The following is a 144,179-nucleotide window of genomic DNA, read 5'->3' on the forward strand; positions in this document are numbered from 1 at the left end:
GCGGTTCCAGACTGCAGCGCCTAGAACCGCACTGCCACTTCGGCCGGCGCCCATACAACAGTTGCAGCAATTACAGACCTGTATTTTGAGTGTGTTCCTCATCCACTATACTGACCAGACCTTGCCCCAAGTGATTTCCACATGTTTTGACCACTCAGAGACGCAATGGGAGGAAAGAAGTTCCGTTCTGATGAAGAGGTACGCCACGCGATGCATGAGTGGTTGCGCGGACTACCAAAAGAATTTATTCTAAAGGAATTTATGTACTTTGTAAGCTGTGGAGGACTTGCATTGAGCCCGGGGGAGATTATGTTGAAAAGTGATACAGCTTTGTACCACTTGTGCACAATAAATAATATTTTAAAAAATATTTTACGTTTTTATTTGACTCGCCCTCGTAGTATTAAAATTTACAGAATTTTACTCACCATAAAACTCTGTAACTCAATAATTAATAGTATCCCCATATTGCTTTAATATGTCAGAGAGCACTATATCTGTAGCCCTCATTATATTTACAAATGTTCCACAAAACACAACCTCATGTCTCATAATAACAAAAACAGTATAAAATTCCGGAAACTGCTTATGCCGTTCTCTGGTGCGCATTTCTTCATGTGACTCTAAAATCAGCCACTAGATTGAGACACAGACCAGGAAACATCAAGTGTTCCTAGGTACACTATCCTCTAGGTACAACACTCTCCTCTACTTCGAAAGCGATAGTAAGATATTGAAGATGGTATTCTCGTGTTGTCAGGCCCTTTTACATTCAGGTTATCCTAATAGCAGTCCTTTAGCAGTAGTTGTTAGACGAAGAAGCTCTGCCGTCGCTGATGTTTAAAGACTTTTTACAAGACGATGATGCCACACCATATCACGAGCTAGGTTCCCGGACATATCTGAATATTCAGTTACCATTAAAATTGGTGTTTCGTAGAGATCCGGTGGAGTGACCGCGCGCATTTACAGGATCTTAGTCCATTAGCGGTCTCTCTGTGGAGGCATGTGAAGGTAACTGTGCATGCAGTGAAGATAAGAAACTTTGCGCACCTCAGGAAGCGCTCTGTAGATATTTGAGATTGCGTTCCGGTACATGTGTTGGTTAAAGTCCATGAGGAATGGATGAAGAGGGTATCGACAGTCTTTTAACTTGCCAGAGAACACGTTAGTGCACTGTGTAGCCGTTATGTGTTGTCGCCAGCATTTGCATACTTCGGACAAAATATTAAGTAAGGCGAGAATTGATAAAGCTATGCTCAGATGAAGGGCACAACTGTTTTCTCGTGCTGATTTCTGTCTGCTATGTCAAATGACGCCTTTTTGAACTGAAAATTACGGGATGCGCCCAACATGGCGGGCTCCCTTATGACCAGTTAGTTGGTAACAGAGTCTCACAGGATTTCTCCCTCACCCAGCAAACACTAAATTTCTGTTAATCCATCTTGCTTCTTTTACGATGCGATTCTACACCTATGGATCGCCCTGCAAATGACAATTTGAGTATCTCTCTGTTTAAGTTTTTCAGAAAGCTGTCTCGGTGATTCTAGAGCTGCGAAGTGTGACGTGTAAGTTCTTGGAGCAGAACCAGTTGGCAATAAGCTGTATAACTTCACATTTTTGAAAGGGTACTACTGATTTATTTAAATAATTACGAGAGTGAAATTACATAGATGAGCACTGTGGTTTTTGTATGCAGAGTGCATATGTTAGACTGGTAAGCGTATAAAAACTTCGAAAAATGTTTGTGGACTTCACTGAGCGTAGTAGTGCATTTATCATATAAAGCAGGATTTTCAAAGACAAGCTGTGAACTGGAACTGTTAAGGGAAATGAGACTTAAATTGTAATGATTTATTGTTTTATAAACCTAACAGATCAACGTTTATTTATCACTGAGTTGTACATGGCAAAGAATATCATAGCATATAACTCATCAGGAAGACAGTATTTCTCTCCAGAAATCCATCCGTTCCTTAAGGAAGTCTTGACGAGTCACAAATTCCAGTTTCATATCCAGATAGTTGGATGCATTCGCCGTCAACTTTTCCCATATCACTGGACTTCCAGATGGAGCCGGATTCCTGGAAAACGAATGACAGTTCTGTGATATAACATGTGCAGCCGCGAGAAGTATAACCTACAACTACGCTGCTCTCTGATAACTTGAACATTGCACTTATTTTGCATGTGTGAACGAGCTGAACCAAAATGTTTAGTGTACAGCAAAATATAATGAGGAACAATAGCATTTTGTCACAAATCAGGAATAAATAATAAACTCTATGTTCTAAAAAATTTAAGAAAATTGACACCAAAGTTGATGAGTTACTGTCTAGGTACAGCTATACAGAAGTTCCACACGCAGATTAATGTCAGTGTGATAGACATGAATTGCACCTGGAAGACAACTGGTTGTCCGAAAGTGGATCCCAGTAGATCCTGTGAGAATAAGCGAAGGATGATCAGTGAGTGTGGGTCAGTGGCAACTATAGAGGCTGTTGAGTCTGAAGACGATAGGTGGTTAAATGCTTGTCTTTTTGGAATCTATAGACCTTGTTAATGATTTTGGACTACAGGAGATTAGGCCAAGAAAGACCAAGATTCTATAATCTATACTCGATGTTACTCATTCGAAGTGAAAGCTCCATAAAATTGCGGTCTTTTCTTATAAATACAGTGAAATATCAGTGTCACTGACAATAGTATGCAAAAGCCTTCTTGAAAGTTGCAATCGGATGAGTGTATTTGATTAGGAAAGCAGGCGTGTTGTGAACTAGCTAGAAGTTTGTTCTATTGCCATCCATGAAACAACTGCGAAAAGAATGCCTCAATGAGTAAATTGACGCACAATCTATATGACTCTAATTTACTCCATGGCAAGGCTGCATGACACAAACCTTTCTACAAAATAACGGTATCATGGAAAACCCAAAAACGGTAGTAATGACTATTCATTTTCAGGAGTCTAGTCGCCGATTAACGTTACATCAAGTTGTAGGAGGTCAATGACTGAGGGATTTATTGCTAGCGCACTCGAGCAGATGTAATTTCGATGGATTGCTCACGCGCTGCCTGCGATATGTAAGCTATAATAGAATCGCAGACCAGAGAGCAGTGTCGGCTGCAGTAGGAGCTGTGTCGGCAGTAGCGGCGGTAGCTCGCAGTCGGGCGGTTGGGCCGGTCGTGCCTGAGCGAAGTAGTATACGGTAAAAATAGTCGCGCGCATATTGTTTCAACTAAATTTGTACTATTGTTATATCAAGTCCCATGTAAGTAGTATTAAAAAATCTTTTGATAATAATCTTTCTTATAAAATTAACTTTTGACAATCATACATCTGAATTTAAAGAACTTACTAATTCTGCAATCCGTGGTCATCCCGATTATCGTAAAGAAAAATGAGTTGTTTCTTTTTATACATGACAAATCTAGCGGCCAGCATTGCACTGGGTTGGGCCAGAAAAATTTCTTATAGGAGCAGATACATATGCGTTATCCTGTGACTTCTATGAGGTAAGAATTTTCAATTTATTCAGAATGATCTTTGAGGGCCATGACGCAGCACTGCTGACGTACAAATTTACCAGTTTATATTCACAGTCAGTTAATTATTGAAAGGTTATATATGAGTCACATTTTCTTTATTGGGAGGTTAGTCACGTTATTATTGCGAGGTTACGGAACAGTATTCTGTTGGGAGATTACACTAAATGTGAATATATAGATAATTTCATACATATTTTTTCTGTTGGGAGGTTGCAAAGCATAAGGAATATTCGTAGTAATTGAATACGTAATTTTTTTAGTTGTAGAATGTATCACTGTCACATGCTTCTATTATATATTTTACAGCAGTCAAGTAGTGTAAAAATCGACTATTTATTACAGTACTAAGCGTACTGTGTATTTGCAGTCGTTCGTATTTGCAGTCGTTCCATAAACGTGGCTCGTTTACTGCACAGGCCTTTGCACTTGGTGACTATTCGAAAGTGTATAACACACGCTTGTGTACAGGACAACACTCCAACTAACTAACAGTTCAGTATCTGATGTGAAGGAACCTTCCTTAAACTTCATATATTGTCAATCCACTGTCAGTTGACCGAAACTACACTGATTCGAATAGAAGACAAATGTTTAGTAATAAACAATCAAACCTTAGTACGACTTGGGATTCAAGCACCATGAAAAGATGATATCAGTGTGCTAAACTTCCAACAAAACACTCCTCAATGACCATCACAAGGAAATTAACAACGTTATCACTGCGCGGATTGACGATAACAATGGCGGAATTATTTACTTGGACGCACCAGGTGGCACCAGGAAAACGTTTCTAATAAATCTATTTCTGGCGAAAATACGTGCTAAACAGCGCATCGTTCTTGCACTGGCATCATCCGACACTGCAGCTACACTTATGGAAGGAAGACCAACTGCACATTCCAACCTACAACTACCGTTGAATATAGCCGAATAACAATTACCAGTATGTAACATCTCAAGAGCATCTGGACGGGGTGAACTTCTAAAGCAAGCTTAAATTGTTTCCTGGGACAAATGCACAATGGCTCATAACAAATCACTCGAAGCCATGGACAGAACATTACAAGTTTTGCGAGGAAACTGAAGTGATCGGAGGAGCTCTATTCATAGTTACAGGAAATTTTCTACGCTTCCTGTTATCCCCATCAGACGAGATCAATACATGTTGAAAAAGATCGCCTCTCTGGCCACACATACAAAAACTGCGACTAACAACAAATATGAGAACTGAACCATCGTAGGATGAAACAACAGGTCATTTTACTCAATAATCGTACAAATATTCGAAGGCTCATATCCTACGGACCAGACGACCGCCCTCATTAAACTCAACAGGGATTTCTGCAACGTAGCCACTTCTGAAAGCGAACTAATCTATGAAACTCATCCAAACATTGTTCACAATTTTATCAATCCGGACTGGCTATTCGAAAGGGCAGCTAACAATAATATTGTCGACTATATCAACTCTAATATTCAAGTGAAGATTCCTGATGAAGAGAGAATATACAAATCTATCAACACGATGATAGACGTTGATGGAAGTGTTAACTTCCCTACAAAATTTCTAAACTCTTTACAACTAGCAGTAATGCCCTTACAGTGACTTCGACTTAAAGTTGTATCTCAGATCACAATACTTAGAAATCTCACTTCACCAAAACTATATAATGGAACAAGGATGATCGGCAAACAGCTATCGAATAACATCATTCAAGCCCAACTCATGACTGGAAAGTACAAAGCACACACACTATTTATCCCCAGAATACTACTGATATCTATTGAGCGGCCATTCCATTTTAAAAGCCTGGAATTTCCAATGAAATTAGTCTACAAAGATCAGGAACAAACCTTAAAATCTGCGACATCAACTTCAAAGACTCCTGCCTCTATCATGGTCAATTATACGTAGCTTGCCGTCGAGTAGGAAATTCGAAAAATTTGTACATGTATACCTCGGATAACAAAATGGAAAAATGTTGTTTGTAAAGAAGTACTGTAAATACTCGGAATATGTTATCAATAGCAACTTTTCACCTCTTATACTTTAACAAGTATTGTCAATAGTTAGAGTATGTTTCCAATATTTTTTTACCTCTTATGCTTTATAGTTTATCCTTTTATTCCAACTACTAAACAATCGTATATCAACTCCCTGAGCGAAGCCGGGTATCACAGCTTGTGGGACGTAATCGAGAAGTCAGTTTGTGCACAAAATCCTGCACCGGCAACACTTTCTCAGTTATGGGCGGCGGTAGAGGCAGCATGGCTCAACATTTGTGCTGGGGAGCTCCAACAATTTATCGATTTATTGAGTCCATACCACGTTGAGTTGCTGCACTACGCCGGGTAAAAGAAGGTATGACACGATGTTGGGAGGTATCCCATAACTTTTGTCACCTCAGTGTATCATGTGCGCCTTGTATCGAAGCTCAGGTGGGTGCCGTGGTACACTGCTGTGCCAGCAAATCGTATTACGGCGAGTGACTTCCTCACGGGAACGGGCCCTCTTGCCTTAGTCTGGCGCTGTTACAGCCTCATTAACACTCTCTTCAAGTGACTGATGATTCAGGACGCTATTGTCAGCTAAAACTAAGTAATCAGAATTATTATTCGCAGGACTTACCCGTATTTGGGGAAATTGGTCCACAGTGTTGTCAACTGACTTGCCACCTTCCCATCGTTGGAGTTAGGGTCCGTGTCTGGTCCCAGTATGCCTTTCGGAAACAGATACGCGGTTTCCCCGGCATGCAGCATACCTGCAAAATATTTTTAAATCACCTATAGTTGAGAATGTTTCAGACTATCAAAGCCTAACTCTATTTTTCGTGAAAAGTGCTACACAGGTGGATATGCATTTCCAGTACTTATAAAACGTGGTAGAATGTGCAACAGTTTCGCTAACTGACGCTAACTGTTCAACAACATAGTTCAGTCAGCCAATAAAAATGTGTTAAGTATGCAAATGATAATCGATGGAACCACGCCGTCGTTGTTTCTTATTGCCAGAGAAGTGCTAAATAGAATGATTCGATTAGCGATGCATACCATATTGAGAACAGCTAAATACAAAATTAGTGTTTTTCAAGGAAGAGAAAACCAAAGATTGTGAATTTTATGCTGGGAAAACTACTTAGTTAAGTTTAGAAAGGCAGACATGACCGACAGTGCCAACAACGACCGGTACATTGGTAAGGACTACGTCAGGTTGTAGCCTGAGACTTACAGCTACTTTAGGCTAAGCGTATAGTCAATATTGAGTCCGCCTAACTGTTACAGAAGCGTGCGGGAAAAGATTACAGAATTTTCGTCACTTGTGAATAGTACTAACGCGGCAAGTTATATCCGCTACAGAAAGCTGACTACCGGTATAACTAGAAATAAACAGCAGCGAAATCTTAAATTTCGAATGCAATACATATCGGTAAGGCAGGGAAGGTTGGGTTGTGTTGTTTGGAGGAAGAGACCAAACAGCGAGGTCATCGGTCTCATCGGATTAGGGAACGACAGGTAAGGAAGTCGACCTTACCCTTTCACAGGAACCATCCCGGCATTTGCCTGGAGTGATTTGGGGAAATCATGGAAAACCTAAATCAGGATGGCCGGACGCGGCATTCAACCGTCGTCCTCCCGAATGCGAGTTCAGTGTGCTAACCACTGCGCCACCTCGCTCGGTAGGAGGGAAGGACACCAGTAGTTATAGACTGTCACTTGCCATGGAAATCTCAGCAATGTTTAGTGTGATAAATATGGAGTCAAACTATGAGATAACGAGGAAAGATACGCGTGAAACTTGAAACACAAAATAATAATTGGTTTTTTCTGTCATCACCTACATAACAAAACAAAATGTGAACGTTTTGAAGAGAGCATCAGAATTATAACGTACAATTCTTCGATCATCCGGAAGTGGTTAGGAGAATATTTCAGTCAGCTATGCGTTGTTAGAGGCATGATTTTAGAATGGATAACAGGGACAAACAGTTTCGAGATGGTGTTCTAAAACTGCCTCGGAATGTATTAGCTACCTACCCGTGAGCTAACAAACTAGATACATTGCCAACAAACACGGTCGAACTTTCGTATTCACTGGAGGCCATGACAAAAATATTGCGTATAATTGATCAATAGTAATGAACTAGAATTTGAAAAAGTAGGAAGGTATTTCTCCTTAACACGGCTGACAATTAGAGACCACAGTATATACGTTTGTACCGTGGAAGACTGTGCTGAATTATATTTGAGAATTACCGCGAATTCAGGAAATGCGGCGTAGCAGGTTTAAAGAGGCCGAATCCTTGCTGAACGACAAATGGTCGGCAAAGTCAATAGCGTGATACGGAAAGTTATGCGAGAAACGATTAACACATTCTGATAAAGATCCATCCTATGCTCTTTCGTTCCGATATCATAATAACGAATGACCATATATGGCTCTGAGCACTATGGGACTTAACATCTTAGGTCATCAGTCCCCTAGAACTTAGAACTACCTAAACCCAACTAACCTAAGGACAGCACACAACACAATGACCATATAGATAGTGGTTTTTGCTCCACTGTTCGTGCAGCAGAATTGCTGGCTACATGCTCGCTCAGTATGATGACATTGAAATAATATGACACCAATACTGAAATGTTAAATACAGTCTTCTGAAACAGTTTCTCCAGAGACAGGTAGACAACTGCTACTTTCGACTGCTATATGGCTGGGCAACTGACAAGTAAAAAGTTAAGTCGTATGGCACGATTGGCTGGGACAACAAGATGGGCGGATCCAGCAGTCTAATTGGAGACGTTTTACCTGCGATTTTCTTCCGTCAGTGCATACACTGCTTGACAGACTAGTGAAGCATCCTGAAGACGTGGTCGGATGTTAATGTTACTCCGTACACGTATACAATTTCTGCTGGTATGTAAATGATTAGACATGTAAACAAGCAGAACGATCACCAGAGTGCATTAGTGCTGTTGTTGTTCGTTCAAAAAATGGTTCAAATGGCTCTGAGCACTATGGGACTTAACATCTGAGGTCATCAGTCCCCTAGAACTTAGAACTACTTAAACCTAACCAACCTAAGGACATCACACACATCCATGCCCGAAACAGGATTCGAACCTACGACAATAGCGCTCGCGCTGTTCCAGACTAAAGCGCCTAGAACCGCTCGGCTGCAGCGGCCAGCTGCTGTTCAGGCGACAATATCGTGGTGCCATATTTCAACAGGGCAATGCTCGATCATACATGGCATGTGTCTCTATCAAATAACACGGTAATGTTGAGATAATCTCGTGACCAGAAAGATTCTCAGATGCATCCTCGATAGAACGTGTGTGGGACGAGATCCGGTATCAGCTCCGTCGCGTTACAAAAATCCTGGATATCGAGGACCAGTTACAACTTTTGTGACGCAGCTTGCTTCAGGAGAGGATACAATAGCTTTATTGCACAGTGTACAAGGGGCCTGAATAGCGTTTACACGTCGAATGATCACTGTGAAGGACAGGGAGATGCTGCGTACTAGAATGAGGCAGCGTTATCAACAGCCAAGGGATTGTGAAAAGGGCCTCATTGTGGAGCTCTTTCGGCCCGTATGGTCAAGTCGTGCAGTATCCAGATTTGTGAGACATTCGGATGTTGGACTGCATGGAAACGTCAGAGCAGGCTGATATGTCGTCAAGACTTCGCTCCAACAAGTCTGGCCATCACAAGGGAGGATCGCCGTAATGTGAACCAATCACATCGTAACCTCTCCACATCTGTGACCGCCATTCGAGAAGAAGCAATGACCCCCTGCAACATTCTGGGCTAGCACTAACAGCTGGTTGGAATATAGAGAACGCGGACTATGAGGTCATTGTCCCATGCGTAGACTGCCGTTAACAATACAAAACACAGTGCTGTGTTTGGAGAGATGCCATGACTGGGAAGTGTGGAATGTGGGCCCATAGGGTTCACGATGTTCGGATATAAACTATAGGTGTGCACAACCCAGAATAACCATCTTTGCGAGTACAGTGGCGACCTGGGGAAAGGTCCCAGTTTTCCAACGGTTTCGAGACCCTCTGCAGGGTCATTGCTGGCATCATGGTTTGGGGAGTCGTCGGGTAAGACTTTGTGACACGGCTTGTAGTGGCTGAGCGAACTGTGATGGCACAGCGGTACGTCACAGACATCCTGCGTTCTCAAGTCTCAGGCGACAATATCGTGGTGCCATATTTCAACAGGGCAATGCTCGATCATACATGGCATGTGTCTCTATCAAATAACACGGTAATGTTGAGATAATCTCGTGACCAGAAAGATTCTCAGATGCATCCTCGATAGAACGTGTGTGGGACGAGATCCGGTATCAGCTCCGTCGCGTTACAAAAATCCTGGATATCGAGGACCAGTTACAACTTTTGTGACGCAGCTTGCTTCAGGAGAGGATACAATAGCTTTATGACATTCATCACATCCAGGCCAGACGGGGTGCAGCGTCTTACCGATAAGTAGGTTCATACTGCCTAGATGGCTCAAATTTGACTCTATTAGTAAACAATGAAATAACATCACATATGTTTTCCTTCCGCGAAATTTTATTTAATTTCCTCCTGCCCTTCTTGGCGTTTCACTTTTTTTCTCAGAATGTATATGTAAATGATTTAGTGGGTAATATCGGAAGCTCCATCAGTAGGTTGGCAGATGATGTGGTTGTCTTTAACAAGGTAGCAACGTCAGCAGCCTGTATCGAAAGATAGGTAGATCTGCATAGGGTTGATGAATGGTGCAAGGACTGGGAGTTGAACCTGAACCTAAAGAAATGTAACATAACGAGCATACGTAGGAGAAGAAATTCACAAGGGTACCGTCGCAGTATTGATGACATTCTGCTAGTAACAGTGACTCTAGTAAAATATCTAGGAGTAACCATCTGGAACGATCTTCCGTTGAATGACAACGTAAAACAAACAGTTGGATAAGGAGATGCCAGGCTTAGTGTTCGACGGATTCTTGAGTGTTAGTTATGAGTCTGACACACTTACCGAGTTGGATTAATAGAAGTGCTAGAGGAGATCCAAGGGAGAGCGACGAGTCTCGTGATGGGATCGTTTAGTCGGTGCGCGAGCATTGTCGAGATGTTCAACAAACTCCAATCGCAGACGATGCAAGAGAGGCACAGAGCTTGCGACATATGTCTCGCGAAATGATTACAACGTGGAAATTCGAAAAACTAGACCCAATACGGGAAATTATCGAGGATCACGCGTCATTCACGAATGGAACAGACAAGGGGGCGGGGGGGATAAAATAGTGGTACCAGAAGTACTTTCCGCCACCCACCACCAGGTGACTTGTGGAATGTAGATGTAGATGTAGATGAAAAGCAGTGCGTGGTAGGGAACACTTACCGTATTCTATAGAGCCCGTTCCGTTGTAGCTGAAGTAATAGAAGTGAACTGGTATGTTGCTGGAGTTCGCCACGGCCCTAGCGAAGGAGTCCGCTGGTTGTATGAAGTACACGTCAGAAAAGAGCTGCAAATAAAAAGTTACTTTGTAGAAAAATTTGGAGATGCTATTCAAGCGCATCAAAACATACAGAGCAGTACTTCAAAGAGCTGATTATTTCCCCCTGTAAGCATATACAATGTTTGACATTTGGACCGTCGTACAACAAAACTATTGGAAGATCACAACTTAGACGCAGTGCTTAAGCGACCGGATTTCCATTCTGGAGGAGAAGGGGTTCAAATCTCAATCCTATCTTCCATATTTAGATTTTCTGTCGTTTCCCAAGTTGATTCAAGATAATGCCGGCATGGGTAATCTGGAAAAGACAAGACCGATTTATTTTCCAATCTTTGGGGAATTATTGATTATTTTCGCCTTTAACGGCATTATTGTCGACGGATTGTATCTTCGAACCATCCGAGGAAGAGGTTACGGCAGTAGCAGATGGATACTCTGCTGACCTCCCAGAGTTACACTCGCTGGAAAAGAGATGCACAACTTCCATTTACCTAAACGTGAGTTAAGTAAAACAAATAAGAGTATTTTCCACGTATAAAACACAGCGTAACTCTATTTGAACTAGAAAATTGCTTCTAGTCCCTACCACAGTTCTCACATTCTCGTTCCATTTCATATAGGTTTGCAACGTAACACCCATATATTTAAACGAATTGACTGTGTCAAGCAGGACACTATTAACACTGTATCCAATCATTACAGGTTTGTTTTCCTACTCTCCCACAATAAATTAATTTTTCTATATTTAGAGCCAGCTGACATACATCACACCAAGTAGAAATTTTGACTAAGTCATCTTGTACCCTCCTACAGTCACTCAACTTCAACACCTTACCGGACACAACGGCATCATCAGCAAACAACTGCAGATTGCTGCCCATCCTGTCCACCAAATCATTTATGTATACAGAGAACAACATCGGTCCTATCACACTTCCTATAACATCCACGATATATATATATTTTATTACGAGTGGAATATGAACGTGTGGATAATATTCATTCAGTTATGTAATTATTTCTTAAAAAGATGATAATTACGTAAAACAGAGACAATATTTGTCTCACATTGTTTGTTAATCTATGTCATTCTTTTCTTTTGTTTTGTACCCTTTTGTCGTCTTCTTCTGATGTACATCGCCGACGCAAGACGCGAAACGATTTGAGGTCTGTTAAATGAAAAAATTTAATGTAAAATTATTGTACTTTTATGTTCATTTGCTGGCAAAAACAAATAGAGCCAAATGCGTTAAAACTATTTATGATTAATTATTGAAAATTCACATCTTGTTTTAATTATAATTTTGTATTAATTGCTTTATCATAGCTGCAAGAAGAGCAGCCATTCTTAGTTGCGATTATGTAGCAACTTCGTCTGTACTTCTAGTTGAAAATAGCATGGGTTTGTGTTAAACTAATTTTCAAAACAATTTAATAATTTTTTATTGGTAGCATCAATTTAAATGATTAAATAGTTATTGGGAAAAGGAAAATCTTAATTAAAAAAGAAATCCTCTATCTTTTGTTGGCTGCCATCTTAACTTTTATTACAGCGGCATATTTAAATTACTTGAAACTGCAAACAATATTCCTATGTGTAAGAAATAAATGTGCTCCGGTGGTACTGAACTCTATTTATAAAAGAAAAAAATTATCGAATCAGACTGCATTTTTTTAAGAACAGTGCTGATGGTATTTATTGTTTGAACAAGATTTCATTGCTGATGTATGTGGCCAAAATTAAACTACGCACGAATCACAGAGAAAAATATTTCTGGTAGCATACGTCAGTGTTGTGTGCGGGTGGTATTCTGTGGTTCCTTTTCATGATCAATTTACTAAGAATAATGAAATCCATCGAGGACAAAAAAAATTATAAAAGCTCTGATGTACGATCTGCAATTTTAGTGATATGAACACAGCTTACAGTCAACATTATTACACTATGTCAGGTGGAATTCTTGAGCAATTTGAAAATTTGAACAAAATAATTATCCGGGAGAAGTTATAGTTTGAATAATGCATTATACATGTGTATAATATCGTCAGTATCATTTACAAAATTGAATCAATGCAACTGCTAAAAAAAAAAAAAATGATCAGAGTGAATCCAAACCGCAGAATACCATAGAGTATCGTATCATCCATATTCATTGCACTTGTCGATGTTGATGATACACAATAACCGCCACATTCCCTGGGTACTGCTGACGATACTCTTGTCTCTGATGAACACTCGCCGTCACGGACGACATACTGCGTTCTATTAGTTAAGAAGTTTTCGTACCACTCTTATGTCTGTGAACCTCCATATATTTCGTTAACAACCTGCAAAGGGTCACCGTGTCAAATGCTTTCCGCAAATCTGCCTGTTGCCCTTCATCCGCAGTTCGCAGTGTTCAAATGGCTCTGAACACTATGGGACTTAACATCTGAGGTCATCAGTCCCCTAGACTTAGAACTACTTAAACCTAACTAACCTAAGGACATCACACACATCCATGCCCGAGGCAGGATTCGAACCTGCGACCGTAGCAGCAGCGCGGTTCCGGACTGAAGCGCCTAGAACCGCTCGGTTACAGCTGCCGGCTGTTCGCAGTGTATAATGTGAGAAAAGAACAAGCTGAATTTCGCTCGAGCGATGCTTACTAAAACCATGATGATTCCTGGACATAAGCTTCTCAGTCTCAAGAAAGTTTATTATATTCGAACTGAGTATATGTTCAATGATTCCGCAGCAAACTGCAGTTAGGGATATTGGCCTGTAATTTTGCAGGTCCGTTCTTTTATCGTTATTACATAGTTATTGGAGTTAACTGCGCTTTTTTCGAGTCGTTTGGGACTTTGTGCCCGGCGAGAGATTCACGATAAAAGAAAGCTAGGCAAGGGGTCAATGCCGTAGAGAATTCTTTTTAAAACCGAATTGGGATTCCATCCGGAGCTGATGATTTATTTTCTTTCAAATCTTTCAGTTGTTTCTCTACGCCAGGGATGCTTATTACAACGACGTCCATACGGGAGTCTGTCCGATGGTCAAATGACGGTATGTTTGTACCATTCTCCTGTGTGAACAACTTCTTGAACGTTTAATTTAAAACTTAGGCTTCCGTTTTGCTCTCCTCAACTGGCACACCAGACTTACATCAACAACAGCTTGCATATCGTCTGTAGAGAAGCCCTCGTCCCCAAAGTAGAATTGCTCCAGCTGTTCAGCTGCTCGGGTCTGCTGTTCCTCCGTGGGCAGCGGCAGCTGGGAGCCAATCAGCGCCGTGAAGTTCTCCTTCATGTCGGCGACACCCTCTTCTGTTAGGATAGTGGACACTGGAATATACAAACAACTCTCGAGCATAAGGCAGGTTTTGCCTTAATTATGGCATTACATGTTCGCGAAAAGGTACGTTTAGTAGCTTGTACTATAGTCTGTGGTGGACAGAATCTAGCCCCTGAGAGTGATTGCTACTACACAGGTTTACGTTACAAACCTATCAATGTTATATTAACACTTAGGCCTGGTGGTTCTTTGCGAAGCTTTTGAAGATCATGTATGTATTGGCATCTGATTTTTCTAGTTTACCTTTTTTTCCCATGTTTAATCTTAGAACGTTACACAAAGATTTACTCACGTTCAGAAAAAACAGAACACCTTGAACGACCACAACCATGACGCTCATATTCACAGGACGTGTACATTCGTATGTTTTGCAGAAATTCAGTCATGGCGTCCTGTGGTATAGCTATCCATGCTGCATTCACCTGGTTCCAAAATTCATCTGTGGTGGTTGGCACTGGGTCACAGCGTTGCACCCGTCGTTTCACAGTAGTCTACACATTTTCGATTGGCCACAAGCCTGGTGATCTGACGGACATTGGCAAAATTCTGATATCCTGTGACACCAAGAAGGCAAGTGTTCGTGCAGCAACATGTGGCAGTGCATTGTCGTACTGAGAAATGGCGTCTGGAGTGTTTTACAGAAAGGGTGTAGTCAGGGGTCTGAGGATGTCATTCACATTGGTCATACTGGTGACAGTCCCCTGGGCACGCATCAACTGTGATTTGTGGTTGTACCAAATAGTTGTATCCAATAGCACCCCGCACCATAAGGCTTTGAGTTGGCGCTGTATGTCTTGTGCTAATGCAGTCACGGTGATACCGCTCCCCGTCTACGGCGAACCAAAATGTGGTCAACATTTTCAAACAAAGGGTGCCCAGACTCGTCAGAAAACACTGTCTGATGCTATTCCTGTCTCCAGTGATGTCGTTCTGTACACCATTGCCGTCTAGCATGTTTCTGCAAGTAGGCGGAGAAGTGGACGACGCACACGTAACCCATGCCGCAATAAACGGTGGCGGACTTTCACCCGTGATAGTGTACGATGTGTTACACAGTTCCACTCTTGCGCCGGATCCGAGGAGGACGTAGATCTGCCCAGCAATGGCATTCGAATTAGGTGTCGATTTTCTTGGGAGTGGTCTGGGTGTTAAGACCTGAACCATCTCGTCGTTTTTTAAGACATTACGTGAATCATTCTGCATACAGCCGTTGCACTGCCGAAACTCTTTGTCCCACAAGAGCAGTAACTTTCCGGATGGATGTAACGCATTCTCTCATGCCAATAATACGCCGTATTTCAAACTCCTTGATTTAACAGTACGTTTCGCGCATACGTCTGCGAGCCATCGTGCACTTCTGCTGAAGACTCACTGGCCCATTAACCTCGGTTTATAGCGACAACGAGAGCCACAGGCGCATTTTACAGGCAGGTGGTGTTGCGTCGTAGTGTCGATGTTGGCCTTTAAGCCGCGGGCCGACGTGGTTCAAATGCTAATCATTTCTGCACAACATACTAATGCACATATCCTGTGAATATGAACGTCCCATCTCTAGTCGTTCAAGCTTTCTGTTTTTTCTGAACATGAGTGTCCATCAGAGCTGAAGTGATTAGCCTTAAAGGGAGGTTTACTATCTTTTAGTTCAAAAAATCGATTCTTTTAAATTGCATTTTTGGATCCATAAACCGTTTTTCCGAACACGGAACGGAAATGTTTGTTATTCGCGGTTGAACAAAAAAATGCGCCTGCATGAAATCGACCTTTTTCACGCATCAGGTTTTTTTCTTTCGGAGGACGAGTTATTGTACCGGTGCTTGGGAGGAAACATACAAGATTGAAATGAAAGATTGAACGCGTCTGTTTGGAAGTTAGCCAACCAAGCATTTGCATTCTGGTGCGAAGACTGTGCAGATTGCGACTTTCCTGGTAGTGAGCAGCTTCAACGAAGGGGACGATGGACGTCACCCTGGGGCTCTATTCGATGCATTTCGCCAAGCGTTCGGACGACTATCGGATTCAAAAGGCCGAAAACCGCTTGTCACTCGCCATACGAGCGGCTGTGGAGCAGCGCAGGGTGGCCCAGATCGAGAAGAACGCCCTCTGTGAGGAAGAGGAACGACTAGTTTATGGATCCGGAATAGCAGATTGAACGCAAGTTGCATAATACTGCATTTATATGTAGTCGAAACATCAACGCGTTTTTCTCTAAATGACTTTTTTCTCGCGCGGTATCGTAACTTCAAATCTACTGAGTCGATTGGCATGATTCTTTGTTTCCGGCGAAGCTAACTATATTGTCTAGGAGTTGTACCACTTTTATTCCGATCCATCAACTATAAGTAATTTTACTTATAGTCGAAAAATCGATGGAAAAAAACACATTTTTTTCAAATGGCCTCCATTTTGTTTCCTATGGTCCAAATAACTTAAGCGAGGTACAACTCCTAAAGAATCTTATATACTTCGCTAACGTCAACTCAATTTTAATTTCAGACGAGCGGCTAACCTGTGACATACTTCGCTTGAAGGTCTACATCGAAATGTTGTTTCGTTCCGACGGCACTTCCGCCTTTGCTCTTCGACATTTCTGGTCGAAGAAATTCATGTTTGAAGAGGAAATATCAATAAACATTTTGACTAAATTTGACATTCATATCTATAATACATCCGGAGAAAAAAATTCTCAAAGAAAATGTTTTTTTCGGGCCAAAGATAGTGAACCTCCCCTTAAGAAAGACAATAAAGGCAAGCCGCGAAATTGTCCTACAAAGGTTGTCAATGACTTTGGTAATTTACGAGCGCTACTAAAAATTTTGGCCACTAATGCAATTTGAACGTGCTGCGACCAATATTCTCGAAGCTAAATGAATTAAAGGGTACGTCTTTTAGGTAGTGTGCAATGACCATACTTTCTCGAGAATCGAATACTTGAGGCAAAACGTGGCGAAACACGCAGAACTCGTACTCAGAATACCGGGGCGTTGAAAAGAAACCCTCCGCCACACTGTACTTTGCAGATCTCTATGCAGATTGTAAGTATTACAAAAAATACAAGTGAGTCATATATGATCCAAGCAGAGTACATAAAGACAGGGAATTCGTAGATCTTTTTACTTACAGAGGGGTATGATGATCCCCTCTCCAGAAGTGACGCCCAGAATTATGGGCACCTGGTTGTAGCTGCCTGCCTTGAGAACGTCCGCTGGATGCTCAACGATCACCGCAGAGTCCGACGGTGGCTCCACGACGGGCAGGAACGCCAGCGGCAGTGGACAGCGCTTCTCCTGTACGAGGGTCGCCATGTTGGTAAAACCAGAGATATTAGCTACTTTTTGGTCTAACTAAGAACGGTTCGGCATAACTGTATACAACATATCACCTGAGCCCGAAAACTGTCTAAAGCAATGTAAAAGCAAACACTTGATGTAGAGCACCGTGTTACTACAAGAAACTAGTCTACAATAGTAACAGCGTCTCTTTTCATAATAGCCAGTATTATTGTTTAGTACTTACATGACTCTCCAGACATGCTTCACAGGAATTTCCTGATTATGTCAAGAGTTGTTTAGCAGTCTTAAGTCGAAGTAATTACATGTAGTGTGCCGCAGGTTTCTAAATTGGTTCCTTCGTTGTTTCTGACATAAATTAACGATCATCCTTTACTATTGTCAAAACTTGCAAATTTAATACTTTTTTCAGCCTATACAAGTACAAGACTTTGAAACCTAAAGCATAAGACACGTCAGAAAGGGAAACAGTTCGGTTAAACAACATCAGAAAAATATCATAAAACTTCATGTGTCGAAAGTATACAAGATAAAATGAGTGGATGTATTAATATAAAAGATGGCAGCTATAAAGGCCACAAGAAATTGGAAAGCAACTGGAGCAGATGGATTTAATGCAGACTTAATTACATATGGAGGAATGCTGCTTCATATTAAACTGCTACATATTTTGATAACTGTTGGAAGCAGAAGAATATCCCTCAAAGCCGGAGAAAGGGTAAAGTAAAAGCAACCGTACAAGTAAGGCAAAAGAAGCAACATTTTGCTGTAACTAAGAGTAGTAAAATTTGTTGATACAAATTATAAACTATAATCCGGAATTATAAGCAGTTGATTTCAAAGCATTCTTGCTAAACGTACGGGTTTTTGGAAAAGACACGCTATTTTAATTTTACAAGTTACTGAAAACGACAAGAGCTTAACCAAGGAACACAGTATATATTTTTAGATAGCGACAAAACCTTCGGTAATGTTTTAAGAAAAAGTCTCGAATGTACGTAAGTGGGAAGGATACTACAGAAATCTGATATCAGCGTGTCCGAAAATTTATCATTGTTTAGGATCTAGTTGGAAACTAACAAACCTCGCCCAACAACCAAGGAAATTATATATTAGTATTAAAAACACTTCTATACATTAACTACTCTACACTCATTTCAAGGAAAGAGAGTGTTTTACAGGCAGCTGTTCATTAACTGAATTAAAGATGTTACGAATATAGAACTATACATTTCACTGCAGAAAACCAAAACCATTGTTTTTATAGGAAAGCACCCAGTATGGACTAAATTTTGTAGTTAATATTAAAATACACTACTGGCCATTACACACCATTGCTCGGCCATTGCTACACCACGAAGATGACGTGCTAGCGACAGGAAGAAGATGCTGTGATAAGCAAATGATTAGCTTTTCAGAGCATTCACACAAGGTTGCCGCCGGTGGCGACACCTACAACGTGCTGACATGAAGAAAGTTTCCAACCGATTTCTCATACACAAACAGCAGTTGACCGGCGATGCCTGGTGAAACGTTGTTGTGATGCCTCGTGTAAGGAGCCTATCGCAATTGCAGTTTATCGTATCGCTGCGTTGGATGCTCGCGTTGGTCGAGATCCAATGACTGTTAGCAAAATATGGAATCGGTGGGTTCAGGAGGGTAATACGGAACGCCATGCTGGATCCCAATGGCCTCGTATCTCTAGCAGTCGAGATGACAGGCTGTAACGTATCGTGCAGCCACGTCTCGATCCCTGAATCATCAGATTGGGACGTTTGCAAGACAACAACCATCTGCACGAACAGTTCAACGACGTTTGGAGCAGCATGAACTATCAGCTCGGAGACCATGGTTGCGGTTACCCTTGACGCTGCATCACAGACAGGAGCGCCTGCGATGGTGTACTCAACGACGAACCTGGGTGCACGAATGGCAAAACGTCATTTTTTCGGATGAGTCCAGGTTCTGTTTACAGCGTCATGATGGTCGCATCCATGTTTGGCGACATCGCGGTGAATACACATTGGAAGTGTGTATTCGTCATGGTAGGGGGTGCCATTGGTTAGAAGTGTCGGTCACCTTTTGTTCGCATTGACGGCACTTTGAACAGTGGATGTTACGTTTCAGATGTGTTACGACCCGTGGCTCAACCCTTCATTCGATCCCTGCAAATCCCTACATTTCAGCAGGATAATGCACGACCACATGTTGCAGGTCCTTGTACGGGTCTTTCTGGATACGGAAAATGTTCGACTGCTGCCCTGGCCAGCACATTCTCCAGATCTCTCATCAATTGAAAACGTCTAGTCAATGGTGGCCGAGTAATTGGCTCGTCACAATACGCCATCACTACTGTTGATGAACTGTGGTATCGCGTTGAAGCTGTATGGGCAGCTGTAGCTGTACACGGCATCAAAGCTCTGTTTGACTCAATGCCCAGGCGTATCAAGGCCGTTATTACGGCCAGAGGTGATTGTTCTCGGTACTGATTTCTCAGCATCTATGCATCTAAATTTCGTGAAAATGTTATCACATGTCGGTTCTAGTATAACATATTTGTCCTATGAATACCCGTTTATCATCTGCATTTCTTCTTGGAGTAGCAATTTTAATGGCCAGTAGTGTACATGCTGAAGAAGAGGCGTCTGTAGGGAGGTTCAGTGAATCATTACATTAAAACTGATATTGCTAAGCTATAATCACAATTTTTTTTTGCCAGCATGACACATTTCTGTGTCCATGATGATACTCTTTGGAGCATACCACATTATAATGCGTGTATGCTTTGAACTGATGGTTCGACCGTAATTTGCTCATGTTTTGCGCTAGGAAATGGTTGACTTACGAAGTCCGTGAGCGCGAGAGTGTCATCTCTGATGAGGTCTGCGTAGTTGGCGGCGCGAAGGAAGGCAGCCAGCCGCGCGTCGTCGTCGTCAGTATGGTTATCGCCCTGCGTCTGGAAGCCGAGCGCCTCCGCCATCCGATACGCCCTCTCGCGTGGTATGTCCGTCAGCCCCCATGGGGTCGTCGCTACCCCACTCTCCATAATCACCCCACTGAAGAGACCTGCAGAGAAATTTCACCACAATGAAACAGTAACGATGAATGTAATACTCTACTGCGCTGTACTGATTTATTGAACATTCGTAAAATATTAAATTTTATGTCAGGCTATCATTTCAGGATAGATACGAAACTTTTGGGAACAACTATACTCGAGATCGGACTATTTCGGAAAATTAGATTAAATTTTGTCTCCTATACTTAAAAGTAAAGACATGTGGGCCTTACGGCAAGCACTCATCCCGGTATTCGCCAAAAGTTATTTAGGAAATCGTCAATTGCTAAAATAAAACTGACCAGACAAGTAATGATCTGCACTACGTCTGCATACTGCGTACGAGTACATTCATGGTGTCCACACTTTAAACTGTATTATATTAGTTGTTGCGAATTTCCTTTTAATGTCAATGAATACGTTTCGTATTTCATAGAAATGACTGATTTGATTTCCTTAATGATGTACTGTAATCTTGTTAAACAGGAGGTGTTTGAGAGAATATTGCCACATCCTAACAGACAGCACACTCCTGCTCATTTTTGTTATACTCTGCGTCTGTAGTGCATTAAGCGGCCAGTTAGCTATACCGTCGAATACGATGTCTGATAATAAGAATACTTTCCTTTGTCTTGGCATGTAATATGGTGTTTAGATGGTAGTATATATAATGCAATAACATGAAGTTGTGGGCGCTACACTTCAAGCTAAACCAATTTCCAGTTTATAAACGCGGATTATAGGAAACGTACTGAATGCAGTAAATACACTATTATATGCAACAAGTAATCCATCAAAAACATCGATGAGATGAAAACTGTCACAGAAGCAATAAATCTCTTTACCGACTCATAAGAAAGAATAGCGTATCTAAGCTTTGAACTGAGGGGGGACGAGTGGAGGGCGTATTCAAGCCGATATATTTTAAGTAAATAATAAAAGGACTCTGAATAATATTGTATGGACATAAACGACAACTTAATTATGAAAATGTATTAAATTAGCGTCAAAGAAAGACTACAGCGATTGCAATGTATTAAGAAGACATTATTTATATTAGATGAGATCGTAGTGCGTAACGTTCTCGAAACTAACATTATTATCTTTGTCATTATATATAAGAGAAAAAAATATTTAAAATCGCTTCGAGTCAGATCATTTCTTCTATTGTATATAATGTACGCTTGCTATTGTAAAAGGGTAGCTTTTGTTCTATTTGTTCTCGTACGTAGCGAATAATTCAAGTGTGTATTCTGTGCTTAGTGTAAATATATTTATAAAACGTGAGTGCGTTGTGTTATTTCAAGAACCCATGCAAACAATTGTTCTTGAATTAATAATTGCAAGAAGTTATTTAGCATTTTTTCAGTCTCTATGAAGCGAGCAGCGGTGATCTTTGACTGGCAACAATTGGCCGCCATTACGCGGCGTATTTAAATTTATTTTTTTGTGTAACATATCACCACAGCCGGAACAGAAAGAATCATTTCAAGTTATTCAATTAACTAAAGTGCAAAGTTTCACTAACTTTATTTCGTCAAAAAATGTATTCTTTCAAATATACGATTTATTATAGGTCAGCGAACTTAGCCTGCATTACATTTCGCCGAAAGCATTTGAAATAATTTGTAGGGAGCATGGCGCTCATTTGAAACATAATTTAATATTTATCTCTGGCCGCCTACTGTTATATTATCCCTTTCTCTTGTTTCACTTGATAATAATAATACTTAATAACCACAGAATGGAAGGGATAGTATAGGCGGTTGGGAGCGGGATAGAGGGAGATAGAGAGGGAGTAACGCAGGTACGTTTCGCGGTGAGTGACGAAATAGTTTCGAGATTTTATGAGAAATGCGTCGGGATACATTTTCTACGGGTGGCCGCAGCTACCACTATTTCTCACTGAGTGCACCCTTCCGATGAAACCAGTTCTACAATTGAGTCGTTTATTTCAGAAGCCAATCAAGCGCCAAAACAAGAAGAAAATGAGTTAGCGGCGGTATATTTTTCTATGAAGCAAAATGCGATTTTAGTGCTGTAAACAAACACCAAATACAACACTGTCACGATTCAGTTGTTTCTTCATCAAAGCCAGAAACATAAGGGCCACAGATATCAGAGCCACGTCTTCACAGCAGGCGTTTTTTTGATGTTAAAATAATTAGATTAAATAAAGTTTTTCGTGTATTGAAAAATCGAGTGTAGTGTAAGAATGTGCAAATCACTAACCTCTGGGCAAACTTATTTCCTGACGAGGAAATTGCCTGACGTAATAATAACAGAAAGCAACAGAAATCTAGAAACTTAGTGAAGCAATAAAATCATTTAAAAAAGCCATACTGTATACAGATATTTAAAAAAATATGGCCAAGTGTGAGTAGGACTTGCTCGCAGAGGGTTCTCTGCAAACTTAATTATGTTTATTTCTGTATAGTACATTCATCCTGAGAATCGAGAATGTCAACGATTATTACCTGTTTTTGATATAGATACTGACAAGATATCGCTGCTGGGAATTCAAAGACCGTATCAAAATCTTTACAGAAATTCCTCAGAATTACACCGGACGTACAAAATGAAGCGAGCAGGGGACTTCATTTTATGTATGCAAATATAGAACATTTAATAAAGTATTTTTATTTACTTACTAAAATATAATTACAACTTACATTTTATGTGTGTGTGCAGCTATCGTCGCATGTTATATTTTTGACGGAAGATGAATGCAATGTATATTCTCATTGCAAAAATATATTTTTAAGTGACATAATTACAGTTTAGCAATTTTCGGATTATTCACTTTACTTGTACCGTGAAAACTTGCTTCTTGTGAAATTTTATGTTTGTACGTCAACGTGAAGTACCCTACAGAGTTTAAAGTGTGGTTTTCGTGTAAAAAAATATGTGACATAAATGGCCGTATCTTTTGAGTGCATTGACTTAGAACCTGAAAATTTTTACGCCGCCAAGGGACCATAGACCATATGAAATAAATTTGAACTCTTTACGCCAATCTCTTCAAGAGCGAAAGGAGTCGTAACAGACAGACAGATGGAAAACGAAAAAAAAAAAAAAAAAAACAATTCGTGCTATATAATTGCAAATTAGCAGTTTTCGGATTTTTTTCCTTTACTTTTACTGTGAAATCTTACTTCTTCACAAATTTCATGATTCTAGGTCAACGGGAAGTACGATATATATTTGATGAGTGAGTTTTCGAATATCAAAACAGGTGACATAAATGGCCATATCTATAGTCTGTACTGACTTAGAAGCTTAAAAGGTTTACATCGCCAATGAAACATGCATCTTAGTATGTGACATAAATTTGAATCCGATACGCAAATTTTTTCAGAGAAAAAGGGGTCTTGGCAGACCGACAGGTAAAGTGATAGACGGAGGAAAAATGAAAAAATATTTTTTCGTGTTACGTAATTACAAATTAACATTTGTTCTTTGGGGCCCGCAGTGCAAAATATGTCTTTCAGTGATATGATTGTTATGAATAAATCCGGCTACACTGCTATGTAAGTTGTTTATATTTTATTTAATTCACGATGAGCGCATTTCGGCAAATTGCCATGGTCAGGGGCTACGCAACATCGTTGCTGTCATGTCCTGTCTGTTTTGGAATTATTACTGTCTCACAGGTGTACAATGGAGTTGTATGTCGTTTTCCATATGTGATATTTTTCTGACAGCTTGGATGATATGGAAAACAAGTAATATCCGACATACAACTCCACTGTACATATGGGAGAAAGTAATAATTCTAAAACAGACAGGACATGACAGCAACGATATTACATAGCAATTTGCCGAAATGGGCTCATCGTGAATTAGATAAAATATAAACAATTTACATAGTAGTGTAGCTGGATTTATTCATATAAATTAACGATTTTCGGATTTTTTCCATTATTTTTACTGTGAAACCTTGCATCTCGCCAAATTTCATGTTTCTAGGGGAACGGGAAGTTCCCTGCAGATTTTCATGAGTGAGTTTTCGAGTGTCAAAATACGTGACATAAATGGCCATATCATTTGACTGAAGTGACTTATAATCTTAAAATTTTTACACTGCCAAGAAACCATTGACTTTAAAATATGTAGCATTCATTATGAGTTGATGCATCTACCCACTCCTGAGAGAAATGGTTCTGAACAGTCGGACAAATAGACACACTGACAATAAAGTGAACCTACAAGGGTTTTATTTTTAACGGATAGAGGCACGGATCAATAAAAAAGGTAGGATACTGTATAATGAAAATCGGTAGCAAGATGGATATACGAAAATGAATAGTTATAGTACTCAATAAAATCATTTTTTGTCAGAATGTTTTTCCTTCTGTCAGTGCACACGTTACAAACATTTAACGAAGTTATACCAATGCAACATAGGATTAACGATAATACACTTCATCTTTTAAATTAAACGCTGCAGAAGTTCTCAGAAATCGATAAACTTTTTATTTGCCAAGGGACGAGGTGTCCCTAATGGCGAACTTAATGGACTCTTATGACCTTAATTTTGGGTTCATAGTACAAGCGTGTAAAGCCATGATCCTTGGTCATAGTGATTCTTTCAAGTTCTGAACGGCTACTAATCCACTATTTCAAAAATAGATCAGGCAGAACCACAATTTTTGCTTTTATATTCTAAGATGTAGTTAACCGAATTACTGAGTTTCATTGTAAAAAACGTATATGACTGGCAATCTTTTTCAGATGTGAGGCAGTATTTAGTTAATCCATGATAAGAACAGAAAGTGAAAAAAATCTACTCATACGAAATTCCCACATATCACGAAGAGTTTGCTCAAATAAAGCTTAATTCGCAGTTCATTTGTTGAATGGATTGGTAATGCTACGTGAAAGAACACTCCTAAGGTCTATTCGACTGACTGCGAAAGAAAATACAGGTTAATCCTGAAGTACACTAAAAGAGTTCTTAAAAATGAAGCTGAGTGTGTTGAGTGAGGCGTGGCAGCCAGTACACTTCTTATTTGTGGCATCAAACCTTCATCTGCTGGTGATACCTCAGACGTTTGCCTACAAATTAAAGACCTTTTGGAATATTCAATTCATACTGAATTAAAGAACCTTTGTCCTTAAAGAAACGAGTTACAAGTTATTCAGCACATCTGGATGTATTAGAGTCGCTAAAGTGATGGATATAATCGAGGAAATTTGTATATTATTATAGGAAAGATTGTCCTCTAGTACTAACTGTGTAAAGGACAATGTCCACCATTAAAATCATTATTAAGACTGCACGCAACAAACGTCAAATGGACTAGATGTGCAATCCATACTTTCATGTGCAAAAGTTTAGTATTTCATCACAAACGAATGAAGTAAGTAGGCAATTCGTCATTTACGTTACGTATGGATGATAACATATCGCAGCAGGCTTCTCATTCATAAACCGCATTTTAACGCAATTTGTTTATAACGATATCTAGTTTCTCCGTGCTGTAGGGGTGGCATGTTTGATTAGCAGTCAAAGGCTCAATCTAGACATAGAAGGGGTCAGTGACGTGCAGTGGAATGAAGACAAGGATTTATGGTCAGATGAGTATAGGATAATATGGCCAGCAGCAGAAAATGGTAAAACGGGAGTAGAATTCGTTATGAATAGGAAGGTAGGGCAGGGAATGTGTTACTGTGAACAGTTCAGTGATAGGGTTGTTTTTATCAAAATCGATAGTAAATCAACACCGACAACGATAATTCAGGTATACATGCCGACATCGCAAGCTGAAGATGAGGTAGAGAGAGGAGGATATGGGCTTGGGACAAGGAATGAGAGAGGAGAGAGACTAATTGAGTTCTGTAATAAATTTCAGCTAGTAGTACCAAATACTGTGTTCCAGAATCAGAAGAGGAGGATGTATACTTGGAAAAGGCCGGGTGACACGGGTAGGCAGAGATTCCCACATCAGATACTTTATTGTAAGTCGTACCCAGGAGCAGATATAAACTCAGATCATATTGTATCAGTAATGAAGAGTAGGCTGAAGTTTAAGATATTAGTCACGAGGAATCAACACGGAAAGGGGTTGGATACGGTTACCATTGCTAATAGAAGAAATATTTCAGTTGATAGGTTAAATGTTGAGGGAAATTCAGGAATAAAGAAATACCAGTCGCTCAGGAATGAAATACATAGTAAGTGCTCCGAAGCTAAGACGAAATGTCTGCATGAAAAATGTGAAGAAATTGAAAAGATATGATTGTCGGATGGACTGACTCAACTTACAGGAAAGTCTAAACCACCTTCTGTGAAATTGAATGCAAGGGTGGTAACACTAAGAGTGCAGTGGGAATTCCACTATTAAATGCAGAGGAGAGAGCGGGTAGGTGGAAAGAGTACATTGAAGGCCTCTATGAGAGGGAAGATTTGTCTGAAGTGATAGAAGAAGAAACAGCAGGAGACAGGTGATCCAGAATTAGAGTCAGAATTTAAGAGAGCTTTGGAGGACTTAAGATAAAATAAGGCAGAAAGGCTAGATAACACTCCATCAGAATTTCTAACATCATTGGGAGAAGTGGCTCGCTGGTGTGTAGAATGCATGTGTCTGGCGACATATCACCTGACTTTAGGAAAAATATCATCCACACATTTCCGGAGACTGCAAGAGCTGACTACTGCGAAACTATTCGCACAATCAGCTTTACAGCACATGGATCCAAATTGCTGACAAGAATAACACAGAGAAGAATGGAAAAGAAATTTGAGGACGTGTTAGATGGTGATCAGTTTGGCTTTCGGAAAGGTAGAGGCACCAGAGGGGAAATTCCGATGTTGCGATTGTTAGTGGAAGCAAGACTAAAGAAAAATCAAGACATGTTCATAGTATTTATACACCCGGAAAAGCGTTCGAAAACGTAAAATGGTGCAAGATATTCGAAATTCTAAGAAAAATAGGGGTAAGCTATAGGGAGATATAGGTAGTATGCAATATATACAAGAGCCAAGAGGGAATAATAAGAGTGGACGACCAAGAACGAAATTCTCGGATTGATAATATTGTATTCCAAAGCTAAAGGGAAAGAAATAATGATAAATCAACAAAAAAACTGGTAATTTATAAAATCAAACATGTTAAAACTACCAATCAAAATAATTAAAGGTAATAAAATCAAAGCCAATCTAACTTCATAAGAAATTGATTGAGCAACAGAATGCAGGGAACCTAACAAAGAATAATTTGAATTAGAAGACCAACCAGCAATTATAACAGTATAAACACCTAATCTATTACAACATAAAAAAAACAAAAAACCATAAGGGAAAGAACACATAGAAGTTAAGTAAGGAAAAATTGCTCAGACAGCCAAAGAAATTATTAAATTAAAAACAGGAGAACAATAATACTGTTCAATCTGTACATCGAAGAAGCAATGGTGAAAATGAATGAAAGGTTCAGGAGTGTAATTAAAAGTCAAGGTGAAAGGATATCAATGATACGATTCGCTGATGACAATGCTATCCTGAGTGAAAGTGAAATACAATCACATGATCTGCTGACTGGAATGAACAATTTAATGAGTAAATCGAAGAAAGACGAAAGTAAGGAGAAGTACCAGAAAAGAGAACAGCGAGTAGCTTAACATTCAAATGACTTCTGCTACCTAGACAGCAAACTAACCACGACGGATAGAACAAGGAGGACATCAAAGGCAGACTAGCACTGGCAAAAAAGACATTCCCAGCCAATAGAAGTATTGTAGTATAGGACTTAATTTGAGGAAGAAATTTCTGAGAATGTACGTTTGGAGCATAGCATTGTATGGTAGTGAAACATGGACTATGGGAAAACCGGAACAGAAGATATCTGAAGCATTTGAGATGTGGTGCTACGGACGAATATTGAAAATTAGGTGCACTGATAAGATAAGGAATGAGGAGAATCTGTGCAAAATCGGAGAGGAAAGAAAAATGTTGGAAACACTGACAAGGAGAAGGGGCAGGATGACAGGACATCTGTAAGATATCAGGTAATGACTTCCATGGTGCTAGAGAGCTGCAGAGGGCAAAAACTGTAGTTGGAGACAGAGACTGGAATACATCCAGCAAATAATTAAGGACGTAGGTTGCACGTTCTACTCTGAAGAGGTTGTCACAGGAGAGGAATTCATAGATAGCAGCATCAAACTGACTAAAAAAAAAAAGAAACAAATGCAGAGGAAGAAGGAGAAACGTCTATCAACACGTGCATGTGTTGATGAGGATACCACGACAGTCGTGCAGAGGACACAGACACACTGATCGCTCAGCTGTGACCATGATACAGCGACGCTCAGCACACTGAGACATGACATGGACTTGTTTGCTCCAAGATAAATATCCATATGGGTAGTGCAAGGATTTCTAAGCATTGCGGATGACAGTACAGAGACCATCGTTTAAGTCTCCTTTGAGCGTCACACAGAGAGGCGCGCCGCCAGTGCTATGCTGAACGACAACACTGAGAGAGGATGGATATATTGATTGCTCGGCTATGCACTATCATACAGCTACGATGAGTGCCTTGAGTCATGAAATGCACTTGTTTGCACCAAGAGAAGTATGCACAAAGACAGTGCAACGATGTCCAAGCACCGCGGACTGACAATACAGTGACCTTTCTTGCGGTGTCATTTGGCATGTCAGCACCGAGAGGCGCGCTGACAATGATACGCTAAACAATGACACTGGAAACAGGAGTTTCCCAACGTTATTTGAGGCACGCCTTGGGTCTCCGTATGGCATCATGTCATCAAGTCTCAGTTCGGGTTGATAATCACCCGATTTCGAAACACTGGTGCTGTGCTAAACTTCAAACCCCATAATCACTTACAGATTTAAACATGTGTTCTTCCTGGTAAACTGTTGATATACAATAAGTTAAATTTATTGTATGTTGTTCTTCCCGATGATGCAATTTTGATGGCCTGCAAATGATTTTTACATCAATCAATGTTGTTATTGATACATAACATTTTCCAAGACTCAACAGAAAACTTTAATGCAATCAGTGTGCATGGCGCGAATGTATAAGGTTTGAGAATCTTAACTGGAAGAACTACATGGCACATAAAAAAGTGAGAGGATAGTTAAATGTTTCGCAGTAGGATGATTAATGATTTGAGGACAGGAAGATCATTGTCATTGTGTTTGTTGATTTTTCTGCTCACTGCGATAAAGTGAGTCACAAGAAACTTCCAACGAAACCCGATAAGCCGACAAAAGGTTTTACAGGATTCTGCCAATGAACCCTGATCAGTTGACAAAAGATTCCTACTTTGCGTATCTTATCAGAGCCTCTCATTAAAGTGGTTATTTTATGACAGTATTCTCACGGAAAAAAGAACAGTAGATGCCAGTTACAGAAAAATAATTTTCCCAACACATTGTTCTCGCTCTATTCTTATGCAACATATACACAAATGACCTGTTCATTAAATGAAGGACAACACAGATCATTTGCGTTTATGGTACTGTGAGAGCTACACAAGACATAAATTTTTAAGAAGTGAAACAGTAACTCACAACTGTAAGAACAATTATGGAAGTACTGTATTACAATGGAGATTTCCTGAAGACTTACTTATTAAATACGTAATGATGGGCATTCCACCATCAAAATAAGAATACAGACCGGACGTTGAATGTATCTTAGCTTGATGACGATCAGCGAAACAATTTCTGCCTGAAAAATCTTGAGGTTGTACTGATATTCAGACAACAATGTCTCTAGAGAAGAAGAATTCTCTTAAGAAAGTGTTTATTTCACTATCTAGATTTCATATACAGTCAAGTGGCGAAAATATCTTTTCGAAAATTTTACCTGACTGTGGTTCCAGAAAAAGAAAAGGAAATCATCTCCAACAAAAGCTTAGCTGAAAAGGCTCGAGGAACAGCCCTAAGTGCTTAGAACATCAGCCTTGACAATCCGCTCCTCCACAGCTGATTATGGCGAAAAGACTCGAGGTTCAGTTAACATCCGAAACTTTTTTTGATTTATAATACTTCTAATAGAAAACTTTAACAGATGCAATAAACTTTAAGGAATTTGGAAAGAAGGATAGGAAGTCTGAGAAGAATGACAAAATGCATAGCAGTGTCAGGAAACATTAATGGCTGCGAGACTTATCTCCTCCAGTTACATACTCCACATGAACACCAATAGTCTGACAAAGATTGTTATGAACGCTTTTGGGGGCTTAAAGACAAAGCTAGGTGGTGTGAAGTGGCTTGTAATTTAAAGCTGAGGTGGCAACAGAAAAAAGATGCACTGGATACAAAGACATCCAAATTAAAAAAACGTAGGTGGAAGTGTATCAGAAAACATAATTTACACCTATCACATTGTAACTGTAGACAGGAAAGAGAAGAAATACTAATGTCAAGGGATTGAAGCATATGTGGATTTTGGGGAAACTTAAGTAAAGCTGGCCATACCGAAAACAAACAAAGAATGAAATGTCTACATTCCGCCCATTTCCTTTTTGTACCTTGTTTAGGAGTCTTCCAGTTCTAGAACGAAGGTTTATAGTCTTGACAGATCAGGAGGTGCTCACCCTTGGTCGCAGGCGAAAGGAAGAGATGTGACGTGGAGCCGCCGCCTGCGCTCTCCCCAAAGATGGCGACCCTGCTGGGATCCCCGCCGAAGGCCGCTATGTTCCTCTGCACCCACTGCAGGGCCAGCACCTGGTCCTTGAAACCGGCGTTGCCCGGGATATCTTCATTCTGTAGGCTCAGGAACCCTGCCACACAAGAACTATCAGACATCAACTGCTTTGTTTATTGAATATACAAGTTTCTTTAACATCTGGTTTCTGGTTTTTCTGCTCTGAAATAAAAAAGCAGTATCCAACAGGATAGGGAGTACTCAGCAGAGAAATAATCTTAGAAGTCCCGTAAGCCCTATTTGGGAGACGATCCTTTGCTGTACTCAGAGTCATCAATATTAATTTCTAAATTGTGTTGGTTAAACATGTTGAACATGAAAACGTATACGGATGCTCCTGAGGCACAAAGTGACTTACGAATTTTTAGAATCAAATGGATAGGATTATTGGTTCGTACAGGGCAGTGAAATTTTAAATGTAGTCTCTCCTTTCAGACAAACGAGTGGACCATGTATCTCTTCCTGCAATGGTTCATCACGGCTCTACCAGGTATCTTCTATGTGCCAACATGTTGTTCAAAGAAATAGTGATTTGTGAATTTGTCTATGAAGATTATACTTTATTAGAGAGCAGTATATATTAAATCAAAATATAAGCCAAACAAACATCTGAAAGTACTATACAACCATAATGAGTGAATCCAAACCCATTGTAGACTACGTACGTAACAATTCACTCATGTGATACCAGAAAACTTGAATTAATCACAGGTCTTAAATGTCAACATGGAAACAAATTTAAGCTCTCCGGTGTTTAACTTTTATACTCCTACCTAAGAAGACAGATGAATTATATTTTTATTGTTATCGTTGCTGTGTGGTGTAGAAGATATTGTGTAAAAAAATAGTTTTAAAATTAATTAAATCATTCAAAAAGAAACGATCCAGACGCTGTAAAACGAAAATTGCTGAAGGAATCATAATGCTGTTTGCAACAGAAGAAGATGTGGTGCCTATAAAAGCGCTGAGACCCCTAAGTCGTCACTAGAAAGACACGGTTGCATAACCACGTGACGTCAGAGCGACGAGCACGCGTCCACTGACTGCTGCACTCAGTCGTGCTGGAAACAGAGAAATGGTGGCTTCAAAGGAAGAGTAAAAGGGTGTAGTGGCTTTCCTTGCAGAGGAAGGAGGGTAGGGAACAGAAATTCGTCGTAGAACGGTACGAAGACACTGAATGCCTGTTCCAAAACCAAAGCTCAATCCGATCGCTACATACCAAAGCTCAATCCGATCTCTACACTGCATATACAAACTCTGCAAGCTATCATATGGTTTGTGGCGTAGGGTACCTTCAACCGCTATAGTCACTCACAAATGGAGCGAGTGCAGAACGGCTGCCCATACACCTCCGAAGGAGCCCTAATTTCTCTTATCTTATGTTCGTGGTCCTTACACGAAATGCACATTGGCGGCACTGGAATCATTCTACATTCAGCTTCAAATGCCGGTTCTCTAAATTTTCTCAGTAGTGTTCCGCGAAAAGAACGTTATCTTCCCTCTAGGGATTCCCATTTGGGTTCAGGAAGCATCTCCGTAATATTGCCGTGTTGGTCGTACCTGCCCGTAACGAATCTAGCAGCCCGCCTCTGAACTGCTTTAATGTCTACCTTTAATCCCACCTGGTGGGTATCCCAAAAACTCGAGAAGTACTCAAGAGTGGGTCGCACTAGTGTTTTATACGCGGTCTTCTTTCCTGAAATTTTCCCACTAAACCGAAGCCTACCATTCGCCCTCCTTACTACCGTCAGTATGTGCTGGTTCCAGTTCATACCGCTTTGGAACGTTTTTCCGACATTTAGCAGACGTGAAACTACTAATGCTGTATTCGAAAGTTGCAGGGTTGTTTTTCCTACTCATCCACATAAGTTACATTTTTATACATATAGAGAAAGCTGCCATTCATCACACAAACTAGAAAGTTTGTCTAAGTCGCCTTTTCTACAGTCGCTCAAAGATGACATCTTCCTGTACACCACACTGTAATCAGCAAACAGCCACAGACTGATGCTCACCCTGTTCGTCATATCATTTATGTAGGTAGAGAATAAAAGCGCTCCTGTCACACTTCTCTGGCGCAGCCCTGGCGATACCCTTGGCTCTGATGAACAACATAGTGTGTTCTATCACTTAAGAACTCATCGAGCCACTCAAATGTCTGAGAACCCATTCCACATGCTCGTAACTTCTTTAACAGTGTGCCGTGGAGACCCGTGTTAAACATTTTCCAAAAATCTGGAAATATGGAACCTCATTGTTGCCCTTCATCCATGGTTCGCTGTATATCATGTGAGAAAAAGACATGCTGAGTTTTGCGCGATCGATGGTATCTAAGACCGTGCTGATTCCTGGACATGTTTTTCCGTCTCAAGGTAATTTACTATGTTCAAACTGAGAACATGTTCAAGGATACTGCAGCTGACCAATGTTAAAGATATTAGTCTTTAATTTTGCGGGTCCGTTCCTCTAAGCCTGCGAAAGATTCGCGATAAATGCAACCTAAGTATGGGGCCAATGCGGTACTTTATGTAAAACAGAATTAGGACTCCATCCGGACTTGGAGATTTACTTGTTTTCAACTCTTTCAGCTGCTTCTCTGCTGCAGAGATGCCTATTACTGTTTCCACCATCGGGTGTTTGGACGTCGGTGAAACGAAGGTATGTTTGGATGATCCTCCTGCTGAATGATTTCTTAAAAGCGAGATTTAAACTTCGCCTTTCCTTTTGCTGTTTTCTATTGTCACACCAGATTTTTCAACGAGTAACTGGATTGAAATCTTAGACACGCTTAGCGATTTTACGTAGGACCAAAGCTTTCTCGAGTTATCGGCAAGATCTGTTTGCTACGGTGACGATCGTAGTTTTTGTACGCTTCCGCCATCGATCTTTCTACAGACGCACGAAATTGTACTAACTTTTGCCTGTCATTTGAGCGTTCCTTCTTGAACCGAGAACGCAACAGTCTCTACTTCCTCAGCAATTTCCGAATTTTGTTACTGAACCACTATGGGTCTTTTCTGTCCTAAATCCACTAGTTCGACACATACTTCACCACAGCGCAATTTACTATCCATTTAAACTTTGCCCCTAATGTCTCTATGTCCATCATACTAGAACTAAATGGTGGTCACTCAATTTCTAAGTGGGCTGCAGATAACTGCTTATCTGTTCTTTCTAGCAAAAAGACTCTCCTAACTTGTTGCTAACTTTATTAACTTCAGTAACCATTGTCATTAAAATGACTTACGGGTCCATGGCTGCCAATGAAACTCGACGGTCTTCAGTAATGAGGGCATCCACCAGCTGGGCGATGGTAACGAGTGTCTCGTTCCAGATTGTGCGACATACTCCTGTGACATCCGTCCTTCACTGACTCGCTTCTGCCATGGCTCGATCATCCAACGGACATGCATTGCTCTTAGTTCACTTATTCCATTATTTGAAGAACTCCGTTCCCCGCACTCATTCTGCCGTCAGAAAATGCACTACACCCATTTTATCTTCTTTTGAAGCCTCCATTTCTCCGCTTTCAGCACGACTAAGTGCTGTTGCCGATCGACAGGTACACCTGCTTTCCCTGTCATCAGGTGGCCGTGCGTCCAAGCCGTGCGTCTCAGCGCTCTTGTGGGAAGCACACCTTATTCCGTAGGCAACGGCAGCACGATCCCTTCAGCGGTTTTTCATTTTAGGGCCTCCAGTTCGTTTCTTTTTTAATGGCACTAATAGCCTTACAGCAGAACTGTCACGTACTGATAAGATGTACGTATCGCACTACGCAACGTAACAGATAGCAAATGTTTTGATTCAGCACCAGGGCTGCTCGAACGATATGTGGCTGCTAAATTACTTAGGTCTTGGTTGTCCAGTGAAGCGATTAAACACGGTCACACACTGTTATACTCAGTAAAATGTTTCTGTTTCTGCCATCTGTGATTATTAAAATATAGGAAGTGGGGAATCAATAACTCTAAGTGACACACGAGAATATATTTAATGTTTCACTTAATTAACGAAATTAGACAGTCTGTGGCACGGAGTGGACATATGAGTAAGTATACCAGCATGAGATTGTGTGAGAGTGAGGTTATCTTTCAGATATAAGCTGTAGCTCTTGCTAAATTATTCTGTAGATTTACGTATTGCACACCACTAAAATCTTGAAGATGGGGGAACCGACCGAAGGAGAAATCCAGTTAATAAATGGAACGTTGTGTAAGAGCAACTAACATCCAACGGGGCGGAAATGGCTGCTCGTCATCCCAGGCCATCAACAGCCAGCTGTCCTGATACATTTCCACGACGCTAGAACCGGGTTTCTACCTGTCTGACAGTGTCCAAAATCGGTAAGACATCGTATACGAAAGTGCGGGGCGGGTTCGACATGAATGATGCTTCCGTATAAGTACTGATTTGTGGTTAAAGGATCCCCTCCATTATGGTGCATCAGTCTTCCCGCGCTAAGGACATGATACAGAATCCTGTAAAACATGGACGTTAACAGTGTCTATATACAGGTTTGCTGAATTGGTACTTCAACTGTCTTAGAAATACGTATTTGGTGGGCTTGTTTCTTGTAATTTCCTTTATCACTAGCAGTCCGATACAAGAACGATCTATACACTCTTGGTGTTTTCCTATTTTTTCACCCGGTCTTTTAATTGTAAATTCTTACATACAACAACAATGGAGTTAAAGGTGTGGCTTTCATGAAACATTGTACGTTGAACAGAAGCCTTAGTTATCTTTGGAGCATTCGTCTGTATATTCGTGTAGTCAGTAGTAAAGTACGACATTTAAAACCCTTCGTAATTCAAAATCTGTCCTATTATTGACTGTTCTTGTTACTTTGTCATTATTAAGAATCAAAGATTTAAACACACAGTTTGAGGTACTTTTGTGGAGATATATGGCATTACATGTCTGTGCACATGTCATTTAAATTGCTTGTATAACGTACCACTGATTTGCGTGCGCGGTGAGGGCGACCAATAGCGGCCCAGACGGAGACATCAACGTGAGTTCTCTACAATGCTCCTTTAACCACTGTAGCACGATTCTGGCTTCGAGACACGGATAATTATACTGCTGAAAGATGACATCGTCGTCAGGGAAGCCATAAAGCATGAAGGGATGCTGGTGGTTCGCAGCTGTCAGCGTGTCTTCGATTACTACCACAGGTCCCATGCAAGCCCAGAAGAATGTCTCCCACACCATAATACAGCTCCCACCAGCCTGCGTCCGCGGCGTGCTGCACATTTCGGGTCGCCGTTCACTTCGATTACGGCGTTTGTGGAGACGACCATCGACCCCGCGTTGCAAAAATATGATTAGCCTGAAGAGCCGACACGTTTCCATTGATCGACCGTCGAATTCCGATAGTCCCGTGCCCACTGCAATCGTAATTATCGATGTCTTTGGGCTATTGACGTCAAAACGTCGGGGTAGTCTGCTGCGGAGCTCCATGTTCAACGATGAACGGTATGCCCCGAAACACTTGTGAGTGCACCGGCATTGTGCTGTTTTGGCAGAGATGCCACACTTCACCATCTATCCCACTTTACAGAACAGACAAGCCTCCGATCTCCACGTTCTGTGAAGTGCCGTGGACGTTCAACCAGTTAGCACCTAGCGGTAATTTCACTGTCCTTCTACCTCTTTCTGTAGATGCTTGCGACAGTAGCATGTCAACCTTCGACCAACTTCGCCGTTTTCAAGATACTCGTTCACAGGATCTGCGTAATAATAATCTGTCCTTTGACAAAGTCGCTTATCTCGGTGGATTTCCCCATTTGCAGCCCTTATCTTCGTTACGGTGATCCCCCATCCGTCTGCGCTGCGAATACATACTTTTGTTACCGCGTCACGTGGCCGCAACGTCACCAGGCGAAATCCATCGTCGTGGTGGCCAGTCGTCGCAATATTTTGGCTTATCAGTGTATGCATAGTAATGCGTAGCTGACTTAGACATAGCTGTAGTAGTTCAGTGTGTCCCGTGTCTGGAGTAACGTGAAGCTGTTGGTGACCGCGACGTGGCAGTAGCGGCAGGTTTGGGGAGTCTCTTGATGTCAGCCCATTTTATCGCGGCCTGATCGTCGGTGCGTGACGAGTGGTACTCTCCGGCTTCGAGATAAAGCAGACATTGGTGTTTCACGTCACACTGCGCCCAGGGTGTGTCAGTTCAGGCAAAAAGGCGCCCAAGTCACCTGTCTCTGGCAACAAACTGTGCATGACAGGCGACGTTGATTTCTATAACGGATTGTAAGAGTGGGTAGTCGCGCCTTGGGCAGCAAATCGCTTGCCAATCAATTCTTGGTTGTCCGCCCCCGGGAGCTGAGTGGTCATCTGGACAGAATGTCAATCCTACAGGTCCGGGTTCGATTCCCGGCTGGGTCGGAGATTTTCACCGACCAGGGAGTGGGTGTTGTGTTGTCGTCATCATCATCATTTCATCTCCATCGAAGCGCTAGTCGCCGAAGTGGCGTCAGATTGAAAGACTTGCACCCGGCGAACGGTCTACCCGACGGGAGGCCCTAGTCACACGATCAGTATATTCTTGGTCAACTAAAATTGGTGATCAGTCATTATTCAGAACTATCTCCTCTCTACGAGGTACAAGACCCACCACATCAAATGTGTACCTTTGCTCTCTACAAGTCACAGACCAATTGGCTTAGGTACAGAACACCGTCATTGAACTTGGAGAAAGTTTGGCTGAGCAGCTACGATTAGATACCCATCGAGGTCAATTTTGTTAGTGCCTTCTTCGCAGTTCCCCACTCCACCTATTCTTCTCATCTATCAATGTTTTCTCCAAACGAGTTTGTGTCTAATACCATCTATGAATTTATTTGGGTTCTTTCTACGTGTATGTCGACTTATCAGTTCCAGTTTACAGCTTTAACTCGTTGCGTTTATGTTTCACTTCTGTAGGTAAATCTTCTATTTTAAATGTCTACGGCGAGGTTGGATAATTTTGTTGTTTTTTCCGGCATTTTAGTCTATAGCTAGTTACCATTTTGTTCAGAGTGAGTATCTTTCTCATGATACTGCTCTCCGCTTTCAAAATATTTTCATATCATCTTTTATGTGAAGGGTAAGACTTTCACTGGCAGTCAGTGCTTCTGACTTGATAACTGTGTTTTAGTACACCATTTTTGGTATGTGGAGAGTCGTATTGTGTTGTAGATGTTGTGAGTTCTTTCGAAGACCCCCTTAAATTTGTGTAGGCGAGTTCTCTGTGCCGTTTTTCGCTCATCAGGTTCAAGGATCTCGTTTAGCTACTCCCTGGATTTGGTCATACGTTGTGGGCAGTTTTTGTATGAAGCGTCCTGACAACACTAATTTTTTGGTGAAGGTTACACGTAAGCTGTATTTCCTTGTAATGGTCTCGTCATTTTCTAGTATGGACAGAAGGTTGCAGCACAGTGCGATGTTGCAGAATAAATACATTCATAAGAAATAGGATTAAAGATTTTATTTTTCACTGTGTTCTGTTTCGCCGTCGCACCATTTTACGCTCATTTAATTCCGTGTGGGTGTTTTTCCCCTAATTTCGTAAAGGTATCGACGGAAAATGCAAAACTGTAATCTTTGGGCCGGCCGAAGTGGCCAAGCGGTTCTAGGCGCTACAGTCTGGAACCGCGCGACCGCTACGGTCGCAGGATCGAATCCTGCCTCGGGTATGGATGTGTGTGATGTCCTTAGGTTAGTTAGGTTTAAGTAGTTCTAAGTTCTAGGGGACTTATGACCTCAGCAGTTGAGTCCCATAGTGCTCAGAGCCATTTGAACCATTTTTTGTAATCTTTGGCGGCCGATGGATAAAGTGTACGTTGCTGCGCAATTTCACCGCGAAGCTGCAAGGATAGTACGCAGGGGACATGTCGATACCAGGACATAAAGTCTTTGCGACTTTCAATTCCGTAAACTCAGATGGTCATTAACTACGCCTCGCAATGTAAGCAGATGTCAGCATTTTGGAGAGGACGGATTGAAGGTGAACCATGGCCAAACACAGCGTCAGCAAGGAAGTTGTTGACTAGAGAGACGACAGAACCTCAGGACCGAGGAATTGTCAGACAGGCGCTCAGAGCCCCCGATTCATCATCAGCGATCGAAAGTGTGGCTGGTGCTTCAGTGACCACAAGGACCATTAATATGCGGATCACAGAAAGGGGTCTGAGATCACGGCGCACCTTTGCGCGATCTACCATTGACCTCCGTACACCAACAAGCACGCATGCAGTGGTGCTGGGCAAATTCGACCATTAACTGGAGTAGTATTGTCTTCAGCTATGAAACCTGCTTCGGACTGAGCCACTATGGACAGGATGTTGTACGCCATATGGTCCGAGAACCAGGAGTGATGGTCAGGTGTACCATTTCATTTTAAAAGAGGACCCCTGTGGTTGTCATCCGTGGCACACAGCACAGCAGTACGTCAACGATATTTTACGCCCGTTTTGTTGCCTTTTATGGCAAGTCATCCTGGGCTTACATTTCAGCAAGATAATGCGAATCAGAACACGGCAAGGATTTCTACTGCATGTCTTCGTGTTTGCCAAACCATTGCTTACCCAATAAAACACTAGCTTGGCCAACAAGGTCTCCGAATCTCTCCCCAAATGAGAACGCTTGCAGCATAATCGGGAGGGCCCTCCAACTAGCTCGGGATTTTGTCGACTTAACGCGCCAGTTGGATGGAACTGTGCACGATATCCCTCAGGAGGACATCGAACATTCTTATCAATCATTGACAAGACGCGTAAGTGCTTGCATATGGGCCAGAGGTGAACTAACGCTTTATTATCTTGCTCAATTTGTGGTGAATCTTTTTCTCTTGAATAAATCATCATATTTTTCTCAAATTGTAATCATTTGTTTGTCTGTACACATATATCGCATCATCCGATATTCGTCCCACTTGGAAAATTCCTTCGTGTAGCGTTCTTTTTTTAATCTCAGATTACATTCATAGTTAATGCATGAGATTAGGTGGTCCCACCACCTCCCCCCCCTCCCAAAAAAAAAAAAGAAAACCATACACTTACCAAGGGCGCCGAGACGGTAGGCGATTGAGACCAACAAGACGCCCTTCTCCACGAAGTAGTGCGGAGTGGCGCCGGAAGAACTGCCAGTCTTGAAGGCTCCTCCGTGGATGTAGACCATGACGGGAAAGGGACCACTAGTCGTAGCCGGCGCGTAGACGTTGAGGTAGAGGCAGTCGTCAGAGCCTTGAGTGAAGGGCAGCAACCCGGCTAACACGGGCTGGGCGCACGCGTCCGCGAAAGACAGAGCGTCCCGAACCCCGGACCAGGAGGCTGCCGGCTGCGGAGCCTGCACACGTCGGCGTACGGTCAAGCGGCAACTCGCTTTACCAGTCCACACTACCACACATACTTAGCGGCCACTGTACCATTTTTTTTAAACGACGTGTTCTTCCGAATACTTAAATATTAATACAGTAAGGTATCGTCACACTGTCTGCAAATCGCCAGATAACGAAAGGTTCGAATTTCAGTCATTGTCGGCTGTTTAGCCTTGGTGTGACGATGCCAGGTTCTCACTTAGATAAGACGGGACAAAAATACACTGAGGTAACAAAGTCATGGGAAAGCGATGTGTACGTATACAGATGGCGGTAGCATCTCGCACACAAGGCTTAAAAGGGCATTGCATTTGTACACGGGCAATTCATGTGAAAAGGTTTCCCACGTGATTATGGCCCCAAGACGCGAATTAACAGGCGTTGAAGGTGGAACGGTAGTTGGAACAAATATGGCGCCTTATAGGGGATCACTGATCATTGTATGTATACATGAACCGACGATCCTGCATCTTCTGAAATAGATTCACTACCATAGAGCAACCGTTAGAGTTCATGTTATAGATTCACTACCATAGAGCAACCGTTAGAGTTCATGTTAACCCACAAAATATTATATCATTCCCTAAAGCCTTCGACAGCAAGATGGTCCATAAGCGGAAAGAAATGGTTTTGACAAATAAGCGCGCACTGGATCTGTGCTAGGGCCCACTCGTTCCTGTTAGAACTTTAGCCCACTGACAAACTGACCACATTACGAAATTTTTACACCGAGGAAAAACTGGAGATTGTCAGAAAAAAGTCTAATGAAAGTAAGAAGTTAATTCGTTAAACCAAAACATTTCATTCTATGACTTGAGTCAGTTATTACATGTAGTCGAAAAAAATGTAATAAACATTACAGTAGCATAATATTTACTTCTACTGCGTAACAGGGTACACTATGTGTATCAGTTGATCAAAACAATGTAACAGTGTACCTCACTGTAACGTAAGGTGATACTATCGTGTAAACACTAAGAACCTCAAAGTGGTGAAGCCCCAGGTAACTCAGCATAAAGACAAAATGTTTTGACTTGGTAGTGTAGGAGCTGCATGTTACCGTGTGTCACATAAAGGTAACCTTAAAAATTTTTCGTAGCCAACGGTCGACTTAAAAATCAATTACTAAATGCTAATAAGTTCTATTTGAGGTTGTTTACAGCCGTTCTTCTGGCAAGCCTATGGAAATAAGTATCAGACTCTTGTATGTATGTATTAAATCGGGAATCTAGAAACGACGGAGAGGCTTTGTCTCGCCATAGCCCTCAGTGTTTCATATCTCCACAACAGGCCACAGCAGTCCGCCCACCCCACCTCGCCCCACACACCGAACCCAGGGTTATTGTGCGGTTCGGCCCCCAGTGGACCATTCCCCCCCCCCCCCCCCCCCACCCTCACCACCATACCCCACGGGAACATCACGCACCGAAGACGAGTGTAACTCCAAATGTTTGCGTGGTAGAATAATGATGGAGTACGCGTATGTGGAAACGGTGTTTGCGCAGCAATCGTGCGGGGTTAGCCACGCGGTCTAGGGCGCTGCAGTCACGGAATGTGCGGCTGGTCCCGGCGGAGTTTCGAGTCCTCCCTTGGGCATGGGTGTGTGTGTGTGTTTGTCCTTAGGATGATTTAGATTAAGTAGTTCGTAAGCTTAGGGACTGATGACCTTAGCAGTTAAGTCCCATAAGATTTCACACACATTTGAACATTTTGTGCAGCAATCGCCGACACAGTGTAACTGAGGAGGAATAAGGGGAACCAGCCCGCATTTACCGAGGTAGACGGAAAACCGCCTTAAAAACCATCCACAGACTGACCGGCACACCGGACCTCGACACCAATCCGCGGGGCGGATTCGTGCCCGGGACCGGCACGCCTTCCCGCTCGGGAAGCAGCGCGTTAGACCGCGCAGCTAGCCGGGCGGGTACATCCGACTCTTTACTTGCATGGCGACAACAATTAACCTTCGCGAGAACAACGGAAATCAGAGTCTTCAGCATCAGAAGGAAACTTTAGATCCTAAGAATGATTATTTAGTCACATAAAGAAGATTAGTTAACTATGGGGCCATAGAGTACGAACTCATCAGAGTACCGGAGATCTCCTTCTAGCTAATCACCCGTGACATGCACATGTTTGTGCAGCTTGAATAACCTGTAACGACCCTGAGCATTCTTGCACTACAGAAACAATAATCTATTAATGCAAGACGAACTTTTGCACGTGAACTCCGTGAAGGTCCATCTGCGGTGAGTGCTGGCTGAGCTGCTACATTTACCATCGGTCTCCTGTATAATTACTTACCTGAAAATCCTGAAATCACTCAGTATAGACAATGTTCGTAACGTCGAGGAATGTCCGCATTATTAGCGGCTAGACGGGAGCAAGACTATCACAAATCACCGAACTTCAACTGCAGTAAAAACGAACTCTCGCGAAAATGTGTTTGATTGGATACCGCAACCAAAAAGCTTCCCCTGACGTTTTGCACGCGCCCAGCTACCCGCTAATCCAAAGAGCCATGGAAGAAGTTGCAGCATCGATACGTGTGTATATGCATTAGTGCGTCCTTGTACATGACGAGGTAACGTCATGTTGGTGTGTTAGTGGAACGAGGCGAAACGCAGACTTATTTGATATTATTTAAGGTCATAGCAACAACTGGCGTCCTACTGATATACAGATCTTTGTAGTTTCCTTTCGATCCTACAACAAGAACATGCTAAGACAATATGAAGCTCTGCATGATTGACATAGCACTGAAACAAGGCAACAACAAGGGGTGGTTTAAATAATTAGTTATATAAAGTGCATTTATATACTTGAGTACCTACAAAATGTGTGGAATTATACAAATGGCCACTGTAGTTTATAGATTATTCATGTGTAGTACTCACGCGGAACCGAAGATCTCCGACAGGTGGCGTTGCGTACGGTATGCCGAGGAACTGGTTGTAGAGAGCGCCGTTCAGTGACGTGGCCACCACGCCCCTCAGGTCGCCGTTCTCTACAGTCACGAAGACGTCGTCTCCCTGTAACAAGTGCTCTGCTCAACATTCTAAATAACGGTGAGAGCTACATTTAAAATACTGTATTCAGCTGCACAGAAGGGACTACCTGAGCAAGCAGGAAGGGTTATTGGATCAGATGCATCTATGGTTATGTGTAGCGATAAATGGAGAAGACTGCAAGCTGGAAAACGCTACGTTAGTTTAATAGCATTGTAGAGAACAAAGGGCGAGGTAACAATCATTAACTGCTCAGTGCAAAGATAAAATCTAAAATATGGAAACAGAACCTAGAAACTAGATTTGACAAAACAGGAGGAGCAGACTTCACATTCCAGTTTGCCTAAGCCGATTTAAGAGCGTTATAGCAGCCTTAAACCACGTCAGAAAGCTGTGAGGACGCTAAAATGGTACTTGACGTTATGTGAATTCGCATGTTTAATGTGTGGATCTCCGCAGCTCGTGGTCTTCCGGCAGCGTTCTCGCTTCCCAGGTACGAGGTCCTGAGTTCTATTCCCGGCGGGGTCAGGGGTTTTTCCCTGCCCCGAGATGACTGGGTGTTGTTGTGTTGTCTTCATCATCATTATTCATCTCCATTACGGTCGGAGGAAGGCAATGGCTAACCACGTCCGCTACGACCTTGCCTAGTCGGACGAGAGGGTCTCTCGCATTGTTCCCTACACTCCTTGGAGTAGGCGACCTCATCATCATCAATTTGTGGCTAGCACACTCGAACTCAGTACATTTCAGAGTCAATGAAAGTGTAAATATTTTGCAGATATTGCTCCTGGAGTTGTAAAGAAAACTATGAGCAGAGAACACGAAAGGAAGTAGCAGAACTCCGACCCTAGGCTTTCCCAGGACAAACATCCCACATCGAGGAAGAGCTTCGTGCAGAGAGCTGGAGTCAGTGACGTTAACGTGTAGGCTGGACATTCAACACTGGACGGAATCATCTCCTGAAAAAGTAGCAGGTGGGCACAGTAAAAAATACGCCAACTGAAGCACACTGAATAGGTGAAACCTGAACCTCTGTAACTGTGCACACGCTCTACAAGCTACCTTACGGCGTGCATTAGTGGGTTCGTCCGGTTCCACAACTTTTCTCCCCTTACATATCCCATTTACGAATGGAACGCCGGTAAAGCATCGTATGAGCTGTTATCTGTGTGATTTTCTCGTCATCGTCATGTCGTGAGAAGCAAATTGAAGTTATATGCTGACCTACACTTCTTGTAACGTCACCCATCGAAATGTCAACTGTACACCTCTCCTCGATGCACGACGCCTCTTATGTAGCGCCTGCGACGAGTTTTTCCAACATTTCAGATGCAGTGGACTTAACGATTCCGAGACGAAACGCGCCGCTTTTTGCCGAATATCCTGTCTCTCTTCTGTTTATCCTACTCTGTAAGTGTCACAGACTGATGAGCAGTAATCTAGAATCTGCTGTTGTTGTTGTCTTCAGCCCAGAGACTGGTTTAAAGCAGCTGTCAATCTCGAATCTAACAAAAAAAAAAGTTTTGCAAACCGCTCCTTACGTGGATACGTGACGTTTCCTTAAGATACTCCCATTTAATCACAGCCTTGCCTCTGCTTTTTCTACTGTTTTATGCGGTCACACCGCTTTACGTCGCTGCTGATCTCTACTTCTCGGTATTTTGATAACTGTTTGCAGTGAATTTTTTTTCCAACAGCGTAATCTACAAGAAATGTACCTCTTCGCCTGTTTTTGTGCAGTACCTTACGTTTATTTACTTTCAAGGTCAACTGCCAGTCTCTGCACCAGTAATCGATCTGCAGCAAGTCTCCCTGCGTTTCACTGCAGCCCTATGGCGTTGTAGCCTTCCTGTGAAAGCATCAACGTCTCACGAAAGCTTCGGTGATATCCACTTGAACAGTGATATACACTGAAGTGAAAAACGTAATGGGATAGTGATATGCACACATAGACTGATCAGCCAGAACTTTTATGACCACCGACCGACTATGGATATCAAATGGGGAAGGCGCGCGATCTATCTTAGTTTGACCGAGGGCAGATTGTGATGGCCTGGAGGCTCGGCACGACCATTTCGGAAAGTGTACAACTTGTCGGGTGTTCGAGGAGTGCTGTGGTGAGTGTCCTCAACACGTAGCAGAACCAAGGTGAAACCATGTCAGACGTCGTGGGGTTGGGCTGCACCCCTCATTAGAGATGTCGGACGTCGTATGTTGGGCAGTGTGGTAAAACAGGACAGGCGGCGAACTAAGGCGGAACTAACATCAGACTTTAATGCTGGCCGGAGTACAAGTGTGTCTGAAGACGCAGTGCACCGAACACTACTAAAAATGGGCCGAAGACCATTGCATGTGCCAATGTTAACGCCACGACGTAGGCAACTACGACTGAAATGGTCACGTGCCCATCGCCAGTGGACGTTGGCGCAGCGGCAGAGCGTTGAATGGCCTGATGAATCCCTGTACCTTCTTCATCGTGCCGATGGGAGGGCGCGAATTCGTCGTCTTTGAGGGCAACAGCTCCTTGACACCTGTACGGCGGGACGGAGACAAGCTGGAGGCGCCTGTACAATGTTCTGGGGAACATTCACGGGTCAAGGCACCAAGACGGCAAAGGAGTATCGTACACAGGTAGCAGACCGCGTACACCCCTTCATGACGACCGTGTTTCTCGGCGGCAGCGGCATTTTTTCAAGATAATACGCCATGTTACAAGGCCAGAAGTATGGCGGAGTGATTCGAGGAACACTGTGGTGAGTTCCAGTTGATGTGCTGGCGCTCCAACTCACCAGATCTGAACCCGATGGACACATCTGCGGTGTGGTTGAACGTGACTTTTGAGATTCCCTCCCCCCCCCCCCCACCCCCCGGAATTTACGGGAATTATGTGACTTACGTGTGCAGATGTGGTGCCAACTCTCTCTAGCGACGCGCCAAGGTCTCACTGCTCCCATGCCACAATGCTTCGCCACTATTATCTATGCCAAAGTGTTACGTAGGTGGTCATAATGTTCTGGCCGATCAGTGTACAAACGGCGTTAGTATACGTACACAAGGTATAAAAGGGCAGTGCATTGGCAGAGCTGTTATTTGTACTCAGGTCATTCCTGTGAAAACCTTGACGCGGTGATCGTGGACGCACGATGTTAATTAACAGGCTTTGAACGCAGCATGGTGGTTAGAGTTAGACACATTGAAAGGGTACAGTACCGCCCGACATTGAATATAGGTACAACATACTTCAGTATTTTTGTCAGAACAACACTTTTTTTGTAAAATAACTCAATTTCAATTAATACAGCGAAGCCGGATACCAGTGTGGGAAAGAATGACAATTTATTTATTTAATTTATCATATGTGCACTCCCACAAAATAAATCCCTACATCCAGTTTGGTGAGATCTTTTGAAATGAATGAATGTATGGTCGTCTGCTAACTGCAGATAGTGAATGTGAATAAATGATCATCTTTGAGTCGATCCTTTGGCCACCTTTGGTGGAACCAAAGAGATGAAATTTACCAGAGCTTTGAGCGCCTGAAATGTAGCTGGCCAATAGGGTCGTAAGGTGCTCCCCCACTTCAGCAGAGGTGGAGAGGACCTCGAAAACGGCCATGTTTTAGGCACTCTGCCGCTGGATCTTGTGCTGTGATGACCTGTTTTAGTTGTGCTCCGAAATGAGGAAAGAGTGGAGACATGGTATGCATGTGGAATATTTAAGAGTAGTTTGAAATAATAATGTCCCTATTTCAGGAACTTTTGTGGGGTGAATTAAATGTCAGGCAGGTAATATTAATGGGATTGTAGTAATCTTCGGAAGTGAACAACGGTCACAAAGAAACCACGTGTAGCAATAAGTTGAAATACTACCGTGTGCTTAAGTTAAGCTGAATCACTAGCGTGTGTACAATAAGTTGAAATATTTAAGAGATAGCGTGTGTACCATAAGTTGAAATATTTAAGAAATGGCGTGTGCAGGACTTGAAATTAGAGACGAGTACTTCCACGTGGTGAGTACTGTGTGAGTCTCAATCTGCGTATGAGACAAAGGATAAAGAGAAGTACTCGTCCATGGTATCAGTTGAGGACTCGCGTGTGTGATGAATACATTAATATTACATTGCGTGTGACGCTAGATTCAAACTCTGAGAGAGAAGCAAGGTGGGTCGGCCGTCTATCCAGCAACGCCACATGGCTTGCATTGCACAGGAAGACGTGCATTTATCTCCAGAGTTCACAGTAGGAAAGTAGAATTACAAAGTGGGGCATTGTCATGTGAAACTGGGATCAATATTAATTGAAGTGGGAAAGCTGAAAGTGATAATGTTGTAACCATTCTCTGTGTAGTATTTCATATTGTTGTATGGTGTATGTCATGTAATTTGGGTATGTGTGGTTTCCATGGGTGTGTAGCGAAGTAGTTTCAAAAGATTAGTGGGTTATGCTTGTTCCTTCTGTACCGCTCGGTCTGGAGGAAAGTTTCGTGATGATGATTGTGAGAGTCGAAGTGTGAGGTATAATAAAAGATCCACCAACCTATCCAGAAAGTGCACTGTAGCGTTAAATAAATTACGAGACCATAATATAGAGATTCACTAATGTAAAGCCATGCCCACTGGGCGGAATTTCTCATATGTTATTGTTGTAGGTTATAGAATTTGTGTGTTTAGGTTAGGGAATTTATCGGAATAAATCAGATAGTGAAAAGAAAGAGATTGGTAGACTATTCCTTCAAATTGTATGTTGTCATAATGTCCCGAATTTATAATGTGTGCGCCATTCATATTCAGTGGGATGGCCACGTGTTAATAAAAGCCGTCAAATAAAAGACAAAAAAGAAAATGTGGTACTGCCAGTGCGTAGTGTACAGTCAGAGTTCTGTAAATCACTGATAGTCAGATATGCGTTTCCGTTACGTAGTAATCATATAGGAGGATAACTTGTAACTTAAGTGAGAGTACTAGAGCTAATATTACTCGATAACTAAGAATGAATCCACTCGCTTGGCAGACCACTCATCTTGCAGGCCTGACTGCTTGATGCCACAGTATGAGCAAGGCATGTGGGTGCCTCTCAACATGGAACACTCAGTTTCCCGAGCGGTCTAGGGCGCTGCAGTCATGGACAGTGCGGCTGGTCCCGGCGGAGGTTCGAGTCCTTCCTCGGGCATGGGTGTGTGTGTGTTTGTCCTAAGGATGATTTAGGTTAAGTAGTGTGTAAGCTTAGGGAGTGATGACCTTAGCAGTTAAGTCCCATAAGATTTCACACATATCTGAACATTTTTGAACAAAATAGTTCAAATGGCTCTGAGCCCTAGAACTTAGAACTAATTAAACCTAACTAACCTAAGGACATCACACACATCCACGCCCAAGGCAGGATTCGAACCTGCGACCGTAGCGGTCGCTCGGTTCCAGACTGCAGCGCCTAGAACCGCTCGGCCACATTTTTGAACAGTCAGTTTCGGAAATCATTAGGGAATACAATATTCTGCGATCCACAGTGTCAAGAGTATGCTGTGAATACCAAATTCCAGACATTACCTCTCACCACGAACGAAGCAGTGGCCGGCGACTTTGACTTAACGACTGAGTTTAGCGGCCTTTGCCGAAAGTTGTCAGTGCTAACAGACAAGCGACACTGCTTGAAATAACCGGCAGAGATCAATGGAGGATATACGAAGAAAACATCCATTAGAACAGTGCTCCAAAATTTGGCGTCAATGGGCTATGGCAGCAGACGAGCGATGCGGGTGCCTTTGCTAACAGCACGATATCACGTGCAGCACCACTCCTAGGCTCGTGATCATATCGGTTGGTCTCTAGACGACTGGAAAACTGTGACCTGGTCAGATTAGTTTCGATTTCGGTTGCTAAGAGCTGAGGGTAGCGTTCGAATGTGGTGCAGACCCCACACAGCCATAATCCCAAGTTGTCAACAAGGCATTGTGCAAGCTGGTGGTAACTCCATAATCGTGTGGGCTGTGTTTACATGGTATGGTGTGGGTCCTCTGGTCCAACTGAACAGATCATTGGCTGGAAATGGTTATGTTCAGATACTTGGAGACCATTTTAAAATTTTCGTGGACTTAATGTTCCCAAACAACGATTAAATGTTTATGGATGGCAATGCGTAATGTCAGAACATTCTGGAAAATTCGAGCAAATGCTTTGGTCTCCCAGATCGCCTGACATGAATCCCATCGAACATTTGGGGAACATAATCGAGTCAGCTCATACACAACATCCTGCACAGGCAACACATCAACACTATTGGCCATTAAAAATGGTACACCACGAATATGACGTGCTACAGACGCGAAATTTAACCGACACGAAGAAGATGTTGTGATATGCCAATGTTTAGCTTTTCAGAGCATTCATACAAGGTTGGCGTCGGTGGCGACACCTACAGCGTGCTGACATGAGGGAAGTTTTCAACTGATTTCTCATACACAAACAGCAGTTGACTGGCGTTGCCTGTGAAACGTTGTTGTGATGCCTCGTGTAATGAGGAGAAATGCGTACCATCACGTTTCCGATTTTGATAAACGTCGGATTGTAGCCTAACGCGATTGCGGTTTGTGGTATCGCGTCATTGCTGCTCGCGTTGGTCGAGATCCAATGACTGTTAGCAGAATATGGAATCGGTGGGTTCAGGAGGGTAATAAGGAACACCGTGCTGGATCCCAACGGTCTCGTATCACTAGCAGTCGAGATGACAGGCATGTTATCCGCATGGCTGTAACGGATCGTGCAGCCGCGTCTCGATCCCTGAGTCAACAGATGAGGACGTTTGAAGACAATAACCATCTGCACGAACAGTTCGATGACGTTTACAGCAGCATGGTCTATCAGCTCGGAGACCGTGGTTGCGGTTACCCTTAACGCTGCATCACAGACAGGAGCGCCTACGATGGTGTACTCAACGACGAACCTGGGTGCACGAATGGCAAAACGTCATTTTTTCGGATGAATCCAGGTTTACAGCATCATGATGGTCGCATCCGTGTTTGGCGACATCGCGGTGAACGCACATTGGAAGCGTGTATTCGTCATCGCCATACAGGCGTATCACGCGGCGTGATTGTATGTGGTGCCATTGGTTACACGTCTCGGCCACCTCTTGTTCGCATTGACGGCACTTTGAACAGTGGACGTTACATTTGAGATGCGTTACGGCCCGTGGCTCTACCCTTCATTCTATCCCTGCGAATCGCTACATTTCAGCAGGATAATGCACGACCGCATGTTGCAGGTCCTGTAGGGGCCTGGATACAGAAAATGTTCAACTGCTGCCCTGGCCAGCAAATTCTTCAGATCTCTCACCAATTGAAAACGTCCGGACAATGGTGGCCGAGCAACTGGCTCGTCACAATACGCCACTTGATGAACTGTGGTATCATGTTGAAGCTGCATGGGCAGCTGTACCTGTACACGCCATCCAAGCTGTGTTTGACTCAATGCCCAGGCGTATCAAGGCCGTTATTACGGCCAGAGGTGGTTGTTCTGGATACTGATTTCTCAGGATCTATGCATCTAAATTGCGTGAAAATGTAATCACATGTCAGTTCTAGTGCAATATATCTGTCCAAAGAATACCCGTTTATCATCCGCATTTCTCCTTGGTACAGCAATTTTAATGGCCAGTAGTGTACAATTAATGACGCCTACAACGGCAGCGTCGCTCATATTTTTGCAAGGGACTTCCAATGACTTGTTGTGTCCATGGCACGTTGAGCTTCTGCAATATGCCGGGAAAAAGAGTTCCGGGACAATATCAGGTGGTATCCCATGTCTTTTGTCACCTAGGTCTAAATGATAATCAGCAGCGGCCCTACAACAGTTGCCGGCCGGTGTGGCCGTGCGGTTCTAGGCGTGTCAGTCTGGAACCGCGTGACCGCTACGGTCGCAGGTTCGAATCCTGCCTCGGGCATGGATGTGTGTGATGTCCTTAGGTTAGTTAGGTTTAAGTAGTTCTACGTTCTAGGGGACTGATGACCACAGATGTTGAGTCCCATAGTGCTCAGAGCCATTTGAACCATTTTTTGAACCTATAACAGTTATATTTATATCTGAAGTTGACGCGAAGACGGACGTGTTGAGTTCCAACTGCAAGGAACTCCTGAATCGAATCGGAAATCTGATACTCAGTAAGCTCGTTTTATGATCATTAAACGACGTTGCGAAAGTTTAGCTAGTGCCTGTCGGAAATCAAGAACTGTGGAAGAAACGTGATGGAATGTAACTATAATGGCAGCTGAGAACAAGGCTCGATTTTGAAAAATTTCCGCATCTCTCAAAATCTAGACGAAGTCGTCTATTTGCAAGACCTAATGTTGACAAAGGGCAATTTCATAAAAGCGTCAGAATATCGAGAAGCTAAGCTTATCGATTAGCGTACCTCTTGAATCACGGGACGGTGAGGGACAGCCGCTGCCCGCGTTGAGAAGGCGGTAGCAATCAGCAGGAGCACGACGGAATGCATGTTTGCGTGTGAATGGACGCGGTGGTAGTGGCAGTATATATATCCACAGATCGCTGAGGAATTATCTGTTATCTGCTTTACGATAAAGCAAATACGATCAGTAACTTCAGTTCAAGTACCTTACATCGGTTCGAGGAATCATATTATCTCTTTTCTTGGAGCAATAGAAGTGATGTTTCTTTCTTATTTTTTTACCGTGGGAGTGATAGTAACCTCGTTCCCTTAGTACAACAACTAGATAACTTAAAATAGCTGTTATTGAAAGAAAACGCTTTTGAAAATTTCTCGGAGTTATAAAGCTTCACCTTACACAAAGTGTCTGAAATATGAAGTGTTTATTACTTTTAAAATGGTCAGTACTGGTAGGTTTCTTCCGATTTTGAAAATTATTTTTAATAAAAAAGAAGAAATCTACTTGTGTCCTACTCGAGATGGCGAGGTACCTGCTTGTAATTTCCAACATAAACCAATTTGGAACTATCATTTGCAAAGAAATACATAGTAATATTGAAATGCCAGAATTGTTTTAATCACACGTTAAATGTCGAAGCTACTGAAATACGTTGTTATTCATTCACTATTCCACCACAAAATATCAAAAACTATTGTCATTGTCAGAAATCATTCACTGCACCTCCAAGGATGATTCACATCGTTCCGGATCTCTTTCATGAGGAAGATTTTCGTAAAATGGCCGATATTCCGATCATAGTGCAGGAAGCACTGACTTGAACAGTTATATCAAACCATTGTACTTTTTTTTGTTATAGGCAGGATGGACGTTTGCAAAGATTTGGAGTCTGACGATGAGAGCTTCTTGACTGTACTTATTTTCTTCTTACCTTCCAGAGCACTAAGCTCCTCATCAAACTGTTCGTGGACTGGGTGTTTTTGTCCTCCTAATCATTTCATCATCATCATTAGTAAGAGTGACTAGATTAGATTGTGAAAAGAAAATGGACTGTGTAGAAATTGGGACTTTGCACAGGTGCTGATGACCGCGCAGTTGATGGTTCAAAATGGTTCAAATGGCTCTGAGCACTATGGGACTTAACTTCTGAGGTCATCAGCCCCCTAGAACTTAGAACTACTTAAACCTAACTAACCTAATGACACATCACACACATCCATGCCCAAGGCAGGATTCGAACCTGTGACAGTAGCGGTCGCGCGGTTCCAGACTGTAGCGCCTAGAACCGCTCGGTTACACCAGCTGGCTGGAAAACTGTGGCCTGGTAAGATGAGTTTCGATCTCAGTTGGTAAGAGCTGATGATAGGGTTGGAGTGTGATGCAGAGCTCACGAAGCCGTGGACTCAAGTTGTCAACAAGGCACTGTGCAGCCTGGCTGGGACATTTATGGGACACATTCGAGAGGTCAGTTCGTGCACAAAATCCGTTAAGGGCAACACTTTCTTAGTTATTGACGGTTATAGAGGAAGCGTGGCTCAGTATTTCTGCAGGTGACATCCAACGGCTGATTGAGTCCATGCCACGTCGAGTTTCTGCACTACGCCGGGCAAAAGGAGGTCCGTCGCGATTTTAAAGGTATCCCATAACTCTTTCATCTTAGTGTATGGCACTTTATTTATAAATAGTTATTTTCTATACATTCTTTTGCACCCGCCGTAGCCGAGGATGCTAACGCACGCCTATGCGGTGGCGCTTGGTTCGGAGGTAAGCTGGTTCGAGTTCTAGTGGTAGAAAATTTTCGCTGCCAATATTTGGCATGAGAAGGGAGGGGAGATGGTGGCGTATAATTACTGATAGCCTTTTTTGCTTTAGTGACCTGGAATAAATTTGAAACCTCTTCACATTACCTCATGAAGTGAGGGCATGTGACACTGTTGATGGTTATTGGTCCGTCGGATGGGGACTTCAAATTCTGCAACCCTTGCTGCTATTCGGAATGAATAGGCACCATGTTGCACCCTCTCCCTTCCATTTATCGATAGCAACACAAACCCAACGCTACATTGCGCAAGCACAAATGGATAAATGTGGGGGTGGGGAGTAGCAGAAACTGTGGAAAGTGGGACAGAGGCTGGTGGAGTGTAGAGGACACTTCAGCTGTCAGTTCCTCACCCAGAATGAATAAAGTGCACCAATCTAACCTTCCTCTCTGGCAGCTGGACATAGACTGTTTCCTCCCATTTCCTGGGGCAGGTGGTGGTGGTGGAGGGAGGGTGATTGTAAAGGAGTGTTGGGAGGGATGAGGGGAGTTAGGTTAGTAGGGGTAGCCCATTTGGCCTACTTTCCCACTAAAATTTAAAAGTCCCACCATGATGTCAGTGTGACATTGCCACATCTGCGGCCGCCGTCTTGTATCCGCCATCTTGAATACACTTGGCAACAATGCAAGCTGTCCCACAAACCACCTAACTCCACTATTCATAGGCTCGGTTCAAACTGATCAACAGAAGCGGTAATACATGCTTCCACTCTGGTATGGAACTATTGTTGCACATGTGCCAACAGTTCAGCAGAGATGTTCGGGCAGCTTTCCCCACTGAAGAAAGCCAACAGGCGTCACATCTGGGGAATGGACCAGCCAAAATACAGATCATCTGCACCCAATCCAACGATTTTCAAACAATTCGTGAAGACATGCTGTAGTACTTCCAACACTAGGGGCTGGATAACCACCAGGTTCCTGCTAGTATGCAGAAGAACATCTTCTAGCATCTGTAGAAGATGTTCTGTTAAAGGGCTGCGATACTTGCGTGTGTTCAGTGTTTTGCCTATGGAAAATGGGCTATGAGCTGATGGTTAACTGTCCCACACCACACGTTTACACACTATGGAGGCTGATGTTCCACCTAACGAAGCCAATGGGGACTTTCAACAGACCAATAGTGCATGTTTCGGCAGTTTACCTGAAACCATGATCGGTAAATGTGGCTTCATCACAAACCAAGATACCTGACACATCTGGAATACCCCATCTTGATGCCCATGTACAGAAGTTAACATGATTCTCATAATCGTTCTCGTGCAGATCTTGACAGAGAGAGGGATGTGAGAGGGATGGAACCTATGTCGATGGACAATGCGTAGGACACTTGCCTGATACGTAACAGTTCTTCCTACGATTGCGCGGGAGCTAACGTGCAGATCAACTGCAACACCAGGATGAACATTAATTTTCTCCTCTTCTGTCGTCACTTGTTTCCTTCTGTCTCGTTGTCTACATGTTGCACGACCATTTACACGTAACTGGTTACAGAGGATGATAAATAACTGCCGAGAGGGTTGATGTCTATTGGGCTATCTTGCCACATACACAATACAAGAACGTACTGCAGTTTTCCTACGCTCTCCATACAGCATAAGGAAGTCAGCTTTTTCTCCGTTGGTAAATCCCATCATCCACTAACGGCCTACTGCTTGTACTGTCGCTCACTAACTGACCAGCAAGTCGCAGTGCACTCAAGGAACACACAAGCATACTGTAAGAAAATATACCATTATCGTACCTCGCAACTATGCAGCCTGAATTGCAGGAACAAGTGTCGGTGTGGAAACTTTTCAAAATACGATATCTCGTAAACGACTCGCACTAGACTCCTGCAACAAACACCACTAACATTCTAACTCATCCTACCTTTAGTTCGTTAAAGTCAGTTCCATTTAAAAAGTGTATTTGGCACAAAAAATAGACTCTCTAAGTATTATTACAATCTGTTTAATGGTTAACAATACGAGCCCACGACTACCAATCCATTCTGTAAAAACTGCAGAACAAAAGCGCTTTCCATTTCTGCAATACTTGCAGTGCAAGTTTTAGGTGATTCATCCTGTACGGGTACACACATCAAAAAGAGCTTTGCATCACCCCCGTTCCCAGAACTCCTGTAGATAGACGTTGACTGTGGATGTTGTATCACAAAAAAAATGGTTCAAATGGCTCTGAGCACTATGGGACTTAACTTCTGAAGTCATCAGTCCCCTAGAACTTAGAACTACTTAAACCTAACTAACCTAAGGACATCACACACATCCATGCCCGAGGCAGGATTCGAACCTGCGACCGCAGCGGTCGCGCGGTTCCAGACTGTAGCGCCTAGAACCGCTCGGCCACTCCGGCCGGCTGTTGTAACACAGACATAGTCTCTTTGACTGTTCAGAGATGTCACTAAATCCGCCCAGAGATGTACACTACCATGCATTAGCAGCGCCTATTAGACGGAGGGTGTCCGGCAGCCGATCAGTTCCAGTCATTCCACCAGGAAGGAGGTACACGGCTCGTGTTGTCTGTAGTTCAACAATGCCTAGACGGTCAATACAGCAGTTCGATCGCGTCCGCATTGTTACTTTTTGCCAGGAAGGGCTCTCAACAGGGGAAGTGTCCAGACCTCTCGCAGTGAACCAAAGCGATGTTGTTCCATATCGGCAGCATTTTGGCGAGGCATTCGTCATCATGGACAAGTCGCCCCCCTATTGTGCATATCTTGTGAATGGCTTCCTTGAAGATCACGACATCGCTCGACTAGAGTGGCCAGCATGTTCTGCAGACACGAACCCTATCGTACATGCCTGGGATAGATTGAAAATGGGCTGTTCATGAACGATGTGACCAACCAACCGCTCTGAGGTATCTACGCCGAATCGCTGTTGAGGAGTGGGACAATCTGGACCAACAGTGCCTTGATGATCTTGTGGATAGTATGCCACGACGAATACAGGCATGCATCAATGTAAGAGGGCGCGTTATTGGGTATTACAGGTATGGCGTGTACAGCAATCTGGACCACCATTTCTGAACGTCTTACTGTATGGTGGTACAACACGCAACGTGTCGTTTTCATGAACAATAAGAAGGGCGGAAATGATGTTTATGTTGATTTCTATTCCAATTTTCTGTACAGGTTCTGGAACTCTCGGAACCGAGGTGATGCAAAACTTTTTTGACGTGTGTATTGTCCCAAAAAATTAAATCTCTGCACAGCGCATATATTTGTACTGAGGACCATTTTTTCGAACGCGTTTTTTCATATGCTCAGTTTTTCAAAATTAAGACTTTTGTGTTTACAAAACAAACTTATTGTTCATACATGATCTGTTGAAACAGTTTTGTTGAAATCCCATATTTTCTGCTGTTACAGGGTGTCGTAAACTGTGTTTTTGCAAAACTCGGTATTTTCTCTCAGCCATATAAAGTAAAAGTCGATAAAGGCAAACTATACTTTGCGCCTGAGAGACCAGAATGGAGAATAACATTGTAAGCTATCAGTCAATAACAATGTATTCTTTTTTAGAGGGTAAACTGCTATTTGCCTCTGTATTATTATATTTGTGTTTTGTACTTCATAATGGCATAAAACCAGAAATCTGGATAATACAAAAGATAAAGATAATAGAACACAGTCAATAGGCGGTTTAAGCTTTTGGATAGTATTGCTCAACGCCACTGAAAACTTTTTAATAACACTGCAGTACGTTAGTACCAATGTAAAGTGTAATTGTCAATGATAATGTGAAAAGGTTTTCCAAAAAAAAAAAAGCAAGAACAAGAAATTTACAGCTATTGCTTGTTCACGTGGGCTACCAGACATACCAGTGAACCCAAAAGTCTTAGGAAGAAAAGAATGTAGAGCATCTGACCCAGTTATGTGGATATCACAACTTTTCATCGACATGTGAACAGTTTAAACGGAACGGACGAGGACACATTATTATTAAGATATATGGCAATGACATCAACAAAATGTAGAGAACTCGGGAAAGAAGCAAAAAGGAAAAATGCTGTTCTATAAAGTACAGCGCAAGGAAAAATATGGCCACACGGTACGAGTACCTGGAAGTACCACAACATTTCAAAAAACATCAAGGACGTCCAAAGACAGACTCTCAAATCTGGCCAATAAATTTCATGTAACAGAGAAGTTACTGACTGAAAACTGACCGAGTGATTGCAGCATGAGTAAAGATAAAGAAGTTACACAATCTATGAAAATTATATCAAAACATATAACTGTACAATGCCACAAATCAAGGAAAAAATCCAAAAGAGGATATTTACCATCCGATTTGAATGCAATCAAATGTGGAAACATTTCTGCAAAAAAAAGGGAATCATGAGGCCTGCCTATAGAAGGACAAACATATTTTCTAACGTTGTGTTGAATAGTCATTTTAAACTCCACATAAAGGTGCATGCTAAACATGCAAATGTTGGGCTACTGAAATTAAAAAATGCACATGATCTGCAGAAAAAGAATCAGTTAATAAAGAAACTACAGGTTGCAAAAACTTCATATGAAAAATTCTATGCAATAATGACGGTGGAAAATCCAAATTTGGTTAAAGTGTGTTTTGATGTAGCACAGAATAAGCCAATACCCGAGCTTTCTATGGGTCAAATACTCTATTAAAGACAAGTATAACTGAAAAATTTGTGTTTTATGACTTATTCCTGAGAACAGACAAAGAAAAGGATTGCTTTTTATACTTGAAGCAGAAAGACTGAAAGGGTGCAACCCGGTAGCCTTTGCTCTTTTGGATTTTCTCAGAAGCCTTGAGACGTCCCAGCCAGTAATAGTCCAAATGAAATTCGTTTATCTTCTGATTGTTATACCAGTCAAAATTAAGATATAGTAAAATGTGCACACTAACGGCCTTCATGGAAGTGAGCAGAAAATTTAATGAGCCGGTCCATTATTTCCCTTTTGCGATGCGGTCACAGCCACATGCCTCCTGACAAAGTGTTTGGTACAGCGAAAAAAGACTACAGGAAAAAGGAAGATATTCTTTCACTGGCTGAATACTATGCTGGCAAAACGCGGCATCGTGAATATGCTAAATAAAGACAGAGAATCAAAGGATCTCAAGTCCAGTGCATTAAAAGCCATGCGATCTAAGATGCCTTTCGAAATAACTGCTCAGTGAGGGATGGTTTACGAAAAGTCTAAGAAAAAGTTACTTAGGAAACAACAATATCTGGCTATTACGGCTTGAATGTTTATCTTACTAGGTTTAACATGTCCATTCGTCTGATTTGACATTCGAGTTGCAAAGGTATACACAAATCATAAAATAAATTTAATTTGGCAGTTTCTTCGTTGGTCATGTCACAAAACATCAATGCACATATTTTCCAGATCTATATAACTATTTTCGTTCAGATGTCTGTGCCGTAAGTCTGTAGAAGATTGTAACAACCAGAGGAAAATTTTGATAGCATGCTAGTTTCAGCTGTTTTTATAAAGTGGAGGGGGATAGTGAAAATTCTGATGTTACATCGCCAATGTGAAGTCAAGTCATTAAATGAAGGCACATTATCTTAGATGAGTTATTTTTACTAACAGAATACGTGTGGAAATTAAGTGAACCATTGGAGTAGAAATACAAAGTTTGTGCGTTTGAAGGGCACACAGATAAGCGATAAAAGAGTAATGAATGGCAAACGTTCCTCTTAGCGCACTATCAGTCCCATTCAGTAGAAAGATTGCTCTTGTTGGCTACACATTCTGATTTTCCGTGAAACGATCATTATTTATCTTAAAGCCACTAACAGCTTTAATGTTCTAGTAGCCATTTATATCACCATATCTGAGTGCTGTATCATGCGATTAACGTAATCGTTGTTGTTACTTATCTGTAGGTGAGTGAGCGTGACAATGTAAGACAAGTTAGAGATGAATCATTTCCTGTCTCGGTCACGAGTACTCTCATTAAGGACTAAGTTCACGGAGACTGACTGAGGGCATTCCGTTGACTACAGCCACAGTGTGTAACAATAGAAAACTTGTTTCATTCTTTTGGAGATTTGTGTTGGCCGCTGAATCACACAATTGGGAGCGTAATACGCACGGTCCATAGAACTCCATCAGATGTAATCTGCATTCTTTATTATCAATTCCGTAACACTCTGTTTAGCTCGGCTGCTGTTTCACTACACAGATGAACAAAGGACTGCTGCTGGAGGGACGCGTGAAATATTTTACATCCTCATGGCCTTTTAACAGTACTCTGTGCACGTTTCCTGAAACAGGGAGACGCGTTGAAGTACTTTTAGATATGTCGGTGAACAGAATTAGGCTTCTTGATGATCGAACTTATTGTTGAGGCGTAGTGGGTACAGTTGGTGTCTTGAGACATTATAAAGTTATAAAGAGCAGTTTACCAAATAATGCTTCACTCTCCCCACAGATTTGCTGTGCGGATGGTGAACTGCTCAAGGAAGGGGGCTTGCAGAGATCCAGATCTGGGTACAATCAACCTGATTTAGGTTTTCCATCGTTCTTTATAGATCCATTATGGGAGATGTCATGATGATTCACTTGAAAAAGACACAGGCAATTTTCGTCTCATCTTTATCCAATGCTAGTATGCGCTCCATGCCGGCCGCTGTGGCCGAGCATTTCTAGGCGCTTCATTCCGGAACCGAGCTGTTGCTACGGTCGCAGGTTCGAATCCTGCCTCGGGCATGGATGTGTGTGATGTCCTTAGGTTAGTCAGGTTTAAGTAGTTCTAAGCCTAGGGGACTGGTGATCTCAGATGTTAAGTCCCGTAGTGCTTAGAGCCGTTTTATGTGCTCCGTTCCTAACGACCCTGCCGTCAATGGGACGTTGAACTCTAACGAATCTTCTAGAACACAAACAACTTCTTCATAGTGCTCATCACGATTTCCACAATTACCGACCCCGTAAACTGTAAAACTAACCTTTTTTTGATGAGGTCCAGGAGGTTTCTCAGAGTAAGGTTTAATGACTTGCATAAAAATGTGCACCACGTGCGGGATTCTTAACGGGGAGGCATCTTCATCAGAGGCGAAGGTAAATTCTGGCGTACCAGACGTTGGTGTGGTACGAATGCTGCAGTAAGCGACAGGGGAGTGTAGCTATGACGTAGCAAATAATGTCCATAGCTCTGTGGGGTCCCCTGCAGCAAAACTGTTAAGAATTTCAGAAGACGTACTCGTACTTTCTGCAGCCAACTCAGCAAGTTTGAAAGGGATCAAACTGTGGCATTCCGAGTGGCGGGGTGTGGTAAATTCTCACACCCGTAGACGAGGTTCTGGACGTCTACGAAGCAGAGACGCCCGCCAGGATCGTAGAAACATTAGGGCTGCAGTGGCTGACCGTGCAGCTACCACAGCACAGATAAGAGGGCTTGTGAGTCCAGACATGTCAACCGAGCTGTTGCGAACCGGTTGACAGCAATAGGACCACAGGCACGGGCATTTCTAGCCCGTCTTTCACTCACGTCACAACTTCGATGGCACCGCTCGACTGCTGCCTTGGAAGGTGGAATGGCGTTCTGCAGTCTTCAGGGATGAAAGCAGATTCTGCCTGCAAGCAAGTGGGGGTCGCTACGCGTACGATGTACACTTCGTGAGCACCGTCTGGTAGAGTGCATTCGTCTAAGACACATTGCCCACATCACGGACATTACCGTCTGGGGTGTGATAAGCTACAACGCAAGCTCATCTGCGGTGTTCCTGGAGGGACGCTAACCAGCGCTCAGTACAGGCAGAATATTGTTATACCTCTTCTTTCGCCGTTCTTGCAACAGGAAGGTGATGTGTTGCTCCAACAGGACAATGCTCGTTGACACACTGACCGTGAAACTCAACGTGCTCTGCAAGATGTGCAGGAGTTTCCCTGGCCATCACGATCTCCTGATTCGTCTTCAATCTAGCACGTGTTGGACATGATAGGACGAGAAGCGACTCGTGCGACTCGTTAACAAATAAACCTTACAGAACTACGTGAATAGTCGGGCAGGCGTGGCATAACGTATCCCACGACAGTATTCACCAATGGTACGATAGACTGGATGGCATAGTCAGCGCCTTCATCGGAGGCTACACCACGCACTAATGTGGGTGTTTCAGCATTGGTCGATACCTGGTACCTCAAAACTACTTGTGCTATTGATCTCTGATCATTTCATGTACTCCACATGCACTGTTGCAACAATAAATCTTGCGTGAATTGGAAACCTCTAAAACGATGTACTAACTTTTTCCTGCAGTCTATGAAGAGATGTCATGTAAAGCTTCTAAATAAACTAAAATGTCCGATACTAGATGATTGTGCAGTTGACAATGAGTCAATTTTTATTTATTATATGTGTCTAGGACGCGAAACAATAAAAATTCAATGAAACAAATAAAGATACAATTTGGTAATACAAAAAATAACAGAATTCTGCAAGACACTGCGGATTGGTGATTTTCTATTGGATGGACAGCAAGGTCCAGAATTCCTATATCTTTATGGTCTTATCACTTGGTGAACGAAGGTTTTGCGTGGTGCAAAGATCGGTCAGGTTTCTGCAGACCAGGAGATGTTGTAGGTCCAGCAGGTCACCACACTCGCAGAATGAAGCCCCACTGAAGCTCGTGTTGGATTGTGACAGTCCTGTCCTCAATCGGTTCCTTTCATGTCACGTACGGAAGATGAAATTCCGCGGCAGGTTCCTCTTTGACTGCCTCCCCACTCCTTTCGGTTAATGAATTTCGCCAGATCTCTGTTTGGCTATTTCAGATGCTGATAGGATTGCTGATGCTGTGTAGATGAAGCTGATCCTTGACCTTAACTTAGGTTTTGTGGTTCGTGTCTGAACAGGATATGTCTGGGAACGATTTCCTGTTTATTTTTTTGCGTTTTGTGGCTGTTATTCTGTGGATGGGCCGTCAGTTTTCCGCCCATGCGGTGGTCAAATCATTAATCTGATTCAGTACATAGAAGATGAGTATGAAAGAGGACAAACATTGGAAATAGCATCCATAGATCTGTAAGCAGCCACGATAAGTTGAGTAGAAACATATTTTCAGTCAAAAAAGACTTCTGTTCAACACAGTTCACCCAGTGTTTGCTGCACACCAGGAGGTTTTTTGTCTTTCTGCATAATAAGAAGAACCGACGATAGACCTTGAAGAGCGGCCTCTCTGGTGGGTTAGTGTACCGCTGCACAACATCTCCACTAACGACCAACCAAACAACCCTAAAAAAAAAAACTCTGATCAACCAGAACGTTATGACCGACAAGCAACTATTGACATAAAGCCGCCCAGGCGATAGCAGCGTCACCTGGTGAGGACTGAATGACTGCTACTCAGAGATATGCACGGTGCGTGTAGGATCAGTGAGCGTGCTGTCCATGTGCAGAATGGGGATGGCGTGAGATCTATCTGAGTTTGACCGAGGGCAGATTTTGACAGCCCGGAGTCTCTACACGAGCATTTCAGAAACTCCACGACTTGTCTGGTGCTCTAGGAGTGCTGTGGTGAGTGTCTTCAACTCTGGGAGAAACCAAAGTGGAACCATGTACAGGTGTCGAGGGTGCCGTCGGCCACCCCTCAGTACAGATGTTGGACGTCGTAGGACGGGCAGACTAGTAAAACAGGACAGGCGGCGAACGGTGGCGGAACTAATACCAGACTTTAATGCTGGGCATAGTGTAAGTGTGTCTGAACACACAGTGCACTGAGCACTCCTAACGATGGACCTCCGCAGCCGACGACCAATGCATGCGCCAAAGTTAACACAACGACATCGGCATCTATGGCTGAAAAGAGCACGTGATTATCGGCACTGGACGTTGGCGCAGTGGCAGAACGTAACATGGTCTGATGAATCCCGTCTTCTAGAGGAACAGCCCCTTGACACCTGTACTGCAGTATGGAGACATGCTGGCGGCGGCTGCGGAACATTCACGTTGCTATCCATGGGTACAGTGAAGTTCGTGCTTGGTACCTTGACGCCCAATGTGAATCTTTCATTCGTTTCAGTCCACGTGCACCAATTAATAAATCTGAAACCGTGCGACCGCTACGGTCATAGGTTCGAATCCTGCCTCGGTCATGGATGTGTGTGATGTCCTTAGGTTAGTTAGATTTAAGTAGTTCTAAGTTCTAGGGGACTGATGACCTCAGATGTTAAGTCCCATAGTCTCAGAGCCATTTGAACCATTTTGAACCAATTAATATGGTCATGTTTCCCAACGGCAGAGGCAGTTTTCAGCTAGGAAACACTCCATGTCACAAGGCCAGGAGTGTGATGGGGTGGTTCGAGGAACAAAATGGCAAGTTCCAGTTGATGTGCTGGCCCCCAAACTCGCCCTATCTGGACCCACCCGAACACATCTGGGATGTGATTTAACGTGGCGTCAGAACTCATCGCCCCTCCCCGGAATTCACGGGAATTATGTGACTTGTGTGGACAGATATGATGCCAACTCCCTCCAGCGACCTACCAAGGCATCACTGCTTCCATGCCACGACGCTTCGGCGCTGTTATCCGCGCCAAAGTAGGACTTCTGGCCATTAGGCAGGCGTTCATAATGCTCTGGCCGATCAGGGTATTCATGCAGAAGACACGGCAACTGCAGCTCAAGGCAAAATCTTTGAAGAAGTGGAGATGAAGCTTATGGCGGATTTCGAAGATCTCGGCAAGTATGATAATGAAAAACACCTCAAGCCATACCCCGGAAAGATATAGGCTGTCGCCTTTCATCTAAGAAACCGGAAGAGGGAAACTATCAAGCCTCTACGATACTCCGAAATGCCTGGAAGTAAAGTTGGATTCTAGTCTCATATTCGAAAATCATTGCGAAGAAACAAAGCTAAATAGCATATGTAAACTCACTGGCACACCTGGGCCTCACAGCTACACGTGCTCCGTACATCTGCCATGACATTATGCTTCTCTGCAGCAGAATACGAGGCACCAGTCTGGTGAAATTTCACACCTGCCAGACAGGTGGGTACAGCGTTGAATGAAACTGTACGCATTGCGACTGGTTGCCTACTACCAACTCGTGTCACCAATATTTATCCGATGAGCTGTAACAGTGAAATACCTTCGTGTATTTAGCTATTTAATGTAGTATGACTGTTTATATCTGTTTACGGCGAAGCGGATCCCAGACTCAATATCACAATCGAAAATTTCATAAATAATTAGTTCGAGGAATGTTTAAGTAACACTGGGCGATCTTACATTCTTATACGTTGGTTCAATGGGACAGAGAGAGACAGAGAGATAGAGAGAGAGAGAGAGAGAATTCAGGGAAGAGGGATGTACTTCACCTTGCTAATCATCTGGGAGTGAGACTGAGATACTCAGGAAAAGCTACTATGAAGGTATCGTACATCATGGACATCCTGACCGACTACTTTCTAAACAGACTCAGCAAACGTTACATAGTCCAGCATGTATTTTACGTGCTAACCACGACGCCAAAATAAGAGAAATTCGAGCATATGTAGTCTGTCGACAGTCTTCCTCAGCGGTTATAGACGGAAAAAAAGGTTCTGTGAGCTGCCATGGATTTCCTGACCCTCCAAATTGCTGAAGGATGCAGATCGTAAGTTGTATTCGCACTTAAAGATCTTTATATATATATATATATATATATATATATATATATATATATATATATATATATATATATATATATATATATATATATATATAATTCTACTGTATGCGTGTATGTCACTGAAATCCTCCTAAACGGCTGGACCGATTTGAATGAATTTTTTTGTATTCGTTTGGGTGGCGCCCTGGATGGTTCAGATTCACAAATCACCCCGGCAGATGGCGCTGCAGTTGTTATCTAGGTTATTTATCTATACTGCAACTAAACGGCTGGATCGACTTGAATGAATTTTTGTGTATGCATTCAAGTGGGGGCCTGGAAAATTTAGATTCTTAAATCAGCACGGTAGGTGGCGTTGCATTTTCTTTTTTGTGCAATATTGAGCGTATTATATTCAGATATAAGTTACGCGCACAGTATTTCGTTGATTTTTCGATATTTCAATTTGAGTGTATTATATTAAATACGTTCCGTTATTTTGACATTTTAATTTTTTTGTACGGTGTCTTTTGACGTTTCAGGTGTCGCATTTCAGTGAATATTAAGTGTATTATATTCACATACAAGTTATTTCACGACATCGTGGATGGCGCTGCAGTCGGTATCTAGGTTATTTATCTATACTGCAACTAAACGGCTGGATCGATTTGAATGAATTTTTGTGAATGCATTCAAGTGGGGGCCTGGAAAATGTACATTATTAAATCAGCACGGTAGGTGGCGTTGCATTTTTTTGTGCAATATTAAGCGTATTATATTCAGATATAAGTTACGTGCACAGTATTTCGTTTATTTTTCGACATTTTAATTTGAGTGTATTGTATTAAATATGTTTCGGTTTTTTGACATTTTAATTTTTTGTACGGTGTCTTTTGATATTTCAAGTGTCGCATTTCAGTGAATATTATTATATTCACATGTAAATTACGTATATAAAACAATGCCACGTCTTCGTGGACGAGGAGGAAATATTAGTCGACGGACTCAGAATTCACAATTAGTCCAGAACCGTCGGTTAAAGAGATCGGCAGAAGATCAATAGACGCAGAGTGAAAATTTAAGAAACCAGTCTGCAGTCAGACGTGCTAATGAAAGTCAAGGGCGACGCAACGAACGCCTTCGAGCTAACGCATTGAGACGAAGACAGGCCCGTCAACGAGTCACCGACACATTCAGAACACGTGAACAACAGCGTCTGCAAGAGCATCGCGCATTGACACGTGCATCACTTCTTCGGCTTGCTCTTGAATATGTGTCTTACATCGACTATTCATCAGTCACAAATTGTAATCGGTGCTATGAACAATCAATGCCAACACTGTCATGCACTCAAATACAAATACAAACGCCGGTTTCTGCTGCGCGTCTGGAAACGTTGTATTGCCACCATTGAATTCGCCACCAGAACCACTGAAAGCACTATTGGCTGGAGCTACATCTCAATCTAAATTGTTTTTGCGTAAAATTCGCAAATTCAGTTCGTGCTTTCAAATGACATCATTTGGAGCAACAAAAATCGTTCAGAATTAGGATGGTCGTAATTTTCAATCAACGTTTAAGATTCAGGGCCAAGTGTATCATCAAATTCGTTCTTTAATGCCGATGCCCGATACCGATTCAAAATTTCTGTAAATCTACTTCATGGGTGATGATGAGCAGCAAATAAACGCACCTGCGAGTACAACCACATCGAGCAGATGGAGGTGCGAGAAATTGTGGGTATTTTAGATCCGTTTTTACAGAATCACAACCGGTTGCTCCAGTTGTTCATTACCGTTTCAAACAGACTGCAAAACGAAAACAATACGATCGTCATCAAAGCAGACAAAGTACCAAAAACCACATTAAGTGAGTTTTTCGAACTATGCCACCGACCAGGGATTCCCGGTCAATTCGCAAAGACATTAATGTATACTGATGCGCCACAATATTTCACATGGAACAAAAGTAAAAAAAAAGTGGGAATCACGAAAGCGAGGTGTTCCGGTTGATGGATACAACGGCATATTTATGGGAAATACATTAGGCCGATTATACACAGTCCATCCAAAGCGAACAGTCAATGGCATTTTGTACGACACATTGGGATATTACACTTGCAGATGCAGCATTGAGTTCCTTGCCTCATCAAATTCGCCAATTATTCGCCATGTTATTTACGACATTATTTCCATCTCTAGCTTCTTTCCTCTGGGACAAATATAAAGATTCCATGAGCGACGACATTCTGCATCGCATTCGGATAGCTGATCAAGAACCCAATATCGATTTTTCGCCGGAAATATATAGCGAGGCGCTAATAAAGATTGAAGATATTTGCATTCTGATTTCGAATATGCCACTCATTCATTTTGGTGTGCCCTCACCTAACCGCCCAGCAACAGACATCATTGACGGCGTGATTCAGCGCAAACAACAGTTCAATACGGCCTCTTTAACTACTTTCGTTGAGAATAATGAGCAACTACTCACTGATGAACAAAGAAATGTATACGATCGAATCAATTTGTCAATTGCAGCAGAACAAGGTGGATTCTTTTTATTGGACGCACCAGGTGGCACTGGTTCAAATGGTTCAAATGGCTCTGAGCACTATGGGACTTAACATCTGAGGTCATCAGTCCCCTAGAACTTGGAACTACTTAAACGTAACGAACCTAAGGACATCACACACATCCATGCCCGAGGCAGGATTCGAACCTGCGACCGTAGCGGGCGCGCGGTTCCAGACTGAAGCGCCTAGAACCGCTCGACCACAATGGCCGGCGGTGGCACCGGAAAAACGTTTCTCAACTCACTAATACTTGCGCGCATTCGACCACAAAATCATGTTGCGTTAGCAATAGCTTCATCAGGTATTGCAACCACTTTGCTTGATGGCGGACGGACTGCAAATTCAGCACTCAAGATGCCGTTGAACATTCACACGAATCCAGATGCAGTGTGCAACATCAAAAAGCATTACGGTATGACTAAGGTTTTGCAAAAATGCAAAATTATTTTCTGGGATGAATGCACTATGCCCACAAGCATTCACTCGAAGCTGTCGATAGAATGATGCAAGATCTAAATAATAACACCAGACTTCTCGGTGGTTCCTTACTGCTGCTGTCCGGTGATATTAGACAGACATTGCTGGTCATTCCACGCTCTACATATGCGGATGAAATTAACGCATGTATAAAACAATCTTATCTATGGCGAAATGTCAGTACATTACATCTTAACACAAATATACGTGTTCAACTGCAAAACGATCCATTGGCACTATGATTCTCCGAACAATTGCTTAACATTGGAAATGGAACAATACCATTGCATGGAGGCACACAATGCATCAAATTGCCAGACAGTTTCTGCAACATGTCAAATACGAAAGATGCTTTGATTGAAAGCATATTTCCAGATTTACAAGCTAATAATATTAATCATGCGTGGCTTCGTGAACGAGCTACTTTAGCCGCAAAAAATATCGATGTTGACGCTACTAACTTCAAAATACAACAATCATTTCCCGGCAATGAGATATTGTTCAAATCGATCACCACTGTTATCGTTCCTGACGATGCAGTCAACTATCCAGTTGAGTTTTTGAAGTCGCTGGATTTACCAAGAATGCCACCACATAACTTGCGAATAAAAATTGGCTCACCTATCATTTTGCTTCAGAATTTAAATGCACCTAAGCTTTGCAACGGTACAAGATTAGTCATAAGAAAATTATGGGCAATGTTCTTGAAGCTACAATTTTGAACGGCAAATTTGAAGGTGAAGTTGTTCTCCTGCCACGAATCCCAATGATCCCTTCAGACTCCACCATTCCATTCAGACGTCTACAATTTCCAATTCGCTTGGCATTTACGATGACTATTAATAAGTCATAAGGTCAAACAAAGTCGATTTGTGGGTTGGATCTAGAAAATCTGTTCTTTTCACATGGCCAATTATATGTGGCGTGTTCTCGCGTTGGAAAACCGTGAAGTTTATTCATTTATACTCATCAGGAATTGGCTAAAAATATTTTTCATCAACTCGCATTGAAATAAAATTAAACAAACATTATTGGTTATAACGAATTGCTCTTAGAAAAATTCCAAAATAAAGAATAATGAAATTATTATCTTATTTGTCTTTCATTTCATAGTTTGTTTAATATCCTAATCGCTTGAAATATCAGGAAGGGCAACGTCTGTCTTCCTCACTGCGTCACAGGCCCCCAGCACTAGCAGCAGGCACTCAACCTCGCGGTTGGCAGTGGTCATAACGTTTTGGCTCATCAGTGTATATGAAGTGTTTGACTTCTTCTATTACGCTACTGGCCATTAAAATTGCTACACCAAGAAGAAATGCAGATGATAAACGGGTATTCAATGGACAAATATATTATACTAGAACTGACATGTGATTACATTTTCACGCAATTTAGATTCATAGATCCTGAGAAATCAGTACCGAAAACAACCACCTCTGGCCGTAATAACGGCCTTGATACGCCTGGGCATTGAGTCAAACAGAGCTTGGATGCCGTGTACAGCTACAGCTGCCCATGCAGCTTCAACGCGATACCACAGTTCATCAAGAGTAGTGACTGGCGTATTGTGACGAGCCAATTGCTCGGCCACAATTGACCAGACGTTTTCAATTGGTGAGAGACCTGGAGAATGTGCTGGCCAGGGCAGCAGTCGAACATTTTCTGTATCCAGAAAGGCCCGTACAGGACCTGCAACACGCGGTCGTGCATTATCCTGCTGAAATGTAGGGTTTCACAGGGATCGAATGAAGGGTAGAGCCACGGGTCGTAACACATCTGAAATGTAACGTCCACTGTTCAAAGTCCCATCAATGCAACAAGAGGTGACCGAGACGTGTAACCAACGGCGCCCCAAACCATCACATCGGGTGATACGCCAGTATGGCGAAGACGAATACACTCTTCCAATGTGCGTTCACCGCGATGTCTCCAAACACGGATGCGACCATCATGATGCTGTAAACATAACCTGAATTCATCCGAAAAAATGACGTTTTGCCATTCGTGCACCCAGGTTCGTCGTTGAGTACACCATCGCAGGCACTCCTGTCTGTGATGCAGCATCAAGGGTAACCGCAGCCATGGTCTCCGAGCTGATAGTCCATACTGCTCCAAACGTCGTCGAACTGTTCGTGCAGATGATTGTTGTCCTGCAAACGTCCCCAACTGTTGACTCAGGGATCGAGACGTGGCTGCACGATCCGTTACAGCCATGCGGATAAGATGCCTGTCATCTCGACTGCTAGTGATACGAGGCCGTTAGGATCCAGCACGGCGTTCCGTATTACCCTCTTGAATTCACCGATTCCATTTTCTGCTAACAGTCATTGAACCTCGACCAACGCAAACAGCAATATCGCGATACGATAAACCGCAATCGCGATAGGCTACAATCCGAACCTAATCAAAGTCGGAAACGTGATGGTACGCATTTCTCCTCCTTACACGGGGCATCACAACAACGTTTCACCAGGCAACGTCGGTCAACTGATATTTGTAAATGAGAAGTCGGTCGGAAACTTTCCTCATGTCAGCACGTTGTAGGTGTCGCCACCGGCGCGAACCTTGCGTGAATGCTCTGAAAAGCTAATCATTTGCATATCACAACATCTTCTTCCTGTCGGTTAAATTTCGCCTCTGTAGCACGTCATCTTCGTGGTGTAGCAATTTTAATGGCCAGTAGTGTAATATTTTGACAGTGTAATCTTTGCGTGATTTTTTTTCACAATATCCGTTACAAGGTTCATGCATCGTTGCGGATATTTCATTCTGGCTTTATCGCTGTTGTACGCGTTCGCAAATGAATCTGCAACGCCAAATTAATTTTCTCGAAATTGGTGACCGACAGAGATCTCCAATCAATTCCAAATAAAAATTCAGTTCGTTAGCTAAATTTGAGACGAGGTAATATGTACCAAACGCAAAACCATGACTACACCTATTTTTCATTGCGAACTTTTTCGAATTTTGGACAGTGTCTTACTTGAATGCAAATACGTAACTTTAACCTTTAACGAAACGATGGGCACGTCATTATGAAGCTGACATATAAAGCCGTAAGTAACGCATAAGTGAAAGGTCCTTGCCAAATAGTTTCTGTAAAATCGTTTGAGAAATATTGCAGGAGGAGGGCCGACTGGCCGAAAGCCAGTAAACAATATCTGCCTCCCCTTCCAAACAGGCGAATGAACTCGCCTAGCACTTTGGACGAAAACCGGTCACTGCGCATGAGCCACCATCTCCTGTGCGGACTCTTAACTCCGGTTTCCGTCAGATCACTGAAGCGCTGTCAGCTCTGGGTCAGCCGAGCACTGCTGGCAGGCGAGGTGCTCTCAGCCCTTGTGAGGCCAGTTGAGGACCTACTTGACTGAGACCCGGCGGATCCGTGACGTAAACTGACAATGGCTGGGAAAGTGGTGTGCTGACCCTATGACCCTCCATATTCGCATCCAATGACACATATCGACTGAGGATAACATCGCACTCGGTCGATACCGCTGGGCCTTTCGAGGCCTGTTCTGATTGAGTTCTAGTTTTTTGACATTATTACTGTGCTACATACCAATAATCATTAAGTGAAAGGAAATTAAGAAGAACTGTTATCAAAAACCAGTTAGAGCTTAAAAACTTCCTGAAATAGACACTGCTGGCAACAAACACGAAGTTCTATTTCCAAGGCAGAGAAAATTCTAAAGACATTCAAAAAGCTCTGTTAATTAGCAAAAGTCACGTATTGCGTGGTAGAAAATCTTCTTCTGCTTGAAGGTACAAGATGCTGCACACCCCATGAAAATGACTTAACTGTCCACATGATATGTAACTACGAGAGTGAGTCAAATGAAAACCTTAAATCTGTAATAACAAATCGAAATTTCGCGCCATTATCCTGTGAGTTGGTAAGCGTACTACAAACAGCGTGCAGAATGGCCTGTAGGTGGCAGCATAGTGCAGATGCACACATACCGTTGCAGTATCAGTATAAAAGATGGCCGCCCCGCTTGCGACTTGTACCAGGGAAGAACAGCGTTCTGTTATTCGGTTTTTGCGTAGCGAAGGCGTGAAAGCTTTTGAAATTCGTCGTCGAATGAAGGTTCAGTACGGTGTGCATGTTTGTCACAGCAGCAAGTCTACGAATGGAGTAGGAAGTTCGCAAATTGTGTGACTTCAGTGGAAGATGCTCCTCGTCCAGGTCAGGAACAAAGAGTTGTGACTCCACTGAACATTGCAGCAGTTGAAGCCACAGTGAAGGAAAACCGCCGAGTGACACAATGACATTGCAGCATGTTTACAGATTAGACATGGGTCAACACACCACATTGTGCATGAAGTGCTCCTGTTTCACAAAGTGTCTGCAAGATGGGTGCCACGCCAGCTGACTCCTGAAATGAGAGAACGACGTGTTGATGCTTGTGAAGAACTTCTTAGGCGCTTTGAACGAGAAGGTGATGGCTTCCTTGCAAGAATCGTTACTGGGGACGAAACCTGGGTTCACATCCTGCAACCGGAAACGAAGAGAGCGAACAAGGAATGGCGCCATTCCTCATCACCAAAACCAAAGTAGTTTCGAACAGAACCATCAACAGGGAAGGTTTTGCTGACTCTCTTTTGGGATGAAAAAGGCATCATTTTGGAGAGTTACATGCCTAGAGGGACCACTGTCACCAGTGCATCATACACAGATCTCCTAAAAAATCATCTGCGGCCTGTATTCAAATCAAAGCGACGTGTCCTTTTGCAAAATGACAGTGCAAGGCTCCACACTGCCCATACAACAGTTGCAGCAATTACATACCTGCATTTTGAGTGTCTTCCTCATCCACTATACTCACCAGACCTTGCCCCCAAGTGATTTCCACATGTTTTGACCACTCAGAGACGCAATGGGAGGAAAGAAGTTCCGTTCTGATGAAGAGGTACGCCACGCGATGCATGAGTGGTTGCGCGGACTACCACAAGAATTTTTTCCTAAAGGAATTTATGTACTTTGTAAGCTGTGGAGGACTTGCATTGAGCGTGGGGGAGATTATGTTGAAAAGTGATACAGCTTTGTACCACTTCTGCACAATAAATAATATTTTTTAAAAAATATTTAAGGCTTTTATTTGACTCGCCCTCGTAGTATTAAAATTTACAGAATTTTACTCACCATAAAACTCTGTAACTGAATAATTAATAGTAATAATTAATAGTATCCCCATATTGCTTTAATATGTCATAGAGCACTATATATCTAGCTCTCGTTATATTTACAAATGTTCCACAAAACACAACCTCATGTCTCATAATAACAAAAACAGTATAAAATTCCGGAAACTGCTTATGCCATTCTCTGGTGCGCATTTCTCCATGTGACTCTAAAATCAGCCACTAGATTGAAACATAGACCAGGAAACATCAAGTGTTCCTAGGTACACTATCCTCTAGGTACAACACTCTCCTCTACTTCGAAAGCGATAGTTAGATATTGAAGATGGTATTCTCGTGTTGTCAGGCCCTTTTACATTCAGGTTATCCTAATAGTAGTCCGTTTGCAATACTTGTTAGATGAAGAAGCTCTGCCGTCGCTGATGTTTGAAGACGTTTGTACAGGACGATGATGCCACACCATATCACTATCTGGGTTCCCAGACATATCTGAATATTCAGTTACCCTCAAAATTGGTGTGTCGTAGAGATTTGGAGGAGTGACCGCCGCATTCACAGGATCTTAGTCCATTAGCGGTCTCTCTGTGGAGGCATGTGAAGGTAACTGTGCATGCAGTGAAGATAAAAAACTTTGCGCACCTCAGGAAGCGCTCTGTAGATATTTGAGATTGCGTTCGGGTGCATGTGTTGGTTAAAGTCCATGAGGAATGGATGAAGAGGGTATCGACAGTCTTTTAACTTGCCAGAGAACACGTCTGGTACACTGTGTAGCCGTTATGTGTTGTCACAAGCATTTGCATGCTTCAGACAAAATATTAAATAAGGCGAGAATTGATAAACCTATGCTCAAATGAAGGGCGCAACTGTTTTCTCGTGCTGATTTCTGTCTGTCTGCTATGTCAAATGACGCCTTTCTGATCTGAAAATTACGAGGTGCGTCCAACATGGCGGGCTCCCAGATGACCAGTTAGTTGGTAACAGAGTCTCACAGGATTTCTCCCTCACCCAGCAAACACTAAATTTCTGTTTATCCATCTGGCTTGTTTTACAAAGCGATCTAACACCTATGGATCGCCCTACAAATGACAATTTGAGTATCTCTCTGTTTAAGTTTTTCAGAAAGCTGTCTCGCTGATTCTAGAGCTGCGAAGTGTGACGTGTAAGTTCTTGGAGCAGAACCAGTTGGCAATAAGCTGTACAACTTCACATTTTTGTAAAGGATTTATTTAAATAATTACGAAAGAGAAATTAAACAGATGAGCACTGTGGTTTTTGTATTCAGAATGCACATGTTAGAGTGGTAAGCATCTAAAAATTTCGAAAAATGTTTGTGGACTTCAGTGAGCGTAGTAGTGCATTTATCATATAAAACAGGATTTTCAAAGACAAGCTGTGAACTGGAACTGTTAACGGAAATGAGACTTAAATTGTAATGATTTATTGTTTTATAAACCTAACAGATCAATGTTTATTTATCACTGAGTTGTACATGGCAAAGAATATCATAGCATATAACTCATCAGGAAGACAGTATTTCTCTCCAGAAATCCATCCGTTCCTTAAGGAAGTCTTGACGATTCACAAATTCCAATTTCATATCCAGATAGTTGGATGCAGTCGCCGTCAACTTTTCCCACACCACTGGACTTCCAGATGGAGCCGGATCCCTGGAAAACGAATGACAGTTCTGTGATATAACATGTGCAGCCGCGAAAAGTATAACCTACAACTACGCTGCTCTCTAATAACTCCAACATTGCACTTATTTTGTATCTGTGCGCGAGCTGAACCAAAATTTTTAGTGTACAGCAAACTATAATGAAGAACAATAGCATTTTGTCACAAATCAGGAATAAGAAATAAAAACCATGTTCTAAAACATTTAAGAAAGTGGACACCAAAGTTGATAAGTTACTGTCTAGGTACAGCTATACAGAAGTTCCACACGCAGATTAATGTCAGTGTGATAGACATGAATTGCACCTGGAGGACAACTGGTTGTCAGAAAGTGGAACCCAGTAGATCCTGTGAGAATAAGGGAAGGATGAACAGTGAGTGTGGGTCAGTGGCAACTACAGAGGCAGTTGAGTCTGAAGACGATAGGTGGTTAAATGCTTGTCTTTTTGGAAATTGTAGACCTTGTTAATGATTTTGAACCATAGGAGATTAGGCCAAGAAAGACCAAGATTCTATAATCTGTATTCGATGTTACTCATCAGAAGTGAAAGCTCAATAAAACTTCGGTCTTTTCTTATAAATACAGTGAAATATCAGTGTCACTGCCAATAGTATGTAAAAGGCTTCTTGAAAGTGGTACACGGACGTCCAATCGGATGAGTGTATTTGATTAGGAATGCAGGCTAGATCTAGCTAGAAGTTTTTTCTATTGCCATCCATGAAACATCTGCGAAAAGAATGTCTCAATGAGTAAATTGACGCCCAATCTATATTACCGTAATTTACTCCATGGCAAGACTGCATGACACAAACCTTTCTACAAAATAACGGTATCATGGAAAACACAAAAAGGGTAGTAATGACTATACATTTTCAGGAGTCTAGTCGCCGATTAACGTTACATCAAGTTGTAGGAGGTCAATGACTGAGGGATTTATTGCTAGCGCACTCGAGCAGATGTAATTTCGATAGATTGCTCACGCACTTCCTGCGATATGTAAGCTATAATAGAATCGCAGACCAGAGAGCAGCATCGGCTGCAGTAGGAGCTGTGTCGGCAGTAGCGGCGGTAGCTCGCAGTCGGGCGGTTGGGCCGGTCGTGCCTGAGCGAAGTAGTATACGGTAAAAATAGTCGCGCGTATATTGTTACAACTAAATTTGTACTATTGTTATATCAAGTCCCATGTAAGTACTTTTAAAAAATCTTTTAATAATAATCTTTTTTATAAAATTAACTTTTGACAATCATACATCTGAATTTAAAGAATTTACTAATTTCTGCAGTCCGTGGTCATCCCGATTATCGTAAAGAAAAATGAGTTGTTTCTTTTTATACATGACAAATCTAGCGGCCAGCATTGCACTGGGTTGGGCCAGAAAAATTTCTTATAGGAGCAGATACATATGCGTTATCCTGTGACTTCTTTGAGGTAAGAATTTTCAATTTATTCAGAATGATCTTTGAGGGCCATGACGCAGCACTGCTGACGTACAAATTTACCGGTTTATATTCACAGTCAGTTAATTATTGAAAGGTTATATATGAGTCACACTTTTTTTATTGGGAGGTTAGTCACGTTATTATTGCGAGGTTACGGAACAGTATTCTGTTGGGAGATTACACTAAATGTTAATATATAGATAATTTCATACATATTTTTTCTGTTGGGAGGTTACAAAGCATAAGGAATATTCGTAGTAATTGAATACGTAATTTTTTTAGTTGTAGAATGTATCACTGTCACGTGCTTCTATTATATATTTTACAGCAGTCAAGTAGTGTAAAAATCGACTATTTATTACAGTACTAAGCGTACTGTGTATTTGCAGTCGTTCGTATTTGCAGTCGTTCCATAAACGTGGCTCGTTTACTGCACAGGCCTTTGCACTTGGTGACTATTCGAAAGTGTATAACACACGCTTGTGTACAGGACAAAACTCCAACTAACTAACAGTTCAGTATTTGATGTGAAGGAACCTTCCTTAAACTTCATATATTGTCAATCCACTGTCAGTTGACCGAAACTACACTGATTCGAATAGAAGACAAATGTTTAGTAATAAACAATCAAACCTTAGTACGACTTGGGATTCAAACACCATGAAAAGATGATATCAGTGTGCTAAACTTCCAACGAAACACTCCTCAATGACAATCACAAGGAAATTAACAACGTTATCACTGCGCGGATTGACGATAACAATGGCGGAATTATTTACTTGGACGCACAAGGTGGCACCAGGAAAACGTTTCTAATAAATCTATTTCTGGCGAAAATACGTGCTAAACAGCGCATCGTTCTTACACTGGCATCATCCGACACTGCAGCTACACTTATGGAAGGAAGACCAACTGCACATTCCACCCTACAACTACCGTTGAATATAGCCGAATAACAATTACCAGTATCTAACATCTCAAGAGCATCTGGACGGGGTGAACTTCTAAAGCAAGCTTAAATTGTTTTCTGGGACAAATGCACAATGGCTCATAACAAATCACTCGAAGCCATGGACAGAATATTACAAGTTTTGCGAGGAAACTGAAGTGATCGGAGGAGCTCTATTCATAGTTACAGGAAATTTTCTACGCTTCCTGTTATGCCCATCAGACGAGATCAATACATGTTGAAAAAGATCGCCTCTCTGGCCACACATACGAAAACTGCGACTAACAACAAATATGAGAACTGAACCATCGTAGGATGAAACAACAGGTCATTTTACTCAACAATCGTACAAATATTCGAAGGCACATATCGTACGGACCAGACGACCGCCCTCATTAAACTCAACAGGGATTTCTGCAACGTAGCCATTTCTGAAAGCGAACTCATCTATGAAACTCATCCAAACATTGTTCACAATTTTATCAATCCGGACTGGCTATTCGAAAGGGCAGCTAACAATAATATTGTCGACTATATCAACTCTAATATTCAAGTGAAGATTCCTGATGAAGAGAGAATATACAAATCTATCAACACGATGATAGATGTTGATGGAAGTGTTAACTTCCCTACAAAATTTCTAAACTCTTTACAACTAGCAGTAATGCCCTTACAGTGACTTCGACTTAAAGCTGTATCTCAGATCACAATACTTAGAAATCTCACTTCACCAAAACTATATAACGGAACAAGGATGATCGGCAAACAGCTATAGAATAACATCATCAAAGCCGAACTCATGACTGGAAAGTACAAAGCACACACACTATTTATCCCCAGAATACTACTGATATCTATTGAGCGGCCATTCCATTTTAAAAGCCTGGAATTTCCAATGAAATTAGTCTACAAAGATCAGGGACAAACCTTAAAATACTGCGACATCAACCTCAAAGACTCCTGCCTCTATCATGGTCAATTATACGTAGCTTGCCGTCGAGTAGGAAATTCGAAAAATTTGTACATGTATACCTCGGATAACAAAATGGAAAAATGTTGTTTGTAAAGAAGTACTGTAAATACTCGGAATATGTTATCAATAGCAACTTTTTACCTCTTATACTTTAACAAGTATTGTCAATAGTTAGAGTATGTTTCCAATATTTTTTTACCTCTTATGCTTTATAGTTTATCCTTTTATTCCAACTACTAAACAATCGCATGTCAACTCCCTGACCGAAGTCGGGTATCACAGCTTGTGGGACGTAATCGAGAAGTCAGTTTGTGCACAAAATACTGCACCGGCAACACATTCTCAGTTATGGGCGGCGGTAGAGGCAGCATGGCTCAACATTTGTGCTGGGGAGCTCCAATGATTTATCGATTTATTGAGTCCATACCACGTTGAGTTGCTGCACTACGCCGGGTAAAAGAAGGTATGACACGATGTTGGGAGGTATCCCATAAGTTTTGTCACCTCAGTGTATCATGTGCGTCTTGTATCGAAGCTCACGTGGGTGGCGTGGTACACTGCTGTGCCAGCAAATCGTATTACGGCGAGTGACTTCCTCACGAGAACGAGCCCTCTTGCCTTAGTCTGGCGCTGTTACAGCCTCATTAACACTCTCTTCAAGTGACTGATGATTCAGGACGCTATTGTCAGCTAAAACTAAGTAATCAGAATCATTATTCGCAGGACTTACCCGTATTTCGGGAAATTGGTCCACAGTGTTGTCAACTGACTTGCCACCTTCCCATCGTTGGAGTTAGGGTCCGTGTCTGGTCCCAGTATGCCTTTCGGAAACAGATACGCGGTTTCCCCGGCATGCATCATACCTGCAAAATATTTTTACATCAGCTATATTTGAGAATGTTTCAGACTATCAAGGTCTAACTATATTTTTCATGAAAAATGCTAAACAGGTCCATATGAATTGTCAGTACTTCTGTTAAAAAATCGTGGTAGAATGTGCAACAGTTTCTCTAGCTGACGCTAACTGTTCAACAACATAGTTCAGTCTGCCAATAAAAATGTGTTAAGTATGCAAATGGTAATCGATGGAGCCACGACGTCGTTGTTTCTTATTGCCAGAGAAGTACTAAATAGAATGATTCGATTACCGATGCAGACCATATTGAGAACAGCTAAATACAAAATTAGTGGTTTTTCAAGGAAGAGAAAACCAAAGATTGTGAATTTTATGCTGGGGAAATCCTTACGTTTATGAAGGCAGACATGATCTACATTGGTAAGTACAAAGAAGACTACGTCAGGTTGCTGCCTGAGACTTACAGCTACTTTAGGCTAAGCGTATAGTCAATAGTGTGTCCGCTTAAATGTTACAGAAGCATGCAGAAAAAAAATTACAGAACTGTCGTCACTTGTGAATAGCACTAAAGCGGCAAGTTATACCCGCTACATCTCACATTTCGGATGCAATACTCATCGGCAAGGCGGGGAGGGTTGGGTTGGGTTGTTTGGGGGAAGAGACCAAACAGCGAGGTCATTGGACTCATCGTATTAGGGAACGACAGGGAAGGAAGTCGGCCTTGCCCTTTCACAGGAACCGTCACGGGGCCGGACGCGGAATTGAACCGTCGTCATCCCGAATGCGAGTCCAGTATGTTAACTACTCCACCATTGCGTCAAACTAGAAACACCAAATAATAATTTGTTTTTTTCTGTCGTCACCTACACAAAAAAAAGTGAACGCTTTGAAGAGAGCGACATGATTATAACGTATAATATCTTCGATCATGCGGAAGTGGTTAGGAGAATATTTCAGTCTGTCAACTATGCGTTGCTAGAGGCATGATTTTTGAATGGATAGCAGGGACAAACAGTCTCAAGATGGTGTTCTAAAACTGCCTCGGAAACTGTATTAGCTACTTACCCCTGAGCTAACAAACTAGATACATTGCCAACAAACACGATCGAACTTTAGCATTCACAGGAGATCACGACATAACTATTGCAATATCATTGATCAATAGTAATGAACCAGAACTTGAAAAAGTAGGAAGGTATTTCTCCTTAACACGGCTGACAATTAGAGACCACAATATATACGTTTGTGCCGTGGAAGACGGTGCTGAATTATATTAGAGAATTACCGCGAATTCAGGGAATGTGGCATAGCAGATTGAAAGAGGCCGAATCCTTGTTGACAGACAAATGGTCAGCAAAGTCAATAGCGTGATCCGGACAGTTATGCGAGAAACGATTAACACCTTCTGATATAGATCCATCCTATGCTCTTTCGTTCCGTTGTCATAATAATGAATATCCATCTAGATAGCGGTTTTTGCTCCACTGTTCATGCAGCAGAATTGCTGGCTAGATGCTCGCTCACTATGATGACACTGAAATAACATTACACCAATACTGAAATATTAAATACAGTCATCTGAAACATTTTTTCCAGAGACAGGTAGACAGTTGCTACTTTCGACTGCTATATGGCTGGGCAACTGACAAGTAAAAAATTGTCGTACCGCATGATTGGCTGGAACAACATGATGGGCGTATTCAGCAGCGTAATAGGAGAAGTTTTACCTGCGATTTTTTTTCCGTCAGTGCATACACTGCCTAACACACTAGTGAAGCATCCTGAAGACGTCGTCGCATGTTTATGTTACTTCGTACACATACACAATATCGGCTGGTATGTAAATGATTAGACTTGTAAACAAGCAGAAAGATCACCAGAGCGCATTAGTGCTGTTGCTGTTCGTTCAAAAAATGGTTCAAATGGCTCTAAGCACTGAGGTCATCAGTCCTCTAGAACTTAGAGCAACTTAAACCTAACTAAGGACATGACACACATCCATGTCCGAGGCAGGATTCGAACATACGACCGTAGCGGTCGCGCGGTTCCAGACTGAAGCGCCTAGAACCGCTGGCCGGCTGCTGTTCATCTTAAGTATTGTTACTAGACTGGCACAGTATACAAGGGGCCTGAATGATCACTGTGAAGGTCATGGAGATGTTACGTACTAGAATGAGGCAGCGTTATGAAGACCCTAGAGAGTGTGAAAGGGGCCTCAAAGTGGGGCTCCTTCGGCCCATCTGTCAAGTCGTGCAGTATCCAGATTTGTGGGACATTCGGATGTTGGACTGCGTGAGAACACCAGGGCCGGCTGACGTGTCGTCAAGACGCCGCTCCAACAAGTCTGGCCATCACAGGGGAGGATCGCCGTAATGTGAATCAATCATTCGTAACCTCACCACATCTGTGACCGCCATTCGAGAAGAAGTAATAAACCCCCTACAACATTCTGGGTTATAACTAACAGCTGGTTGGAGTATACAGAACACGGACTACGACGTCTTTGTCCCATGCGTAGACTGCCGTTAACAACACAAAACACAATGCTGGATTTGGAGAGATGCCATGACTGGGAAGAATGGAATGTGGGTCCATGGGGTGAACGGTGTTCGGAGATAAACAATAGGTGTGCACAACCCAGCATAACCATCTTTGAGAGAACAGTGGCATCCTGGGGAAATGTCCCAGTTTTCCAACGGTTTAGAAGCCCTCTGCAGGGTCACTCCAGGCGTCATGGTTTGGGGAGCCGTCGGGTATGACTTTATGACACGGCTGGTAACGGTTGAGGGACCTCTGATGACACAGCGGTACGTCACAAACATCCTGCCTTCTCAAGTCTCATGCGACAATATCGTGGTGCGATTTTTCGGCAGGGCAATGCTCGTTCATACAAGGCATGTGTCTCTATCAAATGACGTGGTAATGTTGAGGCACTCTCGTGACCAATAAGATTCTCAGATGTATCCACGATAGAGCATGTGTTGGGCCAGCTCTGGTATCAGCTCTGCTCCGATACAAAAATCCAGGATATCGAGGACCAGTTACAACGTTTGTGACGCAGCTTGTTGTACGAGAGGATTCATCAGCTATATGACATCCATCGCAGCCAGGCCAGAGGGGGTGCAACATCTTACCGAAAAGTAGGTTCATATTACCTAGATGGCTCAAATCTGACTCGATTAGTGAACAATGAAATAACATTACATACGCTTTTCTTCCTCGAAGTTTCATTTAACTTCCTCCTACCCTTATGGGCGTTTCAATTTTTTTCTCAAAATGTATATGTAAAATCGGAAGCTCCATGAATATGTTGGCAGATGATGTGGTTGTCTGTAACAAGGTAGCAACGTCAGTAGCCTGTATCGAAAGACAGGTGGATCTCTATAGGGTTGATGAATGGTGCAAGGACTGGGAGTTGAGCCTGAGCGTAAAGAAATGTAACATAATGAGCGTACGTAGGAGAAGAATTTCACTAGGGTACAGTCGCGTTGTTGATGACAAACTGCTAGCAACAGTGTCTATATTAAAATATCAGAAACGACCTTCCGTAGAATGACCACATAAAACAAACAGTTGGATAAGGAGATGCCAGGCTGAGATTCATAGGAATTGATCCACGAAAGAAGAGGCTAACAAAAAAATTGTTCGACGGATTCTTGAGTGTTAGTTATGAGTCTGACACTCTTACCGAGTTGGATTAATAGAAGTGGTAGAGGAGATCCAAGGACGAGCGACGCGTTTCGTCATGGGGTCGTTTAGTCGTTGCGCGAGCATTGTGGAGATGTTCAACAAACCCCAATCGCAGACGATGCAAGAGAGGCACAGTGCTTTATGGAGACATTTGCTATTGAAATTCCGTGAGAATTAGGTCTGACACAAAGCATATTACTTCCTCCAACATATGTCTCGCGAAATTATTACAACGTGAAATTTCGAAAAATTAGAGCTAATAATACGGGGATTTATCGACAGTCACGCACCATTCACGAATGGTGCAGACAAGGGGGGGGGGGGGGGAGGGGAGGGGGAACCAAATAGAAGTACCAGAAGTACTTTGCGCCACCCACCATCAGGTGACTTGTAGATGTTGATGCAGATGAAAAGCAGTGCGTCGTAAGGACCACTTACCGTATTCTATAGAGCCGGTTCCGTTGTAGCTGAAATAATAGAAGTAAACTGGTATGTTGCTGGAGTTCGCCACGGCCCTAGCGAAGGAGTCCGCTGGTTGTATGAAGTACAGGTCGGAAAGCAGCTGCAAATAAAAAGTTACTTTGTAGAAATATCTGGAGACACTATTCAAGAGCATCAACACATACAGAGTAGTACTTCAGGAGGCTGATATTTCCCCCTGTAAGCATATACAATGTTTGACATTTGAACCGTCGTACAACAAAACTATTGGAAGAACGCAACTTAGACGCAGTGCTTAAGCGACCGGATTTCCATTAGGGAGCAGAAGGGGTTCAAATCTCAATCCTATTTTCCATATTCAGATTTTCTGTCGTTCCCCAAATGGTTCCAGATAATGCCGGTACGGTTAATCTGAAAAGGACACGACCGATTTATTTTCCGATCTTCGGGGAATTATTGATTATTTTTGCCTTTAACGACACTATTGTCGACGGATTGTATCTTCGTACCATCCGAGGAAGAGGTTACGGCAGTGGCAGATGCATGCTCTGCTGACCTCCGAGAATCACACTCACTGGAAAAGAGATGCACAACTTACATTTACCTAAACGTGAACTAAGTAAAAGAAATAAGAATATCTTCCACGTATAAAACACAGCTTAACTCTATTAGAACTAGAAATTTGCTTCTAGTCTTTGTACTGTGTTCGCCTTCCCTAACATAGTTCTCACATTCTCGTTCCATTTCATATAGGTTTGCAACGTTACACCCATATATTTAAACGAATTAACTGTGTCAAGCAGGATACTATTAACACTGTATCCAATCATTACAAGTTTGTTTTTCCTACTCTGCCACAATAACTTCATTTTTCTATATTTAGAGCTAGCTGCCATTCATCTCATCAACTAGAAATTTTGTCTAAGTCATCTTGTACCCTCCTACAGTCACTCAACTTCAACACCTTACCGGACACAACAGCATCATCAGCAAACAACCGCGGATTGCTACCCATCCTGTCTACCAAATCATTTATGTATATAGACAACAACAGCGGTCCTATCACACTTCCCTGGGAACTCCAGACGGTACCCTTGTGTCTGATGAGCACTCGCCGTCAAGGACGACATACTGGGTTCTATTAGTTAAGAAGTTTCCAAGCCACTCGTATGTCTGTGAACTTCCATATACTTCGTTAACAGCCTGCAAAGGGTCACCGTGCCAAATTATTTCCGGAAATCTAGAAATATGGAATCCGACTGTTGCCCTTCACCGCAGTTTGCAGTGTATAATGTGAGAAAAGAGCAAGCTGAATTTCGCTTGAGCGATACTTTCTAAAACCATGCTGATTGCTGGACATAAGCTTCGTAGTCTCAAGAAAGTATATTATATTCGAACTGAGTATATGTTCAATGACTCAGCAGCAAACTGCAGTTAGGGATAGTGGCCTGTAATTTTGCAGGTCCGTTCTTTTATCCTTATTACATAGTTATTGGAGTCAACTGCACTTTTTTCGAGTCGCTTGGGACTTTGTGCCCGGCGAGAGTTTCACGATATATGCAAGCTAGGCAAGGGGCCAATGCCGTAAAGAATTCTTTTTAAAACCGAATTGGGATTTCATCGGGAGCTGATGATTTATTTTCTTTCAAATCTTTCAGTTGTTTCTCTACGCCAGGGTTGCCTATTACAACGTCATCCATACCTTAGTCTGTCCCATGGTCAAATTACGGTATGTTTGTACGATTCTCCCGTGTGAACGACTTCTAGAACGTTTAATTTAAATCTTGTAAGAGGCCGAGCATATGTAATTTCGATGTATTGCTCATGCGCTGCCTGCGATATTCAAGGTATAAACGAATCGCTGACCAGAGAGCAGTGTTGACTGAGTAGGAACTGTGTAGCTGTAGCAGTAAGTTGTTGCTAGTGGCTAGTCTGCAGTCTGTTCTGGTCTGGTATAGTGTATCGTGTTGGCTGGGCCGGTCGCGGTGCAGCGATGCCGGAGCCTGAGTATTATTGTATAAGGTAAAAAAAAGCCTCGCGCATATCTAGTAATGTTATCTGAACTCCCATGTAAATCTTTTAAAAATGTCCTAATAATAATCTTTCTCATATAAAGTCATTTTTTACAAGCATTTATTTCAATTTAAAGAATTTACTAATTTCTCCAATCCATGATCATTCCGATTGTTGCAAAAGAAAAATCAGTTGCTTCCTTTCATAAATGACAAATCTATCGGCCAGCATTGCACAGGACTGTGCTAAAAAAAATATTGTAAGAGCAGATATATATGCGTTATCCGGCGACTTCATTGAGGTAAGAATTTTTCTCTTTTTATTCAGAATGATCTTTCAGGGCCATGACGCAGCACTGCTGACGTCCAAAATTTACCAGGTTAAATTCACAGTCAATTACTGAAAAGTTATAAGTGAGCGACAATTTAATTGAGAGGTTTAGGAATTTTTGTGTTTTGAGGTTACACTAAAATGGTAACGAAATTTTGTGGGGAGGTAAAAATGGCAAAGAAATTTTGTAGGGAGGTTACAAATGTGAAAGAATGAATTTTGTGGGGAGGTTACACTTGGCAACAACCGGCCAGGATCGTATTTTCTTTGTGAATTTCTGAAAAGTAGTCATACATCTGCTCTTATTTACTTAAATGCAGTTTGCATCTGGCGCAACGCATTTACTAATTTGTCACTCTTTCTTTCACAGATCATCAGCAATTTATTGCTCTTTGTTGTAATTGTTTGTTCTATTTTTGCTTCGTCTTTGTTTCATTTTTGTGCTTAATTTTGATTTGTGAAAAATGCCACGAAAAACTGTTAACAGCACATCGCGATGTGCAATGAGTGAAATAGCCGACTCAAATAATTTGACCGATAATACTTGTGACACCCAGTGTAATAGTGATAATCCTCTAATTACAGATAATCAGTGCGTGCCGATCACTAGTAATGATTTTAATGCTAATGATGAGCAAACAAATTCAATTGTGTCCTCTGTTAATTTAACGACAATTGATGACGCGGCACTTTCCGTTACAATGAACGCTGCCCAGTTTAACACACCTGATCAGCAAAATTTACACAGTGAACAGATAAATATTGCTAACGAAGGTGAAAATATACACAAACCACGTCAAATCTATTTGATTCCGATGTAGTGACCAACAGTGCACATCCCATTGGCGAACCTTTTTGTGAATCAGATAATGCCCAAATGGTTGCCGGTACACAAAACGTGACATATGCAGATACACCATCACACAGCACAGAGAATACAGCAGCTAATTTTGGCATGGATCGATTTATGGCATTATTGCTACAACTTAATGAAAATCTCAAACAGCAAATTAATGAAAAATACGACAACCTTAACGAATCGAACAAACAACTTAATGAAAAACTAGACAGCAATTCCAAACAACTTAATGAAAAACTAGGCAACAATTCTAAACAGTTGAATGACAAACAAGACAACAATTTCAAACAGCTTAGTGAACAGATTACAGCCGTTGCCGTGCAATGTCACGATACTAAAGAACAATTACGTGAGGAAATTAAGGCTTATGCTAGGAACAGTAGTGAAGAAATTAGATCTGTGGCACAAGAATTAAGTAATACACATGCAGCCACAACTAAATTACTTAGAGATGAAATTAGAGCAGTCGCTAAACAATGTTCTGAAAACGCAACACAGTTACGCGATGAGTTTAAATTAATGTCAGCAGAACTTTCACGCACGCTGGATGCGAAAGTAGACGCGAAATTTGACCAACAGATCAGCCAAATTGATGAACGTTTTAATCACCACCTACAAAACAATGAAACGCGTTACAGTAAATTTATACTGGAACAGAATAAGGTAAAGCAACAAGTCATGGAAACAATTACTGCACAGAGACAGGAAGATAAGCGTAAATTGTTTAGGCAAAAACATACGTAGACAACAATATTGCTACAGTATCAGACGAAATCAAACAGTTGAACACCGAATTGCATAATGAAATCTCCGGTCTTAAAACAAAAACTGACACACACACATTAGACTTTCAGACAATGACCAACAGACTTGAAAAGTTGGAACTAATACAGGATCCCGATGCCATCAAAGCAGACGTTAAAAAATTGAGCAAAACCACACGTAAAGTACAAAAACAAATTAATGCTTGTGATACTAAAAACGATGATCAGATAAAAGCACTGACTGAAAAATATGATGAATTGGCCAGTCGTATTGACGTTATCGAAAATAATAATGATACCAAATCAGACGATACGTCACCAGTTTCGCTTAATCAAACACCCGAATTCTAAAATTTACAGCAGACGAGCAGTGAGATAGGTTCGTAAAGTTCGTAAAGTTTACGTAGAAAATTGTCAACGTTACAGCAAGAAGTGACAGAGATGAAAAATATTTCAGCCTTTAACACATCACAGCATACGCTACTTTCCGAACATTTGTCAGACTCACACAACCAGTATAATTTAGGTAATTTACAGAGAGTACGTGAGTTAGATTCCGAACAGTCACAGACAAACAAATTATCATACAATCCTGAACCTGTTCAGACATACAGAGACGGTCATTTTGATTACAAGCACTTTCTATCCGTGAGAAAATTTAAGGTATTTAAAAATGACAGAACACAGATTCACGCTTTGGACTGGATACGACAATTTGTTTTGGCACTTTCATCAGCTTGGCCTGTAATGCAGAAACTAGAATTGGACTGGATACAACAATTTGCTTTTGAATTTTCACCGGCATTGCGTGTAACGCAGAAACTAAAATTTATTTGCAGCGCGTAAGTGACCTCAGGGGATTCATTACACTTTGATGAATATGCGCCGTAGTGTGCACAGGGCCCCGAGCCGTAGTAGTGCCATTTCATCTTTAGTTTTCTGCACTGCTGCCTTCTCTTTTACTATCCTTAATTCCATCAAAACAGCTCTTCAACTATTGATCTATCTAGGATTAAGGATGAGTAAAGAAAAACCTGATACGACAAGTTTTACCTGAAAGTGACAGTTTTCATTAGACACTTCCGAAATGACAAGAAATACCAGTGTAATTTTATAACAAACAAAATTTTAATCATCAGTATGTACAAGATTATCAGCAACAGCGAACACATTTTGGCAACAATAGAGGGTTTTCACCACAACAGTAACAAAACCAGCCGGTTAGCGTACCTAACCAACAATGTAATGTACAAGGTCAACCAAGCTTTAATGTTTCGCCGCCTAGACGTATAGCGTCGGCTCCACCAAATAATAACGCACCGCAACAAGGAAATAGTACGTACAGAAGACACATCATTTCAATTCCTATCGCAACGCGCCGTATAGCAATGATTATTATGACAGACGTAAATGTAATGAGCATAGTTTTCAGCGTAACAGCCGGTCTTACCAGCAGCATAATCAACCGCAACAACAGATTATCATGAATGAACCAGACAGTAGATATCATCCCGAACGTAATACGTCAGGACGAAATAACAGAACGTAATACGTCAGGACGAAATAACAGAACAGTTCAAATAGTTGAAATGCCACAGCATCCTCCCGAAAATAACAGTACCTCAGAAATAATTTGACTAGATACAGTGCAGAATGAATCTTCCAGCAACGCAAGCAATACTTTTGACACAGAGAATCTTGTTCACGAAAATGTTATTAGTTTTGACGACATCCGATACACACTTTTGCATGAAAGACAGAATCAAAACGTATGTAGACAACATCGTTATCGCAGCATCTAACTGGTCTGAACACAATTTGATTAAAAAAAAAAAAAACAAAGTTGCAAACTTTTCGTGCACAAGGACTTACAGTTAATCTTAGCAAATCGCACTTTGGTAAAACTTCTATAAAATTTCTTGGACATGTAATTTCAGCAGAAGGCATTGCGCCTGACCCGGAAAAACTTCAAGCTTTACGTGACATTACTGTACCTACGACGAAGAAACAATTACGCAGCTTTCTGGGACCCTAGATTATGTCAATTGACAGGTAAAAACACTATTTGGTCCTGGGATAGCCAGGCGCAGTCTGAGTTTGTTAATTTGAAACATGCCTTGTTGAATGCAGCTCTTTTATCACACCCAGATCTTACTAGAAATTTTTCCATTGCCACCGACAGATCTAACACCGCTTTAGGCGTACACATTTTTCAGGAAATTGAAGAAGACGATACTACAGTAATTAAAAAAATCGCCTTTGCGAGTCGCATTCTGTCACCTGCTGAGGGCAATTATTCTGTTACAGCACTTGAAACATTATGTGTTGTATGGGCATTTACGAGATTTAGGCATTTTCTTTATGGAAGACATACGACCGTTTACACAGATCATAGAGCTATCCAGTTTTTACTTCCCGCTAAATTTACACACGACAGATTAAGCAGATGGAAACTTTATTTACAGGAATTTAAATTTACAATTGTTCATATTCCCGGTACGCAAAATATTGTAGCAGACGCACTGTCCCGTTCTCTCAGCAACAATCAGCAAGACATCGCAACCAACTTCTGCCAAGTAAATTTTAGCGTCATGTATATTCAACAAGTTGCATTTGAAAATTTCATTTCGGCGTCATTACGAGACATAGCACAAGAGCAGAGTAAAGACAACGTATGGAAAGAAATTAAACACCTTTGGCGAGATAGGAATAATGTTACCATTAGAAACCATTACACTGTACGCAATAACATTCTGTTTCGCCGCTCTCACCCTGACAGCAACAACTGGTTACTATGCATTCCTGACGAACTTGTTAACAAATTAATTTGGTATACTCATTTAAGTTACGCACATTACGGAGCCAGAAAATGTTTTCTTATACTGAGACAGAACTGTTATTTTGCCAACATGGAGAAACGTGTTCGACGAGTTTTAGCGTCATGTAAAATCTGCCAGAAAGCTAAGCAAGACACGACTTCACATATTCCTCCGTTACATCCAATTGTACCCGTTAAATTGAGACACATGGCCGCTGTAGACATTTTTGGTCCGATTCCCAGATCTAATAGAGGTTTTTGCTACATGTTTGTCGCTGTTGAGCCGGCCGGGGTGGCCGAGCGGTTCTAGGCGCTACAGTCTGGAACCGCGCGACCGCTACGGTCGCAGGTTCGAATCCTGCCTCGGGCATGGATGTGTGTGATGTCCTTAGGTTAGTTAGGTTTAAGTAGTTCTAAGTTCTAGGGGACTGATGACCTCAGAAGTTAAGTCCCATAGTGCTCAGAGCCATTTGAACCATTTTTTTTTGTCGCTGTTGAACTCACTTCGAAATTTGTTACCTTCACTCCGTTACGCAAAGCTACTGCTAAATCTGTTTCGAAAGCATTTGTAAAACATTTTCTATTTCATGTTGGACATGTATTGAAAGTAATTTCCGACAATGGACCACAGTTTCGATCTGCTATATGGACACGTATGTTACGAGCAAGAAACACTTCTCCGATCTATATATCCAACTATCACGCTTCTTCGAGCCGTTGTGAACGTCTAATGAAAGAAATTGGCAAACTGTGTAGAATATACTGCCATAAAAGACATATTGATTGGGACACACACATACTCTCATTCCAGGATGTAATTAATTCCATACCAAATGAATCTACTATGCTATCTCCGACTGTTATATTGAAAAATGTTGAACCACCTAACAAAATTAAAGAATTAGTATCCTTTCCTACATCGCGTCGACTACGCCACCATGAAATAATTGACATTGCACTCAACAACATCAAACGTGCCGCAGAGCGTCGGAGAAGACAGCAAAAACAGGTTTGTACACGCCGTGACTTTCACATTGGACAGAAGATATTAGTACGTTCATACTATTTATCCAACAGAGGAAAGAATAGATGCAGTAAATTTGAGCTTCTATACGCAGGTCCATATCGAATTCGCAGCATTCCTCACCCCAACGTAGTACACGTCGAAACTTTGAGAACCAGAAAAAGCAAGGGCAATCACCATGTCTCCAATATTAAACCCTTTATTGAATGAACATACTTTATGATTTATCACACTGTAATGCCATTTCCTGATTTTTTATATGACCTTTTATGCAATTATATTTATATGAACACTTACTGATGATTATCATATTTTTTCTTGGCAAGTGCCCGGCAAGGTAAGGTTAGCAGGTCGCTTTTCTTGTCGTTACACATCAGACCGTGCACATTTTTCCAGATAAACTTACATATTTGATGACCAATTATGCAATTCCACCTATGTGATTACTTACTGATGATTATCATATTTGTCTTGGCAAGTGCCCGGCAAGGTAAGGTTAGCAGGTCGCTTTTCTTGTCGTTATATATCAGACTGTGCACATTTTCCATTTTTCGTGTATGTATGATTGTTTTCCTGATTTGTTTGTATGCACTACGAAATCTTTAAGATATAACAAACACCAGTTGACTTTGACATTTTTCCTTATGATATCTCAACATCGTGACTTTTTTTACATTTTTTTGCTACTACATTATGATACTCTGTGTACATTTCTTTTTTTTTTGCACTTGAAAACTGTCTATGTTTTTGACATAATACGTCTTCTGTCATGCTATGCTGTATGCTTAATTATATCACTAGAAACAAGTTTTTATTTAATGAGTATATGATTCAAACGCAAGATATTAATCCTTATTCGTCATTTTCAGAAAGCAATAACGTGTAAAAGAAATAACTTAAACAAACCACAGTGGATTACTATGAAATGGGAATTTCACCTTCGGAATGAACGAAAGAAAATGCAATATCTTGTCACGACGAGTAAATGGATCAGAATTAACAAACATTAACAATAATATACTATACACATCGTATGATAGTAGTCTTAACTAATTATGTTTCTTTCAGTTTACGAGGCGATTGATGCAGGCTGTCAGACAGAACTACACATCTTAGTTTTAGTGATGAAATATGCTAGAAATAAGAAACTCTATACTATGAATAGTTGTATGAAGCAAATGGTAATATGTATAATGAATAATGAAGTGTCTTTTTTGCAGATGATAATGAATGGTGATGAATAGTTATATGAAGAATATACTAATACGAATAATTTTGTGGGGAGGTTACAAACTCCTTTGCTCTTCTCAACTGGCACGCCAGACTTACATCAACAACAGCTTGCATATCCTCTGTAGAGTAGCCCTCGTCCCCAAAGTAGAACTGCTCCAGCTGCTCCGCCGCACGGGTCCGCTGCTCCTCCGTGGGCAGCGGCAGCTGGGAGCCGATCAGGGCCGTGAAGTTCTCCTTCATGTCGGCGATACCCTCTTCTGTTAGCATACCGGAGACTGGAATATACAAACAACTCTCCAGCATAAGCCAGCTTTTGCTTTAATTATGGCGTTATACGTTTGTGAAAAGGTACGTTTAGTAGCTTGTACTATAGTCTGTGGTGGACAGAATCTAGCCCCTGAGAGTGATTGCTACTACACAGGTTTACGTTACAAACCTATCAATGTCATATTAACACTTATGCCTGGTGGTTCTTTGCGATGCTTTTGATGTGTGTGATGTCCTTAGGTTAGTTAGGTTTAAGTAGTTCTAAGTTCTAGGGGACTGATGACCACAGCTGTTAAGTCTCATAGTGCTCAGAGCCATTTGAACAATTTTTGAGAGCCACAGGTGCATTTTATAGGCAGGTGCTGTTGCGCCGTGATGTCGATGTTGACCTTCAAGCCACAGGCCGACATCTCTAGTCGTTCAAGGTTTCTTTTTTTTTCTGAACATGAGCGTACATTAGAGCTGAAGTGATCAGCCTTAAGGGGAGGCTTACTATCTTTTGGTTCAAAAAATAATTTTTTGAAAATTGCGTTTTTGGATCCATAAAAGTGTTTAGAAGCCATCCCTGAAACGGTTTTTCCGAATACGGAACGGAAATATTTGTTATTGGCGATTGAACAAAAAAAAAAAAAAATGCACGTGCCTGAAATCGGCCTTTTTCACGCACCAGTTTTTTTCTTTCTGAGGACGAGTTATTGTGCTTGGGAGGAAACACACAAGATTCAAATGAAAGTTTGAACACGTGTGTTTGGAAGTTAGCACCCAAGGATTTGCATTGTGGTGCGAAGACTGTGGAGATTGCGACTTTTCTGGCAGTGAGCAGCTTCAACGAAGGATATTCAGCAATTCTGAAGACCATCACAACGATGGACGTGACCCTGGGACTCTATTCGACGCAGTTCGCCAAGCATTCATTCATCGGATTCAAGAGGCCGAAAACCGCTTGTCACTCGCCGTACGAGCGGCTGTGGAGCAGCGCAAGAAGGCCCAGATCGAGCAGAACGCCCTCTGTGAGGAAGAGGAAGGACTAGTTTATGGACCCGGAATAGCAGATTGAACGTAAGTTGCATAATACTGCATTTATATGTAGTCGATACTTCAACGCGTTTTTCTCGAAATGACTTTTTTTCTCTCTTGGTATGGTAACTTCAAATCTAGTGAACCGATTGGCATGATTCTTTGTTTCTGACGGAGCTAACTAAATTGTCTAGGACTTGTACCACGTTTGTTCCGATCCATCAAATATAAGTATTTTTACTTGGCCGACAAAGTCGAAAAATCTATGGAAAAAACCCTATTTTTATTTCCATTTTGTTTCCTATGGTCCAAATAACTTAAGCGTGGTACAACTCCTAGCGAATCGTGTATACTTCGCTAACGTCAACACAAGTTTGATTTGAGATGAGCCGGCTGACCTGCGACATATCGCGCGTGGCGGTCTACATCGAAATTTTGTTTCGTTCCGACGGCCTTTGCTCTTCGACATTTCTGGTCGAAGAAATTCCAGTTTTAAGAGGAAATATCAATAAACATTTTGACTAAGTTTGACATTTATATCTACAACAGGTCCCGAGAAAAAAATTCTCAAAGAACATGCTTTTTTCGGGCCAAAGATAGTAAACCTCCCCTTAAGAATGAGAATAAAGGCAAGGCGCGAGATTGTCCTACACAGGTCATTAATGGCTTTGGGACTTTACGAGAGCTACTGTCAATTTTGGAAACTAATGCAATTTGAACGTGCTGCGACCAATGTTCTCGAAGCTAAATGAATTAAAGTGTACGTGTTTTCAGCAGTGTGCAATGACCATACTTTCTCGAGAATCGAATACTTGAGCCAGAACGTGGTGAAACACGCAGAACTCGTACTCAGAATACCGGGGCGTTGAAAAGAAGACCTCTGCCACAGTGTACTTTACAGATCTCGATGCGGATTGTAAGTATTACAAAAATACAAGTGAGTCATATATGATCCAAGCAGAGTAAGTAAAGCCAGGGAATTCGCAGATCTTTTTACTTACAGAAGGGTATGATGATCCCCTCTCCAGAAGTGACGCCCAGAATTATGGGCACCTGGTTGTAGCTGCCTGCCTTGAGAACGTCCGCTGGATGCTCAACGATCACCGCAGAGTCCGACGGTGGCTCCACGACGGGCAGGAACGCCAGCGGCAGTGGACAGCGCTTCTCCTGTACGAGGGTCGCCATGTTAGTAAAACCAGAGATATTAGCTACTTTTAGGTCTAACTAAGAACGGTTCGGCATAACTGTATTCAACGTATCGCCTGAGCCAGAAACCTTTCTAAAGCGATCTGAAAGCAAACATAACTGTATACAACATATCACCTGAGCCAGAAAACTATCTAAAGCAATGTAAAAGCAAACACTTGATCTAGAGCACCGTTTTACTACAAGAAACTAGTCTCAATAGTAACAGCGTCTCTTTTCATAATGGCCAGTATTATTGTTTAGTACTTAGATGACTCTCTAGTCATGCTTCACAGGATTTTCCTGGTTATGTCAAGAGGTGTTTAGCAGTCTTAAGTCGAAGAAATTGCATGTTGTGCGCCACAGGTTTCTTACTTGGTTCCTTTGTTGTTTCTGACATAAATTAACGACCATCCTTTACTATTGACAAAACTTTCAAATTTAATACTTTCTTCAGCCTATACATGTATAAGATTTTAAAATGTAAAGCATAAGGCACGTCAAGAAGGGAAACAGTTCGGTTAAACAACGTCAGAAAAAAATCATAAAACTTCATAATGTGTCGAAAATAGACAAGATAAAATGAGTGGATGTATTAAAAGATAGCAGCTACAAAGGCAACAAGAAATAGGAAAGCAACTGGAACAGATGGATTTAATGCAGACTTAATTACATATGGAGGAAGCAACTGTTGGAAGCTAAAGAATATCCCTGAAAGCTGGAAAAAGGGTAAAGTAATAACAACCGTACACGTAAGGCGAAAGAAGCAACATTTTGCTGTAACTAAGAGTAATAAAATTTTTTGATACAAATTATAAACTATAAGCCGGAATTATAAGTGGTAGATTTCAAAGCATTCTTGCTAAACGTACGGCGTTTTGGAAAAGACACGCTATTTTAATTTTACAAGTTACTGAAAACGATATGAGTTTAACCAAGGAGCACACTTAATATTTTTAGATACCAACAAAACCTTCGGTAATGTTTTAAGAAAAAAACTCGAATATACCTAAGTGGGAAGGATACTCCTGAAATCTGATATCAGCGTGTCCGAAAATTTATCATTGTTTAGGATCTAGTTGGAAACTCTCAAACCTTGCCCAACAAACAAGGAAATTATACATCAGTACTGGTTGGTTGGTTGGTTTGGGGAAGGAGACCAGACAGCGTGGTCATCGGTCTCATCGGATTAGGGAAGGATTGGGAAGGAAGTCGGCCGTGCCCTTTCAGAGGAACCATCCCGCCATTTGCCTGGAGCGATTTAGGGAAATCACGGAAAACCTAAATCAGGATGGCCGGACGCGCGATTGAACCGTCGTCCTCCTGAATGCGAGTCCAGTGTCGAACCACTGCGCCATCCCGCTCGGTACATCAGTATTAAAAATACTTCTATACACTAACTACTCTACACTCATTTCAAGGAAAGAGGTGGGACTGACGGATGACATCGAAAAAGTACAAAGAAGCGCAACTCGTTTTGTATTATCGCGAAATATTGGAGATAATGTCACAGACTTGATAGTGAATTGGAGTGGCGACGGGATCTTCTCATGAAATTTCAATCACCAGTTTTCTCCTCCGATTGCGAAAACATTCTGTTGGCACGCACCTACATAGGGAGAAATGATCATCACGATAAAGTAAGAGAAATCAGGGCACGCACAGGAAAATTTAAGTGCTCGTTTTTCCCGCGTGCCGTTCGAGAGTGGAACGATAGAGAGACAGCACGAAGGTTGTTCATTGAACCCTCTGCCAGGTACTTTATTGTGAATAGCAAAGTAATCACGTAGATGTAGATGTAGAAAGAGAGTATTTTACAGGCAGCTTTCATTAATTGAATTAAAATTTCTCTGCAGAAAACCAAAACCACGGTTTTTATAGGAAAGCATGCGACATGGACTAAATTTTGTAGTTAATATTAAAATAACAGAAGAAGTCAAACACTTCATATACACTGATGAGCCAAAAGATTATGACCACTGCCAACTGCGAGGCTGAGTGCCTCCTGCTAGTGCTGTGGGCCCGTGTCGCAGTAAGGAAAGAATGTAAGAGGAAGAGAGACGAATGGACAGTCATCTCGGAAACGGCGAAGCTGGTCGCCTGTTGGCGTACTACTGACCTGACCACCTATGGAAAGTGGTTGAAGGCTGGCGAAATAACGAGCAGTCGCTATGTTATTGGACGACCACGTGCCGTCACAAAACGTAGAGGTCGGGGGTTCCCCGACTGTGTAATCAAGGACAGGCGGCAAACTGAGGCAGATCTGGCGACAGAGTACAAAGCCGGTGTAGCGCAAGTGTTTCGGAGCACACCGCTCAAAGGCCGTTGTTGGACATGGAACTCCACATCACACGATCCTTACGTGCTCCTGTGTTGACCCGACGACGTCGTCAGTTATGACTGCACTAGGCATAACATCGCTGAGGTTTCAATCAATAGACACGTGTCGCCTGTCCAATAAATCGTATTTCCTGTTACACCAGGTCATGGTGGGTCCTTATGCGCGGTCATCCAGGCGAATAGCAGCACGAAACATTCACCGTACCACATATGCATACTGGTGAGGGCAGAAATATGCTATGGGATACATTGAGTTTGGCTTCCGTGAAGCCATTCGGTAAAATCTTTTGCAACAATTATTTCCGATTTGGATTCTAAACCTACTGGCCAAAAGTGGAAGGAGATCGTCCTCTAGATGTGTCAGTCGAGAATAAATTATTTATGCGGATTTAGTTACATGCTGAAGTAGAGGCGGCTGTTGGGAAGTTCAGTGAAACATTATATTAAAGCTCTGTACACCTGATATTGATACGCTACAATCACTTTTTTTTTTTTGCTAGTATGACACATTTCTGTGTCCATGATGATATTCTTTGAAGCTTACCACATTATAATGCGTGTATGCTTTGAACTGATGGTTCGACCGTAATTTGATCATTGAAGTGACACTCATGTTTTGCGCTCGAAAATGGTTCACTTACGAAGTCCGTGAGCGCGATAGAGTCATCTTTGATGAGGTCTGAGTAGTTCGCGGCCCGGAGGAAGGCAGCCAGCCGCGCGTCGTCGCCGTCAGTGTGGTTATCGCCCTGCGCCTGGAAGCCGAGCGCCTCCGCCATCCGATACGCCCTCTCGCGTGGTATGTCCGTCAGTCCCCATGGGGTCGTCGCAACCCCACTCTCCATAATCACCCCACTGAAGAGACCTGCAGAGAAATTTCACCACAATGAAAGAGTAACGAATGAGTGTTCTAATGTGTGTGAAATCGTATGGGTCTTAAATGCTAAGGTCATCAGTCCCTAAGCTTACACACTGCTTAACCTAAATTATCCTAAGGACAAACACCCTCCCGAGGTAGGACTCGAACCTACGCCGGGACCAGCCACACAGTCCATAACTGACCGCTCGGCTAATCCCGCGCGGCCGAATGAATGTAATACCCCACTGCGCTGTACTGATTTATTGAACATTCGTAAAAGATTAAATTTTATGTCAGGCTATTATTTCAGGATAGTCCGCAGCTCGTGGTCTTGCGGTAGCGTTTTCGCTTCCCGCACACGGGGTCCCGGGTTCGAGTCCCGGCGGGGTCAGGGATTTTCTCTGCCTCGACTGGGTGCTGTGTGTTCTTCATCAATATTTCATCATCATTGATTCGCAAGTCGCCGAAGTGGCGTCAACTAAAAAGGACTTGCAATACGGCGGCCGGACTTCTTCCCCACATGGGGCCTCCCGGCCAACAATGCCGTACTATTATTTCATTTCATTTCAGGATATATACGAACCTTTTGGGAACAACTATATCCGAGATCGGACAATTTCGGAAGAGTAGATTAAATTTTGTCTCCTATACTTAAAAGTAGAGACATGTGGGCCTTACGGCAAGCACTCATCCCAGAATTCGCCAGAAGTTGTTTAGGAAATCGTCAATGGCTAAAATGAAACTCACCAGCCAAGTAATGATCTGCACTACGACTGCACACTGCGTACGAGTACATTCATGGTGTCCACACTTTTAACCTGGTTCGTATTAGTTGTTGCGAATTTCCTTTTAATGTCAATGAATACGTTTCGTATTTTATAGAAATGACTGTTTTGATTTCCTTAATGGTATACTGTAATCTTTTTAAACAGGTGTCGTTCAAGAGAATATTGTCACACCCTAACAGTCACCACACTCCTGCTCATTTTTGTTGTACTCTGCGTCTGTAGTGCATTAAGCGGCCAGTTAGTTATACAGTCGAATACGATGTTTCATAATGAGAATACTATCCCTTTTATTGGCATGTAATATGGTGTTTAGAAGGGAGTATATATAATGCAATAACATGAAATTTTGGGCGCTACACTTCAAGCTAAACCAGTTTCCAGTTTATAAACACGGAAAATAGGAAACGTATTGAATGCAGTAAATACATTATTATATGCAACAAGTAGTCCACCGCAAACATCGCTGAGATGAAAATTGTCACAGAAGCAATAAATCTCTTTACCGACTCATAAGAAAGAAGAGCGTATCTAAGATCTGAACTACGGCGGTGGGGGGGGGGGGGGGGGAGGGGAGGGCGGTTGGGAGCGGGATACCGAGAGGTAGAGGGAGAGTAACTCAGGTACGTTTCGCAGTGAATGACGAAATAGTTTCGAGATTTTGTGACAAATGCGTCGGGATACGTTTTCAACGGGTGGCCGCAGCTACCACTATTTCTCATTGAGTGCACTCTTCCGATGAAACCAGTTCTACAATTGAGTCGTTTATTTCAGGAGCCAGTCAAGCGCCAAAACAAGAAGAAAATAAGTTAGCGGCGGTATATTTTTCTGTGAAGGAAAATGCGTATTTTAGTGTTGAAAACAACCATCAAATACAAAATTGTCATGATTCAGTTGTTTCTTCATCAAAGCCAGAAACATAAGGGCCACATACATCAATTACTTCACCACAGGGATTTTTTTGATGTTGAAATAATTAGATTAACTAAAGTTTTTCGTGTATTGGAAAATCGAGTGTAGTGTAAGAATGTACAAATCACAATAGTCTGGGCAAACTTATTTCCTGACGAGGAAATTGCCCGTCGTAATAATAACAGAAAGCAACAGAAATCTAGACACTTAGTGAAGCAATAAAATCATTTAAAAAAGCCGTACTGCATAGAGATATTAAAAAAAAAAATTGGCCAAGTATGAGTAGGACTTGCGCACAGAGGCTTCTCTGCAAACTTAATTACGTTTATTTATGTATAGTACATTCATCCTGAGAATCAAGGATCTCAACGATTTGTACCTGTTTTCGATATAGATACTAACAAGATATCGCTGTTGGGAATTCCAAGACCGTTTCAAAATCTTGACAGTAGTTCCTCAGAATTAGACCAGACGTACAAAAAGAAGCGAGCAGGGGACTTAATTTTATGTATGCAAATATGAAACATTTAACAAAGTATTTTTATTTATTTGCTAAACCAAATTACAACTTACATTTTATATTTGTGTAGAGCAATGTTCGTCTGTTATGCTTTTGATGGAAGATGAATGCAATGTATATTCTCATTGCAAAAAGATATTTTTATGTGATATCATTATAGTTTAGCAATTTTCAGATTTTTCACTTTACTTGTACCGTGAAAACTTGCTTCTTGTGAAATTTTATGTTTGTACGTCAACGGGAAGTACCCTAAAGTATTTAATGAGTGATTTTCGAGTAACAAAATATGTGACATTAACGGCCATATCTATAGTCTGCATTGACTTAGAAGCTTAAAAGGTTTACATCGCCGATGAACCATGCATCTTAGTGTGTGACATAAATTTGAATCCGATACTCAAAATTTATTCAGAGAAAAAGGTGTCTTGACAGACAGACAGGTAAAGTGATAGACGTACGAAAAATGAAAAAAAAGTTTTCGTGTTACGTAATTGCAAATTAACAATTTTTGGATTTTTCCATTATTTTTACTGTGAAACCTTGCATCTCGCCAAATTTCATGCTTCTAGGGGAACGGGAACTACCCTGCAGATTTTGATGAGTGAGTTTTCAAGTGTCAAAATATGTGACACAAATGACCCTATCTAATGACCCTATCTTTTGATTGAAGTGACTTATAATCTTAAAAGTTTTACACTGCCAAGAAACCATAGACTTTAATACGTAGCATACATTATGACCTGATACGTCTACCCACTCCTGAGAGAAATGGTTCTGAACAGTCGGACAGATCGACACACTGGCAATAAAGAGAGCCTACGAGGGTTTCATTTTTAACGGATAGAGGCACAGAACCCTAAATAAGAGTAGGATACTATATAACGAAAATCGGTAGCAAGATGGACATATGAAAATGAATAGTTATAGTACTCAGTCAAATCATATTTTGTCAGAATGTTTTTCCTTCTGTCAGTGTAAACGCTACAAACATTTAATGAAGACATACCAGCGCAACGTAGGATTAAAGATAATACACTTCACTTTTAAATGAAACGCTACAGAAGTTCTCAGAAATCGATAAACTTTTTATTTGCCAAGTGACGAGATGTCCCTAATGGCGAACTTAACGGCTTCTGACCATGATTTTGGGTTCATAGCATAAGCGCATTTAGCCGTGATCGTTGGTCATAGTGATTAACGGTGTCCATTAAAGTTCTGAACGGCTACTAATCTACTATTTCAAAAAAAATATCAGGCAGAACCACAATTTTTGCTTTTATATTCTAAGATGCAGTTAACCGAATTATTGAGATTCATTGTAAAAAATGAATATGCCTGGCAATCTTTTTCAGATTTTGTAGATGTGAGGCAGTGTTTAGTTAATCCATGATTAGAACAGAAAGGGAGCCGGCCGAAGTGGCCGTGCGGTTAAAGGCGCTGCTGTCTGGAACCGCAAGACCGCTACGGTCGCAGGTTCGAATCCTGCCTCGGGCATGGATGTTTGTGATGTCGTTAGGTTAGTTAGGTTTAACTAGTTCTAAGTTCTAGGGGGCTAATGACCTCAGAAGTTGAGTCCCATAGTGCTCAGAGCCATTTGAACCATTTGAACAGAAAGGGAAAAAAGTCTGCTCTTACGAAATTCTCACGTATCACAAAGAGTTTGCTCAAGTAAAGCTTAATTCGCGGTTCATTTGTTGAATGGATTGGTAATGCTTTATGAAAGAACACTCCTGAGGTCTATTCGAGTGACTGCGAGAGAAAATACAGTTTAATCCTGAAGTACACTAAAAGAGTTCCTAAAAATGAAGCTGAGTGTGTTGAGTGAGGCGTGGCAGCCAGTACACTCCTTATTTGTGGCATCAAACCATCATCTGCTGCTGATACCTCAGACGTTTGCCTGCAAATTAAAGACTTTTTGGTATATTCAATGCATACTGAATTAAAGAGCCTTTGTCTTTAAAGAAGCGAGTTACAAATTATTCAACACATCTGGATGTATTAGAGGGACTAAAGTGATGGACATAACCGAGGAAATTGGTGTATTATTATAGGAAAGATTGTTCTCTGGTACTAACTGTGTAAAGGACAATGTCCACCATTAAAATCATTATTAAGACTGCACACAACAAACGTCAAATAGGCCAGATGTGTAGTCCATACTTTCAAATGCAATAGTTTAGTATTTCATCACAAACGAATGAAGGAAGTAGGCAATTCGTCATTTACATTATGCGTGGAAGATAACATATCGCAAAAGGCTTCTCATTCATAGACCGCATTTTAATGTAGGTTGTTTATAACGATATCGAGTTTCTCAGTGCTATAGCATGTTTGATTAGCAGTCAAAACGTCCTCGGTCCTGCGTTCGAAACCCGCCGCCAATTAAATTCTCTTTGATAATCAGAATTGGCTGTTGAATACTTCCGGCGTAAGTCACCCTCATTCTACCAACGGCCTTGTCGTAGAGGTTGGAGGAGTGGACTGAGGCTCAGAGCACACTCGTGTCCTAGCGGTGGGAAAATACCTCTAAAGGTGGAAGAATAAGAAATGATCAACGGCATGAGCATGCAGAAGACAATAGAAACCACTGCATTAAAGACACATAACGTGTATGCACAGGAAATTTGGCCTGTAACTGAAAAAGTGTCATGATGATCTCTCCATTGGCAAAAGATTCCGGACTGGACCCCATTCGGATCTCTGGAAGGGGACCACGAAAGGGGAGGCGACGTTGTACGAGCTGGGGAGTGGAATGTCAGAAGCTTGAAAGTGGTAGGGAAGCTAAAAAATCTCAAAAGGGAAATGCAAAGGCTCAATCCAGATAACATGTGGATCAGTGAAGTGAAATGGAATGAAGACAAGGATTTACGGTCAGATGAGTATAGGACAATGTCACCAGCAGCAGAAAGTGGTATAACGGGAGTAGGACTCGTTATGAGTAGGAAGGTATGGCAGGGAGTGTGTTACTGTGAACAGTTCAGTGATAGGGTTGTTTTTATCAAAATCGATAGCAAATCAACACCGACAACGTTAGTTCAGGTATACATGCCGACGTCGCAAGCTGAAGATGAGATAGAGAGAGGAGGATATGGGCTTGGGGCAGGGAATAAGAGAGGAGAGAGACTGAGTTCTGTATTAAATTTCAGCTAATAACAGCGAATAATCTGTTCAAGAATGGTCATCATGGTCAGGCAGAGATTCCCACATCAGATACTTTACTGTAAGGCGTCCCAGGACACTCAGATAGAGTCAGATCATAACATATCAGTAATGAAGAGTAAACTCAAGTTTAAGAGATTAGTCACGGGGAATCAACACGGAAAGGACTTGGATACGGAAGTACTAAGGAATGAAGAGATATGCTTGAAATTGTCTAAGACTATAGATACAGAAATAAGGAATATTTCAATAGGCCGTACAGGTGAAGAGGAATGTACATCTCTAAAAACTGTGAAGAAAATATGGGTAACAGAAGAAATATTTCAGTTGATCGATTAAAGAAGGAATTACAAAAATGTTGAGGAAAATTAAGAAATAAAGAAATAGAAGTCGTTGAGAAATGAAACAAATAGGAAGTGGTGGAAAGCTAAGAAGAAATGCCTGCATGAAAAATGAGAAGTCGAAAAAGTTAAGATTGTCGGAAGGACTGATTCAACATATAGGAAAGTCAAAACAACCTTTGGTGAAATTAAAAGCAAGGGTGGTAACAATTAGAGTGCAATGGGAATTCCACTGTTAAATGCAGAGGAGAGAGCGGACAGGTGGAAATAGTACACTGAAGGCCTCTATGAGAGGGAAGATTTGTCTGAAGTCATAGGAGAAGAAACAAAAGTCGATTTAGAAGACATAGGTGAATCAGTATTAGAATCAGAATTTAACAGAGCTTTGGAGGACTTAAGAGCAAATAAGGCAGAAAGGGTAGATATTATTCCATCAGAATTTCTAACACCAGTGGGGAAAGTGGCAACAAAACGAGTATTCACGTTGGTGTGTAGAACGTATGAATCTGGCGACATACCATCCACGTTTCCGAAAAATATCTTCCACACATTTCCGAAGACTGCAAACTATTCGCATAATCAGCTTAACAGCTCATGCATCCAATTTTCTGAGAAGAATAACGTACAGAAGAATGGAAAAGAAAATTGAGGATGTGTTAGATGACGATCAGTTTAGCTTTCGGAAAGGTAAAGGCACCGAGAGGCAATTCTGATGTTGTGAAAGATAATGGAAGCAAGATTAAAGAAAAATCAAGACACGTTCATAGGATTTATGGATCTAGAAAAAGCGTTCGACAACATAAAATGGTACAAGATACTCGAAATTCTAAGAAAAATAGATGTAAGCTATAGGGAGAGACCGGTAATATACAACATGTACAAGAGCCAAGAAGGAGTAGAAAGAGTGGAGGAGTAAGAACGAAGTGCTCGGATTAAAAAGGACGTAAGATAGGGATGTAGTCTTTCCCCTCTACTGTTTAATCTGTACATCTAAGAAGCAATTATTTAAATAAAAGAAAGCTTCAGGAGTGGAATTAAAATTCAAAGTGAAAAGATGCCAATGATACGATTCGCTGATGACATTGCTATCCTGATTTAAAGTGAAGAAGAATTGTATGATATGTTGTATAGAATGAACAATCTAATGAGTACAGAATATGGTTTGAAAGTAAATCGAAGAAAGACGAAAGTAATCAGTAGCTTGAGTCATGTTTACAGCAAGATAGGCAGACGCGTGGACAGTGCAACGATATCGAGGCTCCATGGACTGACAGAACAGGGACCATTGTTGAGGTCTCGTTCGACACGTTAGCATCGAGGCTATGGACTACGATACAGGGACGGTGAATGCCTTGAGTCATGAAATGTACTTGTTTGCACCAAGATAAGTATCCACACAGACAGTACGACGATGTCCAAGCACCACAGACTAACAATACAGAGACCATTCTTGAGATACCATTTGACATGTCAGCCGACAATGATGCGCTAAACAACGACACTGGAAACAGGCGTTTCACAACGTCTTTTGAGGCACGCCTCGGTTCTCAGTATGTCATCATGCCATCCAATCTCACTTCGGGTTGATAATCAGCCGATTTCGAATCAATGGTGCTATGATAAATTTCGAACCTCCTAATCACTTACAGATTTAAACGTGTGTTCTTCCTAGTTAACTGCTCATATACAATAAGTTTAATTTAGTTACATGTTATTATTCCCAGCGATGCAATTTTGATGGCCATTGGAGTAAAATAAAATCTTTGAAAATGTCTGCAAATGATTTTTACTTCAATCAATGTTATTGTTGATACATAACATTTTCCAAGACTCAACAGAAAACTTTAATGCAATCAGTGTGCATGGTGTGAATACGTAAAGTTTGAGAATCTTAATTGGAAGAACTACATGCCGCATAAAAAAGTGAGAGGATAGCTGAATATTTGTCAGTAGGATGCTTATGGATTTGAGGACAGGAAGATCATTGCCATTGTGTTTGTTGATTCTTCTTCTCACTGCGATAAAGTGAGTCACAGGAAACTTCCAACGAAACTCGATAAGCCGACAAAAGGTTTTACAGGATTCTGCCAATGAATCCTGATCAGTTGACAAAATATTCTTACTTTGCGTATCTTATCAGAGCTTCTCATTAAAGCGGTTATTTTATGACAGTAAAAAAAAGTACAGTAGATGGCAATTACAGAAAAATAATTTTCCAAAGACATTGTTCTCGCTCTATTCTTATGCAACATATACACGAATGACCTGTTCATTATATGAACGACAATACACGTCATTTGCGTTTATGGTACTGTGAAAGCTACACAAGATATAAATACTTAAGAAGTGAAACAGTAACTTACAACTGTAAGAAGAATTATGGAAGTATTGCAATGGGGATTTCCTGAAGACTCTCTTATCAAATACGTAATGATGGGCATTCCACCATCAAAATGAGAATACAGACCGGACTTTGAATGTATTTAGCTTGATGACGATCAGCGAAACAATTTCTGCCTGAAAAATCTTGGGGTTGTACTGATATTCAGACAACACTGTCTGTAGACAAGAAGAATCCTCTTAAGAAAGTGTTTATTTCACTATCTAGATTTTACATACAGTCAAGTGGCGAAAATATCTTTTAGAAAATTTTACCTGACTGTGGCTCCAGAAAAAGAAAAGAAAATCATCTCCAACAAAAGCTTAGCTGGAAAGGCTCGAGGAACAGCCCTAAGTGCTTAGAACATCAACCTTGTCAATCTGCTCCTCCACAGGTGATTAGGTGGCGAAAAGACTCTAGGGTCATTTAACATCCGAAACTTTTTTGATTTATAATACTTCTAATAGAAAACTTTAACAGATGCAATAAACTTTAAGGAATTTGGAAAGTAGGATAGGAAGTCTGAGAAGAATGACGAAATGCATAGCAGTGTCAGGAAACATTAATGGATGCGAGACTTATCTCCTTCAGTTGCGTTCTACACATGAACGCCAATAGTCTGATAAAAATTGTTATGAACGCTCTTGGGGGCTCAAAGACAAATCTAGGTGGTGTGAAGAAGTGGCTGGTAATTTAAAGCTGAGCTGGCAACAGAAAAAGATGCACTGGATACAAAGACGTCCAAATTAAAAAATCGTAGGTGGAAGTGTATCAGAAAACATAATTTACACCTATCACATTGTAACTGTAGACAGGAAAGAGAAGAAATGCTGATGTCAAGGGATTGAAACTTATGTGGATTTTGGGGAAACTTAAGTAAAGCTGGCCATACCGAAAACAAAGAAAGAATGAAATGTCTACATTCTGTCCATTTCCTTTTCATACCTTGTTTAGGAGTCTTCTAGTTCTAGAACGAAGGTTTATGGTCTTGATAGCTGAAGAAGTACTCACCCTTGGTCGCAGGCGAAAGGAAGAGATGTGACGTGGAGCCGCCGCCTGCGCTCTCCCCAAAGATGGCGACCCTGCTGGGATCCCCGCCGAAGGCCGCTATGTTCCTCTGCACCCACTGCAGGGCCAGCACCTGGTCCTTGAAACCGGCGTTGCCCGGGATATCTTCGTTCTGTAGGCTCAGGAACCCTGCCACACAAGAACTATCAGACGTCAACTGCTTTGTTTATTGAATATACAAGTTTCTTTAACATCTGGTTTCTGGTTTTTTTGCTCTGAAATAAAAAAGCAGTATCCAACAGGATAGGTAGGACTGAACAGAGAAATAATGTTAGAAGTCCAGTAAGCCCTGTTTGGGAGACGATTCTTTGCTGTACTCAGTGTCATCAGTATTAATTTCTAAATTGTGCTGGTTAAAGATGTTGAATATGGAGATGTATAGGGATGCTCCTGAGGCACAAAGTGACTTATGAATTTTTAGAATCAAATGGATAGGATTATTGGTTCGTACAGGGCAGTGAAATTTTAAATCTAGTTTCTCCTTTCAGACAGACAAGTGGACCATGTATCTCTTCATGCAATGGTTCGTCAGGGTTCTACAAGCTATCTTTTCTATGTGCCAACATGTTGTTCAAAGAAATAGTGATTTGGGAATTTGTCTATGAAGATTATACTTTATTAGATAGCAGTATATCTTAAATCAAAATATAAACCAAACAAATATCTGAAAGTACTATACAATCATAATAAATGAATCCAAACCCATTCTAGACTACATATGGAACAATTCACTCAAGTGATACCAGAAAACTTGAGTTAATCACAGGTCTTGAATGTCAACATGGAAACAAATTTAAACTATTTGATGTTTAACTTTTATCTTCCTATCTAAGAAGACATATGAAATATGTTTTTATTGTTATCGTTATGTAGAAGATAATGTGTAAAAAATAGTTTCAAAATTAATTAAGTAATTCAAAAAGAAACGATCCAGACGCTGTAAAATGAAAACTGCTGAAGGAATCGTAATGCTATTTGCAACAGGAGAAGATATGGTCCCTATAACAGCGCTGAGACCCCTAAGTCGTCACTAGAGGGACACGGTTACATAACCACGTCAGAGCGACGAGCAAGCGTCCACCGAACTCTGCACTCATTCTTGCTGGAAACAGAGAAATGGTGGCTTGAAACGTACAACAGAAGGGTGTAATAGGTTTCCTTACAGAGGAAGGAGCGTAGGGAACAGAAATTCGTATAAGAATGGTACGAAGAACACTGAATACCCGTCCCAATACCAAAGCTCAGTCCGAGCTCTACATACCAAAGCTCAATCCGATCTCTACACTGCATATACAAACTCCACATGCTGTCATTTGGTGCGTGGCACAGTGTACCTTTAACCGCTATAGTCACTTACTTTGCCATTCCACTCAGAAATGGAGCGAGTGAAGAACGGCTGCCTATACACCTCCGAAGCAGCCCTAATTTCTCTTATCTTATGTTCGTGGTCCTTACGCGAAATGCACATTGGCGGCACTAGAATCATTTGCACTCAGCTTCAAATGCCGGTTCTCTACATTTTCTCAGTAGTATTCCGCGAAAAGAACGCTCCGTAATATTGCCGTGTTGATCGTACCTGCACGTAACAAATCTAGCAGCCCGCCTCTGAACTGCTTTAATATCTTCCTTTAATCCCACCTTGTGGGTATCCCAAAAACTCGAGAAGTACTTAAGAGTGGGTTGCACTAGTGTTTTATACGCGGTCTTCTTTCCTGAAATTTTCCCACTGAACCGAAGCCTACCATTCGCCCTCCTTACTACCGTCAGTATGTGCTGGTTCCAGTTCATACCGCTTTGGAACGTTTTTCCCAGACATTTAGCAGACGTGACATTGCTAATGCTGTATTCGAAAGTTGCAGGATTGTTTTTCCTACTCATCCACATAAGGTAAATTTTTATAAATATAGAGAAAGCTGCCATTCATCACACCAACTAGAAAGTTTGTCTAAGTCGTCTTTTCTACAGTCGCTCAAAGATGACATCTTCCTGTACACCACACTGTAATCAGCAAACAGCCACAGACTAATGCTCATCCTGTTCGTCATATCATTTATGTATGTAGAGAATAAAAGTAATCCTATCACACTTCTCTGGTGCAGTCCTGACGATACCTTTGGCTCTGATGAACAACGTACTGTGTTCTATCACTTAAGAACTCATCGAGCCACTCACATATCTGAGAACCCGTTCCACATGCTAGTAACTTCTTTAACAGTGTGTCGTGGAGATCCGTGTTAAACAGTTTCCGAAAATCTGGGAACATGGTACCTCACTGTTGCTCTTCATCCGTGGTTGGCTGTATATCATGTGAGAAAAAGACATGCTGAGTTTTGCGCGATCGATGCTATCTAAGACCGTGCTGATTCCTGGATATGATTTTCCGTCTCAAGGAAATTTACTATGTTCAAACTGAGAACATGCTCAAGGATACTGCAGCTAACCAATGTTAAAGACATTAGTCTTTAATTTTGTGGGTCCGTTCCTCTAAGCTTCTTATATACAGGAGTCACATGCGCTTTTTGCAAGTGGTCTGGGACATTGCACTGGGCGAGAGATTCGCGATAAATGTAAGCTAAGTATGGGGCCAATGCGGTACTTTATGTAAAACAGAATTAGGACTCCATCCGGACTTGGCGATTTATATGTTTTCAACTCTTTCAGCTGCTTCTCAACGCCAGAGATGCCTATTACTGTTTGCAGCCATCGGGTATTTGGACGACAGTGAAGTGAAGGTATGTTTGGACGATCCTTCTACTGAATGATTTCTTAAAGGCGAGATTTAAACTTCGGCTTTCCTTTTGCTGTCTTCTATTGTCACACCAGATTTTTCAATGAGTAACTGGATTGAAGTCTTAGACACTCTTAGCGATTTTACGTAGGACCAAAATTTTCTCGAGTTATCGGCAAGATTTTTTTGCTACGGTGACGATCGTAGTTTTTGTATGCTTCCGGCATCGATCTTTCTACAGACGCACGAATTTGTACTACCTTTTGCCTGTCATTTCAGCGTTCCTTTTCGAACCGAGAATGCAAGTCTCTACTTCCTCAGCAATTCCAGAATTTTGTTACTGAACCACTGTGGGTCTTTTCTGTCCAAAATCCACTTACTCAGCACATACTTCAATAGAGCGCAATCCATTTAAACTTTGCCCATAATTTCTCTATGTCTGTCATACTAGAACTAAATGGTCGCCCCTCATTTTCTAAGTGGGCTGAAGACAACTAATTATCCGCTATTTCTAGCAAAAAGACTCCTACTTTGTTAATAACTTTATTGACTTCAGTAACCATTGTCATTAAAATGACTTACGGGTCCATGGCTGCCAATGAAACTCGACGGTCTTCAGTAATGAGAGCATCCACCAGCTGGGCGATGGTAATGCGTGTCGCATTCCAGATCGTGCGCAATCCTCCTGTGACATCCGTCCTTCATTGACTCGCTTCTGCCATGGCTCGATCATCCAACGGACATGCATTGCTCTTAGTTCACTTATTCCATTATTTGAAGAACTCCGTTCCCCGCACTCATTCTGCCGTCAGAAAATGCACTACACCCATTTCATCATCTTTTGAAGCTTCCATTTCTCCGCTTTCAGCACGACTAAGTGCTTTAGCCGATCGACAGGTACACGTGCTCTCCCTGTCATCACGTGGCCGTGCGTCCAGGCCGTGCGTCCAGGCCGTGCGTCTCAGCGCTCTTGTGGGAAGCACACCATATTCCGTAGGCAATGGCAGTACGATCCCTTCAGCGGTTTTTCATTTAGGGCCTCCAGTTTGTTTCTTTTTAAATGGCTCTAATTGCTTTATAGCAGAACTGTCCCGTACTGATAACATGTGTGTATCGCACTACGCAACGTAACAGATAACAAATGTTTTGATTTAGCATCAGGGCTGTTCGAACGATGTGCGGCTGCTAAATTACTTGGGTCTTGGTTGTCCAGTGGAGCGACTAAACACGATGACACACTGTTAGACTCTGTGATTATTAAAATATAGGAAGTGGGGAAACAATAACTGTAAGCGACACACGAGAATATATTTAAGGTTTCATTTAAATACGAAATTCGACAGTAAATACTGGCAGTCTGTGGCACGGAGTTGTCATACGATAAGATTGGGTGAAGCATAAGACCCTGTGAAAGTGAGGTTATCTTTGACATATAAGCTGTAGCTTTTGCTAAATAATTCTGCAGATTTACGTATTGCGCACCACAAACGTCTTGAAGATGGGGGAACCGACCAAATGAAAAATACAATTAATAAATAGAACGTTGTGTAAGAGCAACTAACATCCAATGGGGCAGAAATGGCTGCTCGTCATCCTAGGCCATCAACAGCCAGCTATCCTGATGTATTTCCACGACGCTAGAACATCTGGTCATCTGGGATTCACGAAGATTCTAGGAAGAATCAGACGCAGGTATTACTGGTCAGGTCTCTACCGACATGTTAGACACTATACAAGTCACTGTGGAATTCCAGCGACAAAGCGTACACTGCAGTTACCTCCGGGCAATCTGATAATGGTACTGCCTGTATCAGAGGCATTCCATCGATTTGGAATCGACGTCTTACGGAGATTCCCAAAATCGAAAAATAGAAATCAACTGCTGTGACACCTGACCTGCTACGCTGTCACCAAAGCTGTGCCGACAGCTGACGGTCCGAAAATTTCAATGTTCCTTGTAGTAGCACGGAGTTCCCTGTGTGATGGCCTATGCAGAGCTAAACTAGCACAGGATAGATCAGGATGGAGAGCTGCGTCAAACCACTCTTCAGACTGACACCCACAACAACATCATTACTAAACGAAAGTCTTTTTCTTGAGGATATAAGAATAGTGGCCTATTTACAATTAAGACTTAATGCTCACAATGCTAACTGTGTTTTTAAATCCTTGAATCTTAATAATCACAAAATTATAAAAACAGACTATAATAGGACAGATTTTGAATTACGAAGGGTTTCAAATGTCTTACTTTACTACTGATTACATGAATATACAGACGAATGCTCCAAAGATACCATGGCATCTATCCAACGTACAATGTTTCATAAAACTCACATCTTTAACTCTAGTGTTGTTCTTTGTAAGAATTTACAAGTAAAACACCTGGTGAAAAAATAGGAAACCACCAAGAGTGTACAGATAGTGCTTCTATTAGACTGGCAGTGCTAAAGGAAATTACATGAAACAAGTCCACCAAATTCGTATTTCTAAGACAGTTGAAGTAACAATTCAGCAAACCTGTATATGAACACTGTTAACGTCAATGTTTTACAGGATTCTGTAACACGATCTCAGCGCGGGAAGACTGATGCACCAAAATGGAGGGGATCCTTTAACCACAAATCAGTACTTATACGGAAGCATAATTCATGTCAAACCCTCTCCGCACTTTCGTATACGATGTCTTACAAATCTTGGACATTGTCAAATCGTGTTCCTAGAGTTCATAGTGACATCTATGAAGAGGTTCAGATGTCCAGACGCCATACACATATTTGGCTACTCTTTGGACTTGATTTTTCATCAGTTTCCATACAGTCAACTATTGATGAAATATGGAAGAAAGGAAGGAAGGGCAGAAGGACGTGTGTCATTTCTTTCCAGAAAAACGATTCCAGCATTCGCCTGGAAGGCTGGACGGTGGTTTGAACTACTGTCCACTCAGATGCGAGTCTCGGGATAGTAAGCGGACCTTTACTACATTAAAACTGCTTGGTCAGCTGAGATATATGATTCATGACCTCCCTCTTCTTCGACTTACAGCTAGAATGCAAAGACTCTGATTTGGGATACTTCTTCTGGAACATTGTTATGAAAAATTGAAGCTTGGAGTGGATTTCTTCTTTAATACAATTTCTTACTAAAAACAGTGTTGTCCGCAAATCTGTTCTGAAAGTATGTACTTGTAGTATATCTATACACGTGACGGAAACACAGATAATAAAGACCCCACACTACAGTAAAAAATTGATCTTGGCCTGCCGTGTACTCTGGATGAAATTTTAGCAGATGCCTCAGGAGCAGCTGTTCGCGTTCTTCGTTCTATCCACTTGACAAACCTGTCTAAGGACATTTGATTATGCTGTTTTCTTTTAATCCCTTGCCTGTTAATGTGCCTTTTATAGTGTTGTCTTCTTTAGTTGCTGTTTTAACATTATGCCTCGCAGTGCATTCATAATTAAGTCTGGGCGCTAATGCCGGCTGCAGTTGTGCACCCTAAAACCACAAAAAAACTACAGAAAAAAAGAGAGCAGAATCTACTGAAATGTGATGCTAGAGTAATTAGTACTTATATATTCAGTAGGTAGCTCGAATTAGGGAGACGAAAAATGCTTTAATTAAAAGAAAGGATTGATGGATAGGCATATCAAGCACCTCTGGTCATGAGAAGTTTGAGAATAGTATCAGAGGTAATTACACGTTGCAAAATGAAAATTGCCTACCAATCACAGACGTAGGGCCTACAAAACGCTTTAATAAAACGTTGGCAGATTTGCTCTAGATATACATTGATGTTGAACAAATAGATTGGGACACACTACTTCACATGGTGGGCATTCGCATATAACACGGCAAAGCAGAACACACGTCTTTCTACCCTTCCTACCTTTCTTCCATATTACATCAATAGTTGACTGTGTGGAAACGTTGTGGGCAGTGACGAGTTCCGACAACATTAATTTTTTGGTGAAGGAAACACGTAAGCTATATTTCCTTGTAATGGTCTCGTCATTTTCCAAAACGAACAGAAGGTTGCAGCATCGTGCGATATTGCAGAATAAATACATTCGTAAGAAATGGGATTAAAGATTTTGTCTGTCATTGTGTTCTATTTCGCCGTCGCACTGTTTCTCGCTCATTTAATTCCGTGTAGGTGTTTTTCCCCTAATTTTCAAATTTGCAAAACTAATCTTTGGCGCCCGATGGATAAAGTGTACGCTGTTGCGCAATTTCACCGGGCGGCTGCAAAGATAGTAGACAGGGGACATGTCGATACCAAGACATAAAGTCTTTGCGAATTTCAATTCCGTAAACTCAGATGGTCAGTAACTACGCCTCGCAGACAGACTCCTGAACAATATAAGCAGATGTCAGCATTTTGGAGAGGACGGATGTAAGGTGAACCATAGCCAAACACAGCGTCAGCAAGGAAGTTGTTGACTAGAGAGACGACAGAACCTCAGGACCGAGGAATTGTCAGACAGGCGCTCAGAGCCCCCGATTCACCATCAGCGATCGAAAGTGTAGCTAGTGCTTCAGTGACCACAAGGACCATTAATAGGCGGATCACAGAAAGGGGTCTGAGATCACGGCGCACCTTTGCGCGATCTACCATTGACCTCCGTACACCAACAAGCACGCATGCAGTGATGCTGGGCAAATTCGACCATTAACTGGAGTAGAACTGTCTTCAGCTATGAAACCTGCTTCGGACTGAGCCACTATGGACAGGATGTTGCACGCCATATGGTCCGAGAACCAGGAGTGATGGTCAGGTGTACCATTTCATTTTAAAACAGGACCCCTTTGGTCTCATCCGTGGCACACAGCACAGCAGTACGTCAACGATATTTTACGCCCCGTTTTGTTGCCTTTTATGGCAAGTCATCCTGGGCTTACATTTCAGCTAGATAATGCGCCTCAGAACACGGCAAGGATTTCTACATGTCTTCGTGCTTGCTAATCAATACCTTACCCAAGGAAACCCTACTTTGGCCAACAAGGTCTCCGAATATCTCCCCAAATGAGAATGCTTGCAGCATAATACGCGGGGCCCTCCAACCAGCTCGGGATTTTGTCGACTTAATGCTCCATTTGGATGGAACTGTGCACGATATCCCTCAGGAGGATATCGAACAATCCTATCAATCATTGACAAGACGTATTGCTTGCATATGGGCCAGAGGTGAACTAACGCTTTATTAAATTCCTCAATTTGTGGTGAAGCTCTTTCTCTTGAATAAATCATCTAATTTTTCTCAAATTGTAATCATTTGTTTGTTTGTACACATACATCGCATCATCCAATATTCGTACTATTTGGAAAATTCCTTCGTGTAGCGTCCTTTTTTATCTTAGGTTGTATTCATAGCTAATGCATGACATTAGATAGGTCCCCCCTCCCAAAAAGAAAAGAAAACCATACACGTACCAAGGGCGCCGAGACGGTAGGCGATTGAGACCAACAAGACGCCCTTCTCCACGAAGTAGTGCGGAGTGGCTCCGGAAGAACTGCCAGTCTTGAAGGCTCCTCCGTGGATGTAGACCATGACGGGGTAAGGACCACTCGTCGTAGCCGGCGCGAAGACGTTGAGGTAGAGGCAGTCGTCAGAGCCGTCAGTGGAGGGCAGCAACCCGGCAAACACGGGCTGGGCGCACGCGTCCGCGAAGGACAGAGCGTCCAGAACCCCGGACCAGGAGACTGCCGGCTGCGGAGCCTGCACACGTCGGCGTACAGTCAAGCGGCAACTGGCTTTACCAGTCTACACTACCACACATACTTAGTAGCCCCTGTACGATTTTTTAAATGATGTATTCTTACTAATACTTAAATATTAATACACTAAGGTATCGTCACTCTGTCTGCAAATCGCCAGATAGCGAAAGGTTCGAATTTCAGTCATTGTCGACTGTTTAGCCGTGGTGTGACTGAGGATGCCAGGTTCTCACTTGGATAAGAGCGGATTATTGTGCTGTTCGGCTCCCAGTGGAAAATCCCCTCCCCCCCTCGTCACCACCACACCCCACGGGAACGTCACACACCGAAGACGAGTGTAACCCCAAATGTTTTGCGTGATAGAATAATGACGGTGTACACGTACGTGGAAACGGTGTTTGCGCAGCAATCGACGACACAGTGTAACTGAGGCGGAATGAGGGGAACCACCCCGCATTCGCCGAGGTAGACGGAAAACCACCTTAAAAACCATCCACAGACTGGCCGGCACACCGGACCTCGACACTAATCCGCCGGGCAGATTCGTGCCGGGGACCGGCACGCCTTCCCGCTCGGGAAGCAACGCGTTAGACCTCGCAGCTAGCCGGGCGTGTACATCAGACTCTACTTGCATGGCAACAACAATTAACCTATGCGATAGGAACGGAAATCAGAGTTTTCAGCATCAGAAGGAAACTTTAGATCCTAAGAATGATTATATAGTCACATAAAGAAGATTAGTTGACTATAGGGTCACAGAGTATGAACTCTTACGTGTACCGGAGATCTCCTTGTAGCTAATCACCCGTGACATGCACATGTTTGTGTAGTTAGAATAACCTGTAACGACCCTGAGCATTCTTTCACTACACAAACAATAATCTATGAATGCAAGACGAACTTTTACATGGGAATTTCGTGAGAGTCCATCTGCGGTGAGTGCTGGCTGAGCTGCTACATTTACCATCGATCTCCTGTATAGTTACTTAACTGAAAATCCTGAAATCGCTCAGTATAGACAATGTTCATAACTTTGAGAAATGTCCGGATTATTAGTGGCTAGACGGGAGCAAGACTATCACAAATCGCCGAAGTTCAACCGTAGTAAAAACGAACTCTCGTGAAAATGCGTTTGATTGGATACCGCACCCAAAAAGCTTCCCCTGACGTTTTGCACGCGCCCGGCTACCCGCTAATCCAAAGAGCTATGCAAGACACTGCAGCATCGATACGTGTGTACATTTGCTAGTGCGTCCTTGTACATGACGAGGTAACGTCATGTTGGTGTGTTAGTGGAACGAGGCGAAACGCAGTCTTTTTTCATATTATTTAAGGTCATAGTAACAACTGGCGTCCGACTGATGTACACTACTAATTTGTTGTTTCCTTTTGAAACCTACAAAAAGAATATGCTAAGACAGCATGAAGCTTTGCATGATTGACATAGCACTGAAACAAGGCAACAACAAGGGGTGGTTTAAATAATTAGTTATATAAAGTGCGTTTATATACTTGAGTACCTAGAAAATGTGTGGAATTATACAAATGGCTACTGTTCTTATAGATTATTCGTGTGCAGTACTCACGCGGAACCGAAGATCTCCGACAGGTGGCGTTGCGTACGGTATGCCGAGGAACTGGTTGTAGAGAGCGCCGTTCAGTGACGTGGCCACCACGCCCCTCAGGTCGCCGTTCTCTACAGTCACGAAGACGTCGTCTCCCTGTAACAAGTGCTCTGCTCAACATTCTAAATAACAGTGAGAGCTACATTTAAAATACTGTATTCAGCTGCACAGAAGGGACTACCTGAGCAAGCAGGAAGGGTTATTGGATCAGATGCATCTATGGTTATGTGTAGCGATAAATGGAGAAGACTGCAAGCTGGAAAACGCTACGTTAGTTTAATAGCATTGTAGAGAACAAAGGGCGAGGTAACAATCATTAACTGCTCAGTGCAAAGATAAAATCTAAAATATGGAAACAGAACCTAGAAACTAGATTTGACAAAACAGGAGGAGCAGACTTCACATTCCAGTTTGCCTAAGCCGATTTAAGAGCCTTATAGCAGCCTTAAACCTCGTCAGAAGGCTCTCAGGACGTAAAATGGCACTTGACGTTATGTGAATTCGCATCTTTAATGTGTGACTGGCACACTCTAACTCTGTAAATTTCAGAGTCAATGAAATTGTAATTATTTTGCAGATATTGCTCCTCGAGTTGTAAAGAAAGCTACGAGCAGAGAACACGAAAGGAAGTAGCAGAACTCCGACCCTAGGCTTCCCCAGGACAAACATCCCACATCGAGGAAGAGCTTCGTGCAGGGAGCTGGAGTCAGTGACGTTAACGTGTAGGCTGGACATTCAACACTGGACGGAATCATCTCCTGAAAAAGTAGCAGGTGGGCACAGTAAAAAACACGCCAACTGAAGCACACTGTATAGATGAAACCTGAAACTCTGTAACTGCGCACACGCTCTACATGCTACCTTACGGCGAGCATTAGTGGGTTCGTCCGGTTCCACAATCTTTTCTCCCCTTACATGTTCCATTTACGAGTGGAACGTCGGTAAAGCACCGTATGAGCTGTTATCTGTGTGATTTTCTCGTCATCGTCATGTCGCGAGAAGCAAATGAAAGAGATATGCTGACCTACTCTTCTTGTAGCGTCACACATCGAAATGTCAACTGTACACCTCTTCGCGATACACAACGCCTCTCATCTATCACCTGCGACGAGTTTGTCAAACATTTCAGATGCGCTGTCGTGTCGACTTAACGATTCCGAGAAGAAACGCGCCGCGTTTTGTCGAATATCCTGTCTCTCTTCTGTTTATCCTACTCTGTAAGTTTAACAGACCGATGAACAGTAATCTAGAATCTGTTGTTGTTGTTGTCTTCAGCCCAGAGACTGATTTAAAGCAGCTGTCAATCTCGAATCTAACAAAAAAAAGTTTTGCAAACCGCTCCTTACGTGGATACGTGACGTTTCCTTAAGATACTCCCATTTAATCTCAGCCTTGCCTCTGCTTTTTCTACTGTTTTATGCGGTCACACAGCTTTATGTCGCTGGTGATCTCTACTTATCGGTATTTTGATAACTGTTTCCAGTGATTTTTTTTCCAACAGCGTAATCTACAAGAAATGTATCTCTTCGCCTGTTTTTGGGCAGTACCTTACGTTTATTTACTTTCAAGGTCAACTGCCAGTCTCTGCACCAGTAATCGATCTGCAGCAAGTCTCCCTGCGTTTCACTGCAGCCCTATGGCGTTGTAGCCTTCCTGTGAAAGCATCAACGCCTCACGAAAGCTTCGGTGATATCCACTTGAACAGTGATATACACTGAAGTGAAAAACGTAATGGGATAGTGATACGCACACATACACTTATCAGCCAGTACATTTATGACCACCGACCGACTATGGATATCAAATGGGGAAGGCGCGCGATCTATCTCAGTTTGGACGAGGGCAGATTGTGATTGCCCGGAGGCTCAGCACGACCATTTCGGAAAGTGTACAACTTGTCGGGTGTTTGAGGAGTGCTGTGGGGAGTGTCGTCAACACGTAGCAGAACCAAGGTGAAACCATGTCAGACGTCGTGGGGTTGGGCTGCACCCCTCATCAGAGATGTCGGACGTCGTATGTTGGGCAGACTGGTAAAACAGGACAGGCGGCGGACTAAGGCGGAACTAACATCAGACTTTAATGCTGGCCGGAGTACAAGTGTGTCTGATAACGCAGTGCACCGAACACCTCTATAAATGGGCCTCCGCAACCGATGACCAATGCATGTGCCAATGTTAACGACACGACATCGGCCACTACGACTGGAATGGGCACGTGACCATCGGCAATGGACGTTGGCGCAGCGGCAGAGCTTTGCATGGCCTGATGAATCCCGATACCTTCTTCATCGTGCCGATTGGAGGCCGCGAATTCGTCGTCTTCCAGGGGAACAGCTCCTTGACACCTGTACGGCGGGACGGAGACAAGCTGGCAACGCCTGCTCAATGTTCTGGGGAACATTCAATTGCAAGGCGCCATGATGGCAAAGGAGTATCCTACACTGGTAGCAGACCGCGTACACGCCTTCATGACGATCGTGTTTCTCGGCGGCAGCGGCATTTTTTCAAGATAATACGCCATGTTACAAGGCCAGAAGTCTGACGGAGTGATTCGCTCGCCAGATCTGAACCCGATGGAACACATCTGGGATGTGGTTGACTGTGACTTCAGAGATTCCCCCCCCCCTCCTCCCTCCCGGAATTTATGGGAATTATGTGACTTATGTGTGCAGGTGTGGCGCCAACTCTAGCGACCTACTAAGGCCTCACTGCCTCCATGCCACGATGCTTGGCCACTATTATCCATGCTAAAGGTGTTAGGTAGGTGGTCATAATGTTCTGGCCAATCTGTGTACAAATGGCTTTAGTATACGTACACAAGGTATAAAAGGGTAGATGGACGCACGAAGTTAATTAACAGGCTTTGAACGCAGAATAGTGGTTAGAGTTAGACACATGGAACACTTAGTTTCGGAAATCGCTAGGGAATTCAATATTTTGCGAACCACAGTGTCAAGAGTGTGCTGCGAATACCAAATTCCAGACATTACCTCTCACCACGAACGACGTAGTGGCCGGCGACCTTCACTTAACGGCTGAATGCAGCGGCCTTTGCCTAGAGTTGTCAGTGCTAACAGACAAGCAGCACTGCTTGAAATAACCGGCAGAGATCAATGGAGGATATACGAAGAAAGCCCGCATCTCGTGGTCGTGCGGTAGCGTTCTCGCTTCCCACGCCCGGGTTCCCGGGTTCGATTCCCGGCGGGGTCAGGGATTTTCTCTGCCTCGTGATGGCTGGGTGTTGTGTGATGTCCTTAGGTTAGTTAGGTTTAAGTAGTTCTAAGTTCTAGGGGACTGATGACCGTAGATGTTAAGTCCCATAGTGCTCAGAGCCATTTGAACCATTTGATATACGAAGAAAACATCCATTAGAACAGTGCTCCAAAATTTGGCGTTAATGGGCTATGGCAGCAGACGACCGATGCGAGTGCCTTTGCCAACAGCACGATATCGCGTGCAGCACCACTCCTAGGCTCGTGATCATATCGGTTGGTCTCTAGACGACTGGAAAACTGTGACCTGGTCAGATTAGTTTCGATTTCGGTTGCTAAGAGCTGAGGGTAGCGTTCGAATGTGGTGCAGACCCCACGCAGCCACGAGCCCAAGTTGTCAATAAGGCACTGTGCAAGCTGGTGGTAACTCCATAATCGTGTGGGCTGTGTTTACATGGTATGGTGTGGGTCCTCTGGTCCAACTGAACAGATCATTGGCTGGAAATGGTTATGTTCAGATACTTGCAGACCAGTGTAAACCTTTCGTGAACTTAATGTTCCCAAAGAACGGTTAAATTTTTATGGATGACAATGCGTAATGTCAGAACATTCTGGAAAATTAGAGCTAATGCTTTGGTCTCCCAGATCACCTGACATGAATCCCATCGAACGTTTAGGGAACATAATCGAGTCAGCTCATACACAACATCGTGCACCAGCAACTCTTCTACAAATAATGACGGCTACAACCCCAGCATCGCTCATATTTTTGCATGGGACTTCCAATGACTTGTTAAGTCCGTGCCAGGTCGCCCTTCTGCAATACGCCGGGAAAAAGGAGTTCCAGGACGAAATCTGGTGGTATCCCATGTCTTTTGTCTCATCAGTGTAAATGATAATCAGTAGCGGCCCTATAACAGTTACATTTACATCTGAAGTTCTCGCGAAGAAGGACGTGTTGAGTTCCAAGTGCAAGGAAGTCCTGAATCGAATCGGAAATCTGATACTCAGTAAGCTCGTTTTATGATCGCTAAACGGCGTTGCGAAATTTTAGCTAGTGCCTGTCGGAAATCAAGAACTGTGGAAGAAACATGATGGAATGCAACTATAATAGTAGCTATAGACAAGTCTCGACTTTGAAAAATTTCCTCGTCTGTCAAAATCTAGACGAAGACATCGATTAGCAAGACCTAATGTTGACAAAGGGCAATTTCATAAAAGCAGCAGAATATCGAGAAGCTAAGCTTATCGATTAGCGTACCTCTTGAATCACGGGACGGCGAGGTACAGCCGCTACCCGCGTTGAGAAGGCCGTAGCAATCAGCAGGAGCACGACGGAATGCATGTTTGCGTGTGAATGGACGCCATGGTAGTGGCAGTATATATTCCCACAGATCGCTGAGAAATTATCTGTTATCTGCTTTACGATAAAGCAAATACGATCAGTAACTTCAGTTCAAGTACCTTACATCGATTCGAGGAATCATATTATCTCTTTTCTTGGAGCATTAGAAGTGATGTTTCTTTCTTATATTTTTACCGTGGGAGAGATGGTGACATCGCCCCCTTAGTACAGTAACTAGATAACTTAAAATAGATGTTATTGAAAGAAATCGCGTTTGAAAATTTCTCGGAATTATAAAGCTTCACCTTACACAAAGTGTCTGCAATGTGAAGTGTTTATTACTTTTAAAATGGTCAGTACTGTTACGTTTCTTCCAGTTTTCCTTTGCAAATGATTTTTAATAAAAAAAGTAGATATCTACTTTTGTCCTGCTATAGATGCCGAGGTACCTGCTTGTAATTTCCAACATAAACCAACTGCGAGCTATCATTTGCAAAGAAATACGTAGTAATGTTGAAATGCCAGAATTGTTTTAATCACACGCTAAAATGTCGAAGCTTCTGAAATACACTCCTGGAAATTGAAATAAGAACACCGTGAATTCATTGTCCCAGGAAGGGGAAACTTTATTGACACATTCCTGGGGTCAGATACATCACATGATCACACTGACAGAACCACAGGCACATAGACACAGGCAACAGAGCAATGCACAATATCGGCACTAGTACAGTGTATATCCACCTTTCGCAGCAATGCAGGCTGCTATTCTCCCATGGAGACGATCGTAGAGATGCTGGATGTAGTCCTGTGGAACGGCTTGCCATGCCATTTCCACCTGGCGCCTCAGTTGGACCAGCGTTCGTGCTGGACGTGCAGACCGCGTGAGACGACGCTTCATCCAGTCCCAAACATGCTCAATGGGGGACAGATCCGGAGATCTTGCTGGCCAGGGTAGTTGACTTACACCTTCTAGAGCACGTTGGGTTGCACGGGATACATGCGGACGTGCATTGTCCTGTTGGAACAGCAAGTTCCCTTGCCGGTCTAGGAATGGTAGAACGATGGGTTCGATGACGGTTTGGATGTACCGTGCACTATTCAGTGTCCCCTCGACGATCACAGTGGTGTACGGCCAGTGTAGGAGATCGCTCCCCACACCATGATGCCGGGTGTTGGCCCTGTGTGCCTCGGTCGTATGCAGTCCTGATTGTGGCGCTCACCTGCACTGCGCCAAACACGCATACGACCATCATTGGCACCAAGGCAGAAGCGACTCTCATCGCTGAAGACGACACGTCTCCATTCGTCCCTCCATTCACGCCTGTCGCGACACCACTGGAGGCGGGCTGCACGATGTTGGGGCGTGAGCGGAAGACGGCCTAACGGTGTGCGGGACCGTAGCCCAGCTTAATGGAGACGGTTGCGAATGGTCCTCGCCGATACCCCAGGAGCAACAGTGTCCCTAATTTGCTGGGAAGTGGCGGTGCGGTCCCCTACGGCACTGCGTAGGATCCTACGGTCTTGGCGTGCATCCGTGCGTCGCTGCGGTCCGGTCCCAGGTCGACGGGCACGTGCACCTTCCGCCGACCACTGGTGACAACATCGATGTACTGTGGAGACCTCACGCCCCACGTGTTGAGCAATTCGGCGATACGTCCACCCGGCCTCCCGCATGCCCACTATACGCCCTCGCTCAAAGTCCGTCAACTGCACATACGGTTCACGTCCACGCTGTCGCGGCATGCTACCAGTGTTAAAGACTGCGATGGAGCTCCGTATGCCACGGCAAACTGGCTGACACTGACGGCGGCGGTGCACAAATGCTGCGCAGCTAGCGCCATTCGACGGCCAACATCGCGGTTCCTGGTGTGTCCGCTGTGCCGTGCGTGTGATCATTGCTTGTACAGCCCTCTCGCAGTGTCCGGAGCAAGTATGGTGGGTCTGACACACCGGTGTCAATGTGTTCTTTTTTCCATTTCCAGGAGTGTACAATGTTATTCATTCACTATCTCACGTTCACACCACAAAATATCAAAAACTATTGTCATTGTCAGAAGTCATTCACTGCACCACCAAGGATGATTCACATCGTTCCGGATCTCTTTCATGAGGAAGGTTTTCGTAAAATGGCCGATATTCCGATCATAGTGCCGGAAGCACTGACTTGAACAGTGATATTAAATCACTGTGCTTTTTTTTTGTTATAGGCAGGATGGACGTTTGTAAAGATTTGGTATCTGCCGAAGAGAGCTCCTTGGTTTTACTTATTTTCTTGTTACAGTCCAGAGCAATAAGCTCCTCATCAAACTCTTCCTCAAATTGCATAACAAATGGACGCTGAATAGTAAGTTTAACCAACACATTCCCTACCTTCCAACTGGCTTCCTGTTCCCATCTTCTTAACTAATAGTTCATTTTACGATTCAGATGATACTTCCAAGCCACAATCTTCCAAAGGTTTGTTTCTTGAACAACATAAGGTTTGCATCTATGATTATATCCAGTATAATTGTTCAATGACTCAGTCAATAAACTGAGGTCCTTTTATTTTTTGCTGAGGTAGTGAAGTCCGAGGTGTTAAATGTCCACGAGCCCTAGATGGTGGAACGAAACGGGGAATGCAGCCATGTTGAACATCTGGACTTGGTGAGTATCCGGTATCGAGAAATATTTCTTAACCGTATTTGGCTATATACGCTAACAATAGCTTCAGTGTCAGGGAACTTGGCTTCAAGAAGCACAATATTCGTTTTAAATTTGACGGATTTGGAGATACTTGTTTTAGATACATTGCATTTTGATATACCGTTCCCTAGTTGGTGACCTTAGAAACATCATTTCCCTAAATCACTTAAGGCAAATGCCGGGATGTTTCCTGTGAGAAGTGGACTGCCGATTTCCTTCCGCAAACTTACTCAGTCCGAGATTATGCTTCGTCACAAATGACGTCGTCGTCGACGACTCGAAAAAATAATCTTTTTTTCTTTTTGTTCTGGTATCATTAACTCCTTATAGGCCATAGCTATGGAATTTGCAATGAATAATTAGGTTCTCAGTTACTTTGAAGGAAACATATTGTACGATTGATAAAATGGCTGCGTTGTGTATTCTAGTGTTAAAGTTATTAAAGATGTGTGGAGAGAAGGTCTCAATCGCATTAACACTTCGTGGCGTCAGGACAGCATTTGACACACGATGGCTTTTTACGGAAGTTGAAGTGCTGTATGTCGTTCTTATTACACTGACCAGATGAAATCCCACTTGGGGAGGCGGCTACAGATTTAATTATTCGAAAGAGAATTTTCATATTAATACAAGCTAAAATATAGCCTTTATGAGGGATCTGAGCAGGGCTTCTCGTATTTCTAATACTCATAAATAAAATGGTCTGTAGTTAATACATCTTATTTTTCTCAATGCACAACCTCCATTACGCAAAATATCCCAATATTCAGCTTGTAAGTCTAACAATTTTATGCAACTATTTTTTTGTGATCGATGAGGTATGTATTTTGTAATAACGTATTTAGCTTTGAACAAAGAATACATTTACATAATTAGAGGATTATTTGATACATAATGATGGTAGCGTTCATTTTCATATGAACTACTACAGGGTTACATGAAAATATTTATTAAGTTATAATTTAATAAGCACTGAACGTATGTGAATTGTGTTAGCTTTAACACTCATTCTTCTAATTTGTACTTACGTTCGTAAATAATTATTACGTGTCGCCTTTCCTAAGGAATTGTAATTAAATGTATCGACAGACATACGATATATGGTGACGTCCTCTCACACACCAGCAGAGTTGTGATCTATCCGACTACACGAATTATTTCCGATACTCGAACTTTTTTGGTCTCTACTAATTGGCGTATTACGCCAACAGCGTAGTCGGCAATTTAATCAACGTTATTAGTTTTAAGGTTCCCGTGAGGGTAATGAAAGAAAGACGACATTTTTAAACGTTTCGCTAAAACTAATTACGGTTACAATTCAATCCAAACTTGACACTTACAGGCACAGTAGTTTCGTAGTCAAAATGCCTTGTGAATACAACTACGTAATTGCTTATTTTTGCTGTAAAAATTCACAAAACTGTCAACTACAATTTACACTGTTTATTTTACAAATTGTAAGGGCTCGACTAACCCGATGATGTAATAAGGCTAATCAATGAAGACCAGAAAAGGTCGGGTGTGGGATATAATTCCTGCAGTCGCAACCTTTTTTTAGCATTGAATTACACACACACACACACACACACAGAAAGACTGCACAGCTACTACAGAGATTTTTTTTCAGTACTTACGTGACTGTTGCTGCTGGGTATCTCTTGCTGGAGACTGTGTGCATGTTGCTGCTGCTTTTGTTGGAGCTTTTCAGCCTCAAGCTTTGCTTCCAGCTCATCCTGTATTCCTGGTATGTGATCTGTAACAGGGATGGGCATCAAATAAAACTTTGAACGTCAAATCACAGCTACAAAAATACATTATACTAATATGATCAAAATTATTTTGATACTCACAAGACTCCTGTGGGATTTCCACAGGAGATTGGATCTCGGCAGAAACAGGCTGGACAATTCGCTATTGTCCAGCCTCCTCCCATCCGTCCTCGCATTCCAAAGCAAAATCCCAGAAATTTTCCCAATTTCTGCATCATAAGACCAGAACTATGGAAAAAAGATTATTTACTCCTGTAGAAGATCGTCTTCTTCTACAAATACATGAAATTTGCCGCTAATGTCGGAAATGTTGCATCAGAGTTTCATTTTAAAATGTTGATACAGAACTGTGACTAAAACAGCGGACCGCAGCAGAGTGAGGATGAGGCAGGTGGATGGGTGGCTTATATAGACTCTCCACATTTCACAGGCACTGCTTCATTTTAAATGGACGTCCAGCAGGGAAGGTCAATTGATGGAAAGTTCCGAAGGACTATTTTTAGGAGCCAATGAGATTAAAAAATTGACTGAAATTTCGATAATGTTCTTGTCTGAGTATAAGGTGCTGCGACATCACACTTGTTTGTCAGGGGCTGCAGCAGTGCTAACGCGAGGCAGGACTATCTCTCTCTCTCACTATCCAGTAGGTCTTTGTACCTGGACTGTGAGGTGGCCTGATGTGTGATCCGAGACAGAGCTCTCTCTCTCTCCCTCCCTCCCTTTTTGACCATCCAGTGGGTCTTTCTACCCAACTGTAAGGTGGCCTGATGCATGACATCGGAGGCTGGACAATACTAGAGCGAGACAGGGCTATCTCTTTCCTCCGACTAGGACCATGTGTTGAAACACACCAATTTGTTTTTATTTTTAAGTGGGTTTCTCATTTGTAGGACTATACTGCAAGTTCCATTGTCCTTTGAAACACTGAGCCTGAAAGCAGACCATCGCTGGACGAAAGATGCAGCCATATTATTTGGATTGCTGCAAGTGGGTGGGGTCCATGGTTCCAGAGCTGACTGCCAGATGCCGCTATGAGCGGCACGTGTGACGCACCGCATGGTCATGGCTCAGTCAACTACAAAGCAACGCATGAGCAACACCTCTTCCCTGGCAACCGTGACCACATGCCATGCCTTGCTGCATGTTAAATACACAATTACGAACACTGTGTGTAGCAGTTTTAAGCTCTGCTGTGCTGACACCCAGTAATTTACAAATCTTTTTTGCACTGTTTTTATATCCTGCAACATCCAACAGTAATTAACAGATCTCTCTCTCTCTCTCTCTCTGTGTGAACGTGTGTGTATTTGAATCATCAAGGCTGTTTGGTTTTGAGTGGCATTTAATTGTTGAAATACATGATTTTTAAAAATTGATGGTTCTTTCAATTACTGTTTTCAGCTGGTCTGTTAGGGTTTCTTTTCTCAGTGGCATGTAGATAAGCCAGGGAAAATCTCTGGTGCTTCTCCTGCTAAAATTATCACTGCCAACTTTTATGTGTGTTTTACCAGTAGATATGTAAGGATTTCTGCTCTCAGTAGCATGTAGGCAAGCCAGGGCAAATCTCTGGTGCTTCACTGCTGAAACCATGACTGTTATCTTTTACGTTGCTGAGCTGTCTTCCAAGTGAGGGTGGTAGTAGGACGGTTTACAATAATCAACTGCTATCCCTTCCTTTCAAACCAAGTGCTTTGAACAATGTAAGAGTGTGTAAGTATGTGTGAAATTATGAATTTGTCACACCCCCAGCAGCTATTCATATGTAGATTGGCAGGAGGCAGCTCTTCCTGTACATCTGTGATGGTTTGCTTTTCCATACTTTCACAATAAATACCTTGAGTGATGTACGAGTGCGTGGGGTGTGATACTGTTCTTCAAATGAATTACAGCGCGAAAATTTTGGAGGTGAATCTCATGTGGACACACACGTAGCATTTCCTACCATGTAACACTATAACTATATAGTTATGGCATGTAGTAATAATTGCACCAACACTAGAGCTTTTATTTTCATTAGGGCAGCTGTAAAATAGTTTTGAATGGTATTGCTGCCTAAGTCACACTAGCGACTGGCAAAAAGTAAAGGTGGGGTGGTAGAAAGAGGGGTGTGTCGTGCTGAAGTAAGGGGGTGGTTTTAAAACACTTTGAACTCACTCCACTGGTTGTATTATGAACTAAGGCAGCCGGTCTTCGAATTTCAAGTAAACATATAACACATACAAATGGATAAACGTGGGGGTGGGAATTAGCAGAAACTGTGGAAAGTGGGGCAGAGACTGGTGGAGTGTAGAGGACATTTCAGCTGCCAGTTCTCCACCCATAATACACTACTGGCCATTAAAATTGCTACACCACGAAGATGACGTGCTACAAACGCGAAATTTAACTGACAGGAAGAAGATGCTGTGATATGCAAATGATTAGCTTTTCAGAGCATTCACACAAGGTTGGCACCAGTGGCGACACCTACAACGTGCTGACATGAAGAAAATTTCCAACCGATTTCTCATACACAAACAGCAGTTGACCAGCGTTGCCTGGTGAAACGTTACTGTGATGCCTCTTGTAAGGAGGAGAAATGTATACCATTACATTTCCGACTTTGATAAAGGTCGGATTGTAGCCTACCGCAATTGCGGTTTATCGAATCGCGACATTTCTGCTTGCGTTGGTCGAGATCCAATGACTATTAACAGAATATGGAATCGGTGGGTTCAGGAGGGTAATACGAAACGCCGTGCTGGATCCTAACGGCCTCGTATCACTAGCAGTCGAGATGACAGGCATCTTATCTGCATGGCTGTAACTGATCGTGCAGCCATGACACGATCCCTGAGTCAATAGATGGGGACAATTGCAAGACAACAACCATCTGCACGAACAGTTCGACGACGTTTGCAGTAGCATGGACTATCAGCTCGGAGACCACAGCTGCGGTTACCTTTGATGCTGCATCACAGACAGGAGCGCCTGCGATGGTGTACTCAACGTCGAACCTGGGTGCACGAATGACAAAACGTCATTTTTTCAGATGAATTCAGGTTCTGTTTACAGCATCATGATGGTCGCATCCTTGTTTGGCGACATGGCGGTGAATGCACGTTGGAAGCACGTATACATCATCACTATACTGGCGTATCACCCAGCATGATGGTATGGGGTGCCATTGGTGACACGTCTCAGTCTCCTCTTGTTCGGATTGACGGCACTTTGGACAGTGGACGTTAAATTTCAGATGTGTTAAGACCCGTGGCTCTACCCTTCATTTGATCCCTGCAAAACCCTACATTTCAGGAGGATAATGCACGACCGCATGTTCCAGGTCCTGTATGAGCCTTTCTGGATACAGTAAATGTTCGACTGCTGCCCTGGCCAGCACATTCTCCAGATCTCTCACCAACTAAAAAGTCTGGTCAATGGTGGTGGAGCAACTGGCTCGTCACAATGCGCCAGTCACTACTCTTGATGAACTGTGGTATCGTGTTGAAGCTGCATGGGCAGCTGTACCTGTACTCGCCATCCAAGCTCTGTTTGACTCAATGCCCAGGCCATTATTACCGCCAGAGGTGGTTGTTCGGGACACTGATTTCTCAGGATGTATGCACCCAATTTGCATGAAAATGTAATCATATGTCAGTTCTAGTATTATATATTTGTCCAATGAATATCTATTTATCATCTGCATTTCTTCTTGGTGTAGCAATTTTATTGGCCAGTAGTGTAAATAACATGCACTAACCTAACCTTCCTCTCTATTCCTATTTCCTGGGGCAGGTGGCGGTGGTGTAGGGTGGGTGATGGTAAAGGAGTGTTGGGAGGTGTCAAGGGAGTTAGGTTAGTGGGGGTAGCCCAATTGGCCTACTTACCCAATAAAATTTAGAAGTCCCACCATGATGTCAGTGCAACATTGCCACATTTGCGGCTGCCGTCTTGGATCCGCCATCTTGAATACATTTGGCAACAATGCAAGTTGTCCCAAAAACCACCTAGCTGCACTACTCACAGGCTGCGTTCAAACTGATCACCAGCAGCAGTAATACATGCTTCCAGTCTGGTACAGAACGATTGCTGCACATGTGCCAACAACTCAGCAGATATGTCCGAGCAGTGTGCAGTAATATGTCGTTGAATATCATTTTGTGTAGTGGGTATGTCCTTGCAGACAACGTCTTTCAGCTTTCCCCACAGAAGAAAGCCTAGTGGCGTCACATATGGGGAATTGACAAGATACGGATCATCTGCATCCAGTCCAAAGATTTTCAAACAATTCGTGAAGACATGCTGTAGTACTTCGAGCACTATGGGCTGGGTAACCACCACAGGTTTTTCGTAATCTGCAGAGGAACATCTAGCATCTGTGGAAGATGGTCTGTTAAAAGGCTGCGGTACTTACGTGTGTTTAGTGCTCTGCCTATGAAAAATGGGCCTATGAGCTGATGGTTCATTATCCCACACCACACGTTTACACTCTATGGAGGCTGATGTTCCACCTAACGAAGCCAATGGGGACTTTCAACAGACCAATAGCGCATGTTTCGGGATTTTACCTTACCATGATCGGTTAATGTGGCTTCATCACAAACCAAGATACTTGACACATCTGGAGTACCCCGTCTTGATGCCCATGTACAGAAGTTAACATGAATCTCATAATCGTTCCCATGCAAATCTTGATGGAGAGAGATGTGAGAGGGATGGAACCTATGTCGATGGAAAATGCGTAGGACGCTTGCCTGATACATGCCAGTACTTCGTGCCATTGCGCGGGAGCTAACGTGCAGATCAACTGCAATAGCAGCAAGAACATTAATTTACTCATCTTCTGTCGTCGCTTGTTTCCTTCTGTTTCGTTGTCTACATGTTATACAACCATTTTCACGTAACTGGTTACAGAGGTTAATAAATAACTGCCGAGAGGGTTGAAGTTTGTTGGGGTACACAATACAAGAACGAACTGCATTCTTCCTACGGTCTCCATATAGCATAAGCAAGTTAGCGTTTCCTGCGTTGGTAAATCCCATCATCCATTAACGACCTACTGCTTGTACTGTCGCTCACTAACTGACCAGTGCACTCAAGGAACACACAAGCATACTGTAAGAAAATATACCATTATCGTACGTAGCAACTATGAAGCTTGAATTGCAGGAACAAGTGTCGGTGTAGAAACTTTTCAAAATACGATATCTCGTAAACGACTCACACTAGAATCCTGCAACAAACACCACTAACATTCTAACGTATCCTACCTTTAGTTCGTTAACGCCAATAGGCATTGTTCCATTTAAAAAGTGTATTTGGCACAAAAACTACACTCTCTAATTACTATTACACTCTGTTTATTGGTTAACAAATGGCTCTGAGCACTATGGGACTTAACATCTTAGGTCAGCAGTCCCCTAGAACTTAGAACTACTTAAACCTAACTAACCTAAGGACGTCACACACATCCCTGCCCGAGGCAGGATTCAAACCTGCGACCCTAGCAGTCCCGCGGTTCCGGACTGAAGCGCCTAGAACCGCACGGCCACCGCGGCCGGCTATTGGTTAACAATACGAGCCCATGACTACCAATCTATTCTGTGAAAACCGCTGATCAAAAGCGCTTTCCATTTCCGCTATACTTGCAGTGCAAGTAGACGATGACTATGACTGTAGACGTTGACTGTGGACGCTGTATCACAGACACAGTCTCTTTGACGGTTCAGACATGTCACTAAACCCGCCCAAAGATGTAAACAACCATGCATGAGCAGCGCCTATTAGATGGAGAGGGTCCGACAGCCAAACAGTTCCAGTCATTCCACCAGGAAGGAGGTACAGGGCTCATGTTGTCTGTAGTTAAACCATACGTAGACGGTCAATACAGCGGTTCGATCGCGTCCGCATTGTTAATTTGTGCCAGAAAGGGCTGTCAACAAGGGAAATGTCCAGGCGTCTCTCAGTGAACCAAAGCGATGTTGTTCGGACATGAGAGACAGGAACTGCCGATAACAGGCCGCCCAAGGGCTACTACTGCACTGGATGACCGCTACCTATGGATTGTGGCTCGGAGGAACCCTGACAGCAACTCTTTTCGTGCAGCCACAGAACGTCGTGTTACGACTCAATCTGTGCGCAATAGGCTGCTTGATGCACAGCTTCACTCACGACGTCCATGGCAAGGTCCATCTTTGCAACCACGACACAGATGGGTCCAACAACATGCCGAATGGACGGCTCAGGGTTGGCATCATCTTCTCTTCACCGTTGATTGTCGCATATCCCTTCAACCAGACAAGCGTCAGAGACGTGTCTGGAGGCAACCCCGTCAGGCTTAACGCCTTAGACACACTGTCCAACGTGTGCAGAAAGGTGGAGGTTCCCTGCTGTTTTGTGGTGGGATTACGTAGGGCCGACGTACGCCACTGCTGGTCATGGAAGTCGCCGTAACTGCTGTACAATACGTGTATGCCATCCTCCGATCGATAATGCAACCATATCGGCAGCATATTGGCGAGGCATTCGTCATCATGAACGACAAGTCCCCCCCGCCCCCATCATGCGTTTCTTGTGAATGACTTCCTTCAGGATAACGACATCGCTCGACTAGCATGTTATCGAGACATGAACCCTATCGAACATGTCTGGGATAGATTGAAAATTGGCTGCTTATGGACGACGTTATCCACCAACAACTCTGAGGGATCTATGCCGAATCGCCGTTGAGGAGTGGAACAATTTGGACCAACAGTGCCTATATGAACTTGTGGATAGTATGCCACGACGAATACAGGCATGCACCAATGCAAGAGGTCGTGCTACTGGGTATTAGAGGTACAGTGTGTACAGTAATCTGGACCACCACCTCTGAAGGTTTCGCTGTATGCTGGTATAACAACCAATGTGTCGTTTTCATGAGCAATAAAAGGGCGGAAATGATGTTTATATTGATCTGTATTGCAATTTTCTGTACCGATTTCGGAACTCTCGAACCGAGGAGACGCAAAACTTTTTTTGATGTGTGCATTATCCCAAAAAATTAAATCTTTGCACAACGCATAAATTTGTACTTAAGAGAGTTTTTTCGAACGCGTTTTTACATTTGTTAAGTTTTTAAAAATTAAGACTTTTGTATTTAGAAATAAGACTTATTGTTCATACATGACCTGTTGAAACGGTCTGGTTAAAATCTGATATTTTCTGCTGTTATAGGGTGTCGAAAGATCTCAGCCAATTAAAGCAAGATAGTACAAGAGATAAGTACAATAACACACAGTAAAATGGCGGTTTAAAGTTTTGGAAAGTATTGCTCAACGCTACTGAAAACTTTTTAATCACAATGTAGCACGTCAGTACCAATGTAGTGTGATTGTCAATGATAATGTGAAAGGGTTTTCTGAAAAAAGAAGCATGTACAAGAAAATTTCAGCTACAGCCTGTTCACGTGGGCTACCAGACATACCACTTAACCCAAAAGTCTTAGGAAGAAAAGAATGTAGAGCAGGTGACCCAGTTATGTGGATATCACAACTTTTCATCGACATGTGAACAGTTTAAACGGAACGGACCAGGATACATTATTACCAAAATACATGGTAATGACATCACCAAAATGTAGAGAACTCGAGAAAGAAGCAAAAAGGAAAAATGCTGTTTCTATAAAGTACAGCATAAGGAAAAATACGGCCGCACGGTACGAGTACCTGGATGTACCACAACATTTTAAAGAACATCAAGGATGTCCAAAGACAGACTATCAAATCTGGCCAATAAATTTCATGTAACAGGGAAGTTACTGACTGAAAACTGACCGAGTGACTGCAGCATTACTAAAGATAAAGAAGTTACACAAATGATATCAAAACATAAAAATCTAGAGAGCCAAAATTAAAGGAAAAAATACAAAAGAGGATATTTACCATGGGATTTGAATGCAATAAAATGTAGAAACATTTATGTAAAAAAGGGAATTATGAGGCCTATCTAGTTCTCTTTGTAGAAGTACAAACATATTTTCTAGCGTTGTGTTAAATAGTCATTTAAAACTCCCCATAAAGGTACATGCTAAACATGCAATGTGTTCTTACTGAAATTAAAAATGAACATGATCTGCAGAAAAAGAATCAGTTAGTGAAAAACTACAGGTTGCAAAAACTTCATATAAACAGTTCTATGCAATAATGACGGAGGAAAATCCAAATTTGGTTAGAGTGCGTTGTGTTTTGATGTAGTACGGAATAAGCCAATACCCGAGCTCTCTGTGGGTCACGTACTCTATTTAAGACAAGTATAACTAAAAAAACTGTGCTTTACAACTTATTCCTGAGGACAGACAAAGGAAAGGATTGCTTTTTATACTTGAAGTAGAAAGACTGAAAAGGTGCAACCCAATAGCCCTTGCACTTTCGGATTTTCTCAGAAGCCTTGAGACGTCCCAGCCAGAAATAATCCAAATTAAATTCTTTTACCTCCTGAATGCTATACCAGTCAAAATTAAAATACAGTAAAATGTACACACTAATGGCCTTCTTGGAAGAGAGCAGAAAATTTAATCAGCCGGTGCATTATTTCCCTACTCGTGGCCATAGCTACATGCCTCCTGACAAAGTGTTTGGTACAGCGAAAAAAGACTACAGCAAAAAGGAAGATATTCTTTCACCGACTGAATATTATAAAGTTCTGGCATAACGTGTCATCGTGAAGATACTAAATAAAGATAGAGAAGCAAAGGATCTCAAGTTTAGTGTACTAAAAGCCATACGATCTAAGATGCCTTTCGAAATAACTGCTCAGTGAGGGATGATTTACGAAAAGCCTAAGAAGAATTTACTCAGGAAGCAACAATATCTGGCTATTACGACTTGAATGTTTATCTTATTAGCGTTATTTGTCATTCAAGTTGCAAATAAATACTCAAATGGTAAAATAAATTTAATTTGGCTGTTTCTCCTTTGGTTATGTCACATGACATCAGTGCACATATGATTCCAGATCTATAGCACTATTTTCGTACAGATGTCTGTGCCATAAATCTGTAGAACATTGTAACAACCAGAGGAAAATTTCGATAGCAGGTTAGTTTTAACTGTTTCTATAAAGTGGTGGGGGATAGTGAAAATTCTGATGTTACATCGCCAATATGAAGTCAAGTCACTAAATGAAAGCACGTTACCTTAGATAAGTTATTTTTGCTGACAGAATACGTGTGAGTAGAAATACGAAGTCTGTGCGTCTGAAGGGCACACAGATAGGCGATAAAAGAGTAATGAATGGCAAACGTTCCTCTTAGCGCACTATCAGTCCCATTCAATATAAAGATTGCTCTTGTTGGCTACACATTCTGATTTTCCGTGAAACGATCATTATTTATCTTAAAGCCAATAACAGCTTTACTGTTCTAGTAGCCATTTATATCACCATATCTGAGTGATATATCATGCGATTAACGTAATCATTGTTGTTACTTATCTGTAGGTTGTGGCGTGAGAATGTGACATGTAGCAAGGTAGAGATGAATCATTTCCTGTCTCGGTCACGAGTACTCTCATTAAGGACTAAGTTCAGGGAGACTGACTGAGGGCATTCCGTTGACTACAGCCACAGTGTGTAACAATAGAAAACTTGTTTCATTCTTTTGGAGATTTGTGTTGGCCACTGAATCACACAATTGGGAGCGTAATACGCACGGTCCATAGAACTCCATCAGATGTGATCTGCATTCTTTATTATCAATTCCGTAACACACTGTTTGGCTCGGCTGCTGTTTCACTACACAGATGAACAAAGGACTGCTGCTGGAGGGACGCGCCAAATATTTTACATCCTCATGGCCTTTTAACAGTACTCTGTGCACGTTTCCTGAAACAGGGAGTTCTGTGGACGCGTTGAAGTACTTCTAGATATCTCGGTGAACAGAGATAGGCTTCTTGATGATCGAACTTATTGTTGAGGCGTAGTGGGTACAGTTGGGGTCTTGAGACATTATAAAGTTATAAAGAGCAGTTTACCAAATAATGCTTCAGTCTCCCCACAGATTTGCTGTGCAGGATGGTAATCTGCTCAAGGAAGGGGGCTTGCAGAGATCCAGATCTGAGTACAATCAACCTGATTTAGGTTTTCCATGGTTCTTTATAGATCCATTATGGGAGATGTCATGATGATTCACTTGAAAAAGACACAGGCAATTTTCGCCTCATCTTTATTCAATGCTAGTATGTGCTCCATGCCGGCCGCTGTGGCCGAGCATTTCTAGGCGCTTCATTCCGGAACCGCACTGTTGCTACGGTCGCAGGTTCGAATCCTGCCTCGGGCATGGATTGTGTGATGTCCTTAGGTTAATTAGGTTGAAGTAGTTCTAAATCTAGGGGACTGATGATCTCAGATGTTAAGTCCCATAGTGCTTAGAGCCATTTTATGTGCTCCGTTCCTAACAACCCTGCCGTCAATGGAACGCTGAACTCTAACGAATATTCTAGAACACAAACAACTTCTTCATAGTGCTCGTCACGATTTCCACAATTACCGATCCCGTAAACTGTAAAACTAACCTTTTTTTGATGAGGTCCAGGAGGTTTCTCAGAGTAAAGTTTAAGGACTTGCATAAAAAGGTGCACCAGGTGCGGGATTCTTAATGGGGAGGCATCTTCATCAGAGGCGAAGGTAAATTCTGGCTTACCAGACGGCGGTGTGGTAGGAATGCTGCAGTAAGCGATAGGGGAGTGTAGCTATGACGTAGAAAATAATGTTCATAGCTCTGTGGGGTTCCCTGCAGCAAAACTGTTAAGAAATGCAGAAGACGTACTCGTACTTTCTGCAGCCAACTCAGCAAGTTTGAAAGGGATCAAACTGTGGCGTTCTGAGTGGCGTGGTGTGGTAAATTCTCACACCCGTAGGCGAGGTTCTGGACGTCTACGCAGCAGAGACGCCCACCAGGATCGTAGAAACATAAGGGCAGCAGTGGCAGACCGTGCAGCTACCACAGCACAGATAAGAGGACTTGTGAGCCCAGACATGTCAACCGAGCTGTTGCGAACCGGTTAATAGCAATGGGACCACAGGTACGGGCATTTCTAGCCCGTCTTTCACTGACGTCACAACTTCGATGGCACCGCTCGACTGCTGCCTTGGAAGGTGGAATGGCGCTCTGTAGTCTTCAGGGATGAAAGCAGATTCTGCCTGCAAGCAAGTGACGGTCGTTACGCGTACGACGTACACCTGGTGAGCACCGTCTCGTAGAGTGCATTCGTCTAAGACACATTGCCCACACCACGGACATTACCGTCTGGGGCGTCATAAGCTACAACTCACGCTCACCTCTGGTGTTCCTGGAGGGGACGCTAACCAGTGCTCAGTACAGACAGAATATTGTTATGTCCATTCCTTCGCCGTTCTTGCAACTGGAAGGTGATGTGTTGTTCCTACAGGATAATGCTCGTTCACACACTGAACGTGAAACTCAACGTGCTCTGTGACATGTGCAGGAGCTTCCCTGGCCATCACAATCTCCTGATTCGTCTCCATTCGAGCACGTGTTGGATATGGTGGGACGAGAAGCGACTCGTGCGACTCGTCAACCAAAAACCCTTACATAACTACGTGAATAGTCGGGCAAGCGTGCCATAACGTATCCCAGGACAGTATTCGCCAATGGTACGATAGACTGGATGCCAGAGTCATTGGAGGCTACACCACGCACTAATGTGGGTGTTTCAACATTGGTCGAAACCTGGTACAATAAATCTTGCGTGAATGGGAAACCTCTAAAAGGAAGGATGTACTAAGTTTTTCCGGCAGTGTATAAAGAAATGTCATGTAAAGCTTCTAAATAATCTAAAATATCCGATACTAAGTGATTGTGCAGTTGATAATGAGTAAATTTTCATTTATTATATGTGTCTAGGACCCAAAACAATAAAAATTCAATAAAACAAATAAAAATACAATTCGGTAATACAAAAAATAACAGAATTCTGCAAGACACTGCGGATTGGTGATTTTCTATTGGATGGACAGCAAGGTCCAGAATTCCTATATCTTTATGGTCTTATCACTTGGTGAACGAAGGTTTTGCATGGTGCAAAGATCGGTCAGGTTTCTGCAGACCAGGAGATGTTGTAGGTCCAGCAGGTCACCACACTCGCAGAATGGAGCCCCACTTCCTAAGGTTCGTGTTGGATTGTGACAGTCCTGTCCTCAGTCGGTTCCTTCCATGTCACGTACGGAAGATGAAATTCCGCGGCAGGTTCCTCTTTGACTTCCTCCCCACTCCTTTCGGTTAATGAATTTCGCCATATCTCTGTTTGGCTATTTCAGATGCTGATAGGATTGTTGATGCTGTGTGGATGAAGCTGCTCCTTGACCTTAGCCTAGCTTTTGTGGTTCATGTCCGAACAGGAGGTGTCTGGGATCGATTTCCTGTTTATTTTTTCCGTTTGGTGGCTGTTCTTCTGTGGATGAGCAGTCAGTTTCCCGCCCAGGAACGTCATGCGGTGGTCAAATCCTTAATCTGATTCAGTACATAGAAGACGGGTATGAAAGAGGACAAACGATGGAAATAGCATCCGTAGATTGTTAGCAGTCACAATAAGTTGAGTAGAAACATTTTTTCAGTCAAAAAAGACTTCTGTTCAACACAGTTCACCCAGTGTTTGCTGCACACCAGGCGGTTTTTTGTCTTTCCGCATAATAAGAAGAACCGACGATAGACCTTGAAGAGCGGCCTCTCTGGTGGGTTAGTGTACTGCTGCACAACATCTCCACTAACGACCAACCAAACAACCCTAAAAAAAAAAAACTCTGATCAACCAGAACGTTATGACCGCCAAGCAACTATTGACATAAAGCCGCCCAGGCGATAGGAGCGTCACCTGGTGAGGACTGAATGGCTGCTACTCAGAGACATGCACGGTGCGTGTAGTATCAGTGAACGTGCTGTCCATGTGTAGAATGGGGAAGGCGTGAGATCTATCTGAGTTTGACCGAGGGCAGATTTTGATAGCCTGGAGTCTCTACACGAGCATTTCAGAAACTCCACGACTTGTCTGGTGTTCGAGGATTGCTGTCGTGAATGTCTTCAACACTGGGAGAAACCAAAGTGGAACCATGTCCAGATGTCGAGGGGACCGTCGGCCACCCCTCAGTACAGATGTTGGACGTCGTAGGACGGGCAGACTAGTAAAACAGGACATGCGGCGAATGGTGGAGGAACTAATATTGGACTTTAATGCTGGGCAGAGTGCAAGTGTGTCTGAAGACACAGTGCACTGAGCACTCCTAACGATGGACCTCCGCAGCCGACGACCAATGCATGCGCCAAAGTTAACACCACGACATCGGCAACTATGGCTGAAAAGGGCACGTGACTATCGGCACTGGACGTTGGCTCAGTGGCAGAACGTTGCATGGTCTGATGAATCCCGATACCTTCTTTATCATGCTGATGGGAGTTCTCAAATCCGTCGTCTTCTATAGGAACAGCCCCTTGACACCTGTACTACAATATGGAGACATGCTGGGGCGCCTGCGGAACATTCACGTGGCTATCCACGGGTACAGTGAAGTTCGTGCATGGCACCTTGACGCCCAATGTGAATCTTTCACTCGTTTCAGTCCACGTACACCAATTAATAAGTCTGGAACCGTGCGACCGCTACGGTCGCAAGTTCGAATTCTGCCTCGGGCATGGATGTGCGTGATGTCCTTAGGTTAGTTAGGTTTAAGTAGTTCTAAGTTCTAGGGGACTGATGACCTCAGATGTTAAGTCCCATAGTGCTCACAGCCATTTGAACCATTTTGAACCAATTAATATGGTCATGTTTCCCAACGGCAGAGGCAGTTTTCAGCATGTCAGAAGACCAGGAGTGTGATGGGGTGGTTCGAGGAACAAAATGGCGAGTTCCGGTTGATGTGCTGGCCCCAAAACTCGCCATATCTGGACCCGACCGAACACATATGGGATGTGATTGAATATGTCGTCAGAGCTTATCGCACGTCCCCGGAATTTACGTGAATAATGTGACTTGTGTGCACAGATATGGTGCCAACTCCCTCCAGCGACCTACCAAGGCATCACTGCTTCCATGCCTCGACGCTTCGGCGCTGTTATCCGCGCCAAAGTAGGACTTCTGGCCATTAGGCAGGCGGTGATAATGTTCTGGCCGATCAGCGTATTCATGCAGATGACACAGCAACTGCAGCTCAAGACAAAATCTTTGAATAAGTGTCGGATTTCGAAGATCTCGGCAAATTTTATAATGAAAACCTTGTCACGCCAAACTCCGGAAAGATGTAGGCCGTCGCCTTTCACCTAAGAAACCGGGAGAGGGCAATGGCTAAGCCTCTACGATACTCCGAAATGCCTTGGAGTAAAGTTGGATTCTGGTCTCATATTCAAACATCATTGCCAAGAAACAAAGTTAAATGCCATACGTAAAGTCACTGGCACACCTGGGGCTCACAGATACAAGTGCTCCGTACTTCTGCAGTGAATACGAGGCATCAGTCTGGTGAAATTTCACACCTGCCAGACAGATGGGTACAGCGTTGAATGAAACTGTACGCATTGTGACTGGCTGCCTATGACCAACTCGTGTCACCAGTATTTAACCGATGATTCATTCGAATCAGCTGTATTGGTGAAATGCCTACATGTATTTACCTATTTAATGTAGTATGGCCGCATATATCTGTTTACGGCGAAGCAGATCCCAGACTCAATATCACAACCGAAAATTTCATAAATACGTAGTTCGAGGAATGTTTGAGTAACACTGGACGATGTGATTTTTTATACATTGGTTTAATGGACAGACAGAGAGAGAGAAATCAAGGAAGAGACATGTACTTCACCTTGCTAATCGTCTGGGAGTGAGACTGAGATGCTCAATAAACAGCAGTAGGAAAAGCTACTATGCAGGTATCGTGCATCATGGACATCTGTAAGGATTCTGACTGCCTACTTTCTAAACCGACTCAACAAAAGTTACATATTCCAGCATGTATTTTACGTGCTAACCACGACGTCAAAATAAGAGAAATGCGAGCATTTGTAGTCTGTCGATTGTCTTCCTCAGCGGTTATTGACGAAAAAAAGGTTCTGTGTGCTGCTCTGGATTTTCTGACCCCAAAGTGCTGAAGGATGCAAATGTAAGTTATATTCGCACCGAAAGATGAATTGTATAAAAGACTAAGTAACTTTTTGCAATAAATATGAAAGATTATGTGCAGTTTTTGAGACAGGCAACTATGTATTATTCTTATTACCATGAATTCTAATCTGATATCGGACATAGGGCAAAAAATGTGGGATAATAGTGATGTTAAATTTCCTTTGCAGGAAGGTGTTGCTCTTTTCACATTAGCTTCCTCGTTTTTGGCTCTAAACTGATTATGTGGAGTGTTGATGTATTGTTGGAAACTTTTGCAACGCACATAATTGCGAATGCACTAATTCTAAATGTAGCAGTTAGCGCCATTGAAGAACAAACGTTAACGTGTTTGTGTTTCTGCTCATTTTGTTGCAAATAAATTCTGAGGACATAAGCAAGGCCTATGACATTACAAAATTATTAACTTGGAAGAAATTTTTGAATCCAAGTAATGCAAAATTACAGGCAGTGTGTAACAAGTCGGAGAACAGTGTCTGAAATGTTCAGCGATGCGCAATGCTTCACGGGATTACAAAAATAAAGCCGAACATAATGTGAAAATGAAACTTAGAGGCAATTAATCGTGCAACAAGTTGCAACACTAGACATTGTGAATCCCTAAAACCACAATTGGGACAAAAATGGCTTATCTCTAGTCGAAGTGTTTACAACTTGAAACTTCCAGGCTGATTAAAACTGTATGCCCGACCGAGACTCGAACTCGGGACCTTTGCCTTCCGCGGCAAGTGCTCTACCATCTGAGCTACCGAAGCATGACTCAGGCCCGGTACTCACAGCTGTACTTCTGCCAGTACTCGTCTCCTACCTTCCAAACTTTACAGAAGCTCTCCTGCGAACCTTGCAGAACTAGCACTCCTGAAAGAAAGGATATTGCGGAGACATGGCTTAGCCACAGCCTGGGGCTGTTTCCAGAATGAGATTTTCACTCTGCAGCGGAGTGTGCGCTGATATGAAACTTCCTGGCAGATTAAAACTGTGCGCCCGACCGAGACTCGAACTCGGGACCTTTGCCTGTCGCGGGCAAGTGCTCTACCATCTGAGCTTCTGTAAAGTTTTGGAAGGTAGGAGACGGGGTACTGGCAGAAGTAAAGCTGTGAGTACCGGGCCTGAGTCGTGCTTCGGTAGCTCAGATGGTAGTTGTGAATGGGAAGTTCGCTACTCGTCAGAGGCTACATTCCATACATCTGACGGACGACCCCTTGTGTCCGACATGCTCAGTAGCTGACTCGGACGCACACCGTTTGACGTGTGCCGCGACCAGCGAGTGCTGGCTACTGACGCAGCGCATGCTGGCGTTACTCTTGCGGCGATTGCCGGAGTCTATCTCCCCTGATGAAGTATTGCGCCCCGACGCCGTATACTTTCTATCAACCAGAACGAACGCCGTTAACTGGCTAAAAGGCATGGCCGTTTACTACATATTTTGCGATGCTCCCAAAGGCACACTCGACTTTTGGTCCCTATTGATGACGACACATGCAGCTTTCAGCCGCCACCCGAAGTACAGAACCCGTTTAGCAAATTATTTAGGTTCATTATTTGCGGATCCTCCTGCTCACTGGGGCGTTCCGGGTATGAGACGCTGAAAATGAAGACGAATCCTGGAGCATATTGATCCTCTACGGACGGAATAGGGGGGAACCCCTCCCAACAGACGAGAAGACGACTCGGACGCACGGCTACGGCAGTTGTAGGATCTTTCTTTGTAATGAAACAAAAATAAATCTATAAAAAAAATGTTATAAAAATTAAAAAAAAAAAGAATCAATAAATAAAATAAATAAATAAATAAAACAACATCGATAAACCACTACATCCTCTTCCTGATCCTTCGATCCTCGAACTCGAACACGTTGCTTGGGCGTGGCGGCGGGATGGCCAGGCTTCGGGTGTCGACCCCTGCCCTACCCGTCGTCCTGCTCCTGCAGCGGTTCATTAGATTTAAAAAAAAAAAAAAAAAAAAAAAAAAAAAAGATGGTAGAGCACTTGCCCGCGACAGGCAAAGGTCCCGAGTTCGAGTCTCGGTCGGGCACAAAGTTTTACTCTGCCAGGAAGTTTCATATCAGCGCACACTCCGCTGCAGAGTGAAAATCTCATTCTGGAAACAACTTATTCTCAGTTTTTTTTTAACTGTAGGGTACGAGTTTTATGTGTAAAAATGGAGTCACTTTAATGGTCTGTTGCCTTGTTTCAATTATAAACATTAGGTTCAGTCATGCTACAAACTTACAACTCATTTTACAATATTTCCATGTAA

General features: G+C 42.4%; 3 protein-coding genes across 3 annotated transcripts; all 3 read right to left on the reverse strand.

Annotated features, from left to right (window-relative positions):
- Window positions 1-1,844: 1,844 nt before the first annotated feature.
- Window positions 1,845-14,380, reverse strand: LOC126095016 (esterase CM06B1-like). Its single transcript, XM_049909675.1, has 4 exons — window positions 14,208-14,380; window positions 10,948-11,071; window positions 6,179-6,311; window positions 1,845-2,084 (listed from the first exon to the last, which is right to left on the reverse strand). The coding sequence occupies exons 1-4, from the start codon at window positions 14,349-14,351 to the stop codon at window positions 1,937-1,939; spliced, it is 549 nt and encodes a 182-aa protein (XP_049765632.1). The 5' UTR covers window positions 14,352-14,380; the 3' UTR covers window positions 1,845-1,936.
- Window positions 14,381-17,506: 3,126 nt separating this feature from the next.
- On the reverse strand, window positions 17,507-52,292 carry LOC126095546 (putative inactive carboxylesterase 4). Its single transcript, XM_049910325.1, has 6 exons — window positions 52,201-52,292; window positions 43,688-43,822; window positions 40,474-40,759; window positions 31,317-31,502; window positions 20,529-20,749; window positions 17,507-17,680 (listed from the first exon to the last, which is right to left on the reverse strand). Exons 1-6 carry the CDS (start codon window positions 52,282-52,284, stop codon window positions 17,507-17,509), a joined length of 1,086 nt encoding a protein of 361 aa, XP_049766282.1. The 5' UTR covers window positions 52,285-52,292.
- A 22,978-nt stretch (window positions 52,293-75,270) lies between these two features.
- Window positions 75,271-122,316, reverse strand: LOC126095547 (acetylcholinesterase-like). Its single transcript, XM_049910326.1, has 10 exons — window positions 122,233-122,316; window positions 117,722-117,856; window positions 115,851-116,136; window positions 107,632-107,817; window positions 98,309-98,529; window positions 95,144-95,309; window positions 92,955-93,133; window positions 83,815-83,938; window positions 79,561-79,693; window positions 75,271-75,457 (listed from the first exon to the last, which is right to left on the reverse strand). Exons 1-10 carry the CDS (start codon window positions 122,314-122,316, stop codon window positions 75,310-75,312), a joined length of 1,662 nt encoding a protein of 553 aa, XP_049766283.1. The 3' UTR covers window positions 75,271-75,309.
- Between the last annotated feature and the right edge of the window lie 21,863 nt (window positions 122,317-144,179).

This window comes from Schistocerca cancellata, chromosome 8 (assembly GCF_023864275.1).
Source record: "Schistocerca cancellata isolate TAMUIC-IGC-003103 chromosome 8, iqSchCanc2.1, whole genome shotgun sequence".
In the NCBI taxonomy this organism is placed as follows: Eukaryota; Metazoa; Arthropoda; class Insecta; order Orthoptera; family Acrididae; genus Schistocerca; species Schistocerca cancellata.

What these genes read in the sequence shown, in the direction of transcription:
- LOC126095016 (XM_049909675.1), bottom strand. Translation starts at nt 14,351, where the DNA reads ATGAAGGAGAACTTCACGGCGCTGATTGGCTCCCAGCTGCCGCTGCCC. An exon ending in ATATGCAAGCTGTTGTTGAT is followed by an intron (nt 11,072 to 14,207) that starts GTAAGTCTGGTG and finishes TTTTATTTGCAG; the next exon opens with CTCTTTTCTGACGTGTACTT. An exon ending in ACCAATTTCCCCAAATACGG is followed by an intron (nt 2,085 to 6,178) that starts GTAAGTCCTGCG and finishes TTCGTTTTCCAG; the next exon opens with GAATCCGGCTCCATCTGGAA.
- LOC126095546 (XM_049910325.1), bottom strand. Translation starts at nt 52,284, where the DNA reads ATGCATTCCGTCGTGCTCCTGCTGATTGCTACCGCCTTCTCAACGCGG. An exon ending in ACCGTCCCGTGATTCAAGAG is followed by an intron (nt 43,823 to 52,200) that starts GTACGCTAATCG and finishes CACTTGTTACAG; the next exon opens with GGAGACGACGTCTTCGTGAC. An exon ending in TCGGAGATCTTCGGTTCCGC is followed by an intron (nt 40,760 to 43,687) that starts GTGAGTACTACA and finishes CGACGTGTGCAG; the next exon opens with GCTCCGCAGCCGGCAGCCTC.
- LOC126095547 (XM_049910326.1), bottom strand. Translation starts at nt 122,316, where the DNA reads ATGCATTCCGTCGTGCTCCTGCTGATTGCTACGGCCTTCTCAACGCGG. An exon ending in GCCGTCCCGTGATTCAAGAG is followed by an intron (nt 117,857 to 122,232) that starts GTACGCTAATCG and finishes CACTTGTTACAG; the next exon opens with GGAGACGACGTCTTCGTGAC. An exon ending in GGGGATCATCATACCCTTCT is followed by an intron (nt 93,134 to 95,143) that starts GTAAGTAAAAAG and finishes TGTATATTCCAG; the next exon opens with TCTCCGGTATGCTAACAGAA.